The sequence below is a fragment of the Polyodon spathula genome, chromosome 19 (assembly GCF_017654505.1).
Source record: "Polyodon spathula isolate WHYD16114869_AA chromosome 19, ASM1765450v1, whole genome shotgun sequence".
NCBI lineage: Eukaryota > Metazoa > Chordata > Actinopteri > Acipenseriformes > Polyodontidae > Polyodon > Polyodon spathula.
In genome coordinates this window covers 32,965,470-33,075,596 of record NC_054552.1, presented here as the reverse complement: position 1 = coordinate 33,075,596, position 110,127 = coordinate 32,965,470, and the positions used below count along the sequence as shown (strand labels likewise).

General features: G+C 40.4%; 7 protein-coding genes and 1 non-coding gene across 12 annotated transcripts; 7 read left to right on the top strand and 1 right to left on the bottom strand.

Annotated features, from left to right (window-relative positions):
* Window positions 1-45: 45 nt before the first annotated feature.
* LOC121294660 (protein GOLM2-like) lies at window positions 46-20,086 on the top strand. 2 transcript variants are annotated; one of them, XM_041218617.1, is made up of 10 exons: window positions 46-1,278; window positions 12,174-12,228; window positions 12,664-12,766; window positions 12,979-13,069; window positions 13,388-13,520; window positions 14,123-14,206; window positions 14,443-14,700; window positions 15,127-15,270; window positions 15,852-16,019; window positions 17,719-20,086. In XM_041218617.1, exons 1-10 carry the CDS (start codon window positions 952-954, stop codon window positions 17,793-17,795), a joined length of 1,440 nt encoding a protein of 479 aa, XP_041074551.1. In that variant the 5' UTR covers window positions 46-951; the 3' UTR covers window positions 17,796-20,086. The 2 variants fall into 2 exon arrangements, with proteins under 2 accessions (XP_041074551.1, XP_041074552.1); XM_041218618.1 differs by lacking the exon at window positions 15,852-16,019 and having other exon boundaries at window positions 47-1,278.
* Window positions 20,087-21,914: 1,828 nt separating this feature from the next.
* On the top strand, window positions 21,915-31,652 carry LOC121294894 (CTD small phosphatase-like protein 2). The gene is made up of 13 exons (XM_041219062.1): window positions 21,915-22,099; window positions 26,369-26,577; window positions 26,942-27,080; window positions 27,389-27,538; window positions 27,978-28,193; window positions 28,406-28,496; window positions 28,603-28,714; window positions 28,837-28,923; window positions 29,465-29,527; window positions 29,660-29,739; window positions 29,973-30,099; window positions 30,240-30,335; window positions 30,466-31,652. Exons 2-13 carry the CDS (start codon window positions 26,392-26,394, stop codon window positions 30,544-30,546), a joined length of 1,428 nt encoding a protein of 475 aa, XP_041074996.1. The 5' UTR covers window positions 21,915-22,099; window positions 26,369-26,391; the 3' UTR covers window positions 30,547-31,652.
* A 19,403-nt stretch (window positions 31,653-51,055) lies between these two features.
* On the top strand, window positions 51,056-53,359 carry LOC121294561 (stereocilin-like). The gene is made up of 6 exons (XM_041218348.1): window positions 51,056-51,249; window positions 51,567-51,657; window positions 51,876-52,062; window positions 52,341-52,510; window positions 52,864-53,019; window positions 53,213-53,359. Exons 1-6 carry the CDS (start codon window positions 51,056-51,058, stop codon window positions 53,357-53,359), a joined length of 945 nt encoding a protein of 314 aa, XP_041074282.1.
* Window positions 53,360-53,993: 634 nt separating this feature from the next.
* Window positions 53,994-55,979, top strand: LOC121295122 (stereocilin-like). Its single transcript, XM_041219535.1, has 4 exons — window positions 53,994-54,138; window positions 54,250-54,347; window positions 54,490-54,640; window positions 54,942-55,979. The coding sequence occupies exons 1-4, from the start codon at window positions 54,012-54,014 to the stop codon at window positions 55,022-55,024; spliced, it is 459 nt and encodes a 152-aa protein (XP_041075469.1). The 5' UTR covers window positions 53,994-54,011; the 3' UTR covers window positions 55,025-55,979.
* Window positions 55,980-56,565: 586 nt separating this feature from the next.
* LOC121294642 (eukaryotic translation initiation factor 3 subunit J-A-like) lies at window positions 56,566-63,485 on the top strand. 2 transcript variants are annotated; one of them, XM_041218563.1, is made up of 8 exons: window positions 56,566-56,895; window positions 57,006-57,103; window positions 59,215-59,278; window positions 59,634-59,725; window positions 60,164-60,278; window positions 60,704-60,862; window positions 61,905-61,978; window positions 62,344-63,485. In XM_041218563.1, the coding sequence occupies exons 1-8, from the start codon at window positions 56,760-56,762 to the stop codon at window positions 62,476-62,478; spliced, it is 873 nt and encodes a 290-aa protein (XP_041074497.1). In that variant the 5' UTR covers window positions 56,566-56,759; the 3' UTR covers window positions 62,479-63,485. The 2 variants fall into 2 exon arrangements, with proteins under 2 accessions (XP_041074497.1, XP_041074498.1); XM_041218564.1 differs by having other exon boundaries at window positions 56,567-56,895; window positions 59,215-59,266.
* On the top strand, window positions 58,688-58,822 carry LOC121295147. The gene has a single exon (XR_005946867.1). It is a non-coding gene; the product is annotated as a small nucleolar RNA SNORA57 (small nucleolar RNA).
* Window positions 63,486-65,169: 1,684 nt separating the features above from the next.
* LOC121294641 (spatacsin-like) lies at window positions 65,170-100,912 on the bottom strand. Of its 2 annotated transcripts, XM_041218560.1 has the most exons (40): window positions 100,256-100,912; window positions 99,583-99,770; window positions 98,076-98,303; window positions 96,597-96,795; window positions 95,714-95,851; window positions 94,973-95,433; window positions 94,295-94,440; window positions 92,700-92,832; window positions 92,015-92,170; window positions 91,444-91,622; window positions 90,952-91,128; window positions 90,544-90,615; window positions 90,078-90,205; window positions 88,985-89,157; window positions 87,067-87,277; window positions 86,419-86,622; window positions 84,096-84,202; window positions 83,068-83,213; window positions 81,815-81,979; window positions 80,558-80,624; window positions 80,181-80,349; window positions 79,768-79,976; window positions 79,313-79,421; window positions 78,808-78,967; window positions 77,688-77,963; window positions 77,013-77,213; window positions 76,576-76,683; window positions 74,375-74,540; window positions 73,144-73,358; window positions 71,972-72,722; window positions 70,909-71,054; window positions 70,235-70,439; window positions 69,547-69,690; window positions 68,821-68,954; window positions 68,501-68,608; window positions 67,685-67,853; window positions 67,144-67,220; window positions 66,574-66,729; window positions 66,050-66,201; window positions 65,170-65,598 (listed from the first exon to the last, which is right to left on the bottom strand). In XM_041218560.1, exons 1-40 carry the CDS (start codon window positions 100,471-100,473, stop codon window positions 65,412-65,414), a joined length of 7,338 nt encoding a protein of 2,445 aa, XP_041074494.1. In that variant the 5' UTR covers window positions 100,474-100,912; the 3' UTR covers window positions 65,170-65,411. The 2 variants fall into 2 exon arrangements, with proteins under 2 accessions (XP_041074494.1, XP_041074496.1); XM_041218562.1 differs by lacking the exons at window positions 65,170-65,598; window positions 66,050-66,201; window positions 66,574-66,729; window positions 67,685-67,853 and having other exon boundaries at window positions 67,143-67,220.
* Window positions 100,913-101,220: 308 nt separating this feature from the next.
* LOC121294643 (cytosolic iron-sulfur assembly component 2A-like) lies at window positions 101,221-109,047 on the top strand. Of its 2 annotated transcripts, none has more exons than XM_041218565.1 (5): window positions 101,221-101,405; window positions 102,095-102,259; window positions 104,951-105,000; window positions 105,988-106,033; window positions 106,411-109,047. In XM_041218565.1, exons 1-5 carry the CDS (start codon window positions 101,282-101,284, stop codon window positions 106,509-106,511), a joined length of 486 nt encoding a protein of 161 aa, XP_041074499.1. In that variant the 5' UTR covers window positions 101,221-101,281; the 3' UTR covers window positions 106,512-109,047. The 2 variants fall into 2 exon arrangements, with proteins under 2 accessions (XP_041074499.1, XP_041074500.1); XM_041218566.1 differs by lacking the exon at window positions 101,221-101,405 and adding an exon at window positions 101,412-101,544.
* Window positions 109,048-110,127: the final 1,080 nt, after the last annotated feature.

The window sequence follows — 110,127 nt, the reverse complement described above, 5'->3', positions numbered from 1 at the left end:
GAGGTCCTTGATTGGCGAAGCCCCCTGTCATTTCCTTCTGGTTGACACACAGCAGTGTCAGTTGTGACTCCTGTTGTCAAGCTTTCACTGCGGCAGCTGATTAGAAAACGCTGCGAAATTAGAAATAAGAGCTCAGACGAGAGCGTTACAAATCATTACTTTGTTATTAGCATTCTCAGCGGGTTGCTTTAAATACGATAGCCGTTCATTGAGCAGCAGAGGAAGGACTGTCGAGCACAACGAACTCGAGTCTGAATTATACAGAAAAATGCACCGAGGAGATCGATAGGGTGATTGATCACACTGTGCTCATACCGCTCCATATCCGTCATTTCTACACACTTCACAGTGCAATGCTTAACAAATAAAAGGTGAGCAAGCGAGGTGTAAGCACGATAAGACGAAAATCAGTATACAAACAGTTAAAAATGTAATAATAATAATAATAATAATAATAAGGTATAGAGGTTTGTTTTTACCGTTTTTGTTTTGTTTGTTTTTTTTTCAATCGGAAATCAACATTTAATCTTGCGAGCGTTGGGTACACCCCTTTGGTTATTATCTTTTGTTTTTTTTTAAAAATCAGTCTCAAGGACTTTATTTTTTTTTTAACTCCCAACAAATTAAATCTTCCCGATCTTCGTTTTATTGTGCTATTAACTACGGTAATCTTGAAATCCCGCAGAATCGCGTGTTGGGATTGTGGTCGCAGCAGTAATATTATTCTGAGAACAGAGAGTTTTGATAAAAACCCGATCTGTTTCAATTAGTACTGGGACAAGGGTTTAGTTGTTTACATTCTCGGCAGGTTGAATTAATCTAAAATCAGAAGCGTAGTCCGACTGAATTAAAATCTCGAATCACACGTATTTTATAATTATAATTAGCGCACCCAGGCAACCTCGCCCAGTTCTGTTTGGATTTCGTGGTTGTTGTCGGTCGGGTTTCCCAATGGTTGGGTTCGGAGCTAACCGGAGGGGGGGTCGCCTGCCTTCCTTCATCCTCGTCGCCCTCCTCGTGGTCATCGCCCTCCTGTCGTTTAATTACTGGAACCTCCTGAACAAGCACTCCCGGGTTCAGGAGGAGCTGGCCGAGGTGCAGGTGCAGGTGACGCGCACGGAAACCGCCCGGGGCCGGCTGGAGAAGCGCAACTCGGAGCTGATGGTGCAGGTGGACACGCATAAGAAGCAGATCGACCAGAAAGACAGCGATTACATTTCCCTGGAGGCAAAGCTGCAGGCGAAAGATGCCCTTGTCAAGAAATGCACGGATGACAAGGTAGACATTAAATTGATAATTTGTGAAACCCTGTTCTGTTTGTACAGAGGGATTGTTGTTTTTCATAAAGCCTCCCCGCCACCTCCTCATTTGAACGACTGACCGCCCCACAAAAATACATATCATCAAACTAGCATTTAACGTGATAGATGTGATCAGTATGCATGTTCTGTTCAAGGTGAATTTTTCCAATTTTCCCTTTTTCCAAGCTGAATCTCAAAGTCTATCTCTTCTTGCCTGGGTTGCCAGTCCTACTGGTGCTGTATTGACAGAATGACATGATGTGCATTGATCATCAATCACCACCTTTCAATTGCAGATGTCTCTTGTCTTCAGTTCTTGTCTATATTTAAAGAGAGACACCCCAGGGAGGGGTCCTTGCTCTGTAATTTGTGGGCTGGATGTTCAGGCAGTCAGGCATGGTGGATGCATTTGAGCGTTTCAGTATTTGTTTTTTAATTGTACTGTAATGGTTTGATTCCAGGTTTTTGCTTTGCTTACAAAAGTAGTGTAGTTTCATGTTACAACAAGTGACCCAATTGTTTTTTTTTTATTTGGAACAGTGCTAGTGGCAGTGCTACATTACCCACAGTTGAACTCTGCTCATAGTACAGCCGCTTTAGTATAAATAGGTTCCGGTAGTGTAAACAGGTTTTAACTGCTGCAGGTGTAAACTGTCTCCGGTGTGACGCTACTGTACTTGAAGACTGGAGAATCCGTGTTTCTCACACAGCATCTTCAGTTATTAAGCACCTCACTTTTTCTTTTTCCAAACCTTTCCATTCAGTCCGGACCAGCACTGGTGATGAGTGCTATCTAATCAGGGACTGCAGTAAGACTCCCATTGCAATGGATTCTGAGCCATTCCATTGAGCTTCATGATCCACAGTGTAAAGGTGACAAGCTCAGATGTGTTTTATTAACATGCAGTAAAACCTGGAATGGATCAAAGTGCTTTGTATTGGGAGCTTTTACCATCCCTGCACATGCATTCCTTGGGTCTAATAAATCCTTTTTATATAGAGATTAACACAGTGTGCACACAGGATTCTTAATTGACATGTTTCAGAAAGTTCTTGCAGTCTCTTCGCATGTGCATCCTGAGCTGTAACAGAGCCAGTCATTCAATCATAACTTTTTTTTTTTTTTTGCCACAGGCAGTAGCGGCATGTTTGTGCTAAAGCATGTTTCAAATAGGAAGGAAGCTTATGTCCTTGCAGCTGATAAAGTACCTTTTGTGAAATGCAATCAATCTAGGCACCAAGGTCTTCACATTAAACTAGGAAGATTCTTGTCTAGAATTGTTGGAAAGTGGAGCTTTAATTGTCTCTTGTGTCGGTCTGTCACGTCTTGTAAAAGCAGTAGAAAACTCTGTTTTAAATGGCTTAGTGTCTGGGAGGGGGGGCATGTCCTTTGTGTGGTAGCTTTTGTATTTATGATTCACAGTTTCTTCTGTTGGCTGCGGTATGTTGGTTTATTATTACTTGTCCTGGATTTAAAAGTCATTTAACAGGTATGCTGCAGTTCTGTGTACAGTAGCTATGGTAACCAGATGATTGGTTAAGATGATGATCTGTCACATGTTTAATTACTGTTCCTTATTTGTTGAGACTAGCAGAAGAGTACCAGGAGATCTGAAGCTCAGGTGCTCAATACATTTGATGTTGCATCAGAGTTTGACATGCTTACTGTATAGCTTTAGTTCTTCTGCAGCTAATGTACTGTACCCTACAACAATAAGAGAGCGGCTTGATGAGCGATAACTTTCAAGTCCCAGTTCCATCAGTATGTAATTGTTTTAGATGAGGCATGTGCTCATGAACTCTCTGCACGCTGAGAGACAGACCTGCGCACACCTCTTAAAAGATTCTTAGATGTGAAGTTGTAAATTGCTTGCTGGCTGTGGCTAAAGTGCTTTTAGTGCAGCAGGCGACGCCCCTTCCTCAGCTCTTGTGAGGGTTCCCTTTTCACATGCAGTCCAAGAATGGATTCTCTCGGAGTCAACAATTCACAGTGTGCTTGTGAGGATGATTATACACGCGCCTCACCTAGCACTGACACTGCGGCTGAGGACACAGGAGCAGCTACTCCCTGTGACTTTGTATTTAGATCATTTCTAAGTCGTGTGTTAATATATGCAGTGAGCATTATCAAGGTTACGGTCTGCTGTATACACTCCATTGTTCTGTGCACTGAATTCCCTCAACAGGTGAAAAACAAGTAGCACCTAGTGAATCATTTTCGATTACCTTGGGTAGGGCACTAAGAAAATATGAGCTGCTCATCAAACATGCATTCATTAGTTTCCACGTAAATGTTTGAAAATGGTAAGTGCTTCCACGTGTGTTACTCTCTGACAGGTTTACGTACTGCGTTTTCTTTAGCATATCGCATGCGTATCGCAGTGTGTGCCATGGAGCAGGGCCTGTGAAACTGTTAGAAGGTCAGTTGGTTCTGCAGCTTTCTGGTCAATATGGCTGTATAACAGCCACCTACACAGAATGTCACCTTTTGTCTGTTTAAAACCTAATGGCAAGTTTTGCTTTAGTAAAAGGAACATGTTATTCACTTTTTCTTTTAAAGAAATGCTATTGTTTGCTTCCCCATAAAGTATGAAATATCTGCATCTATCCAGTGTTGGAATATACACAGTTTAGCATAGGGATGGTATTCTACCCACAGTCATAAGTAAAACTGTTATAAAACTTCTTACTCTGTATTATACAACAAGTTGTTTTAAAAAAACAAAAGAAACCAATTATCATTGGTTAGTCGTATACTGTATTTATGTAGTGTGTTTTTAATTGAAGTTTAAGGTACGTTTCTACTTATTGTCCATGATATCAAATGAGTTATTGCTTTTAATAATGGTAGATTGTATTTTTCTTCTTTTCATTATGTCTGTGTGAAGAAGTTGAATCAGTTTGTGTTCAAACACGCTGTACCGGAATCCGCTTGTCTGTTTTGGTGGCAATAGCGCCTAGACTTTCTCATGGGTTGCTTCTCCTGGAAATGAAGAAGCTGACGGGTCTTTTGGCTGCTCCAGTGTTTTCACATTCAGAAGGTGTTCTCTTATCACAGGCTGCCACTTTCATCTCTGCCATTTTACCTCTGCTGGCATTGACCGTGTTTTGAAAGACAGGAGTTTTAAGAAACAATTGAGAATGGGCTGTCGGACAGATTGTGTAAAAGAACCACTTGCTGTCGAGCTGAACTGCAGAAGCATCCTTTTGTATTGAGTGTTTCCATAGTCCTGGTTAAAACCTTCTTATTTGCATTTTGAAATCGCATGGTCTGAACAGTGACACTCGCAACACTGCGGGTTACTGTACAAAAGTCGAGGAAGATTAGAAATCGCAGAACAATACAGATCCAATACAATTTCACCTGCTACTGTATGAGTCACGTTAAAGGTTTTTACACCACAGCTACTGTGCTGTAACACAGCATATTGGGCATTCACACAGGTCCCAAACCACAGAGACGGTATTGATACAAGTAAACAGAGCTGCTTGAGCCAGTCCAGGCTTTAATCTAACTGAGCATTGTCACGAACGTGTTTCTACTGCCCACGGCAATAAAAAGAGAAAGAGGCTATTTGTTCATGAGGCGCTGTGATTGAGTTGAGGAGCAGCTCTTCAGTGTTGGATGCATTGCACAGATAGAATGTTAGCCAGATCTTCCGAGCGGCTTCAAGAAGTGTCAGCAGCATCTAGAGAACAGCGGTGTGCTGCCAGAGAAACTAAACCAGATCCACAGTGGCACATCACTAGATAGCGCTGTCTCTTAGACACTGCGGCTGATCTAGCCTGTGTTACACGTGTGGAAGGCTGGCAGCTGGAGCAGAAGAGCAGCTCCTGAGCTAGGTTAAAAGCACACACAATGAGCAAGCACTTTCCCTATTCGGTGCAAATAAGGATGTGTCTCACATTGTTCTGGCGTCTCTCACACACCCTTGTTTAAAAGGCGTTGATGTTTACATTGTACTTTGTGCCTCCTGTTAAGGCATGGTAGCTGACACTCTATTCCAGTTAAGGCATTTGTTTTTCCTAGCTGTTTCTACAGTAGCTTCTACAGAATGGGGACGAAACATGTAGACTAAGTTTTCAAAACTGTTTAATCTGCAAATTGTTATTGGCACATTTACTTTTTTTTTTTCTCCCTAGAAAGTGCTAGCTTGTCCCAACTGTGTTAAACCAAAAATAAACAACCATTTATAGGGGGTTTAATTAGTCTGTTTGTTTTCAAAACACATTGTGGTGACACAGCATTTGAGTTCTTGTTTAAAAGGTATTTGAATTGTCATTTAACAAGGAGGCAGTATTGCTAAAGCATGCTTTTTTCTCCAGTGTTCTCGATATAGCGCAGGTTAGCAGTTCTCACCGGAAGATGTTGTTAAGACAAGCTCAGGTCTGCCAAGCTGTCCTTAAGCCTCCAAGTGTATACGGAGCACAAATCACACGCAGAGCTGACCTTTAAGGATATGGGGGAGGGGGGGGAATATACAGATATTTATGTGTGTGTGTGTGTGAGTATGCAAAGATAAACTAAATCAAATTAAACAAGGTTGTGGGACAATGCTAATCAAATAAAGCAACAGTCAGTCATTGCACAAAGCTTTCGTTTGATCGATTTAGGAAAAACACTGTGAAACGTAAATGATCTTGAGCGCTTGACGTTGGATTTATGAGCAGTGTTCTCATCTAGTACTGAAGAGAAATGTGTTTGCCAGAGGTAAGGGTCATGTTGGTTTACAAGTGCTTGGAAATGTGAGTTCGTGAGCAGGGATGGTAATAGAGGTATTGATTAAGCCCAGGATTGATGTCAAAGCGCAGTGTAGAAGTACTATTACTCCACTCCTCTGTCATGTCAACACTTTGGATTTATTTGAATGTTGATCTCTCCTTTTCAAGGCACTAGGTAATGAAAGCGCTCTGCTGTAGGGTTGTGTTTCGGATCCATCATATAGTTTCTAATGTTGTGTTTTATGCTCCTTAATTTTTATTGGTGCTGATTTTTGGACAAACACAATCGGTGCCAGATCCAAAAAGACTGGAGAGGGAGGGGTTCAATTGAAACTCTTCATTTGTGTTTCAATGGAAACATGTGTCAACTGCCTTGGAGAATCGTAATCCTAATGCACACTCCTTGTTTTATTTAATTTAATTTGTTTCCTGCTAAATTCAGCCTTGACAACCGATTGCATGCTGTAATTGTATTCACTGCCACAGAAAAGCAAAGTTAATAAGCAGCTGCTACTGATGGTGTAGCAGAGAGGTGAAAGAATTTCTCTTTTTGCAACGCGGATCACATCTATTCATGTCCAGGTTGTGAGAAGGCTGGGTTACAGTAGTTGTTTTTGTTGTTTTGAATTCAAATGTAGCCTCTTTTTTCTTTCCTTTTCACTGGAGTTTTTTTTTTTTTTTTAAATGCATTGGGATAAATGACACCACACACCTCCACAATATGAAGAGAAGTGCAGTATGGAGCAAACTCAACCAGCACCCAACAGGAATGGGGTTGTAAGAAAAGTGAGGCTGGTAGGGTCAGCACTGAGACCTAGGAGGGGCTGCACAGTTTGGATCACATATTAAAAGAAAATGTGAACCTCAGACTGGAACTGGAACTGGCCTGACATGTCAGTTTTAAGTTCTTGATCTGCAGGGATTAGCCTTTGGGACGTCTGGTGCTGCTGGAAATGGATGATGGCTACCTGGCAATTAGCCCCATGCAGTGTCAGCAGTGATGAGCGCAGACAAGTAACACAAGCACAGCATTCATTGTACAGACCAGTAACACCTGTGCCTGGATATTTAAAAAAATAAATAAAAATGTAGTTGTCGCCAATGGTTTTTACCCCAATTTGAAATACCCAATTTATTATTTTTATCCCAGTTCACCGCTGCAACCCCCCGGCGACTTGGTGAGACGGAGGCTGACACACTTGTCCTCCAAAACATGACAATCCGTCATTTTTCACACTGCGGATCCACAACAAAGCCACCAGACCCATAGCGCAGGAGGACAACACAGATCTGAAAGGGTGCCTGCGGGTCTTTAGTGGAACCAATCAGCCACAGGGGTCGCCGGGTCGCGATGAACCGTGGATTGCCCTGCCGACCTAAGCCCTACCTACCCGGACAGCGCTCGGCCAATTGTGCGCCACCCCCTAGGAACCCCCAGTCATGGTCGGCAATGACATAGTCTGGATTTGAACCTGCGATCTCCAGGCCATAGTACGCCGAGCACCTTTACTAGAGGCACCACTCGGGAGCGCCGTATTTACATATTTAAAGTATGTATAGTTTAGTAGGACCACACCTCCCTGATCTGCTGAAGCACAGTGCATTTGACTAGTCAAGTGTGTGTTTTCTTGAAAGTTAACAAAAAGAAAGACAAAAAGCAAGACTAACAAAAATAACAATTTCCAGGCTGGGCAATGCCTTCACTGGATTTATCAAAATTCAAAAATCACACACAAAAAAACCACCAACCTGCTTCCTCAGCTCCCTCCTCCTTACTGGGAGGCTGAGGCCTCCTTTTATGCCAGGTGGCTAAATGATAATTGAATAATTACATTAGTTGATTGCTCCCACCTGAGGCAATCAACCTGGGCAGGGAGGAGAATTTAACTCCATCCCTGCCAGTATTTCTAAGGGCAGAGCCCTGCTCTGCCACAGTTTGTTTTTTGAGTTGGTATGCGGAATGCATTTTTGTTAAGTGCTGAAAACGTTCCAGTGAGGCTATGCACTATGCCCTCTCTTTGTTTCTCATATATAATCTAGCTATGTATCAGGATGTTCTGTCCATACCGCATGATGAAGCTGGCCCTAGAAGACATGTAGCTCTGTCACTGTGATTTATTATGAAGCTCCCTTCCATCGTACTGTGATTAGCAGCAGAACACACTATCAGTCTAATATATTGTGCATTCACGTTGAAGGCCACCTTTCTCGTTCCACAAGTGAACTTGCTTTTCTCTCCCAGTCAAGGTGTTGGAAAACAGGAAAAGGTTAATGGAGTCCTGGGTTAACTGCTCTGTGCAGAGCATTCCTCATTGTTGATGATGGCTTGCTGAACCAGACCCGAGCGATTTCTCAGTGCAACACTACGAACAGTCTATAATATTCCAGAAACTATCCCTGAAAGCCTGGGTCTGTATGTAATTTATACTGATGAAAATCATCTGGACTGCAGGATCAGTATCTAATTCGGTGTTTCACAGTGAGGCATGGTAACACAAAACTGTTTCTTTCCCGTTTCAAGAATGTTTTGATTGTGATCTGTGCTGTGAATGCAGTCAATTTGAGCTTTAATCATAGTTTCCAATAACACTGAAGACATCCAGAGTCTGCAGCAATTGTTTGATGCCTCGTCGTTGTAAATTGAATTTGAATTACAAGCAGTAAGATTCAGGCAGTGCTCGAATGGGAATGTAATTCTGAGTGAAAAAAAAAAAAGCCTGCGGGGTACAGTTCAGTGAAAAATGACTTTCTTTTCATAAACTTTAATACTAAGTACCGTTAGTGTTTGTCCTTTAAGAACAGTTCTGAACTTTTTATTGAGCAGTGCACCTCATGGATGTAAATAAGAAGGTTATAATAGAAGCCCTGGTGTTAGTGCAGAGAGGGGAAGTTGGCAATGTTGTCTTAATTGTAGAGCTTCCATCTAATGGATGTGTGACATTTAATGGATCATAACGCTTTCATTGAGGGCTGCAAACTGATTTCTCAAAGCATCCATCTCTTCTTACAGAGGACTGGCTGTTTAAGGGCAGCACTCTGATTTGACCTTCAAAACGAGAAGACAAGGAAACGATTGTATTCCTAATTTTGAAAGAACTTGTGTACGTGTCAGATTTCCTCATCTCAAGAAGTTTTAGTTTGTTTTTTTTAGGCAGTTAAGGTGTGGCTGGGTTGTTGGTGGTTTTTTTTTTTTTTTTTTTTTTTTTTAAAGCAAAATGAAATGCCATACACCCATTACTGTAGACTGACATTTCTGCACTGACTGAACTAATTCACATTTCGTTTAGAAAACCGTGTTCTAAAATACAAACAAGTAGTGAAATGGAATACGATACAGACTGTCAAATCAGGTGACTGAAGGGTAGGCTTACAAGTAAATTTAATGGAACAATTTGAATTGTATTATTTATTTGACATTTTAAATTGTTTAATCAGGGTGTAAACTAACATTTTATTTTCGCCTGGTACTGTGAAAAGTGGCATTGAGTGCTCTGCTATTTTGATTAAGTATGCTTCTGCCGTTTCAAGCAGTGCTGCTGAGGACAGGAGTTCTTGTTGTGCCAGGCGCTGACTGGATTCATTAAATTGTCTTTCAAGACCACTGCCAGTACGGCACCCATCCTGCCCACACTGGGGATTGCTATTACTTTCTGTATCTGCAGGCATAATGCTACTGCTGTAGTTGCTAGCAGTTTTTTCCTTGGGTCTTTCATGTAAATCACTTCCCTGTGATTTCTAATTGTCTTCATCTAGGTGGCACAAGGGAGTAGATGCACTGTAATGCTGCCGTGCTACAATAGAAGAATCATTGTTTTATAGCCTGAGCTTCACCTTCAAAATGCGCTGTTTTGTTTTCCCATAAAAAGCAGGGTTTTTTTTTTTTTTTTTTACTGTATCTCCTTTATGATCGTTGTGTTTTATAACCTATTGCAGGTCCTTCTTTTCCAGGTTGTGAGTCGTACTGCGAACCTGCCTGGCATACTAAACACAAAGGACTCATTACGTTTGCAACCCCATCCCGCTACCCTCTACTGTAGCTTGCAAGGTAGAAAAACACAGAGCCACAGTGCCAGGGCTAGTGTGAGGCAATACGAAAAAAGGATTTCAGATGGGTAGGGCAGGTCTGTCTCCAAGCCAGGTCACACTGCTGGAGGACTTTAAATTGTTCCTGTAAAAGTACTGTATGCTGGGTGGCTGAGTGTAAGCAGTGCAAGAGCTCTGTCATATTTCATAGCGCTCTTCCTGTGGCCGTAGTACTGTAGGTTAGTCATTCATTTTCTCTTGGCTCCCATCTGTAGGTCAGAGTGTGCTGTGTGCAGTCTGGTACACATCGAGACATTAAATACATCCTGCAGCGAACTGGGGCTTAAATCATTTTGGAAGCTGCTGCGTATGGCACAGTTTGCTGCTGCTTTCATCTTGCTGATTGAATTTTCTGTTCTGCTTTTATTAGTGGCATTTGCACAAGACACAGAAAAGAAACAGAACTGTGTTGGGTGTTAGTGAGCTGCGAATGTTGCTGCATGGAAAGCTGCTGTCTAATGCAGTAGTGTAGTTGAGCTGCTTAGTAGCAGTGTGGTTGATACACATCTGGGTCCTTTTGCTCATTCTGTTACTCATCCGTCATGAAAATTACTGTATAAAGCAATCTTAATTAAAAAAAATATATATAATACTGAATCTGACAATGTTATTATGTCCCCATTCCTAATTAACCCCAAATCTGATCTTTCTGCATCTGTTTGCAAAATGTGCCCATCTTTTAAAGGTCAGTCTTGATGATAAGTAATGACCCTTCAGTCCACTTTTACAGGAGTGTGTAACACACAGGTTCTCAGTGGAAGACAGAATCGGAGAACCACTGAGAACCTGTGTGTTACGCACTCCCGTTGAAGACATTCTGTCCTTCCCCTGTTCCCAGTATAGGTTGCTAAGAAACAATCAAATGCAATGTATAAACTCTGTCCTTCTGGCTGGGCTAGCAGGTGGTAAGATGCACATTCTGTTTTTAGCGACACTGTGTGCTTTCAATGTCTTTCATTGTCCTTCTCTTCCTCGGTGTGTTTCTGACAATTGCTTTCCAGCCTAATAATAGATACATTGTAGTCCGCGGGACCAACTTAGACTGATATTTCTGTTTTCAAAATTCAAAGAAATATTAATAAAAATATATATATAATATATATATATATATATATATATATATATATATATATATATATATATATTATATTATATATATTACATACATATGTATATATATACATATATATACCTATATATTTTGTGTATTGTGTTACACCGATGAAAAACAATGTGGCTAATGACTGATTACTGTTGCCCCAAATAAATTTAAATTGTCTTTAACAAAAATTTGCTAGCAAGAAAGTTTGGCGACCTGCTGACACCACACTTTACCTGTGTGGCGTGCTGGAGAGACGGGGTTTACCTGTGTGGCGTGCTGGAGAGACGGGGTTTACCTGTGTGGCGTGCTGGAGAGACCTGTGGGTTTACCTGTGTGGCGTGCTGGAGAGATGGGGTTTACCTGTGTGGCGTGCTGGAGAGACGGGGTTTACCTGTGTGGCGTGCTGGAGAGACGGGGTTTACCTGTGTGGCGTGCTGGAGAGACGGGGTTTACCTGTGTGGCGTGCTGGAGAGACGGGGTTTACCTGTGTGGCGTGCTGGAGAGACGGGGTTTACCTGTGTGGCGTGCTGGAGAGACGGGGTTTACCTGTGTGGCGTGCTGGAGAGACGGGGTTTACCTGTGTGGCGTGCTGGGTTGGGGTCAATTCTGTTTTTTTCAATTTCAATTCCCAGTTGGGAATGACATTGACTTCAACCCTGATGGTGTAAAGTCAGATCCAACATGTATTCTTCATGTTCAGATATTCTTACAAAATCGACAAATATTTGAAAAATGAACACGCTAAAAAACCCACCAAATTACTTTATAAGCAAAGGAGGGAAACGCACTGTAGAAATATATATTTTTGGCACACAATACCTTTTCATTTAACAATGTCTTTTATGAAGGTATGTATTTTTAATCCCATTGCTGTTTGGAGTTGTATTTCCTCCCATCCATCAAAGTGTGAAGAATTAAGCAGCACTTTTTTTGAATAGACTGTTAATGTGTTTTTTTTCTCTCAGATGAAGCTACTGAACGATGCTTCTGATCAGCAGGCTGAGACTCGTCATTTCCAAGGTAAGAGACTCCTCATACCCCTGGTATTCACAATGTAGCATTCAGAAGCATGTAGTACAGTTTATATACGTATAAGCTATGACCAAACATAAGGGAAGGCTGTTCCATTTACTGGAGATGTGCAAAAAGTCTTTCCACTTTTGAGATAGTGGTGTTTACTTTTGAATCAAATAGATTTTTAACCTAGACCTCCACCTGGTGGCTGAATGGCATAATTGCGCTGTGGTTTATAAGAAGGGGCTTCCTTCCAGTGTTTCTCTTTAAAGGAACACTGGTGCTCCCTCCCTCCACACAACCAGTCAATCCCATCATTGAAACGAGCAAGCAGATAAAGCCAAGGTGCTGCGATTGAAATCTGTAGGGAGTTATTCCTCTCAAAAAGGGATTGAAAACGAGAAGCAAAAAATAAGTGCTCTTGTGTTTGTGTGTTTCCAGAGCAGCTGACTGAACTGCGTCAGGAGTTTGTGAAACAGGAGGACCAGATCAATGAGTACAAGAGGAACAGCTCCTCCCTGGAGAAGAAGATGGCTTACGAGAAGTAAGTGCACTCGCCACAATCGGCGCTTATATATCAGAGATCCTGAGCCTCTGAGAAAGGTTTTAGTTTAACAATCCCGTATACAGCTGGATGATTTTCACTGTTCCTGTACAACTGTAAGTGCTGCAGCCAATTTCTAAACAAGTTTCTGTGGCTCAGCCTTTGTACAATTTGCACATTTTGCAGTGTTGTGTCTCTGTTTGTAATTTCAGTCTAAAGTGTGGCCAGCAGATAGCAGAGCTGAAAGAGCAGTACGAGGAGACCATTAAGAAACTCACCCAGGAAGTTGCTGAGCTGAAACAGGTAGTGATGTGGTTGCATGCTCTTGAAAACTGCCTCTCCCAGCTACAGACTGCAGAGATTCCCATGTATGGTTTAGCTGCATTTTTAATCTCGAGTTTTGTACAACTCAGACGCTCCGTACTGACTGGAGGAACCACCGGATTTCAAAAGTTTTAATGGGTGCATTGCTGCAAAAATTTCCACTGGCCAACTATTCATTTCTGCACAACTGTAATTGGTAGATTAAAATTTGACACAGGGTAAGCTAAATTGTGAACTGTTCCGCCACTGTGCTGATTTTATTAATTTAACTAATTAATTAAGTTATTTATTCTGCAGCTGAAATTCATTGAAAGTGATGTAAAAGAAGATAAATCTGCAGTCAACAATGCTGGCGATGTGAAGCCTGCAGGAAAGGACTTGGAAAAACAAGACAGCACCCACAAACTGGACAGTAAGGAAGGAAAAGATGGTGAGGGATTTTTTAATATATATGTTAAGTGTTATGTCTTTTAAATGTGAACATGGCAGAGATTGTTCTGTTAAGAAGATGCCAGTAATGTTCTATAGCACTGGTTATAACCCCTTCAGGGATGCTTTGTTTTCGCATGACTGTGTAGCAGTTCATGCACATCTGTAGTTTATCCTTTTGATAAGGATTCTATTTATTTGTCTGTTTGGATTCTCGATGCGCTTGACTTGGTGAACTCCAGTATAGATTTTACTGGAGACGGAGTGAATGCAGGAGTCCCTTTGTATCTGTACAGCAGCGTCCCCTGCTGCACTGTCTCTACAGATCATCCTTTTACAGTGTCTGATATTAATTGATTGGGGGCTTGTGTCTGTACTGAGTGTAATGAGAATATATGTCATTTGAGAACTGATGATATGGTGTAAATAGCTTTTATAGATCTGCTAGAATTTATTTTATTTATTTTTTGGTTTTCTTTTGTTGTCCACACACTAACACACATAAAATCAGATTATCAATAAGCTAGCACATCCCCAGAACACACACACACCGTATTTAATGAATATGACCTGCTGATGGAACAGTACTCCTCCTCTCTCCAGGTGATTCGGTGAAGCCCGGGGGAGATGCTGGCATGCCAGGGATAGAGGACAATGAAGTTGGGAAAGTTGAGGATACACTTTTCAGTAAGTAACTTTTACAATGCAATACAAATACATTTTATATAGCGCCCTTCACTCCCTGGCACCCCAGAGCGTTGTACAAAATTAAAAACAGAACAAGGGAGCTCACGTGTACAGTACACTCCAGCTACAACCCGTTGTATAGAAGCACATTCATTTAGACCTAATGCATCGCCAGAGAGTAGTGTAGTACTAGTTTAAATCAGGTTGATTGGTTGTATTTATTTCTTTGTCTACAGACCTGAAGAAGCCTGCTGTTACACTCATTAAAAAGGACACCAGCCCCCCCTCGTTGGCAGTCAGATCGCTGGGGGGGGTTCGGAAGATCCCTCTCGCACTCGCTCAGGAAGACAACCCAGCTGAGCAGCTCGAACCAAACCAGGTGCATCTCGATGCAGGCAGACCCAACCTGCTGCACCTGCAGAACCTGCAGAACACTATCCCTGGGAACGAGAAGCTCAACGAGGAGCTGGGAGAGCAACCCAAACAACAGGAAGGTACAAAACCGCTGGGCTGGGCTGGGCAGTCTAGCATCCATCTGTTTGACATATATATATTTCAAGACCTATAATCAGGAATTTTGTACAGGACTGACCTGTATTCTATAGGGAACGAGGAATTATTTAACAGCAAAAGCTGTTCTGATTCCATTGGCAATCCCAATACAGAGATCTCTGCTGTGTTATCTCTTGGGCTTTATTTTCACAGTCAAAGTGAGGTTGTGTTTTTGTGCTTTTAGGTAGGAGTTGAGATCCACAAGCAGGTATTCAAATATCTCCTCGGAATAACTATTAAACAGCTTGGACTTGGTTAATGACTCTGGCAGTAGCAGAGCAAATGTACTATTTCTTAATTGAACTGTGTTTAGACACGATTCTGAGAGCTCTGCTGTGTTTTAACTCGAATGGTCTTCTAACCTGCAGCACCTGACAGTAATATGATGCCTCAGCAGCAGCTTCCCAAGAACATCGCCCCACAGCTGCCACTGAACCAAGCCCAGGTGCTGCCCAACCCCATTGAACACGTCCAACAGCCTGCTGCAGGAGAGCACCACAAGCACAGGCAAAGTAAGAGCAGCTCCCTTTCACCACAACCTTGAGGATGGTGACAGTGAAAGGGAAAAGAAGCACCTCCTGGTGCCGAAGATCATGCATCACATGCTTTGTTATTTATTTAGACAAGGAGCTTTACAGGACCATTGGAGACTTGCACCAGTGTGTTACAACAGCCCGACCAGTTAGTTTTTTTTTATATTGGCATGAAAAAAATGTGCTTTCTTTTTAACTTATGTTATGGCGACACAAAGTGGCTTTTGACATTTGTTTTGCAATAGAAACTGCATTTTGAAACGCTTGCCAATGCTTTAAATTAAGCCCAAAAGCGTGTCCCTTTTGCCTGTTGCTTTAATCTTCCACCTGTTGGCACTTTTAACAGTTTCCCACCTGTGTCTTTAACCAACTTCTGAGTAATCTAACCCATGATTTTACAAACCCTATGAGATCTATCTGCTGTGGTGCTAAAGATACTGAACACTCTATTCAGTGGTGTTGGCTTCATAGAGGAGTCCTCTCTGCAGTGATCAGGGTGACTTTCCTATCTCTGTCTTTCCTTTCCTCTGTTCCTGACGGGGACTTCTCTGCCTTCACAGGCCGGTTCTTTGACGAGAACGAGTCCCCTGTAGACCTGCAGCATGGCTCTAAGCTTGCAGATTATAATGGGGATGATGGTAACGTGGGCGAGTATGAGGCTGACAAGCAGGCTGAGCTGGCTTACAATGAGGAAGAGGATGGTGATGGTGGGGAAGAAGACGTCCAAGGTGAGCTTGGGCCTTGTCTCCATGCCACTGAGTCTCACTCAATCCACCGTTGAGTTATCTGCCCCCCAATCCTCTCCATGCTGCTAACTTCAAAATGCAAACTTTATTTTTTTTTAAGATCTGTTTTATTTTTATTTTCGGTCAGTACTTGCAATAAGAGCCGTTACTAGGTACTCGTTGAATTGTAATGCCACAGGCCTCTCCTTGTTCCTGTGTCTCTGACCAGCACATTTAAAAACAGCTTTTACATTTTATTTTTCTGTATGTGTGTGTGTTTTGTGTAGGTCACTTATTATGATCCCATTCAAGTCAGCTCAAATTCTGTTGCATTCTATATATATATATATATATATATATAAATAAGGGAGAGTGGGAGCTTCAGAACTGTGTCCCTGCCTTGTACATTCCACAGAGTACAAGGCAGGTTGAGCTTTAATAATAATCCATGCAGTTCCTCTGTGCCGAGTACATGAATACATTGCAGATAACTCGGGTGGATCTGTTGCCCCTTGTCTGCATGCTTCCATCCAGCTGTGTGCGTGCGTTTGTTGCTGGCCTCGCTGCCCGCTGAGACTGCCTGCATTGAGCTCGCCTTGTGTTGTGGCCCTGTGTGTGTTTTTATACCTGCCTGTTCATATCTGTAGTCTCATAGCTGCTGCTGTGTTCTAGAATATAGTCTTATGTGTAACGTGCATGCTGTGTTGTTTTAAATATGGTATTAAGCCAGCATCCTTTAAACTACTTTGAGTGAAAAACAAACTTGTTGTGTAGTAACTAAACTCTGACCACCTGCGGAGTTCAATCCTGACACGCAGTTCTGCATTTTATTATTGATAACATTTCCACTGAAATGGTCTGGTCATATGTTTGTTATATATCATTGCGTGAACATTTGCCTGAGGTGAAATGTTTTATATACAGTTTCACTGTTCTAACAAGTTGATGAATGCCAACTTGCTTTTTTGTTTTACGGTACTGGCTATTTTATTGTGTTGGTTGCATCAGCTACTATTAACTACAGCACCTAATTCTGTGTGATTTCATTTGTATCCTACAATGCTTTAGAGTTTTAAACATAGTTCAGCAACAGTCCCAGTATGAGTGAATGAGTACTGTGTTTAGATGACTACACTTCTGTCATGTTCTGCGCTGCTGATGTTCAGCTATTGTTTGAGACTTTGCATGTGTTGGGATGGGGTTTGCTGTCATTCCACCAACTACTAGTAACTTCAACAGTTGCCTGGATCAGTTGCTTCATGGTGAATCTTAAGCTGAGGGAACACGAAGCTACTTTGTGGCTTGAAACTTGGTTTCAGGAGACTAGGTTTCAGGCCAATGCATGGCACACTAGGGGAGACTTGGGATTTGATACAACAAAGCTGCCTCAAACTAGGTTGCCTGGTCTCCTGGAACCAGGTCTCAAGCCACTGTTCCTGACAAAGTGGCTTTGTGTGCCCTCAGCTTTAGGGGTTGAGCAAGGTGACAAGTGCCTGCTACTAGTGTGGTTGTGTTTCAAGGATTAATCCTGGAAGTAGCTGTGGTGGAGTAGTTGGTGTATCTCTGATTTTAATGGAGGAGTCTCCTGGCTGAATATAAACCCTTGCAGCAATCTCAATACTTGGTCCATAATCGGTTCCATTTTAAATCATTTGTCACTTTCTTTGTTTTTTTAAATGATATTTTGTTTTGTTTTTTCTAGATGATGATGAAAGAGATGCTCAGGGGGACAATCCTATGGAATATGGAAAACGACATCCAACGAATGACGTCTTATAAACCTGGGACTGGAAAATTACTTGCAAGATAGAAAGAGAAGAAAAAAAATGTGACCCGTACCTGGCCTTTTATTTCACTGGTGCTTTGTGTCTCAACTTTAGGAGACTGTGAGTTCATGCTGCTTTGAAATGGAGCAGTGGCTGGCAGCGTAGATTCCCGTTTTTCTTTTTTAAAGGTCAGCATAGGCTGTACTGTCGGTGGTGGTCAATGAAGAAATTGTGTAGGACCTGACACTTCCTCTGTATATTCTTGAATATTCTGTATGTTTTGGGGTTTATGATTAAATACCTGTGTCCATGGTTATTCTATACAAAAGTATAGAGCATACATTTAAATGTAAATTATTTCTGATTTTGAGATGTTTTCTTTAACAAAATCAACAGGAGAAAAAATATAGTAAGAATGTATCCAGTTTGTGTTCATGCGAGTGTTTTTATAAAAACAAAATTGTAGAATTATTTGTAATGCTTAATTTTTATAGGACATTTTTCTGAGTTTTGTCTGTCAGTTTGCTGGTTAAGGAACCTGTATTGCTCTCTTAGATTAATGGGGGGAGGGGGGAAAGATGGAACCTGGCATTTGGATCTTATCCCATGGTGGCGCTGTTTTTCATGCCGGTGTAGACATACAGGAGAGACGTCAAGAGGAGGTTGGCTTTATTGTGCTTTTCTTTTTCTGTACGATGCCACGGTATCCATTTCAAGACGCTTGCTGAACAGAGCAAGAAAATGAACGTGTTTTCTCAAACTGCAAGAAGAAGAAAAGAAATTCTCAAACCGGACATTTGTCAAAACGCTTCCTTTTGCCCATATCACAGTTGTTCCGAAGCTCCGCTCACACATGGTGCTTTTACCCAGGAAGAGCACATCTGAACACAGACAGCAAGGAACTCTATATACACAGCTGATGGCTGAGTCCAAGACTGAGGTCAGTTTCCTTTTTTGAGACAACAACATGTTTTGTCTGGACGATTTGGGCCGTGATCGTGGTGCGCATTTTCCCTGAGCAAGGATGCTGTAGCATGCGATGATATGAATCTGTAAATCCATCTGCTAGGTGAGCACTTACAAATACAGCAATATTAGTAAATTAGAATTAAAATTCTAATGTGAACCTCACACCTCCGACACCAGCGTTGAGTTTAATAAAGCTGACATGGGCGAGAGAAGGTCTGGAATCTCTTGCTTTAACATACCAAGGTAAATTTGGGGTGTAGAAATAATGTTTGTTTGTGACTGTAAATAGAGGCAGGAAGTTGTTCAGTTTTAGATAATTAACCATTGTTTTCTCTTTTATAGGATTAGGCAATGGATTTGGGTGGGGGATATCACAAAGGGAAAGGGACTACAGTGTAAACCATTAATATTTTAACTGTGAATAGTAAACAAGATCTGCCTATTGATTTGATTGTTTTGTTTAAAAAATTGAGTTAATAAACAGTGTATTAAACCATCACAAAGTACAATAAAATAAATTTACTGCAGTAGCCATTCTTCTAAGCTTACCGTAAACAGTGTCCTTAGCTGTCTCAGAAAATGGATGCCCATGCTTCTAAATTGTGTTGTCAATACGTGCTTTACACCCGAAACTGACCACATCACTGCGACAGGAACAACAACACAGTGATGGGAGGTGTAGGATTCTGGTTTTGTATGGCAGTTAACCTAGAAATCTAAATGACAGTAAAGTTCCAGGTATGACTGTGTTAAAGTTCAAGGTTTTATACATTCTGTGTCATGAGGTACAGTTATTTAAGCCATGGAAACAGTTCCAGCTCCCGGGTCGAGAAGCCAGAGAGTTATATCAATTTGTGTGTGGAGATGTTGGTTTGAAGTAATTCTAGAGTGACCTGCAGTGTCTTTTCTAGGGGTGTACTGGAAAGGAAAGTCCTTGTAAGAAATGGCATGCACCTTAATATTAGATCTCATCTGGGATTCCATGTGAAGGCATATTTTATTCCATTTAGAAGGAAACTCGCCCACAGTGTACAGTGCACTGTTTTTTAACCTGTCAAAATAACTCGCATTAGAGATTGCATTTGCGGTAAGAGCAAGAAAGATATTTATTGTAAGGGATTGCTCATTGTAGAGAGCTGGCTGCTGCACATGAATTTGCACAGACTTGTTCTCCAGATATCTGTAACTTTCCCAGACATATAGAAGAATTTTAGGTCTGATTTGAAGCTGTCCCAACATTACTGGCACTGTAAAGCTACTGCATGAATTGATTGATGTTCCTGAGCTGTTTGCAAGATTTTTTGAATAAAGGTTATTTTTTTTTCCCCCCTTGAATGGAAGTGGTTGTATGTGTGTTTTTTTTTTTTTCTTTCCCAGTTTCAAAACAAGATGAGAAACAGAACCTTTTAATGTAGTTAAGTTTGATTAGCTCCGTTCTAAACACTTAAAAGTGGTTGTTTGTGACAGCAGTGGTAATTGATCTCAAGAGGCCTGTTTAGAGGCACTGGCTCAACCAATAACAAATTGAAACAAAATATCTGCAGCAATTTAATAGTATAAGATAATATACTGGTAATGGTTTTTTTTTTTTTTTTTTTTTTTAAGAAGCACAAATCGTTATTGTTTGTGTTTGGTCTGTACCATCAACACTCCTTAAACCTGTAGCCTAGTACAGAATTTGGTATTTTCTAAAACATGATGTACACAACAGGGAGGTGGGCAAGGGTGTTATTTCAATACAACATCTTTAAGCTCTTTATTAGATAAGTTGGAGGGTTTGGAACACTCGGCCCTGATCCAGCCAGCTGTATCATTCATAATACATCACCATGGCAACAGCGCTGCATATTTGCAAGTGCATTCCCAGAACTGCGTTTGTTTCTGCCGCCGGGAGCGCAAGTCAAGCAGAAGCACTCTGAGGACTCTCAGGATGAAAAGAAGCGTTATTCTTTCCTGGAATATTGGCGTGTGTTTTACACAAAGCAGGCAGGTTTAACATGAGGATATATATATATATATATATATATATATATATATATATATATATATATATATATATATATATATATATGTATGTGTGTATGTGTGTGTGTGTGTATATATATATATATATAATATATATATATATATATATATATATATATATATATATATATATATATATATATGTGTGTATATGTATATGTATGTATGTTTAACTTGCACCTGATATGGAATTGTAGTAGTAATCTACCCAAAGACAGTCTGTAAAATATTAACTTTTACACTAAAATGTTGGTGTCAAACATGCAGCTGTGTGTCAAGTGATGGCTTGTCAGTGAAGCCTGGAGTATTTTAATGTGAGTATGTTCACATGTACTCTAAAGTTTGAGGTACTACAACGTGTCATCCATGCCCAAATGAAACATCTGCAAAATGCAGAATTATACAGTAGTCATGTATGACATGTATGAGTTTTGTGTAAAATCTAATATCAAACCTAACAGTTCTGCTAAAATGACCCTTTGTCAAAAAAAGAAACATTTTGCCCATACTAACACGGTTAATATTAATAACATGTTTGTAGTGCCTTAAACTTCACTTCGTGCACAAGCTTTTTAATTAATGTTGTGGAAATATCCAGATTTAACTGGGTCAACTGAAAACCAGCCTTTCGTGCATAGCTGTGTTCTGTGATTCTACTGGGTCAAGTTCCATCACTGCCATATGGTCCTAACAACAATGTCACTACTGTGTAGCGCTGTTAACCTGCTATACTTACTGATGGCTTTGTAAAGAACACCCCCAACATCTGCCAATGCGTGTTATAAAACCTTAGGTCATTCCTCGGTAATTCTGAGGGCGTCACGGTCTGAGGTTAATGCCAAATGCGACCTATGGTGCCACACATTTATTTTTACGTACAGTGTATATCTACAAAAGCGCCCATAATATTGAACTGGGGTGCACCCGATTTCGAGAGCATCACAGCCATGTCGAAAAACGGTTATCGTAACCCAAACCGCAACACAATAAAACATACACAGTGGAGAATGCGGCTGGACTGCTAGCAGGGCTACGAGAGACCAGCGTGCTGCAATCCAGCACACGCCGCGCTCTGCTTGTGTAAAGCAAGCGGAGCAGGGTGACGGGGCCGCTCGCTCTGCGCTTGCGTGGGATCGCTTTCTATCCGGGTCTCTGCCATTGAGAGAGTCTGTGCTGCAGGTCGGTAAGGAGGCGGGAAATGGCGACTGGAGGACCAGCGGAGGATCGGAGAGCCTGTCAGTAAACACGCCAGTCTCTGCTACGAGGTCTAGCGGTCTAGCTAATACAGCCACCTCGGGGACGAGACGCAGTAGCTCTGGGCAAGTAAGTGCGTGTCAGTGCCGCGGCTTTTAGTGCTTCTGTTTGCACATATTTACCCTGACATTACCTCACAGGCAGGTCTGTGCAGCGTCTTTAAATCTCTGCCTTTCCCCCGATCTGTTTCGAGCGTAACCATTTTTGTGCACTCGCAGACCCTGCTGTTTCAGGAGGAAAACGCGGGGGAATCCGCGTTATCGTTTTTTTTTCTTTCCATGACAGTTTTTTTAGTTTTTGTTCTGTTCTCTCGTTGACATTTTTCTGTATATATACCGCATTTAATATGTATTAACAAGTTCTAGTTTGGAGCAAATACAGCCTACGACGGAGACTGCCACTTGTTTAATCTCATGGGGTTTTATGTACTGTATGAACCCCATGACGCTGTGAAGTTGTATTTTATTAAAATAACTACTTTGTTTTAAGATTTTATTTTTTTTAAAAAAAAGAAGCCTTTTTTTTTTTTTTTGGATAGGCCGTGGCCTGTTTTTTCATCTCCCGCCCCGGGCTTGAGTCTGAAGTCCTACCGGTATCCTCTTCGCATTTCTCGCCCACCTCTTTGTAATGTTTGGGTCTCGTGTGTTCTGTGTGGTGTGTGTTTTTTTTAAATATATATATATTTTAAAAGACCATTACAACCCAGTATGTAGTGTTGGATATTCAATATGAACAGTCGCTGCTTCTGAGTGGGAATATGCGATATTAATACATGTTTTATACAAATACAGTTTAGTTTATCTCCAGCGCTGCATTCACAGGATTTGGTGTTTGGTTTGTTTAGGGGGCGTGGCTCAGTCTCAGCGCTCTGCTCCGCTGGACTCTTCCAATTTGAGCATGCCAGCGCTTTATCCTGGACGACTCCACTGACAAGATTGCTGAACTGTGACTAACTTTCAGTTTATTCCTTATGACGAGGCCTTTCCTATTTTATTTTTGCAGTACATTATAAGTTATATCCAAAGTTACCTAGTTATTTGTAACAGGTGTCCAAACCTTGATTGTAGTTAATCAAGGTTATGTGTTTCATTATAGCTTGTATACATTTGTATCAATCCTAATGGCATGTTCTTAAAGTTTTTAGCATTGTCTAAGAGTAAGATTCTGTGTGGACAGTTTGTCGTTAATAAATAGAAAGGTTACAAAGTTTGTTCGTGGCAGAAAAAGCTGTTCGTTTATTATATGGTGCTAATGAATATTTACTGTGTCGTTCCCCCCCTCCCTCACCCCATCCGCAATAAGTTTTCACTTGAAGCATGCATTCAGTGTCACAGCTCAGTCAGGAGTCTGAGGAAGATCAGCTTTACTTTTGTACTTGTTGAACACCTAAGTGTTACCCAACTACTGCTGGTTAACCCAACCAGTGTACTGATCTGTTCTGAAGCATGATGCTCACCTGGGACACATACTGCCTGATTATCTCATGTAACACATACCAGCAAGACAACTTTTTGGACATCAGTTAGTCTGACCTCACAGATTTGTATTGCTTTCCTCAGATACTGGGTGGTTGAGAGGTTTTCACAACATGACTTGTTGATCTGGGTGGCATTAATAGTAGCTTCCTGATCTCGGTGTGCCTGTGATTTTTGATATGCAGATTTCTCATCTATGCCACACGACCAATGCAACACTGTTCCAATAAGTTTAATATTTTATAGAGTTTAAATACACTTCTTCCAAGGTGACCATTTAAATCTGCCAATAAGATTGTTTTAGTTTTTTTAGCAGCAGAATGGTATCCCAAGTGGTGGTTAGTGTCTGATAGATACAATTTAATTTCATGTTAAAGATTAAGCGGTAGTGTATGTGTTGGAGGGGCAGGATAAAGCTTTAATTTAAATGCCAAAGATTTAGGTAGTCTTGTAGTTTGGAAACTTGGCTCAGATATGAAGCCTAATTAGGCAGTGGGTGGGCAGTGTTTGTCAGAACTGAAAGTTTTTTTTCTTGGTATGAATTTGTTGCAGAAATTCATATTAATCTCCTGCAATGCAAAAGCAACAGTAAAAAATGTAGTGTGGCTTTTTTTTTTTTTTTTTTTTTTGTGCAATTTCAGTTTAGTGAGCATAGTTTTAAAGTTTGATGACGCTGCCCATAATTTGACAGTATAGCTGACTGTAGATGAGCCATGCTTTTGTCTCAGTAAATAGGCTGTAGTATTTGACTGTCCTCACTGGGGAGATTTGGTAAGTAGCAGTGGAGAATAATGACCGCATGTGCTTGCCAGGTTTAAGTTTGTTTCGGGGCTTCATCTTTAATTGTTTCATTTTTAAAATGTATTCGCAAAAACTATTAATCCTAATATATGTTACACTTGCATCCCCTTGCCTGTACTCTTAGTAGTTTCAGTTTAGGTTACAATATTAGAACAATAGATTCTGGTATGTGTAAGTTCTTGTGTAATGGGCTTTTGGTGTGATTTTTATTTAAAACTCATCAGTCCAGAATTGAGATGAATGGCACATCTTGTTTTGAAGGGAGTTCCAGGCAATTACAAGCATGTTATAATTCATTTATAGATAATATGTTAAGCTAAAACAAATGACATAATTGAATCTGCTGTTTGGCTATATCAAATTAGTGCATCATGCCAGAGGGGCACATTTCTTGTATCCATATGTGACTATAATCAATATGTAGCTACTTTTGTAGTATATCAAATTATTCTTGAATGAGTAAAAATCACAACCAAGTCATCCACTGTTTTTTTTCATGAGACAAAATTATAAATTGATGTACTGACACATCATGCAAAGTATAAAGTGTTAGAGTAGTGGTGTGCTAGGGATTGTAGACGCATATGGTTATACTGTAATTATGATTGCATGAGTGGTATGCATATAACCCTATAAAAAGTACTTGTATTAATACTTAAGATTGGCAGTCTGACAATCCCTGAACATGCCTGGACAGATTAATACCAAGTGACCTGAGGAAAATTTGAATTTAAGTTTTACTTGTCAAAGTTGGGGGCTTTCTAAAAAAGTCTGAGGTCCATTAGTTTAGGGGTAGAACAACAATGATTTTTTTGTTTTTGTGGTGTACTCTAACTGATCTTAAGTATTTATAGGACTTTGTAAGAGGTGTTATTTTTTTGCCTTGTTCAATACGAGTCTTGCATTCATAAGGAAATAACAAAAATTATTTTGAAGACAATTTTAATGTAGTTCAGGTCATTGCAAAAGTAAAGATGGGCTCTTCAAAATTCATAGCTTCAAAATCCATAATTGCATTTCTTGAAGTGAATGCCTAGTGATAAACATTTGTCAACATGCAAATATTTCTAATTGCTGAATCTGGTGTACTGTAGAAAAACATGGCTTCCATTCATACATCTGAAAAACTTTTCCGTGACCCTGTTTGGGGTTGGGAGATAAGGGTGTGCTCTGGCTGTTCTCCATTACACTTGTTGATGATTACAGCTGCACAACTTATGTTTGTAACCATGCATAAGTCCTCACTTGTAGTGCAGTTTTTCTCTCCACAAACATTCTTGCCTTCAGCTCTTAGCAGGACAGAAAAACTGTTCGACTTAAAACGGTTTCATATTTCCTTGTTGGCGTCAGAGTGGTATTTTTTTTTTTTTTGTCGTCTTGATGAGGTAGTTGTTCAGTAGATACATAATCTCAGCTTTTGGAGGCCACAATAAGAGGTTGTGGTTTGGGTTTGGGTTTGGGTTTGGGGGGGGGGTGGGGCTCTTGACTACAACCAGATGTTACACAGGGGCTCTGAATGCTTTCTTCAGAGTTTGAAATTCAAACCGTAACTTGGAGTTTGTCAAACAAAGTATGCTCAGTCAAAAGTCCAGTGTTGGTTTAGAACCTCATTTACTATAGTGGGGGTTCCTTTTATATCTTGGTCGTTCGTCTCTCTGTCTATCTACTGCATAACAAAAAAAAACTAATACAGGTAAACATGGGCAGCATTCGTTATCTAACACTTAAATCCGCAGGAAGGAGTTTAGCTCTTCCCACAAGGTCCCAAATTCTTGTGTGATTTAATTGTTGTGGTTTTCTTGGGTTTGAACAGTAATGGCTTTGCCATTTTAGCAATGGAGCTCTAAGGACAAGTGACAAAGAAAGCCCCTAATATCAAACTGATTGACCTTAACGGGTTAATGTACTGTGCTTGCTGTTGAAGCTTATGTTTGGGCAGCTCTGTGGACTGTTTGGTGTTTATGTTATGAGTGAGGCCCTCTGGACAATCAGCAAGGTCAAGAGACCACATGTATAGTAATTACGTTGCTGAATTGATTCGATTTCTCTCACTGCCTTGTAGTTTTACATGTGACACTTAAGAAGATGAGGCTGAGAATGCGGAAGACTTCTCAACAGTCAAACCCTGTTCTCACGCCCCATGCTTCGAGAACTAAGCGAAAACACTCTGAGGTTGAAGACAGTGTGCAAGAGGGGGGAGGAAAACCACAGAAAAATGATACGGGCTTACTTTCTTCAATCAAAAAATTTATCAGGGGAAATGCTGCAAAGGTACGTTAAACACTTACTGACTTCATCTGATCATGTGTGTTTAAAGAGTACCACTCTACTGTACACAGTTTGTTTCAGGTGACTACCTTCATTGAAACCTGATGAGTGTTTCTGCAACAGGAAACCTTGCCCTTCCCTTCTTTCTGCCTTAAGCATCCTGTGACTGTTATACAAAATGTTTTTATTTAGTGGGAGTTAGTTGTATCTTGTTTTTTGTTTTAATCAGTTTTAGATTCAAATGTTGGGTCCAGTTCACCATCTGATGCGTTAAGCATTTTTGTGAGGGATTTTTTGGCTACTTTCTGTAGTAAACCAGGTTGTATTATGGTTTTTATATTTCAATTTTTATTGCTGGCGTTTTCAGGTTGAGCAAGAAAATCCTTCAAAGAGGAGTCGACTTGAGCATGACCTGGATAATAACTTGATATCATCAACCCCACAGGCTGGTGACTTGCCCAGCAAACAGCTTTCCCGGGTTCGACGGAAAAGCCCAGTAAATGGAGGCAAGTGCTGTAAATGTGCCCTACAGTCCCTGTTGTATACTTTTGATTGGCAGATGGGGTAGGAGTTCTGACCTTTTGAAATGGTTTGTAGTAAGGATGCTTTATACTGTGCCTCTTGTTCCCCCCCCCCCCCTCCCCTTGCAGTACTAGTAGACTGTATCCTGAGTCCAAATATTTGGTGGTTTTGAAAACGAGCAAAACATAATGCATGGTCTGAAAGCAAGCATGAGGCAAGAAGTTAATATCTGCAATGGCAAACACTTTCTCTTGCTTAGATTTTCTTTGTTTTCATTCATTTCTGTTTTTAGAAGCTACAAATCACAACTCAAACAAGCATGTGAAGCCTAATGGGAAGTTAGACGACTCCCCTGACACAGTGGGGAGTCCTCCGAGGACTACGCTGCTGGGGACCATCTTCTCACCGGTGTTTAACTTCTTCTCATCCACAAATAAAAATGGTAAGAAGCATTTGTTTATGGCTTGGTTTATAAAATTAATGGCCATTATTAATTACATTTTTAGAACCATGCATATATAAAAAATGCAATTTTAAATTCAATGTCCATGTTTTTAAGGCTGCTGTCATCCTTAAATGTGTAGGGACTTGAACAATTTATTTTTTATAAGCCAAGTTAAATGTTTGATCAGCTGGATTTTTTCTTTTTTAGTTTCCTTCAACAATTTTTGGGGTAGGTAGTAAATATTTGTGCATTGGTTCTTTTAAACTGGCCATCATGAAGATCACACACTGTATTTGTGAGAGGCAATCTGCCGAATTACTGTGTCCATTTCGATGTTTGTAAGGTGTGTTTTCCACTGCTGTTGGTTTACAGTTGTGGGTAAGTTGGAGAACCTTAAAGCTTTCAGCAGTTGTTCTTTGCTCGCTCTTCCTCCCAGGAACATCTGGTTCCAACTCTCCGGGGCAGGCTGTGGAAGCCGAAGAGATTGTTAAGCAGTTGGATATGGAGCAGGGAGAGGAGACCCCTACCAGCACAGCAACCTCAACAGAAGGGGCCGCATTCTCCAACCAGACTGTACCCTTGCGGTCCACTACAGACGACGGTTCAGAAGAGGGGGAGATAACATCTGACGCGGACCTCCCCCCATTAACAGGTCTGGAGCATGTATGAGATTGCTAGTGCAGTAATTTAAGATCAGCTCGGAGGGAATTGAAGGTTGACCTAAACAAAACAAATGTTTATAGCTTGTTAAACCATTGAACCACAAGATGGCTCAGTCCATTCAAACTTACCAAGTTAGTTTTTCTCATTTTTGCTTGTTCTAATTTAACTGAACACATGCTTTCTTTTTATTTCTTTTATTAGCACCAGGATCGACTCTGGATGGGGGCTACTCTGAAGCATCCACAGCTCCCCCTGAAGGAACGTACGAGGAGGACTGGGAGGTCTTTGACCCGTAAGTGTGCAGTGCACAGAGACTTCCACTTGACTATCTTTGTGCTTATTGTGAAAAATGACCTTTTTTAAAATATCTTCCTATGCCTTATGGTCTTGTTCTGTAGGTATTTCTTCATCAAGCATGTCCCACCACTGACTGAAGAACAGTTGAACCGGAAGCCAGCTCTTCCGCTGAAGACCAGAAGCACACCCGAGTTCTCTTTAGTCTTGGACTTGGTAAGTGTGGGTGACAGATGTGTGAAATGCATTACTGCTCAAAACCAACAAGACCTATTTTGTGACAATATTCTGTTCCATGCAGTGTTCTTTTTTATAGTTACAATTATCTTCCTCTCCAGGATGAAACTTTGGTGCATTGTAGCTTGAATGAGCTTGAGGATGCAGCTCTCACTTTCCCAGTCCTTTTCCAAGATGTTATATACCAGGTACTATGAAGACTTTAGATGCATGTATTTGAAATATAATTGCAAAGTTAATTGAGGTTCTGTTATATGAAACAGTGAAGGGTCTGTTAACGGGTGTAAAGGTAGTACATAGTTTCATTTAATAATCCTGTGTATAATAAAGTAGTATCAGCTGGTAGTCACCAGATTGCACATCTTTAAGAAAGTGATAGCGCTGGTGGTTCTTCTGACAGGCATAATAATAAACAGCCACTAGGTTGTGCAAGCTTGTGTGGCATAGAAACATTGACAGACTTGGTGGAATGCACAAGGTAAGTTTGACAGATTTAGGAGGGTGACTTTATCTAGTTCCTTAACTTAGACGTATCTTTTGTTTTGCTGCCTGAGACTTTGTTACATTTGTGTTGATGAATTTCATCACGTGTTCAATGTAACTGACTATTTTAATAAGATACTTTCCAAAGTATCTACATTTTGAACGCCTTATATTTTGGGTCGGAAGATTTAAAATAATTGAAGTTGGCGGTTCATTTTTTTTAATTTCACTTTTCGACTTGCCTAGGTGTACGTGCGGTTGAGGCCGTTCTTCAGAGAATTCCTTGAGCGCATGTCCCAGATATACGAGGTAAGACTGCGAAACTACTTCATGCTCGTCATTTCTGGGAAGTATTGGTGTTTAAAATAACCTTTTTGAATGCCCTAAAAGTGCTATGATGAGTGCATTTAAATTTAATTGTTTCCTTCTCACTCTTAACAGATAATCCTGTTCACTGCCTCCAAGAAGGTATATGCAGATAAATTGCTTAACATCCTGGACCCTAAAAAGCAGTTGGTCAGGTAAATATTCTAATGCAAAGCAGGACTTGAGTAGCTTTTTTCAGAAAACAAAGATTTTACTTTAACAGTGCATATACATTTTTATTTTTTATAAATTAAATAAAATAGGAACTGTGTGGTAGAGCCAGTATAAGCATATCAGTCATGTGCTAGCTGTCTATGAACTTGCCTTGCCTGTAGAGAACAGTTAACAGATGTGGTGGTTTTTTTTTTTTTTTTTTTTTACCCAACAGGCACAGACTTTTCCGTGAACATTGTGTTTGTGTTCAAGGAAATTATATCAAGGATTTAAATATTCTTGGACGGGATCTGTCAAAAACGATCATTATTGACAATTCACCACAGGCCTTTGCATACCAGGTATTTATAAAATGTATAATTTGATTGGCTGAGAGGGGTCGAAATATTTTTTTTTTAAATGCACACCAGTTATCCGAGCGATTGCATTTTAAAATATTAAATTCTTTGGTGGAGAAAGTAATTCTTGTGTTTTCCTGTAGCTTTCCAATGGAATCCCTATTGAGAGTTGGTTTATGGATAGAAATGACAACGAGCTCCTGAAATTGGTTCCTTTCCTGGATAAACTTGTGGAACTAGTGAGTTTTGACTTTTAAACCTTGTTTGTTCTGGGTAATGTACAATTGCACTTTTTGTATGTGTGTTTCCATAGTGTCACTTTTTGTTTTCAATATTGGAGCTAATTTCGACTTTGTTTTGTTGTTTCAGAATGAGGATGTTAGACCTCACATCAGAGAGCGGTTTCGATTGCACGATTTACTTCCCCCAGACGGAGTGCCAGGACAATAAAAAAATCACTGACTGGGGAGGGAAATGCAGGACCCTTTTTGGACTACAACTAGAGGGTTGCCGTTACTGTTGAAATTCATTTGTACCCCCATATTGCTGATTTTAAATGGCAATTAAGGGTTATGGAGAGACAGAATCTCACAATAGAGAAATATATACATATGATAGGCCAGAACAGAAAGGATCCATTAGCGGTGCAACCTTATTATTTTTTGACAAAGTTTCAGAAGTGTTCTGTTTCGGCCACCAGCAGTTTCAGACTGTATTATATGAAGATTTTGTGATGTTCCAATGAAGAGAAGGACTATTCCCTCAGTTTGGTGCTCAACGTAGGTTTGTTGCCACTTGATGACTTCAGACTCTCATTTCAACAGGAATGGCCAGTAAATTATTATTTTTTTTTTTTTTTTTTTTTTTTTTCCCTGTCCAGGTTTTTAAAACTTTTTTACATTTACATGTATTAGACTAGAATTTCATTATGCATTCCTTTTTAGTGGAGTCGCTCTATAGAAAGTCTGGTAATAGCCAGCATTTTATCACTCCCCAACCCCCCCAATATGTATTTTAATGGCTGTTTTTCTGCTTTGTCTGCCTGCATATTGTATATTTGTTTAAAAATAAATAAATCTATAGTTTTAGTCCCAAGATATGCATTTATATTGTTTCTGCAATATTCTACTGTAGTTTTTAAAATTATGTATAAAAAAAAAATATTGTATAGGTAACAAAAAGCAGTTTAAACCATAGTGATGGCTTGTATACTGAGGCAGAAGAAAGTATTATGAGCGCGATCTGTTGCTGAAACCCAGAATTTTAAAACTTGGTAACTTCTAAAACAGACACTTTCAATATATGGTAACATACATACTGTATATAGTGTGTTTTTTTATTTTTAAATCTAGTAACCAAAGAGAAAATGGTTAGTCTATGACTACCACAATGTTTTCTCTTGCCTGTGTGTTCTGTGTTTTTTTTTTTTTTTTTGTTTGTTTTTGTTTTTTTTAACCTTGTTTTAGAATGTCTGTCTGTATTTTTATCATAACTGGTCTCTCCTGCTTTTAAAGTGTTCTCATTAAGAAAACAATATAATAAATGGGCTCTGATGTGCTCTGCTGCCTTTATTGACCAGTCTTTTGCTTTCACCTTAATTTCCACCTGTTCCTAGCCTCATTCAATGCACTGAACCCTGCCTGTAAATTCACCGAGTGTAATGCAAAAGCTGCCATTATGCTCCACACAGTCTCATTTGCAGTGACACTAGAGGAGGGTCTGAAACCTGGTGTTTATTAATTCTGTCATCCATACCTGAAATGCAATTGGAACTTATATAAAACACAAGAATTCACTGTAATGTAGAGCATATGATTGTGACACCTATTGGTCATTAGAAAATCAATGTAGCAATCAAGAGTAGAGTATTTAAGTTTTCTGACACTAAAACTAACAGCAAAAATATACATTGCCAAAAATGTAGTGCACACTGTTGGCCAGCCTGTTTTTGAAACCCATAAGAAGCTTTTCTAAAGTAAAATCGAAGGCGCTAGTTTCCCAGGTAGCACCAGTGCAGCAAGTGTTATCACTGTGGTTTTAAACCTCTCTTTTGAGTCCTGGTTCTGATGCAGTGTAAACATGAACGGACTCCGGGATTTTTTTTTTTTTTTTTTTTTTTTTTTTTTTTTTTTTTTTTTTTTTTTTTTTTCACTATAATGTCAATGTAATTTGTATTAGAAAAACGCTATCACTACAACGGCCATGTTCTTGTGTTCAGTTTTGCCCAAGAGTTCCAGGAATATTTAAAAACAATGAGTCTCTGAAGCTTTTAAAAGGTCATTTGCACATTGCTTCTTTTGACTGCATTAATATGCCTGGACGGTTAGGCTTGTATTGTACCCCCCTCCCTCGCCCTGTGAATATAGATGAAACAGCACTTTTCTAAAGAGCTTGGTTTTGTATGATTTATTAAAGAACTAAGATTTTTATGACAAAGATTGGGAAGTTAATGTTGTGTATTACCAGTTTTCTTGTACAAAATACATGCAGCTTCACTTTAAAAAATCTTAATATAAGGGAAATCTTTTGAAGAAAATGTTTCATTTTTGTATTTTTAAATGAGAGGCATGACTTGTCTTTTTTCAGTGTATTAATGAAGTTTTTTACTTTTCATCAGAGTGTTGTACTATAATCTGTGTAGGTAGCACATTGTGTCACTGAACTGTTTAAAATTGTAGCATGTGAAAATGAGCCTGTTTTTTGTGGGGAATTTCTTCATTAAAATCAGTCATGGCAGTTTTTTTTTTCTGCAGAAAGACAGCAATTGCATTTCAGAATTCAGATTTTTCTATTTTAAAATGGTGTATTTTGCTTGCAAGAATTATTAAAGTCATTAACTTTAAAATAAATGTGAAAAATATATTGGACCATTCAGAGCACCTGAAAGAGTAAGAAGCGGGGTTCTGAAATAGTGTTACATGTGCCCCTGTGCTGCTACAACTTTAAATAACATATCTGTCATTGTTCTTTTCAGTAACATCCTCACAACTTTTTAAAGTCTGTTTCAAAGAGATTTTTTAAATGGCTCTAGTGCACTAATATTGTAAGGATTACTGCCCACATTTCTGCAGTGATTTAGATGGAGGACAGACCCCCCCCCCCCCAGAGCACTACAGCGGCCATTTTGCAGAGAGCTTTGAAACACTTTAAAGTTTTATTAAGTGTAAAAAGTTGTCAGGAAAATAAAAAATACAGCTACATCATTTCAACAGGTGTGCAACATGTGGGGACATATATAATGTATTTTTTAGAACCCTGCTGCTTGCCAATATTCTGTTAATTGTAAAATGTATATAACATGACCTTTTTAAATAGCTGTATAACTTTGTAAACCATATTTCTTTTGTGATTTTTTTTCTTTCTTTTGGGTAATTGCTACAGAATTCTGTCGCAGGCACTTCTGTCTCCCATAGTTATGTCTCTTCCAAGTAGAAAGATTACAAAATGTATCTGGTCAGGGGATAGTGTACACTTCAATAGCTGTAGCGCTTAGGGCTGGCCTGGGAGACTAAGGCCATTTTGCTATTCTCTAACCCTTTGTACCAAACGTACTGTTCAAATTAATTAAACTTGTTTTAATAAACAATGGTCACGAGGTCGTGCTACCCCAAATGTGTCCAATTGCAGGAACACTGTTGTCATTCCTAGAGTAGACAATTATCTGGAAGAGATTTGGTTATAAAAAGTTCTGAGAACTGGACAAAAATTGAACTACAAAGCCAAGCAAGCTTGTGCCTGTTTTATTTGTTTGGGTTGGTCGGAGCTTGTGTTGTAATGGTGTTGCTTCTCTTCGAGTCGATTGGTGGTATTGGACTGATTTTCCGGTTTATCTCCTCCACCCCTAAACAACTATATGAAACCTGGATAGTGGACAGTCATGACACTCGATTTGTTTTATTGAAGCCAAACTCACTTGTAAAATCAAAAACGTGGCATATTCTTTCTCTATTTTCAATAATCAGTGATAAATCCTTTAGACAATATATAGCCAGATACCTTATCATTTTCTTTTAATGTGATGACCTGAAGCTAGCTACAAGTGTAAGACATTTTGGAATAACGCCCTGTCATGTTTTTGGATGTGTTGTCTGCCCCTTTCATCCACACTATACCTTTTCATGTTGATTTTGCATTTTAAGTAAAGTGCTTTTTTTCATAACCTAATGTTATGTTAACCTCAAAAAGCACCATGTAATTAAACGTTTCAGCTAAGGCAGGTTATATTCCTTAAAAAGGTTTCTACAGCTTGGATGAACGCCTGTAGAGAAATGAAGTACAAAGTGATTCCTGTTTCTTTGAACACTAACGATTTTAAACTGTGTTCTGCAAATGTTGTTTAGTTCTCGTTGAGCGCAATCTCTGCAATAAAGAAGAGAGAATGAGAGAGAAAGAGGAGAGAGGGACTAGATTTTCACATTTCTATCTCCTGCAGAAATGTAAGTTTTAAAACTGATAAAAATATGCTGGATTCTACTTGTCATTTTGGCTAATGTGATATTCTAGGAACGTTCTAGCAGTCTATACTGTCTTATACCAAACAGTAATGGTACTTGGAAATACAAATACTTATTTTATGTTCTTAAACATACCATTTTCAAGCCTTTGTCTTTAAAAAAACAAAACAAAACAACAAAAAAACCTGTAAAAGATGTAAACATTGAATACAAATATAAACCAGTCAACACACCTTGGCTTTTGAAACTCACGTTTAAGTGGTATCCATATGGTTACTATTAGGCGAAGCATGGTTTTAAGTTACGCTGTATACCAATTGATTGTTGTTTAGTACAACATAGTAGCAGATCAGAGTACAAAGCCATTTTAATTCGCCATTGAGTGACTGTCGGAAAATGACACCGGTCACCTGATACGACTGACAGTGCTATTAACATGCTCAGCAGGGCAGCAGTTGACGCTGACACTGCCAGGGAAACTCTTGAAAACTCTAAATGTGTGACTTTTTTTCCCCATGCAAACAAATACAGTTGAAGGAGGTAAACAGACAACTGTTAACCACTAATGTCAGACTAGTGAATTATTTAGTCAAACCTTCTATTAACAGTTCCAACCAGTGACAAGCAGATTATCAGAACTATTGATAGTAACTATACACGTTACTTTCATTTCTACCGGTCAAAGTTTACAAATATACCGTTATCCATAGTAAATCTGGCTCGCCACTTCTTTGCAGATTACTTTGGCATGTGTCATCGCAAGCTGCAGCAAGTAAACGCAGTTAAAGATGTAACCCTAGATCCGTGTTTCTGCTTGAGATTCAAAAACACCACCGTAAACGAACCAGAACACGAATAAAATAGTATGTGTTGTACGTTACTTTATCAGGCATTTTACATGGGGTTTTCCATAGGCAACATTTCTTCATTGCAACTCATGCGTGTCAAGTATCATAAGTCATCTTCGCGAAATAGGCATGCGAATTGCAGAATACAAGATTCGTGAATTGAAACACTACAGAACACGTCATAACATTAGATAGGCAGAGTTGTTCTCGGCGGTGCATTGGCACTTGTGTACTGTATAGTCGCACAATGCACACCGTATTGGAAAAGTGCATTCTCTCAGTCTGGAGTGGTTCCTCAAAAGGGCGTAGTAGAAATTCTAAAATAAAAATAAGCAGAACTGTTTTCATGTATGTTTGACATGTTCTGCATGTAACTACGTGCAAAGTGTGAGTGTGGTGGTGTTGTATGTATATATATATATATATATATATATATATATATATATATATATATATATATATATATATATAACATATAAATTATTTAACATCTTAATTAATTAACATCTTAAACAGAAGTACGAAAAAGTTGCTTAGCTCACAGACGTTTTATGTTAGCACTTACACATGAAGGAAAAGAAAGGGAACTTCATGGAAAATGCAAAAATGGTGACATTTCCAAAAAGTTTTCTATTTATTCTGTACTGACAAAATGCCCATGAGGTTGGATTCCGAAGCGGCAGGGTTCAATTATTGATCTTATACTTATTAAAAGGTGTAGTGTGCCTACAGAGAAAATAGCGTTTGGGTATAGTAAACACCTTTAACTTTACGCTATTTAAATTATTTCATTGTTATTGTTATAACGAACATAGGAAGCAAACATCTGAGTGAGGTTCTTATTACTTATATATTTATATCTGAACGAATGGAATACAAAACCAACGAACAATTCCACGCATAGTCTTGGCAGGGAGCAGTCCTTTAGCGCCGTTTCCAGAACCTCAGGTGTGAGTTGCGACTCTCCGTTATAAAGGGCAGGTGTGTATTACAAAGAACGAGCCGAGGGAGGCATCAGCACTACAGATTCATTATTTAAAGCGCTCTGTGTTTATCAGTTAACTCGTCCTGTGTATTTTACAGATCCTCTCGGCACCTATTTTTATGCTGTGTTTTAATTACCTGAGGATAATGTTACACGAGATATACCGCTACTGAGACTAGTGCGCACAAAGCGCCTTTACAATATCCAAAGCATCCAATCTGCTAATCGATGCGCGACGGGGAGGGTGTGTGTATCGCGGCTCCCAGCCAAGCTCTTGTGGATAGTGTGTCCAAAACATTTTTCCAGAACATAAGCATGTTTTACACAAGCTAAACGAGACCTTAAAAAGGGCTGACCTTTGGGAACTTGTGAGGCAAATACCTTACGCGTAAAGCAAAGCGAGGCGACCACTGTTTTAAGAGTAATGCTGACAAACTCCAGTATTCTTTGTTATAATGTCCAGTTGGAAGAATATTATAGCACATACCTAGTTTAGTTTTGTTTCTTTTGAATTTTGAACATTGTTACTTTCAAAATGAAAGGCGCACATTAAGTTTATCATACAATCCGTGCTCTGCTTTGCAGGTCAGTGCTGCATTAGGATGGGGAGAACTGCTTTCATCCTCTTCTGGTTATGCATTCTTTCAGGTAAGATTCGGAAGCAACTGATATTCTTGTCGGCAATTTTAAAAGACAATATTTTTCACAAAAACATGCATGATAATATGTATCCAAAATATATATGTATCAGAAGAACAATTACTTAGAACTAAATATGTGTTCCAACAGTAATATCATTTGTTACACCTTGTAAACCATGCTGAAATGTAGGCCTACTGTACTGTACATAAATTTAAAAAAATCACAATATTCTGCAAAAAATTACGCTCTTATTTTTAAGATTACTTCAGACTGTAGTCTAGTATTTTGCAATAGACGAACCTAGTCTCTGCGGACTTTGTGTTGGGTAATGCTGTCAGATACAGTTATATAGCAAATTACTGCTTGACAATGATAACGCAGATTTAGACTTTTAGCAATGTAACTTACATTTCTGTATGTCATTTGTGTAAATCAACTATGTATTTTCTATGTCCCCGTTTTAGGTTCATTTTGCAGTAATTCAAACCATGTTAGTGATTCGAGAAGGACGCTATCTGCGAATATTATTACAAGAAAACAAAACTCTCAGTCTGCTGTGGAGCAGAATGAAACCGAATTCAAAGAAAAACTCAAAACGCTCTTGGAGAAATTTAACCCATCGAATCCTGCATCCAGATCCAACATCACCAGCGACTCCGTCAAGAGTCGAATGTTTCTGAACCCAACCAACCCAACGCAGACAACAGCCGAGCTACTCAAGGCCATAGTGGCAACGATAAATCAGGGAACCGAACTGGAAACACAATACGACTTTCTAAAAAACGCGTTTGCAATTTACTCGCCGTTTATTACACAGGATTCCTGGGATCAGCTGCCCGAGGCGCTTGTGTGCATTCTACAGGATAGGAAAGACTGCGGCATTATTGCTAGTTTTGTGAGACGTTTTTCCGGCCAGATTGGGGTTAGCCTGCAACACATGTTAGATGCGTTGAAAAGACAAGGCTGCAGCACGACCTCGACTAATGTGAACAGCTTTGGAAGATCTGCAGCCACAATTCTCGGAGCGCTCCTCTCGCCTTCACCGCGAACGAGTTCACAGGTGGTGACGGCTCGAATTCTGGAGCTCCAGGTCCAGGCGGCGTCCTTCTTTGATCTGCTGCCCCAGTTGTTCGCTCAAAGGCTGCATGTTGCTTGGCAGGTGTTCAGCAGCGTAGTTTTCCCAGCTTTCGAGAGCTATATTGGAGATAAGCTCACAAAGCTAATTCTCACGCCTGCAGATTTTATCATGCGTGAATTGCAAATGTTGGTTGGTGTTCCAAGTCTGGATCAAAATGAGCAGTGTTCACAAGGTAATATAAATCATGTTTATAATGTTTAATTTGATTGGTTTGCATTCATTATTCAATTTGTTAGTGATTGTTCATAATTACTTGTATTTATTTTTTTTCCTACACTATTTTCAAATGCAGGTGATTTGAAACAGCTCATTCTTTGGTAAGTTTTTTTATTTTTTATTATTATTTATATTTCAATTCACGCACCTACGACATAATTGTTCAGGTTTACGCACACGCACGCACACACACACACACACGCACACACACACACACACACACACACACATACATATATATATATATATATATATATATATATATATATATATATATATATACACAAACCCGCTGGGGCGATATTTACCGGACAAAGGAGTTCGTGACAAAAGTAGTGTAGTGTTGATAACGTAAAGTGATTGCTGTATCAGAAATCATTTTTGTGCAAAGAGTAGTCTTTATTTTTTGTTTTTGCTTTGGCTGGTGAATTACTTTGTGCGTGTTAGCTAGTTTTCATGCCGGAAATACAGAGGACAGTGAAATCAATTCCTCAGCTCAGTAGCTTGAATCTGATGTAGTACATATGAGCAAGGCAATTGGTAACAGAGTTGTGCCTCTTATAATCCCTGCTGATAAAATGTGTGCATGAGCATTCGATAATGTTTTCAGTTGTGCCTTCAGGATTGCATGCTACAGAATATTGCACAGAAATGCCATTCATGCTCTCTTTGTTACCTAGGGGAATGAGCCACAATATGAGCTGGAGCTTTGATGAAACAATACTGGACATGTATTTAAGTTCACCGCTGTGCATTTACCCAAGCCCTGAATGTAGGAACGTTCCTTCCTCCAGATCCTTGATGCCTGATACCTCCACAGTGTTTGAGGGATGTGACCAGTACAATTTCACAGCTTTCAATGAGGCCCTTTGCACCAAACTCCCCCTAAACAGACTCAACTCGACAGTGTTGCGTTCAGTGTGCAGCGCCACGGACAGCTTAACAGCCAGTCAAGTCTCGCGAGTGGCAAGCAACGGCTGTGCCAGAGCTAACCAAGTGTCTTCTTTCTTCCAAGCTGCGCTGGAGTCATATACCAGCCCCTGTGAGCCTCGCTCGAAGGTGGCCAGGTCCATCTCAGAGCCGCACTTGAGTCTCAGTGACCTTGTGTGTCTGTATGACGTCTGGATAAATTCAAACTCGGTAGACCCAGCCTCTGTGGCTCTGTGCAGCGAGAACGACCAGGAGAGTTTTGTACTGGCTGTTTGCTACAACGGGAAGCTGTTGGATATCCTGATCAAGGACAGTGACTGGCTGTTTGTCTATTGCTCAAACTTCTCTGATGTGTTTACCATTGTAGCTGTTTACAACTGGTGCACCTACTCCTCGTGGGTAAGTGACCAGATAGACATCACGCTGGTGGCTTTTTGCTGGAATAACGATAGGGCACAGTTTGAAAAACTTCTCTGTGAAGACCTTGGATTATTCCTCCGAATTATGTCAAATCCAGAGAACAGCTGGATAGTGGCCAACTGCACGTCAGCTGTGGAGCCCACTGAAGTTGCTATTGTGGATAACATAGACCAGTGGTGCAGGTACAACGAGTGGCAGGACCCTGCAGCTATAGATGTGTCTATCATTAGCATTTGTGTTTCATATGACACGAAAAACTTTACTCGCACAGTATGCACTAATTCAACTGTGCTTGACAAGCTGCTGAAGAATCAGGTGAATTCCTGGCTTAATGATTTTTGCACAAGTTCTTCCAGCGTGTTCAGTTCAGCCAGTTTCTGTCGATATGGACAGTGGGCAGAGACAGTGGTAGACCCGTCCATTGTTGCACTTTGTTGGGATCAGGATCAGCTCAGCTTTAGTAAGAACGTATGCTGTAACATGGACTTGCTTGAGAAAATGACCCAGGACCCTCAGAATGAATGGCTTCTGTCTGTCTGCAGAGACAGCAGCAGCGAGACAGCGAACGAAACAAAGGAAGTGGTGGAGCTGGTGTGTCGCTACAGTGAGTGGATGGACCCGGCTGGAATCGACGTGACAGACATAGCGGTCTGCAGCGAATTCGACGCGGGCAATTTCACCAGAGCCGTGTGCACCAATAAAACCTTTCTTCTGCAGCTCATAAAAAACCTAGATAACACCTGGCTCTTACAATTCTGCGCTAACCATTCTAGTTCCGGATACACAATGAATTTCAGTCCTCAAGTAATCTGTCGCTATGAATCGTGGGCAGTTCAGATTCCAGACCCAACTCTTGTAGCTGTGTGCTGGGACTATGACCAGGGAAACTTTGTAATGCTTGTCTGTAAAAATGAACTTCAGCTGTCCACAATGAGCCAGGATCCTACCAACAGCTGGGTTAGGTCACTTTGTTCCTCTTACAATGAATTCACAAACCATACCAGTAACAACGCTTCATATCCTCAGGGGTGCATTGTGAGAGACATCATAAGACAGTTGAACTGGTCTTGCAGCATTGACTACTCAGCTGTGTGCCAGCAGGACTCTTTCCAGCTGAAGAACCTTCATCACATAGTCCAGTGTGGGATGCAGTCCGTCGGGCTCAATGTGAACAGCGTCGTTGTTGAGCAGGTTTCATCTGCATTCAGAAAAGCTGTCAATAGCATCGTAGCCCTGCTGGTCACCCTGGAGGAAAGCAAACTGGTGTCCTTACAAATAACAGAAAACATTCGGCTAAGCGTGTTGAAGTCTGTCATGGATTACCTGAAGCATGAGGAGAGTTTTACAAACAAGAGAGAGCTCCTGCAGTGCTTTGGGGTAAGCAGAACACCACGCTTCTATACTACTTTGTTATAAATGCTGTTTAAGAAACATGCCCAGTTTTGACCAGTCCAGCTCAATCATCTTTCAAGAGAAGTGAGCTCGCAGGAGACCTGGATGTATCTTATTAATAGACTTCCTCTTTAAGAGGTCATCGTTTACCCATTCCCGCGGTATAGACAATATTGCCACCTGGTGGTCAGTTTTTATAATTTATTATTTTAATAAATGTTGACATATTTGCGCAATCATCTTTTTGCTAGCTTTTTTGATGTTAACCGATCTGAGCATTAAAATAAATCAGACAAGTAGTGAAACATTTTGTAAGATATCAACTGCAGGGTCTTGTCAATCACCTCTTGTACAAAAATACAAAGCATGCGGGATGAACTAAACCATTTCCTCCCTCTTACGCAGAACCTCTTAATGAACCTGATGCAGACTGGAAGAGAAGTGTCTGATGGAAATTTCTTTCTCATAAAGGTAGGAATAAACCAATATGTGCTTTAAAAATAGAAGGAGGCCAGGAACCTGACGGTCTGTTCACTGTCAGCCAGCAATTTGAAAACATATTGACCAGCAGGTTTTGTTTTGTAACAGACCATAAAACTGCAACTCACGTATATATAAAGCTGGGCTCCGCTGTACAAAACCTTGTCAATTTTAAAATGAACTATTACTATTTTTCACTTTAATTGCAGGAGTACTTTCAACTTCCAATTAAAGATCTCAAACCAGTACTGATGCCGGTGGAAATCAAAGCAGGAAGACAAATATTACAATATCTGAACAGGAACTGGGCTGTTTTGAAGGTTGGCACGAGATCAGATGGACTTGCAGAACATCTGGAAACCATTCAGTCTAATAATAATAATAATAATAATAATAATAATAATAATCCAATTATCTTTCTTTTTTCTTTTCATTCTCAGCTAAGTGACAAGTATTTACAAACCATGGCATCTGTGTTTTTCCAAAAATATATGTCTATTGATTCCACCATATTCCTGGAGTTTGGGCAACTGCTTCCTTACTTCAGTGTTTTGGAGATTTCCAGTCTGCCAGGTCTACAGAACAATAAAGCTGCGTAAGCATTGAATCTTCAGTTGTGTGCAGCACGGACGGCACGTTGTGCTTCATTGGGGGTTTATTTTGGGTATTTTTTTGTTTTTCTGGGATTTTTTTCATCATAATAACGGCTTTGCCTCAAATGACGCCAGTAACTGTTCATCTTCTTGCTTCTAGGTTGGTCTCTATTAATCAAATCTTTCACAAGCTCACCCTGGAGCAGAGGAGAGAGTTTGGAAAGTGGTTTGGAAGCTCAACACAGTTCTTGAACGTGACTCAATGGCCATTGTCTTCTATACAAGATGCCGGGAATCTGTTGGCATACCTCCCATTTGAGAAGTTTAAGACTCTTTCTGCTGCCCAAGTAAGAAATGCACGCTCTATCTAAACTCAATGCTGTGTAACACAGGTAAGAAATGCACGCTCTATCTAAACTCAATCCTGTGTAACACAGGTAAGAAATGCATGCTCTATCTAAACTCAATCCTGTGTAACACAGGTAAGAAATGCATGCTCTATCTAAACTCAATCCTGTGTAACACAGGTAAGAAATGCACGCTCTATCTAAACTCAATCCTGTGTAACACAGGTAAGAAATGCACGCTCTATCTAAACTCAATCCTGTGTAACACAGGTAAGAAATGCACGCTCTATCTAAACTCAATCCTGTGTAACACAGGTAAGAAATGCATGCTCTATCTAAACTCAATCCTGTGTAACACAGGTAAGAAATGCACGCTCTATCTAAACTCAATCCTGTGTAACACAGGTAAGAAATGCACGCTCTATCTAAACTCAATCCTGTGTAACACAGGTAAGAAATGCACGCTCTATCTAAACTCAATCCTGTGTAACACAGGTAAGAAATGCACGCTCTATCTAAACTCAATCCTGTGTAACACAGGTAAGAAATGCACGCTCTATCTAAACTCAATCCTGTGTAACACAGGTAAGAAATGCACGCTCTATCTAAACTCAATCCTGTGTAACACAGGTAAGAAATGCACGCTCTATCTAAACTCAATCCTGTGTAACACAGGTAAGAAATGCACGCTCTATCTAAACTCAATCCTGTGTAACACAGGTAAGAAATGCACGCTCTATCTAAACTCAATCCTGTGTAACACAGGTAAGAAATGCACGCTCTATCTAAACTCAATCCTGTGTAACACAGGTAAGAAATGCACGCTCTATCTAAACTCAATCCTGTGTAACACAGGTAAGAAATGCACGCTCTATCTAAACTCAATCCTGTGTAACACAGGTAAGAAATGCATGCTCTATCTAAACTCAATCCTGTGTAACACAGGTAAGAAATGCATGCTCTATCTAAACTCAATCCTGTGTAACACAGGTAAGAAATGCACGCTCTATCTAAACTCAATCCTGTGTAACACAGGTAAGAAATGCACGCTCTATCTAAACTCAATCCTGTGTAACACAGGTAAGAAATGCATGCTCTATCTAAACTCAATCCTGTGTAACACAGGTAAGAAATGCATGCTCTATCTAAACTCAATCCTGTGTAACACAGGTAAGAAATGCACGCTCTATCTAAACTCAATCCTGTGTAACACAGGTAAGAAATGCATGCTCTATCTAAACTCAATCCTGTGTAACACAGGTAAGAAATGTACGCTCTATCTAAACTCAGTCCTGTGCTGCCTGCAGCTACGTTCTGTCTAATCCTCCTGTACACTTTTGCCGCTGGCCCAGATTGATTACAGACACAAGCCCCCTTAAACCCTCTTGCTCTTATATCACACTGTGGCACGTTCTTGCTATGGCTTGAAGCAGGTTATGCAGTATTTTAGTGATAATGACAATAAAAACTACGGGAAGCATCTATAGGGTTAGCATGAATATGCACGTAGATAACTGAGCCAAAGTAGAACTATTTTTATAACTAGGAGGGGGGTCAGCATGCACCCAAAACTCTGCCTAGCCACAGAAGTGTTGTAGCAGCTCCCTGTCTCCAACAACTCAGTGCACACACTTACTGTGCAGTGTGCTGCGGTGTCCTTGTTTGTTTCAGATGTTCTTCGGACTTGACATTCTGTTAAATAACACACTGACTGGCCTGCAGAGGTGCTTCATAGCTCAAAGCATTCTGAAGACTTACCACAACTTAACAGCCCCTGACTTCCGAAGGTGAGTGTTTTTGGATGCTCCTGTGTGGTCACTTTGGGAAGTTTCAATCTGTTACAGTCGTGGTTCTCCACCTCAAAAGCACTATTCATTCAAACAGGATTGAATTTCATCTGCGGTGTTTCCCTTCTAGACTGGGCAATCTCACATGCCTTGCAAATATTGCCGACCTGCTGGTCTACAAGCAAACTCCAGCGCTTGACGCCATCAAGCAAAACATCCAAGACTGTGTCAGACTGGGATCTGTCGTTCCGAGTGAAATGGTAGGATTTCAAATCATGGACTTAAAAAGTGAATATCTGAAAGACACCATACTGTAACCATGAGAGCTCTTTGGGATCTTAAATATGTCTCAATTCACTGAAATGATTACTTTGTTTCATGATCAGTATATTAAGTAAAAAAAAAAACAACACATTCAAGGGTTTTAGTGTAAATTATAGTTTCTTAATGTGTGTTTATAGAATCACTTCTATAATTATTGCTAAGTATATAGCTATAGTTGTTGCTGAGAATCAGCAGTTTTTGTACACTTGATTACAAGAGAACTTATAGAGTTCCATTAAGCCTGCAACACTTTGTTTGTTCTGTCTTGTGCATTTCCTGTATTAATAAAGTAACCGCCCGAGCAGGTCTCCAGCCTCCTGGTGGAGCGAGCGGTCCTGGCTGAGCCGGGGTCCCTCAGCCCAGAGCAGCTGTACCGCCTTGCTGTCATCATGCCTTCCCTGGGCATCCCCTTCATTAATCAGCTCCTCCCTTCACAAGTCCAAGCTGCTCTACCAGCGATCAGCTCTGTGGACTTCTCACCTGCACAGGTGAGGCTCTGCCTGAGCGAACCTGAAGAGACAAAGTAACCTGCCTCTGGGGAGAGGGCTCTGTGACACAGCAGCAGGGAGCCACACAGCTGGCTGATAGACAGACCAAGAGCACAGGGAGGGCTTTCAACAGGGGAAATTGAAATGGGCTGACCACGCAATATACAATGAATAAGGGGTTGTCATTGATAAGACAGGTGGGTCATAGGGACTGAAACATGCTGCTGATCAAAGAAGAGAGCAAAAGAGCACACTATATACTATACATTATACACTATATGCTGTACGCTATACACAATACTCAATATTTAACCATAAAACCTTTTTACTCTTATTATTAGCACTTTGATTTCTAGAAGGAACAGACACCAATTACAACCTAATACCCCAATATTAACAATGACAAGCCCCTAAATGAAATGTTGCTTGTTTCTGGGTGTCTTAACCAATTCAGTGCAATTTGGCCAATTATTTTATCAGCAACACTGAGTTTCATTAACCCTGAATTTCTCATTAAGCAGAGTTACCTCAGAACTATGATTAACTGAAACTGAACTGTTTATGCTTCTAAAGTACAGAAACTAGAATTGAAGGAAAATGGAATTGATGAAGTCAGTGTGTCTAAAATGAGTGTTGTGTCCTTTTCTTCGTAGGCGAGAGAACTTGTAGACAAGCTGTTTCAAAGCAGAGGTGTAAGTATATCAGTTGTCAGAATTGTTGTTATGATAAAGCTGAACTCTGCAGTGCTGAAGGAGTATGTGTAGTCACTCAGTATAAGGGCACTGCTTATACCATGGCACTGGGACAAATCCATGCAATAATCATGTTGTTTTAGCCCTGTTTCAATGAAAGTGTTTGAATGGAGTGTGTTGTGAACTGGTCCACTGTCAGGCATTGAGATACCTGCATTTAAATGCACAGTATAAATCCTTTATTTTTTTGTCTTTTTTGTTTGATTTTTTAACTGTCCATCCTGTCACTAACATAACATAAAGAATGATATTTGGAGTTTTTTAAAGTGTGGCTGGTGATGTGTTTTCAGCAGGTTCTCCCTGAGATGCTGGCAAGCCTGGGCACTCTGATCAGTGGAGTGAAGGCAGAGACACTGAGAGTCCTGCCCACAGACACACTGGTCACCGCTCTGCCCAACATTACACAGCAGAGGAGCCGGCTGAGTCCTGCGCAGCACACTGCCCTCACAACCAAACTGTGGGTATGTCTGTTACTGCGTTCTGATTCCCTGTAAACAGAGCAATACGCTGCACTGCCGGGACTAGGGTGACTATTGATCTAGATCTTTAAACAGAAACAAATGTAAAAACGATCTTTGTGGGTGACAGAAAACATCTACAGCTTACCATTCCAAAAAGCTTCTTTGCAGTGATTTGAATTTGCACGTTCCTGAAACTAAACAGGGATGTGCGTAGCATTGCGAGTTTGGTCACATTAACACTACAGTGAATGCTCGTCAGTGAAGCTGCCCCAGACGTTATACTGGCATGTACGGTACATACTATTCCATCACTCGCACGCCCTTTTCAGTAACATGCAGCCACAATCCCTTCCACATCCTGTTGAGTGTAAGATTTCAGTGTGAAACTCAAGGAAGTGAGAAATAGGAAACTGGATTTCAATGTTTCCAGCTCTGGGGCTGGGTGGCAGGGTGCCAGGCAGTAATGAGAGACGAGGCTCTGCCAGGATGGGCAGGCATACGGCAGCACCTCGGGACACATTGTGCGAACTTGAGCTGGCTTACTGATTGCAGACTGGGACACGCTGATAAATAAACAGTATCTACCTTCTTATCTATCTGTGTGTCTTTCTGTCTATAAAATCTAACTCTCTGTCTGTGTATCTATATATAGAATCTGTATAGATCAATCTGTCTGTATATCTCTCTGATTATCTATATATCTACTGTCTGTCTGCCTATCTGTCTACCTGTGTGTCTGTCTGTCTGATTATCTATATATCTACTGTCTGTCTGCCTATCTGTCTACCTGTGTGTCTGTCTGTCTGATTATCTATATATCTACTGTCTGTCTGCCTTTCTGTCTACCTGTGTGTCTGTCTGTCTGATTATCTATATATTTACCTGTCTGTCTCTCTGTCTAGCTGTCTGTCTGTCTGTCTGCACTATCTATATGTATACCTGTCTACCTGTCTATCTATCTATCTATCTATCTATCTATCTATCTATCTATCTATCTAGCGGATCACATGTTTCTAAAGTCCCTGTTAGGTCAGTGTGCACAGTATAAAGCACGTAGATCTCTCTGTCTGGTTTGTAATGGTCAGCAATGTCCTGTCCTCCATGTGTTTCAGGGCTCTGACCAAGTTACAAAGTGGCTGGGTGCTCTTGATCCCCTGCTCCCCGAGACTTCTCTCCTGAGTGTGAGGTCACGGCTGACCCCCCTGCTGTCCAACCTCAGCACCGTCAGTCACCGGGCCTGGAACACACAGCAGGTCAGCCACCAAGTGCAGCTCTGCCCTTCCTTTATTCCTTTGTCATTTATAGAGCACCCCTATACTACTATGTTGTATAGTCATATTGTTGTTACCCAAGCGTTCCCCATGCCTATACAGGGAGATGCTTTACTAGGGATTTGTCCATACCTCCCCCATGCTTTCTCTGTGCTTTACTACCCTTTGCTGTGCTGTTATCATGGTACACCACTGTGAACCCTTTATAAAGGGACTCCAGTCTCCGGTGCTGTAGAGCTGCCAGCTCATTGCACAGGTTTGTTACTAATGCATGGCAATGGATTGGGCTAAGCGGCTCAGGTTCCTTCCCTCTCCTCAAACAGCTTCTTATTTAGCTGATGATGGATGTTTTCCGGCCAGTCGGTTGTAGCTCCTCCCCTCAGGGTGCCTGTTCATTCCCATAATTAAATCTTGAATTATTTAGACCAGCACAGGTCAGAAGTGGTAGCAGCGCTCTGTAAGTGCTATAAACGGCCCCAGCGCTGCTTCTGGCTCATTCACTAGTCTCCCATTCACACTCATTAAGTAGCAAGTAATGAAGACTAATCTGTCTGAGCTAAGCAAGCAGCTATGCTAAGTTGGGTGGGAAAGCTGGCTGGATTTCTTTTTGTTTGTATTTTCCACAATTCCGCTAAAAATGATTGCTTCTAAGGCTTGCGCTCTGAAATACACACACATTGCATATTGATTATTTGTGCAAGATAACGTTGAATAAAAATGCTTTCTATTTTTCAGGCAAAACTTCTTTTCAGGGAATCTCTAAAAGCATTCAGCGATATTAGGGAAGATGGGTTCTTGTAAGTAATGTTTACCGTGTTTGAAGTCCCCTGAAATCCACCCCATATCCCCACTGCCATGGCTATTTCTGGGGGTTTATTTCAGATGAATGTGTTTACTATGATGCACAATATTCTTAGGAGGAGCTGGTCCTGATCATGATAGACATGACTGCCTTAGGAGTGGAATAGATTTGTGGTACAACAAAATATTTATATAGCCTATCCAAAACCTCTTCAGTAACACAGAAGATTTTCAAATGAATTTTCTTTGTTTTGCTGTTTTTACAGCCTTATTCACAAAGTTATAGCTTATTCAGTGTTTTTTTAGCATCACATATAGTTTGATAGCAGCATACTCGATGTTTAACCATCAAACCAGACTTTCTTTAAATATCTTATGAGTAATTTATTTGATCACATGGGGTTTTTTTCCGATGGGAATCGCTCAGGAACTCAAGCTTTGCTTTATATTATGATTAGATCCTCTTGATAGAAATGCTGTCACTGTGAAGTCAGTGTGTGCTTTCCACATGCTTGCTGAATGCAATGCTCTCATGCCTCTGGATGTATTTCACAGGTCACTGGGGATGATCTCTCAAGGTGTGGACTGTGAGACCCTGAAGAGACGGTTTCTGAGCCTCTCGTCCTCAGTGATCAGCAGGATCCTACTTTTCCTGCAGGGCTTGCCCGCTCAGCTGCACAGCTCTCTGGTACGGTAATCTCAAAGGGGAACGCTGCTGTAGTTTCTAATGAACTGCAAAAATACAAATGATGATTCACCTCTGGGAATCCAATAGAGAATGAGCTGCCTGATTAGCAGAGCGGGGGGGGGGGGTGATCTGTTTTAGATGAAATGTCCATTAAGATGACAGGGTTTTAGAATATTGTTCTAGTTTAGTGTATGAAGCTCTGGTTGGAATTCTTCCCTATTGTATTGCCCATAAAGAAAACAGTATTTTACAATTTTCAGTGCTTGTTTCAGAAAACCTGGTCTATTTTAAAGAGTCTGCTTTCATTCCAAACACAGAGTATTCTTTGAATCCAGGGCTCTGTGTTTTAATACACGGTCATTCTTTCTACAGAAAAAATGCATCACCAACGAGTCATACAACTTCAGCTTCTCCGCTGGACTGCTGGAGGAAATGGGTGCACAGGTGGCTGTCGAGCTCCCGTGAGTTTCTTGGTGTCCTGTACCCCCACATTGTGTTCAGCCTCCTGCACTCCGACATTGCGTTCAGCCTCCTGCACCCCAACTTTGTGTTCAGCCTCCTGCACCCCAACATTGCGCAGTGTTCTCTGGAAGGCTGATCTGTTTGTCAATGAGTGCAGTGTTCTCTTCAAGGCTGATCTGTTTGTCAATGAGCGTAGTGTTCTCTTGAAGGCTGATCTGTTTATCAGTGAGTGCAGTGTTCTCTTGAAGGCTGAAGGCTGATCTGTTTGTCATTGAGGGCAGTGTTCTCTTGAAGGCTGATCTGTTTGTCAGTGAGGGCAGTGTTCTCTTGAAGGCTGAAGGCTGATCTGTCAATGAGCTCAGTGTTCTCTTGAAGGCTGATCTGTTTGTCAATGAGGGCAGTGTTCTCTTGAAGGCTGAAGGCTGATTTGTCAATGAGGGCAGTGTTCTCTTGAAGGCTGAAGGCTGATCTGTTTGTCAATGAGGGCAGTGTTCTCTTGAAGGCTGATCTGTTTGTCAGTGAGGGCAGTGTTCTCTTGAAGGCTGAAGGCTGATCTGTCAATGAGGGCAGTGTTCTCTTGAAGGCTGAAGGCTGATCTGTCAATGAGCTCAGTGTTCTCTTGAAGGCTGATCTGTTTGTCAATGAGGGCAGTGTTCTCTTGAAGGCTGAAGGCTGATCTGTTTGTCAATGAGGGCAGTGTTCTCTTGAAGGCTGAAGGCTGATTTGTCAGTGAGTGCAGTGTTCTCTTGAAGGCTGAAGGCTGATTTGTCAGTGAGTGCAGTGTTCTCTTGAAGGCTGAAGGCTGATCTGTTTGTCAATGAGGGCAGTGTTCTCTTGAAGGCTGAAGGCTGATTTGTCAATGAGCGCAGTGTTCTCTTGAAGGCTGATCTGTTTGTCAGTGAGTGCAGTGTTCTCTTAAAGGCTGAAGGCTGATTAGTGCTCTATTTTCCTGTATGTCTGCAGGGTCAGCATTATAAAGCGGTTCCCTGTGGACATGATGGAAACCTTTCGGAGGATCATAGTAAATGCTCCGGAATATTTTCTCAGGCTGCCCAGCATAAAGCAAAGTCTTCTGGTGGACAAGGTGGTTCAGAGGCTGGTATGAGATCCCTTATAACTGTAAAATAACTGAAATGTTGCACTTTTCCCATGCTTTTCCCATGGGTATACTATGCATTTATCATACTATGGTTTCCCATGTTTTTTAATATGCTGGTCTTTACAATGCTTACCTTTCACTGGGCTTTTACTATGGGAAACTTGTATAATGGGTATCCTCTTAAATTGCTCTGTGGCCTCCAAAGCTAGTGAAATGTATTATTATATTATGAAAGATAAATAGAAGTATGCATTTTCTATCATCCTTACTGTCTCCATTATCTAAAGGACCAGCACAGCCGCTGTTATTTTCTGTATATGCAGTCCTGGGTACCCCATGAAGCAGTAGGGACACACTGTTTTTATTTCTGATTTGCAGGGGATGTCTGACGGTGTGTTTACCGGGGAGGAATTCGATTCTCTGGGAGCCATGGCAGCATTTGTCATGGATGAGATATTTATCAATATCTCCAGATTTTTTTTCGTGGAGAACATCGACCGCATCAGGAACTACTGTTTTAATAAAAACAAGAAGGACATCTTAGCCATGATGCTGCAAGAGAAAGCAACGTTTGGGTATGAGATAAATAAATAATTCTGTGTATAAGCTATACATGTGAATTAGTACAATAACACAGCTACCATGCCATCACGGACCTATACATGCCTCGTCTGTGCAATACATGCTTCCTTATGCAAGACATGTCATAATGTTTGGCAGCTGGATCTTTGAGCAAACTACTTGTGGAAGCAGCCCTCTTTTGAAAAGCTGTGTTCTACACAATGCAGTTACTGTGGGGGCAGGGTAGTGCTGGAGAGATTACCCTGGATTATTAACTGTGATATGAAGAATAACATTGTTCAATAATGTAACTGGTGTGCTTTTTCTTTAGGCCTGTTTCAAACTGGACATCAGAGACACTTGACCAGGTGGATAGATTTGTTTTCTTTCTGCCCAGTACATCAGTGAAGCAAATAAGTAAGGTAGGTAGTGTAGAAAGAGAGTGAGCTACACTATACGCTCCAATGTATATTGAAAACACCTTGCATTCAAATGCTGCTTATAAAGCCTGTTTGTAAATATTGTCATTAGAAGCCACTGAGGAAGGTTTCATGAGTAACAAACCCTGTGAGGTTAATAAAGACAGGTTTTGAATAGTGCTAGGTGAATGAGCCTCAGTGTGCCTGTCTCTGTGTTTCAGAGTCTCATGACGGTGGAGAGAATGGAGAGGCTGTTCCAGAGCCAGAGACAGTGGGAGAAGAGTGCGTTTGGCGCCATCTGTGAGCAAAACAGGGACATGACTGAACTGGATGGAATGTTTGCAACCCAGCAGTTCATGCTGCAGTATTTCCTGGGAGTGCTGGGAATAGGAGTGCTTCCGAAATTAGGTGAGAGCAGCAGATTGTAATATATGAAATATGAAGAGGTAAAGAATACTGTGCTAGCGCTCGTCACTAGTGATACAGGTTCTCATCTTACAGTACTCTCAGTTTGAACCCATTGCTGGTCTGCATTGTTAGAGAGTTTGTAAATCAAATTTTGTTCCGCATAACCTCATAACATAACAGATTATGCTTGCAATTGAAAAAGTCAATGCAAAAGTATACATAAGATCTCGAAATGGAGAATTAATACTTTTATTAGAAAATGCTGTGTTCCTCCTCAGCTCTGGTCCCAAGCTGCAGCAATGTGCGAGCCACTCTGCCTTCGGCCTGGGCTGTGGACAGTCTGACCAGCATGTCTGCTGACCACTTCAGCAACTGCCTGGAGGCCATCGGACAAGACCCCAACTTCCAGCCTGGAGAGCTCACCCTGCTGATGGGGAAAGTTAAACAGGTGAGACAGTCATTTATATTGGTTTTTGCAATTCCTTACTGGGTTTCTGTGTGAAAGCTTTGCCTGAATTAGTTAAACCCCTGCTGTACAAAACAATTCAGACAGTGTGGCTAAAATCACATCCCTTTTAGGAAGTATTATTGTATATATTTTAATCGTATCAGTCACCTTCAGAAGCACCCATAACGAAATAAGAAAATTAAAAAGCCATCCCCTTTTAGGTGATATTGCTCAACTTTGCTTGATTTTTAATTGCAACGACCTGCAAACTGCCTGCAGTAACAGGTTTAAGTGTTGTTCAGCGCCTATGGGGAGCTTGCAGTTGATACAGAAGCTCTTCTCTCTCTCTCTAGATCTACGGGCCAGCCTCTGCACTGACTCCCACAGTGATCCAACAGCTGGGGAGGATTGCCACGCAGTTCACCAGCGACGAGCTGCAGAAACTCAAATTGAATGACCTGGCAGCTATCACGGCTCTGGGTAGAATCAAAACCTGGACCAGCAGACAGGTGAACCGCAGGCACCCGTAAAAATGCACACTAACTTTCCTCACTGAGCCAACAACCGTGCGGCATTGCTGGCGAGGGGAAGCACTGCGAGATCCAATAGAACCTCCTTATAAAACCACAGCAGCCAAATGTATGTCTTTAACTCGTGACTTTGAAACTGATTTCCGTGTCCATTACTGTTCCTCTCTCTCAGCTCTCAGTTCTGTATGCTGCCGTTCTGAACTCCACGAAACTGACTGGGAGTGACCTGGATGCCAGTACTCTGGTGGCTTTGGGGTATGGAATCTGTGGAATAAAAGCTTCGGAAATACCAGCGATGAATCCGGTGGAATTCAGGTAGGCAGGCACTGGACAAGTTGAGCAGCTGCTGCTGTTACCTGCTTGCTCTAAAAACATTGCGGGATGCCTTTCAGCTAGACAGAAAAATGCCTTGCCTTTTAATAGCAGTTCTCACTGGAAAGCGTTGCTGTACCAATTACACACTCAGGAATGCACAGCCCTTGCCTCGTTGTATTAAATGAGCTGCAGTAATCAGCTGCAGTTAGAACACTGATCTCATCCAGGCTAGAGAACGAATGGCATCCTGACTGAACTGGAGACTGTGAAAACGGGCCACTGAGTGCAGAGCACAGGGGAGGGCTCTCTGCAAAGGAGAGCACATTGCAGCAGTGTGATGTCCAGCCAGCTGTCAATGTTTAACAAGCTTTACACATGACAGGCAGTCTAATATGGAGTCTGCAGCTTCTGTAATGACTTTGAGGGGCTGTGCTTTCCCATACAACAGTATCAGGACATACACAGTATGTTTGTTTATGACCACAGCTCACCTTGGTTGAATTAGCTAGGTGCATGCAATGTTACTGTGTAGAAATATGCATTTGCATTTGATTCAGACTTATAAACCTGGCTGTTTTCTCTTGTGCTCCCTGTCTCCTGTATGCTGATCGCCCCCTCTGCTCTTGCCCTGTAGTAAGTCAGTGCGCTGGGTTGGGATGCTACGGCTGGATTGCACAGAGGAGCAGCTGGGAGCTCTGGCTAAGTTGCTCACACACAGCCTTGCTTTTGGACCAGTCAGCAGCTGGGGGCCTGAAGTGTTCATTGAAATCGGAGGCATCGCAGGTATGAGCCCGTCCTTAGCTGAGCTTTCACTGCAATGCAGAATCGGAATGTGTGAAGTTTTGACACTTAGAAACAGATTCCTAGTCCCTCTGTTTCATTTTGTCTCCAAAGCCGGTCTTGAGGATTTTGTTCTCTCTTCGTTGGCAAAGGAACAAATTGAAGGACTCACACCACTGGCGATTTCAATGATCCCGCCGCAGAAATTCTCTGTAAGTCAAGAAACAGAAGCAGGCTTGTTAAGAGCAGGTGTGCATGTCCCTGTATTGACACAGCGATGGGTACCACCACAATACTGAATTAGCACAAGTATTCAGAGCAAGGGCAAGATGGTGACTGCTTTTTTTCACCTAGGTCGTGTTTAGCCAGGACCACATACGAATGTTCTCCTATGAGCAGGGAACGGCCCTGACGAGCAGTCAGCTGAAATCCCTCAACAGCCTCCAGCAGACTGCCCTGTCCATGGTGTTGACCTCTTGGGAAGACAAACCCGTCGACTTCCGAGGTGAGGATACTCAAACCACTGGCTCTGCCTGGATCTGGACCATGAGAACATTCTGCATGCTTTCAGGAAAGAAACCAGCTGGGTTTATTTCTCTCGTGATAATTTGACATCGGCTGGCTGTGTCCACCAAACTTCCTTTTTGCAAAGTCTGTTTTGATTAATTGCTGTTTATGAGATCTTTCTTGACTGTCTCCGAAGAGTGTTTGGAGTTAACCTTCCTGCTTCTGAGCACTCTGAGCACCATGGAGGGTTCTGGGAATGGATTCCTGTGTGTGAAGGTTGCTGTGTTTTATTTTCACAGGAAGATCTGCTGGTATAGCTCTGCGTCCAATCCCATTTGGAGTCCTGTCCAGCCTGCTGCTTGTGTCGCTGTCCCCACATTGACTACCCAATCAAAAGGACGTCTTCACTGTCTGTCTGATTTGCAGTGCACGCTTTTTGCTAGTTCCACAGACCCTGATTAGCATTAATCATGCACTACCATGCTTAAGGTGACATGAGGAAGTCCAGGATTAGTGCTAATCAGGTTCTGTGAAACCAAAGGATGATGGAGTACTCTTAAAGGGGGTTACAGCTAGTGAAATACTTCCTTAACTCTTACCTGTCGTGCACTTCCAGCGAAGATCGCAGCATGCATGCCTTCATTCAAGGTTCCTCGGTCATTAACGTTGCTTTGGGTCAAAGCATGTCACTGGATTCCCAGCACGTCAGTCATTAGGGGGAAGAAACTGGTTTGTTAATACCAGGCAAGAAGGTCTCATAGAGGCTGGAGAGAATGACATTGTCAAGAGGAAGTGCAAGTCTAACAGACTGTGTGAAAGTACAGTTTTTTTGAACATCTGGTTCTTTCCAAGCTGCACACTTGAGAGCTACAGTACACAGTGAATGGAAGTGTACTAATGGGTATTTATTTCATGAGCTACAACCCCTTTGACAATACTGAGTGTCAGTCTGTTTAAAGTGGGATTATTTTTTGTGATCTTTTTCGTGAACCTGTTCACATCAACTGATCAAGCAGTGGAGTTGTGAAAGAACTCTTCTCTCATATTATAACATTGCTGACCCTTTGATTTGGTAAAAGTTGCGATATACAGTATTGAAAGTATTTTTTTTATTTCAATTTACAAATCACCTCCTAGCACCATAAGGAGTATCAATAAAATTGACAAGTCACAATATCTATTTCATTATTTACATATTTTCTTCTTTGTGTAGTATTGTGCATCTCAGTGGCTACTCTATCTGGCTCAAGAGCCACCTCACCCCCAGCACAGCAGCTTATTATACAGATATATAATAGTCATGTTTTTTTTCTTGTGCTTTCTACTATTTATTTTCTCTCTCTCTCTCTCTCTCTCTCTCTCTCTCTCTCTCTCTCTCTCTCTCTCTATATATATATATATATATATATATATATATAAAAGGCGTGGTGTGTGTGTGCTTTGTGGTTTTGTTTGTGTTGATCTAACTGAAAAATAATGTTATTTATTCATTTAAATGATAATTTGTTGAATTGTTGTGTGTGTGTTTATTAGTTTTTCTTTAGGTAGGTATACATTATATTTGTCATTGACTGGTATTGTGGTACATCATGCTCTGTGTTTTTAAATATAAAACAATTAAAAAAAACATTCCTTAAATAATCTGAATGAGCCTTATTTTATTTTAAAATAAACACCAGAATTCAGCAAAACATATCACCAAATCAAAATACATATGTCACCCCAAAATGTCCCAACATAATCTTACAGCATGTGTCATTCATTTTACACTGAATATGATTTTCTTGTGTAGTGTGTTTGCCACCTGGTGGCTGAATTGTGCAGCTGCAGTTATACAATGGCCTGGCAGCGAGCATGCTTAAATCCATTTATTTTATTTAACTGTGTGCTTACATAGAAACTACCTACATTAATGAGAAAGGACATGCACTATGTTTGGTGAAGATCAGTCCAGGATTTTGCACGAAACATAACTAGCAACAAACAACGTTTTATTATTGCATTTTTTTGGGGTGGAAATATATAAACAAACCTGACCCACTGCAGCTAAGAAAGAAACCACTAAATACAACTGAAATGCAAGACCCGACATCAGTCGCTAAACGGCGTCGTTTAAAATGACTGCATGCGTGTTTGGCACACGCGTGTCCCGTGGAAGTCCCCCAGTATCCCATCATTCCGGGCGCAGGGCAGCCAGCCGGCAGTGGATGGAACAGACACACGGAGCGAAGATGGCGGACGCGGACTCCTGGGGTAAGGAGAAGAGACAGCGTGGTTTGTTTGTTAAAGGTAACGCTTTCCATACACAGCAGTGCCATATTCACGCACGTCCTGACCTCGTGTTCTTTTTTGTTTTTCCACAGACGCTGACAATTTTGACAATTTGGAGCCGGACGTGCCGGTCAAAAAGGGAGTGGTGCTCGACAAATGGGAGGGCGAAGATGAAGAAGAAGATGTGAAGGTATAGACGGGAGCAGAGCGTCGAGAAAGCTCGGGGACTGGCCTGGCTCAGGCCGCAGGGCGGAAGGAGGGCTGCCGGGTCGTGTTAACCTGTTTTAGACAGGGCGGGCTGGAGGGGAAAGTGTATTTTGAGAGCACTTCTGTGGTCTGTTTATTAGACTACAGGCTAGTTGCCGGTTTATTCGCGTACTACAAGAACAGAGTGAAGTGATTTTATAGTAGAAATACCCTCTGAAACCTTACCACATGTTTTAATGATCATGGCCTCAGATAGCCGTCATTTTTTTTATTTTTTTTTCAAATGGGTACTGCTACAGCTGAAACCAGTATAGTGTACTGGGGAGAGGGGACTAGGTGGCAGTACCATCAGTCACATGGTATGTGAGGTAATTACACTCTGCTTGTGAAAGTACCGGTAAAAATAGATGATTTTTAATATAACTAGTAGCTTTGTGTCCCTTTGTAAAACGAAGATATGCGGTGTAATTACTGGGAGGTAATATTACACATTTCAAATCCTGATACGACTTATGAATCGGCATTTTTGAAGCGATAAACTGACAAAATAAGGGCCGTGGTCTAATGTGGAATAGACAAATAATATATTTTGGGCGACTGCAGCTAAAATGAAACATGGCTTATTAGAGACCTCTAGGTAAACGTCACCACCCACGTGGTAAATATGATGTGAGACAGATAACCAGAATTGGCATTTGTACCATCTAGACAGACCCTCACCAACACATGCCCAGGTATCATCTTATTATCAGTCACATCGACGTCATGCATCTCCCACAGATTGAGGAAACACATTAGTAGAAATTGTTCTACTTGATCTGGAACGCCATGTCTCTTCAGTGGTAAGCCTTTGTACTCATGCCAGTAGAGCAGCGTTTCCACTGTTTGTAGGGAGCTAATCGGTCACATTTGCATTATTATAAAATGCACTGTTTAATAGGTGTATACTTTCTGTTAAATGCACTAAGCTAGAATTTACATGTTATGCTTTGTTTCTGGAGTTCCAGAAGCCTCCCTCACAATTGCCTGCTTTAGTGTCCAGCTGTACATTTACTGCAAGCAGGACAGGCCATGGGATTTTAACTAATGCTACAGAAATCGCTAGTGCTTCCTTTGCACTGACTAACATGAAAATAACGGTTCACCATACAGAAAGTGTTTAAAAACTTTGATCAGGTAATGCAGTTGAATTAAAACTTTGGATGCAATTAATCTACCTCTCTGAATTGTCCTGCACGTTAAACAGAGTTTCAGTTTATTGAAGCGTTGTTTTATTTTTAAATGGCACCTGTGCTGCACAAATACATATTGTGCCTTGTAGGCCTAAGTAATATCTTTGAACAGTATAACAGCGAGCGGCTTTAACCAGCACTACTGCAGAACACTGTTTAGTGGTGATGTATCCTGTTGTGGCCTGATTTTGTTGTCCTTAGATTGGCATTGTGTTTCACAGCTGTTTGTGTAATTCAAACACAATGAATAGTTTCATCTAATACCAAGGACCACCGTTCATACAGTAACGACCTAAATAAACTGAATTCATCACCACATTAAGGGCAGGGGTGAACCTCCAGTTCTTGCATGCATGTAGTTGTCAGTACTCATGTGTGTAATATATGGAGGAACAGTAACTGTCAGTGCAATGTCTTCGGTACCAGTGAGCCCAAATCTCCTGGTTCTATCCTCAATCACTGGCACAAGATGAATAACTAGTTTATGCATATACAGTGTTGACAAATCAATACCATGATGCTGCATGCTGTAATCTAACTGTACAATAAACTGTATATACTAGACCACTGTGAACTAAGATTACTCTCTGCTGTTAGTGCCTGTCACTTTGGAGATGCTTACAAAAAAAAAAAAAAAAAAACCTTATCTAGGGACCATTTATAAATGTGTGCTTTTAGCTGGTGAAGATGATGTTCATTTGGACTAACATGAACAAGTTTCAGGTTCCCTTTCTAATTCAGAGGTTAGCAACCGGGATGGTATCACAAGCCTGCTGGTACATGCAATGTTACTAGTGTAACCCAAGTGGTGTTTCACCTTTTTAAAATGCACTGAAATAACTGATTTGTGTTTCCTCTGTAGGATAATTGGGATGATGAGGAAGTGGAGGAAAAGAAGGAAGAGAAAAAAGCAGGTGGGTTAACAGGTAGTGCAATTTGAGAGTACTTTCTATTTTCCTTGATTTGATACAGATGTGTCTCTTACCTGTAAAGCTAGAATGGGAAATGTACATGCATATATCTGCCTGGTGCAATATAAGAAATGATAACCCAAACCATTTATTAAATTCCTTTTGTGTATTCAGATATTCACTACTGTTGTCACCCCCCAACCCCCTCTCCCTTTTTCTTTTTTTTTTTTTACTGGTGTTGCTTATTGACAGAGAAATATTTTGGCATTACAGATCAGCAGTTAATGAGCTTGTAGTAAAAGCAGTACACAAGGTCTGCACTGTTAAGTCTGTTAAAGATCTCTTAAATTTTTTTTTTTTTTTTTTTAAGAGGTCAAAGTTTCAGAAAAGAAAAAATTGAGTGAAAAGATCAAAGAGAAAGAGAAAAAACAAAGGAAAAAGCAAGAGGAACTCAAAAAGAGGGTGAGTCTCATGAAGATGAAGAAATGCCAGACGAGCTTTCTTAAACACTTTCAGGATCTTGGTGCCCTTCCACTGTTGTGAACTCAAGCAACCCACTGTACAAGTGCACTGAAAACATTCACGTGGAGGGGTGGTGGTGTTGATGAAGACTGGGGGCTCCTTTCTGTTTTTTAACCTTTGCTCATATCGCTTGCTTTGAGCTTACTGGATCTCACCCTGCAAACCCTCCTGAAGATACACTTACTTCCCCACTAATGTGTATCCAGTTATCCAGTTTGATGCTAAATCTTGGTGAAGACCTTATTCACCACAAGTTATTAAGAGAACCCAGTACAGGCCAGTGGAAGTGGGTCATGCGTAGGTAATGCTCGGGTGGTTTTTTGTATTTTTTGTTAAGTTACCACTGGATTATTATTTTTTGTGCATTGCTGTTTCTAGTTAGAGGAACCAGAAGCACCAGCAGAAATGACGCCAGAAGAAGAGTTTGAAGAGAAACTACGAGTACGGAAAATGCAGGAAGAGGCAGACCTTAAACTAGCACAAGAAGCATTTGGTAAAGAGTTGTGTGTGTGTGTGTGTGTGTGTGTGTGTGTGCATATATATATATATATATATATATATATATATATATATATGTATATATATGTGTATATATATATATATATATATATAAAACGCATGTTCAATAGTTTCAGTAGTATTGTGTGTTGATTTGTCAGTTTCTGTGTAGTCCGGTAGGAATGATGGCTTTTCTTATTATATACTAATACACTTCCACCAGTAGGTTTATTTTTATTTAGATCCGCCAAATACCAGTCTGTTACGACAAATGCTTAAACTATGATAAAAAAAAGAGAAAAGAAAAAACCATTAGGGGGCACCAAACCATGCTGTGTGTTTGTACTGGGATTGCAGTAAGGAGGTGGTAGAGGGGACCTGTGATTGTAAATGCACATTGAACCTTTTTTTTTTGTGCAGGTGTAAATAATGTAACTGGAATTGATGACATGAATCCTTCTTCTAAAGATGATTTTACGGAATTTGAAAATTTGCTAAAAGAAAAGATCTCTCAGTATGAAAAATCAATACATTATTCAAGCTTCTTGGAGTCGTTGTTTCGGGATCTTTGTACTTCATGTAAGTGTGTTTATTTTTCATGAAAGTCTTTGTTTATTTCTGATGTGTGGCAAATCCTCTAAATCACAGCTAATGGCTATTGTCCAGTTTAAATATCATCACCACAAAGGGAGGGAACTTATATTGGGTGAAATAGACCTGGAGCATAATAGGGGAGGATGTTTAACCTTAGTGCTTGACAGAGATTATTTGTGTTCCACATAACTCAGAGTTTCTGCCACTAGTGAAGTTCCTCATTGAAATTCTTGGTTGAGGTTTTTTTTTTTTTTTTGTCCAACTAGATGCAGTACAGAATAGATGAAAATGGTGCTGCTAGATTAGGTGTACAGAATAGATTTGACAATAGCATTGTTTAAAGGCATGTCTGGTAAATGAAACGCTTGAGAGGGCTGTGAAGTTTAACATCCTTTGATGCAGTGTAATGATGTTCAGATGGGTCTTATTTTAAAATGTTTTTTTTTTTTTTTTCAGCCGTGCATTCTTTAAATTTGAGGAGTAAAATGTGCTCTCCTGTGTTGAAAGCTCAAACCATTCACCCTGTCAGTTTGAGTCCAGCTCAAGACAGTTTACTGTAATTGAAATTCATTGTCTGAAATGCATTGTGCTAATAGGATGTCATAAATCTCCGCTGACTGCAAGTTATACCCATTTAGTGTTTTGGGGAGCGAGTGGACCTTATAAAGATGAAAGGTTTTAATTCTGTGCTAAAATGTTGTGACCGTAAACTATTGGTATTACAGCGCATCAACTAAATCACAAAATAAAAGCTGTGAATTTTAAAATCTGTCTGTTACAGGTCTCCCAGGACAGTTACCAACAACAGCAGCAAACATTTCTGGTTTCGGATTAGACTTCCGTCACACTTGTTCTACTTGAAAATACTCTCCATATTGACAGACAGGTGCTTTAGGTAATCTGCTGGGAACAGCAATGGGAAAGCATTAGAGAGAGAGAAAAGAGAATGGAGAACCAGAATGAGTGTGTAGCAATATTGTTTACAGCACTCTACACTCACTTGTTCTGCCTTTATTTTTTTCTTCAGTGGAAGTTGAAGATTTGAAAAGGATAAACAACTCTTTGACAGTGCTATTTAATGAAAAACAGAAACAAGAAAAGGTAAGGACTTTTTCTGTAGAGATTTTTGTTGAACTTTGACTTTTGCAGTACAGGTTACTTGCATTTGGTGGAGCTCTTGAGCTTTGATACATTTTGTAATGTAAAGCAGCCTTCCGTGTGCATTGAGGGATAAAATCTAACTATTTGATAAGACTGCTACAATACCAAGCTGGGTAGCAGGTTAAAAAAAAAAGAATGGGGGGGAAATGGTTTTACTAGAGTGACACAGAAGGCAAACATCTGGCCCATAATTGAAATCAGAATTTATGAAATTTAAGTTGTACGTTAGTGCTTTCAATTTGCCGTGTGGATAAACCTGTATTGTGCAGATTTGGGATTGTTAAAAATGTTTTTCCTGATTTTAGCAAAATAAAGCCAAAAAGAAGAAGAATAAAGGCGTCATGCCTGGAGGAGGACTGAAGGCAAAACTGAAAGATGACCTGGCAGACTATGGGGGGTTCGAAGGGGGCTATGTGCAAGATTATGAAGATTTCATGTGACAAAGGACCCTCTCTGCAGAGCTTGTCTTCATTCTCCACAGTCCCTTAACGTGCAGCACAGCTTACTCATTTCTTTCCAATGCCATATGGGTATCCTTGTGCGCGCTTTGTCTTTTGAAGGTTATAAAGGCTTCATAAAGAACATGCTCTTAATATGCTTTGTCTTCTGATGATAAAGCACAAACCAGAACCTGATTCAATTCATCCTACAGATCACCACCATAATTCAAGTTTTCAGTTTTGAATGACTACAGTTGTACTGGAGTAAGAACACCTGCAATATTTGGTACATGTTAAGAAAACAAAATATGTATTTTTTAATTATTTTAAAAAATGAATCAACTCAAGAAATACAAGTATTATAGTGTTATGTTCCTGCATCTAAAAAAAAAATAAAAAATCTGATCTATGCAAGTAAAACTAGGTATTTTTAATATAGGTAAACATCAGCCACAATTTACAAAGTGCAGGAATAGGATACTGCATCTTTATAAAATCTAGACCACCACACGTTTATTGATGCCTTTTGGAAATTCTGGTTATAAACACAAATGCCAAAGGGCCTTCAAATGAACAAAAACATGACTGACTGTGTAGATGTTTAGTAAATGCTAAAGAAAATGAGCCATGTGGCCATAGTACTTACATAAAAATGTTACAAACCTAAATTAACTCAGTTAATTTGTAAGTGCATTGGCTAGTATCTACTCAATATTTTTGTGCGTAGAGTTTAGTTGATATTCTGTGTTTATTACTAATGCAAATACAAGGGTTGGCTGTTTTTCTCACATCTAGGATTTCCAAAACTTCACGCAAATTACTCTGAGTATGATGCAATATACTTGAAGGAATATACTTATGACTTCATATGGGCTGTAATTAACAGACTATTGCAGGTGTGCCATTTGTTTCCATAAAAAAAGACTTGCTTAGCAACAGCATTAAATAATTGGACATAAAAATGCAAACAATTCTGACATCTAATGTAATAAAATCACTATTCTAAAGGGATCTGCTGTGTGAACTTATTGGGCTGTGTAAGAACGCATATAATTTGTATGAAATTATTTAAATAAAACAAATCAGCAAGCAATGCTTGTTTCCAGTTATGTTGAAAATTGTAACTCTTCCAACTTGTATTGATTATGATTTTCTTTTAAGTGGAAGTGTAAAGGTAATTTTGGAGTTGGTCCAGTCTACATACATTGTACCTGCAGCCTGGCCATGGACAGTTAAAGACATATATAATATAGGACGTCTGGGTTTTACACATCCCCTTGTTCCTTATCAGCCTGTCTTTTGACGTTTGAAACTGCAAGTAAAACACCCCCCCCCAAATCTGTTAACATTAATGCATTTTTTAGTCACAAACTCAATATGGTTTACTTACGCTACAGTGGTGAGCCAGCAAGGTTTTGCCTGAATGCAAAATGGTAACACACTGTTTTAAAACTCTGATGCGTGTTTGTTTAATTTCAGTGGCTCCCACGATTTCATTAAACACACACTGTGATTATTATCTGCACCGTGTGCCATTTCATGATGTTTTTGCTTTAAAAGGTTAAGAAAAAATCTTCATAAGCTTGCTGTGTAATTGTTAGCAGGACTGTCACATTGTAGAATCCCAGAGTTTTCTTGTTATGTGCTAATATGCGTGTTGATGCATGATCCAGGTGTCAAACATGCTTTCTGAAACGTCCAAAAGCTGACCACCTCTACACTACATAGCAAGCAATCATGTTGAAGTTATCAGTCCAAATAAAGTATTTCTTTTAGATTACTTTTTTTTTTTTGTTTTTTTTTTTTTGTTTGATAGGGTAGTATAAACGATGTAATGTAGTTTAGTTGCAATTGTTTATAACTAAGCTACATTACATTAAATGTTCCATCAGTAAGAAAAACATCTAGTCTTATTATACTGACATGGTGAAGTGTCCTTGCAAAGAATATTTCTTAGGAAGGAATAAATGCATGTACAGACAGTGTAATTTACAAGACAATTATTGTACCAGAATAGACTTTGTTTTTCACTTTGAAAACCACTATTCATCACATACAGTAATACAATATTATTATTCATCTGTTGTATTATTTTCCATTGAAAGAATTATACTCAACCTTGACTTCTGCATAACAATGCAGCACTTGTAACATTAACAATAGGTTTATTTGTATTATGCAATAGTCCTGTTCCATTTATCTGAAGACACAAAGGACTGCAGGGGTGCTTTTTTTGCAAATTAAAGGAGTGAGAAGTTATCTACTGTAATTTACTTGGACATGGGAAATAAAGGCTGAATTTGACACCTTTGTATAAATAATGAAAAGACAGCCTGATTGATTTAGCTAACTGCAAGTTCAGGTTTTCATTGCGTTTTAGTTTTATTCAAAAATTAATAAATTATGACGCGTCTTATTCTCTTTGTTTCTCGTGAATGTAAAGTAAAGCAAAGCAATCAAACAAACAATCCGTTTCAGCTGCTTGTTAATTATGAATACTTTGTATAATCTTCACAAAATTAAGAAGTGCATGGAATTTCAGTTCTGAATTACTGAAGTTTTATTTGTAATTTTCCGGTTAAGTGTGAATGCATAAAGCAATGACAAGCATACATTAACATTTTCCTGAGTAAAATAAATTTTAAAAAGTTTAAGTGCACAATCATGTTTTATTTACATGGTTTTTAAGTGGTGTTAATAAAAAAGCTTTACAGTCATAATTGACCAGTTTTATAAGGTAATGATTTTGCGTAAAGTGGTAGCAGTTCAAACAATTATGAATGAACTTAAATATCAATTAGCATGTTCATTTATGAACACAAAAAACTAAATGTATGGCCACACTGTCTTACACTGAAATTCTACTGGTAAGACAAGGTAATTTATTCTAAGAACTGCTGCATCCTCATCACTGCAGCTTCTTTTAAATTGATCTAGCTTGCAAGCTTGTCATTTAGGTAACAGCTTGTTTTGGTATCTTGCAAAAGCATGTTTGCTACATCAAAAAACTTGTGTTCGTATGCCAGTTTGTAGTAGATATAGATGTCCTCACAGTACTTCAGCAGTTTCTTGAGATTCTGACTTGCAGTGGTATCTGTGTGCTGCTGGTGCTGCTTGAATCTGGAAAAGATAAACACCACACCCTGATAAAATGACCTGCAGTCCCTGACTCTGGAAGAACGACACAGCATGACAATACACACTATTCCTAAGAGCACAACATTCACAATATGCTTGACCTGTTCACGCAAGGGAGAATATTCTTACAGTGTCTGACTAACTGGATGTTTTGAAAGGTTTTAAATCTCCTGCGTAGTGGATGGAGTAGGGAGAAAGGTACACTGTGTTCCCAGATCATCAGAACTGCTAATCCAGTAGTGACGAAACTTGTGTTCTGTGTTCCAAGAGTGAGCAACTGGCAAACACTTTTAGTACTGCAAGTTAAAAGACAAATACGTCTCTGGATAAAGGAACACGGTGCAGAGGTTGACTTAGCCTAATTTATTTTCCGTATTTCCAGTGTGGAATCGATTGTGCCTTGCTGTTACTGTTAAGATGCTGGCATGCTTACTTTTTGGATATTTCCTCAAACAGGCTGGCTTGCAGGAGCCTCTGCTGCTTAAACTCCTCCAAGTAGGTGAAATCCCCTCGCACAATCACTTGCTGGTATAAAACTTCTGCCCAATCAGGAATGAAGTTGTAAGCCTCGGCAACAACAAACGCCTTCAATGGAAATTAAGACAGACTTTGTTAGCTCTAAATTGCAAGAAACCAAAGAACATTATAATGTTGATAATTTGCATGCACTTTTGAAATTCCTCAAGGGGATGACGCAACTGCAAAAAAAAAAAAAGAACGCTTTTGCGACTCCCCAGATTTTCAGAACTGTGTCTTCAAGTCACATGGACCATTAAAGTGCCTGTATAATGTACAGCAATCCAAACAAATATTCTTACAACTCTAAAGGGAGCATCAGCATTTTTCTTATTTTTCTCTGCATGTTCTGCGTGTTTCTCAGTGTTCCTGGGCTGCCTCTCGTCATATCTGGGGTGTGCTTGTCTCACGCGAGGAGAACGCCCTGCAGTGCTGCTGTACCTGGTAGAAGCTCGGCAGGGAGATCATAGCCTCCAGCAGGTCCTGCCTGGGCAGGTTGATTAGCCTTCTGTCCTGGTTGTTGTTGAGGAAGTGCAGCTGCAGGGTGACAAGCTTGGCCAGCTTGATGCATCTCAGAGCCTGACGGGCGCAGCAGTCCTGAGGGGGTGGGGGGGGGGGGGTATGAGAGACCCACTCAGTTCAATTATACAACAGGTCACAGCGTGCGTCCTCATGACCAGTATCGTTGCAGCCTTGTATATCTTCCACTGAGAGTATTCTGAACGTTGTTTTAGAGTTTTGGTACAGTTACAGTTTGGTATAGTTTCTTTCTTGCTCGTGTTTTTTCTAAATACCAGTATAAGCTTTCTGTGTTACATACGTTGGTAAAATATCAACTCATTTAACTTATCAAGGAACAATATATGTGGACAACGTGTTACTTGTACAACATTGACACAGTGCACAATAAAGCTGTTCTGTAACAGCATTAGGTAATATCCAACAACTAACAAAGTGCATTTTGTGAAGATGTTTGCATGATTTTCACCTGTGCCTAAGGGATGGTATTACCTTGGAATAACTTTCAGCTGCATCTTTCAAAAGGGTCAAGACTTTGACCAAGGACTTCTTCAATTCGGGTGTCACCGCTTCATTGTAAGAAAAATAAACACATGACAGTTTGTACAGCAGAAGTCTTGCACACTAAAGTTTAATTGGATTTGTATTCTTTATAATTATGCTCCTGATACGTCTAAAACGTATTAAAGATATCCTTCAAGTTACAGGCACTCGCATCTCAATTTCTATTCTATCGAAGCCAAAATGAAATATTTTGAGATGAAATGCACTCTCGTTTTCTGAACACATCAAGTCTTGATGCTAACACTCCCCTTTTAGAACACTATAGTTGGGAACCACAGTTGGGGAAACAAGACCATACTATTTGTGTTCTGCTAGTGGAATGGCATTATGAGGCAATCGGTAGTCACGCCCACACCATGGTGGGACTGGTTCTGTGCCCTGTAAAAGGGCTGCCTGATAAAGAAGGGAGCACTGCAGGGTGCAGGGACTGTCTGGCGCTCAGCGGTCATGTGAAGCCCCCTGCACTCACTCCAGGGCTGGGACTCGATCAGTTTGAGCTGGGTGCGAGCTGCCCCCTCGTGGTTCTCCCCGATCTCCCGGCACATGCTGAAACACAACGCCACCATGTTGTGCTTCTCGCTATCCCCAGGGTGACAACGCTTGATGTAATCCAGCAGGGCCGTCTTCAACGTGGCATTCTAACAACAACAACAGCAGGTATATTGAGGGCCCGTCAGTAATTTTGGACTTGTTTGGACAGCAAAGGGATCCAAAGTCAAAATCCAGTTAAACCTGCATTTTTACAAACCCCGCCGCTTGATGCACAACGTTACGGTATTAAACACATTGCTCTGTCTGTAACAATCAGTTCACTTCAATAACATGTGAAAAGGCACAATTTGTACTGCAGTAACTGTATCCTGTTCTTGACGCTTTTGTGAAGATGTGGGATCAGAATGAAGCAGCGAACTGGGGGAGTTTAGAATTGGCACAGACAGACCCAAAGCTAGGGGCCTCAGGGAAACATTTAACAACGTTTCTGTATAACTGAAGATGGGTTAGGGACACTGAGCAAACGAGCATGACAACTTATTCACACCAAATGCATAAAGACTTTTCAAATGAAAATCTCCAACACAGGCCGGGAGAGAAAATGTGGGGTTTAATTCTGATAGCTAGCTAATAAGCACCTTTAAAAGATCAGCTTCTACATTTCTCATATTAAAGCTGCTGTCCATCACACATCTGCCCCAGGTGTTAATATAGGGACACATTGCTCCCAGTATCAGATGCTATTAGATTCTTTTCTTATAAACAATGAACAGGTACGAGAGTTCCTTCTTACCGACTCCACTTTCTTTCTGAGCAGCATTTCAAAGCGGTGGTTCTGGTGCAGCAGGTCAAAGATATAGGTCATGTCATTGTACCTGCCAATTCCAGTGAGTAGCCGCACCTAAAATGATACAAATAAATATTAAAAAAAAAAAAAAAAACACCTATGGATGTTTATATATCTTGCTTCTATTATAGTGAAAGGGTAGGGTATTATAAAAAGCTAATTCCCGTTCAGGGTCTAAAGATAACCCCCATCTTGCAATATGTAACAGTGTTTGATTTCCAGACTCTGTTCAGGCCTGCAGGGCTCAGCCGATGCTGGAGACGCACCATGAGGCTGTATTTCTCGCTGGGCGCCAGGTGGTTGTGACAGAGGTGTCTCGCTGCCTGCAGGACCCGCACGATCCCCTCCATGTGGCAGGTCAGGCTGAAGCAGTCATGTGCCAGGACCAGCAGATCCACAGCTAGGCAAGAGAAAAGCACAGTGAGAACAGCACACATGGTACCGCTACAGATTACAGCATTGCAGAACATGGAAGACTTTGTTATGTCGTCTAATTTCAGAAGTTCAGCCTTTTTGTTTTTTGTATTTTGAGGGTCAATAGTTAGTAAACCTGGTAAATAAACAACTAAAAGGACACAGTGTAGACACTTCAACTACACTTTTTTTTCTGACAATACATTAGATTAATATTTTTATGCACAAACACAAATGCAGTATTTGAGATATTTATCAGCTATATTAGACAGGTAAATATAGCTCAAGTCATGTCTTAATCGTGCTTAGCCTGTACATTAAAATATTATAATTTTTTAACTCAGAATGAAAAAGCCTGTGTCGTCAATACATGAATTTTTAGTCGTTAAAATGACTCATTCTGAAATTCCAGACAAATTAATGAGAATCGCTGCACCAAAAACAAAAAAAGAAAAAAAAAAAAAGTTAAAAGCAATGCATGAGCTAAACCTTTACAGGACTCAATTCCCAGTTGGTGAAGGAGTCTTGTTAAGCAGCGATAATGAATTGAATTGAAATGCTAATACCCAGCGACTTACTGCATGCCAACTCTCCGTGGGGCATAGAGGAGATTTTATCCAGCAGCTTCGTGCCAACAAGGTTCGGGTCCTGGCATAACTTAGCAAGCTGCAGAAATGCCTCTTTCCCATTGCCAGGATTGTAAATCTGCTTCTGCCTCACAGCTGCAGTTACAAAGTGTCAGGTGCGTTAGTAAAGCCTGAAACAGACTGATAATGGTGTCAAACACCCCATTCAGAAGTTTAATCCGAGTAACTAATCGCTCAGTCCCGGCTCCATCACCTCAAAATATTTATCACACAGAAGTGACTAAAGTGGTGAAATAGAACTGCAATATAACTGATATTGCCCAGTTATCCTCCTGGCTGTGCTTGCTTTACTCATATGAGGATTAACAGTCCTCCCTGATCATTTAAAAGCACTTTCAGTCAGAATCCCATAATAAAACAGTAAATACTTTTATGATCATCTGTAAAGCTTCAAGACACACTACAACTGATGAAGTTATTTGCCATCATACTTGACTGAGAGGAAAAAACTCTCAGGCTGCAAATCTAACTGCAGAGAGCTGCTCTTTCTCCCGTAAAGGATAAATACAATGCACCAGTGTAACACAGATTCGGAAGCTTCGACAAGTTTCTTAAAGCTTCCAAAGGAGCATGAGAAGTGCAGTGCGAGTCCACTGGTAATCTAGAGCGTGTGTTTAACCTGTCTCTGCCCCCTCTGCAGAGCTCACTAACGCCTGCACCACCTCTCCCGAAACCAGCTCTGCAACAGCCTCCGTCTCCATGCCCTGGATGGTGATGAAGGCCTGGGCTCTCTTGTACCGGTCGGGCTGCTGGGACCGCAGCACCTCCCGCAGGACAGTCTCCCAATCCTGGGCCGAGATCTCACTGTATGAACATCCCAGCTCCTGAACAGACAAATCAGAGCGATACAATGGAAGAGTCCTGCACCATGTGAAAGAATAGAACACTAACAGCTACCCTGGATTATGGAGTAAAACACTGAAATGTTCCTCTATTATACAAGTACTGTATAAGGACATTGGTAAAGAAAAATGTAATTATCTACATAACTACCTAGTGTATTAGACCACCAACACTAACAGCTATCCTGGATTTTGGAGAATAACACGATGTAATGTTAATATAAGCTACATTTAAACTTCCCTATATAACTGTACTGGACCATATGTTTTTTAGAATTCTTTAATAAATAAAAAAAAAATCTGCTTAATGCTTCCATGACTTACATTTGCAACTGAGTTATTTAATGTTCCAGTGATAAATTGAGCACCAAGTTAAAAAGAGTCCCCTTCTCCCTTCCCTGCAGTGTTTGAATGCAGCGTGATGAATTGAGGAAGCATTATGACTGGATACCTGGGAGAGCTGGAACAGGCTCAGGACCTGCCTGCAGTAATTCTTCCCATGGTGACACTCATCTGCAAGAATCTGTAGCTCCTTAATAAGCTGGTCTTCTGGCTGCAACACCATGTCGAAGGAGGAGCAGCTGCCCACGCTCACTGCTGTGAGGAGGGAGAGAGAAGAGTTTACCTACTGCTACTATCTAGAGATCTGCAGATGCACGGTATTCGTCTGCAGAAATAAATGCATGCCCAGGATAAAAAAAAAAAAAAAAAAAAACACTGCACCATTGGTTTTAAAAGCTTAAGAAATAAAATATTAGGACTGCTTGAAAAATAAAAACATGTCTTCAGACATGAGCATTATACATAGCTTACACTTTACACACACACTGGGATCACAGAAAAACGTGCTACTGTATATAGCAAGGGTATCTGTGCTCACTTCCTACTTCAAAAGGTTCTATTCATGCATTCCTGTCCTCTAAAAACATGCAGGGTACTCCTACTCCTAGCATAATCATTTACTACTTCTAAAATAATTCCCAAAAGCATTTCTGAAAAAATATAATGAAATGAAAAATAATTAAAAAAAACACACATTTCTTTTGTTTTAATAAACTGTGAGCCCAGGCTTATATGAAGTATGCAGCGATTCAGGGTTATTGCAGGCCTTGGCAGCTCTGAATAACTGAAATTATTTTTATGTCAATAGCTCACTCTTTCTGTAATGCAATGACTCACTCCATTCTGCGTTCCCTGTAGGAACTAGTATAGTTGTATTAAACTTTATTGCATTTCAGGAGTAAAACATGGTACTAGACATCCTGTGACATGAAACTAAACGGACTGGCCAAAAAAACTGGAGACTGCAGGTTTGTTATGGGAGCTGCAAAACCTTCAGAAGCTGTGCGAGAGTACGTTAGCTTCAGCGACTTACTATTTATGAAAAATCATTTTTTATGCCAGTTCACTTTCGTGTTCAAAATGCCTATCCTCGTTTAACCTAAGTACTATATGCAGACCCATCCCTGCCCCACCATGCTCTCAACTGCCCCCTTGTGTCTCCTCATACTCACTGCCTGGGATGGGCATCCTCCTGGTGCCTCCCTCTAGCCCCATTGTGACTCCTGCAGTGAGGATCACCTGAATGGTGGGGTGGAGGTCGTTCCTCTTCGCCTCTCCCGATGCCAAGGCTCTGCAGTGCAGCACCAGAGACACATCCCGGTGGAAGAAGTCAAAGTACCTGCAGACGCGGCTGGCTTCGTGGATACACCCCCCATCCAGCAGCTTCCCAATCAGGGCAGCCAGAGCTTCTCTCTCCGTGGCATCCAGCCTCGTTTCTGAAGCCTCCTTGGCCGGCAGACCCTCGAGCTTCAGGTACTCAGGGCAGTTTAGCACCCCCAGCTTGGAGAAAGAGAACTCCTTGATTAGAACCTCAAAGGAACAGTCACCAGCAACTGAAACAGGACGGAAGAACGTGGTGGTCGATTCTGTGGCTGTCAGTAAGGCTTCCTGGCGAATCCGGCACAGCCATATTCTCTTTTCCATCTCTTCCAGCTGCTCGACAGGCACAGGGTCTTGTCGGGCCAGCCAGTATCCAGCCATGGTCAGCAGTAACCACCTCTCCTGCAGGCTCACGATCCGCGTTTCCAGGGGACACTCCTCCATCTGCACAGCTTCAGCCCGAGCCAGGAAGAACTCGGACACCGCCATGCTGTTAATGCCGTTGCTTTGAAATCGATCGTTGCACTTCCTCCAAAAATTAATTCGGGTTTCCTTTCTCTCCCACTGCCTGTGCTCTTTCAAAGTCCGTAGTTCTTGTATTAGCTGAAAATAACATTGCATTTTATCATCAGAAACGGAAGTGGTTTCTTTAACTCTGCCTTACCTGACCTGGAGCTCGCTTTGAGCTTCACTGGAGATAACTATTAACTACAGAACAACCTACTCCCCTCACTCATTCAAAATCATGCTGACAATATGAACATTCAACACTGCCCACCTATTCTATATATACATGACCAAAGAAGTGCAACACAATCAGAAAGCAGAGCTTGCAAACAGAGAATTCCTTACCCGGATAATCATGTTTAAAAACTAAAAACACTTGTTGTTCTAGAACAAGTGTGTTTTCTATCAAAACTGCATGTTTGAGATGAATATACGTAGCACGAGGAAGTGAACAAAAGGTTAAGACTTAAGAAATGATTTTGTTAGACATCAAACGCTTAATAAGTGGGAGCCAGACCTCTTGGATCACCAGGCTGTCCACGGGGAGCTCGGCCAGTTCAGCCACCCGTCGAGCCAGAGGGAAGAGCCCCTCCTCCAGCAGCTGGCCCAGGACCCTCCTGCACTCATTCTGCAGGCTCTCTGCGGGGGAGCTGGCCAGGTCCGGGAGGCTGATGGAGATCCGTGTGTCCTGTAATATCTCACTCAGGATGCTCAGCTTCTTGAAATCTGGGCCTGGTGTAAGGAAAGTAAAAAGTCAAAAGACATGCCATTGGAACTGCTGGCCAAGCTGTCACAACAACAGTAGGAAATATAGGCTCAGTCTGTACTGGTCCACAGGCTATGTTATTGCTTCTTTTTTAATTAAAAAATATATATATTTCCCCTTGATACCTGCATCAGTGTTATGTAAAGTAAACACTGGGCATTCCACAGATTTAGAATTTAAAAAACAGTTCTAGAACAGACAGCAGCTGGGTCTCCTGATTACTGCGGCTGACAGACAATTAAAACATGGGGATGTGATAGAAAGCAGTGACCCAGCTAATTTCCATCCCGGTACGATGGGTTTCAGCACCCTCTCTTCCAGAGGGACAGCTAATTACCTTCGGGCTTCCAAAGTGATCGCCGTGCATGCAGAATAATTACATATCTGTCTCTGCGAAACATACTAAACAGAACACCTCGTATTCAGTCAGAACAGACTTGAATATGCACAGAAACTGAGGCAGAATGTTAACGAGAACAAAAATAAAAACTTGTTCTCCTCCAGTGACCTTGGACCAGACATTGATCTCAGATTTAAAATCATGAATCACATCACAAAACAGGACATGCAGATGGATAGCAAGTACAACTAACATGAGCAAAACAATGAACTGGGAGCATGCTCTTTAACATCTATACATGCAGGACATTAGATTGATAACCTGACAATCACATTTGTGGAAATGTGATACTATTTTAATTATGCTATATTATGCAACATGTTATCACAGAGGTCTTCTGAAAATGAACACGTTTATTAGCTGAGAAAAGGAATAAAATGTATTAACATGGTATTAATTGTATAAAAATATTCTCAATTAATACAATTGCAGGGAACCTATTCAACTAAAAAACCCAGAATGTAGCAGGGTCTAAAGTCTTTGACGGAGACTCTACTGATAGTGTGGAACAGCTGGAATATGCATGGGGTGGAGAGATGTGCACGGTGTTACCCAGAACCCTGAACATTATTAGCACCCTACCGTTTGTTTTCAGGATGCTGTCCATGTCTGCTAGCAGCTGCAGCAATTTTCTCAGCTCGTACTGCGTCCGACACTGCTGCATCATCATGTGCAGGAGAGACAATGCCTGGACCTCCAGCCACTGCACCGGTATCACGGCAGGAGCCTTTGGGCTCATGGTTTTCAGCTGTGAGCACATACAACAATGGTTTAGTTTTTTTAAAGGATGTCACAGCTACATAAGAGCTACCAGAAAGAATGATGAACAAGTAAAACACCTTGACCCACAGTCGCTGTGTGCACATGTGAAGATGTTAGTCTGACATACTGATCAGGTGGAGAGCTGCCTCCACATACCATACACCCACATTCTAGTAATCTCGGCAGCTTGTGCCAAAGCATGTTGTTACCAAGTTTCAGCCCAATGCTCTGGTAGAAAGGACAAGCATTGACTATAGTTTACGCTGTCAGGATTCTGTTAATTTGGCTATTCCAAGGGTTCGGATGAGTATGAGAGGATTAGCGTTTGCGAATTAACTCCCGAAGATGAGGAATTGTTTCCATCATAGTATGAAGTTGATCTTCTCTGGTTTTAAAGATCATATCAGGCAATTGCTTAGAACCTCCTACCAATGCTTCTCCCTCAGTCCACATTAACAAACAGACTTATTTACACTATTATTTGATCTCCAAGTGCTGCTGATTATGTTTGAACCACGCGTGGTTGTTTGTACTTTAGAATAGTTTTTTACACATTGAAATGGTCTTTATTGTTTTCCTTGTAAACGAGGACTCGGTCTCAATGAGTAAATCTCTGGGTTAAATAAATAATACGATGAATACAGTGTGTTAAAGAACAACCGTTGCAAGTTTCATCACAATTACACAAGCACTTCTCTAGCTACAATCAGCTGCCTCTATTATATACCCATACAAAGGGCTCTACTATATACCCATATACAGGGCTCTACTATACACCCATACAAGGGCCTCTATTATATACCCATACAAAGGGCTCTATTATATACCCAATACACAGGGCTCTACTATATACCCATACCCAGGGCTCTACTATATACCCATACCCAGGGCTCTACTATATACCCATACCCAGGGCTCTACTGTATATATACCCATACCCAGGGCTCTACTGTATAGTCATACCCAGGGCTCTACTGTATAGCCATACACAGGGCTCTACTGTATAGCCATACACAGGGCTCTACTACATACCCATACACAGGGCTCTACTACCCATACACAGGGCTCTACTACATACCCATACATAGGGCTCTACTACATACCCATACACAGGGCTCTACTATATACCCATACACGGGGCTCTACTACATACCCATACACGGGGCTCTACTACATACCCATACACAGGGCTCTACTATATAGCCATACACAGGGCTCTACTGTATAGCCATACACAGGGCTCTACTGTATACCCATACACAGGGCTCTACTACATACCCATACACGGGGCTCTACTACATACCCATACACGGGGCTCTACTGTATACCCATACACAGGGCTCTACTGTATAGCCATACACAGGGCTCTACTGTATAGCCATACACAGGGCTCTACTACGTACAAATACACAGGACACAAAACACCCACTCTTCCAAACAATACATTCCCTCTCCTTTGTATAACAGCATATCAAAGTCTCCCTGAAAGCCTTTCATTCGAGACAAACAAGGTCAACCTCTCAAACAACTCATTGATTCATTGTTTCAGTAAGAAAGAAACACAGCAATCTGTCTTTCAGCACAGCCTGCCGTGGGGATTACAGGTTTACTGCGAATTAGTTATATACCCTAATTGAAATCGCAAAATGTATTACCTCCAAGCAGTATTTTATAAATGCCATATATTTGAAGTGTTTAACCTCTCTATTTTCTCTACATTTTTTTTTTTTTTTTATGAAAGGCGCTTCTTTTTCTTAGCATGCACTAGGAAAAAACCTTTCACTGAGACACTTCGCTTTAAGTAAAGCATCCATTCTTTGCCAGAAGATTAGTTGAGAGTCTGATTCTGTCCTATTAAGCTCACAAGAGATTAATCTGAACAACAGATGCATTATGCACATTAACATTTTGTGTTTCCATCCAATCACTAACGTACCTTTAGCTACAGTTATGGCATTACATTAACCTCCATCCCATTTTTAAGCATTTCGGGTCATCAACCTGCTGCAGTGAACACTTACACTGATCAGGCACTTCTGGAACAAGAGGAGCTTGGTCTTTGCTTCGCTGTAGTTTTTGTAATCGTTGCACAGCTCATACATTTGCAACATGTACACTAGCGGGGAGTCCTAAAAAGATAAGCACATAGTGAATTTACAAAGGGGTAGTCAGAAGAAAGATCAAATTTTAGATACTGATATTGAAAATGTTTCCAACGTTTTGCAATGGGAGTTATATGCACATCCAACACTACCCTTCGTGGTACTTTAAGAATTTATAACAATGGGATTTTGTCACAATAGTATCCATTTATGTGTTCTTGTTTCGGTGCGTGGATGTCTGTTTCTATTAAAGCTGATAACTTCAGAACGGCTTGCTGACTGATCTGAAGATTTGTAAACAACAGCTTTGTAATGGTATAGATTTTATACCAAACCACTTCAGACAAACACCCTACCTTTTGGAAGAGTTGGAAGCCTCTGATCAGGGATTTAATCCTTTGTCTTCTCACCAGAACCTTCCAGATGAGTGACAGGTCATGGAGATTCCACTCATGGTGTTCCACAGACTCTTGGATGTGGCTTGTAGCTTCAGCAATTGTGATATCATCGACTGAAGAAAGAACCCAGACGCAGAGACACTGCAGGATCTCAGAATCCTGTAATACATTGAATTCTTATTGTTAGAATTATTATTATGATTACCCTTTCATCAAGCCGTTCAAAGAAACGGGAAGATCAAAAATCAGAGTGCACTGGCGGCAAGACAAAAATAACCTTCCTTGTTAATCTGATTGCATCCCATGGCTTCTGAAAAGTAATGGAGGTCTCCAATTACTTAGAGCTGCAGGTTTATTCTTAAAATGCAGTCACCAGAGGAGCTGAGTAGAATGGTGTGAACAGTTCTAATGAGAGTTCTAATGAGAGAGATGTTCAGATTGAAAAGCACACACACAATATATTATATATATCTATATATATATATATATATATATCTATATATATAATATATATATATATATATATATATATATATATATTTTTTTTTTTTTTTTTTTTTTTTTTTTTTACTGTACTGTGCACGATAACCATCCCCCCATTTATAGAAATGCCACTCTGCCACTCTTCACTACCTGAACGCAGGCAGCCAGGACACTGAGGACAGGGCAGTGCTGACCCAAGGCCTCGGATAGAAGATAGCGCCACGGGCTGGGCTGGTCCTGGCTCAGCAGCAGCGCCTGGAACAGATCATGGGGCTTCTCTTTCTTGTTCTGCAGGACAGGCCTGGCAGCTTCTGGGTGTCCCTGATCGTTCTCTTCATCACTTGGAGGCACAAACTGCAGATTATCAAAAGCCAGAGAGAGGTGATCCTTCAGGGCCGGGCTAAACTCCTTCAGCAGTGCTTTTACCTTTAAAAAAAAAAAAAAGACAAAAACTGACAAACAGCAATTCAAAGGGCAGCATGCCGCAACGTTCAACATATACCAATGTTTGTATTCTTTAATTCCCTGAAATTATAAAAAAAGAAAAGTTTGCATCAGTTTATTTTAGTTAAACTACAGGGTGATGTTTTATTCATGAAGGTTGTTTCCATGATGAACCCATGCAGGTTTGAATTCCTTAAAGAAAGGTTTTAAGAAGTTCTGAAGAGGAACCATGGTGCTCTTGTGAAGCTAACAGAGAGTAAAAGCCTCACTCATGAATAAACTGTGCTAAAATGCATTCCCCACAGTGATGAAAATCCCCCTGAATCAATCCAACACTCCCTTCCACCTCTCTCTCTCTCTCTGAAACCTTCAGTCACCCCAGCGCCAGCTCTTTTACTCATTTTAATCTGTGCGCCGACTCAGAAGTTTATCGAAAAAAAAAAAAACATTCTGTTTTGATTCAAAGTTTTTAATTTTTTTATAAAATATAAGCTGGTATTAAATACAGTACTCTTAGACATTACAGAAAATAAGTCTTCCATTGCATTTCAGATAGGAACCCATAAATATTAAAACACTCAATAGTCTTACATTTAGATATAGTAAAAGGAACCTAACAAGTTCAATGACAAACATTTTCAGTGCCTTCAATTCAACTAAACTTGTTAAGTTTCTTTCAGAATCACTGAATTTCAGATTTCACTTTAAGTGTCACCTCATAAACATGCCTTTTGTGTGATAATTAGGCTCCTAACAAACCCGAAGCAGCTCATATTTGCACGCAGTCATTAAGTAAAGAGAAATATGCTTTTCAGGATCTACTCACTTGCTCTGGTTGGTAATTGTGAAGCTGGATGAAGGTGAGGAACTGCAGCCACTCATTCTGTCTGGCACAGTCCTGCAGGTAAGCTGTGCTCAGGGTCACAGCATGAAGCCTGCAGAACTCAGCCACCAGAGACCACTCCTGACCAGACTCATACGAGGTCCTGCAAGGAAAACCAACAGATTACAGGAATCAAAAACACTTCTCTGTTTATATTAAAGGATCAACAACTAAGGCTTTTAAAAATCATTTTATCACCTCTCACTACCAAATTAATATTCCAAGACCTGTTTACCCTGCCACAACACTATAACTGCACTTCCTGTGTTACTGGTACTACGACCTCACTTGACCCCACAATGCGTCCAATGGGCAGCCTTAACCTGTAATACAGGGCCCTATTCTTAAGTGCTAGAAATATTCTCTTAGGCTGAACAGAGATCAAAAAAATATAAAGGGACTGTTGCACTAATTATTTTTTGCCTTGGTTCTCCGAGGAAGCTTGTACCTGCTAATGTTCCTTCTCTCAAGGTTATCCAGCACAGCAGCTTCAACATGGATCAATAACTCTTCTGCTGTTTGTTTTTCAGTCTCTACAAGCTTCTGCAGCTTTTCAGCTTCAATAAAAGAAAGTAAAAAGTCTAGGCAAAAATCCACAGAGCACATTTGAAAACAACTGCCATCCAAACTTTTTCTGGGAATTGCTTTGGGATACCAGTACATTTGTGGTGCATTAAGAATACAAAACGTCTTTAAGAAAAGCAGCAGCAAAGGCAGTAGCATGTCCATAAAGTTCTGGATCCTGAGTGCATGAAAGCAACAGATAACCCTGATGACTCTGATAAGGACTGCTCCTGCATAATCTAATGATACCTTAGTTATAATGACATTATTATATAAAGTGTATGGGGTTGTGCATCTTCAAAAGATAAGCAGGCAACATGCATGGTAATGCTTAAATACCTAAAGCTTCTCTAAGCGAGGTGTTCTGTGACTCTTCAGTGCTTCTGGTCCAATGCTTCAGGATCAAATTTGCAACTTTTAAATCAACTCTGAACTTCAGGCTGCTGAGACCCAGTAATTCATAAAAGCAAACGCATGCCGCAGCCACTGGAGACTCGTCAAAGTAGAGGAGACCCAGTTTATATGCTTCCATGGCTGCCTGCGTCATTCTGAAACAAACAAACTGTCATTTACTGTACTCTGGGTGGTTAATGCTCCATACCGGACATAAAAAGATAACAGTTAACCAAACCAGTATTTCAAAAACAAAATCTACATTTAAACCTTCCAGATGCTCTGACTCGTAGTTAAACTACAATATTTAAAAAAATGTCCTATGCAAAACCTAGGAGGCTGTATGGTCTTGTACTTACTGCTCCCTTGCAGTAGAATTGTTTTTTGATAACTGCTGAACCAGAAAGGTCCCAAAAGCGAAGGATGGGCGGCCGTGGCGCAGATAGTACAGGAAATCCAAGCGCTCGGTAATGGCATACTTGTTCACAAGGTCAAGACAGGAGAAGTGGGGCAACTCGCTCGATGTATCTGTCACGAATGTGCAAAACAAATTTAAAGAAGATGATTAACAGTAATAACAGCAACACACAGTATACCACTAGCTATTTCAAATCTAAAGCTGGTGACCCTGTATATGTGTGAGTGCATCTTCCCCAAAGAATTCAGTGCTGAGCAATAATCCACCCAACACCAGTTACCATTTACCTGAGTATCACTACAGAAGAGAGATACATACCAACAGTCGCAAGAGTGTTGGCTGACTGCCACCCAAACTGCCTTGAAGAATCAAACGGAAACAAAGACTGCAAGAGATATAACAAGGTCTGTTAGTAACATACAAGTCCCTGGCCAAGCATGCACACAGCTTGTGCCTCTGCCCTGATAAAGACGCCATGAGCTACACCCACCAGCATGCTCGATGGAATCTCACTGCAACCAGCTGTGCAGTTTGATCATGGTCTGCATGACTTAACCTCAAGCACTTCTGATATACGAGATTTAACATGACTGCAAGAGGTTCTCAAGCTATAGCATACAGTAGGTACAGGGTAACTAGAACCATCGGGGAAACCATTAGCCACAATATCATTATTTTTTACAGGAGTTGCTTTCTGTGACAGACCTCTAGACATTATTTTTTATATAAATATGGTATCTAACAGCAAGAACACTACTGTATATTCTCCCATAGCTGCTCGTCTGATATAACACTGCCAGTGTTCATTTATTTGTTTAATTTAGCTAGCAAGGCTTACGTATTCCTGTATCCTCCAAGTGTGACAAACAGCATGAAGGCTAATATATCACAGACATCTGTTCCCTTTAGGCTCTGCTTACTACTGACTAACCTTCCCTCCAGGTTATATCTAAAGGGAGGTGATTAGCAAAAGATGTCATGGCCTATAGCTTAAGAGATTAGCACACTTTTAAACAGCTTTGAAGAGATGCCATATTCTGGGGGTGGTGAGGCAATAACACAGTTAATAATTCTCTATAAACGTCTATCCAGGCTTTCATTTAAACAGGAATAAAGATGCATGCATCTGGCCGTTTAAACTTTAAATCCGAAGTGTACTTTTTATTTTCTGCAATATTTGTCTTGTTGAGAAGATGAAGATTGAAGCACCAACTTTGATGTACATCTAGACATGTTCTCTTTTTATCAGTCTTTCATTGCTTTCATTTTAGAACTGCTCCAAAAAGCAGGAGAAACGTATTTAATTAGATCTTCAGGGTTCAGCGTTTTCTTCAGCTTGTCCACCACAGCAGAGTAGGTTTTGTGAGTGGCATATCTATATTCTCACACTAGAAAAAAAGATACCTGGTACTCAATGTATGACGGCGTATGTATGATCTGAGTTGGTATGATCTGAATCATCATATTAAAAGGTGTGGTTTGTTTGGTATTTCCCTTGAAAGACATGTATTTGCAGTTGCATGTAGAACTTCTGTCCTAGGAGAGTATGACAGGGTTTGACAGTCTCACAGGTACCTGGACGAGGTGATAGACAGAGATGTCCGGGGGCGGGACGCCTCGAGGAGTGGTCTGTGGGAACAGCGCCGATTTCAGTTTGGGGTAGGGAGCCAAGGCCATTTTCAGGAGCTGCGGGTCCACTTTCCATAGGGAGTCATCTTCCTCTTCTTTGGCACTAACAACCTGTTGGAATCGGACATGATACGAGATGTGTGACAGAAGAGAGAATAAGAAGAATCACAACCCATTTCTGCAGGCACAGAGCACTGTACAGATCTGTCTCATTAATGACTTTGAATCTCAGCGGCTCTAGCTTGCTGCTCAATCAACTCACTATACAGGCGTATACATGTACAGAATGCAAACTGTTTGTGAAGCGAGTACAACAACCACAAATAAAACGTCTTCTGAAACACATTATCTATCAGAACACATCTCTGAAAATGGATATGGAAACAAGTATATAAATAATCCATTCAGTTTTAGCAGGCAATTTATTTTAATAAAACGTAAAAAACAACAGCTGATATGTATTAAATGATTCTCGTATCCTTTATGAAATTCCACTGGCATTTGCATTACGACTTGAACATTACAACTCAACTATGCCCTTTTCGTGCAGAACTAAGATTCAATATTGTAAATGAATTTAGAAGACGTGTCAGATATTTGGCACGCTCCAGATTGGCTTTATAAGATTTTGCATTCTCACCTGTTAAACAAATACAAAAAAATGTAGACTCTATTACAGTCAAAACAGATAAGTTCAGAAAATGCAATAAAAATAAGCAACCTTACTTTGTATTATCTATTAACAACTTGTGTCCACCCAGACTGTTAAACAACATTCAAAAACCTCCTCTCTTAAAATACCAAGCAACCTATTTATTTCAGTATAAATAGTTTTTTTCAATGCAACGTATAAGACTACCAAAGTTCATAAAGTGGCCAGCATCAAATACAGCTCATATACAGCACTGTTTATAACGCAGATGCTTTTATACACATTCTGTGCTGTATCCTGTGCTGTGGTACCATTGTGTTTAACTGAACCTTCTTTCTCCTGGCACCCACAGTAAAAGACGACACATGTTCTCTGTTGTTTTCCTACCCAGCTGATTATAACCCATGATGCACATAATAAAAATATCAGGACGGTGTTGTGTACCGACACGTTACAGACAACGCGGGTTCAGTAAAGCAATGCGTTTCTTGCAACCGCTGCAGGGTGTTCTGTAACCCTGCAGAGAGAAGCAGTCAGCTTAGTGCACCTGATCAAAGCCTCCCGGAGCGAACATGATGGTTGCCAAGCCCAGCAAGGTGTGCCCCTCCAGCAGCATGCTGCTCACACTGGCCTGGTTACTGGGTATCTGGATCTGGGCATTTGTCAGGCTGGACTGAAAAATAATGCTGGGGTCTATAACAGTAACAACAACAACGAAAAAAAAAAACACATTAATGCAACCATGATAAAGTCTGAAATATATATATATAAACACACTATATAATATATATAGGTAGTGCATCCATAGTGGTACTATAATACAGCTCTTTCTGACAGGTCCTGCAGGGGTAAACTGTTTCTCTTGTGTTATTGTTTCACGCTCTTTAGCGGTGTCCATTGAGTACAGAATTACAGTAACACTGCCAAATAATAATTTGAACTGAAGTTCAATCATTTTTTTTTTTTTTTTTTTGTAAAAAGCAGCCAAACATATTTCGATTTTGAGCACACAAAAAAAACCCATTAAGGCAATGGTTGTCTTTTATTGAAGTTTGAATTAAATAAAGTGGGCTGCAAATGTTTTGACCAGAAAGACTGACCAGTACAGTTAATGCTACATTGTATTGAAATGCAACAAGCATTGTGCTCCTTCACTTTCAGTTTGCGTAAATTGATTCATTTGTCTGCTCACATTACAAATCAGGACTGCGAATGATTGGTGGAGCCCTGCAGCTTCCTTTGTGTAGTTAGACAGGCTCAGAGCCTGGAAACAGGCATCACGTGGCTGCAGAAATAATTTCTGAGACACACTTTGTATGTGGTAATACATGTAGTCACAAATAATTCAATGCTGCCTTAAACATCTCCTGACAGGCTGCTACAGCTTTTGATCAAGTGCTGCTTCCCTAGGGGTTTATCCTTGCTGACAGTCAATAAACTCTGGAATCTCATCGGGGTTGTTATTCCTTCAGAATGACTTTTCTATTTGTAGACAGTGCACAACACTGACAAAGACATGGTCTGCCATTCAACCCAGTCTGCAGCATTAACCCCCGATATGCCGCCTCCCCTTACCTCTTGGGTTTCTAATGATTTCCTGTATTTTCACTAACAACTCAAACCAGGGGTGTGCTTCATACAAATCCTCATCCTTCAGAATGGGACAATTGGATTGGTCTAGCCTTAAAAAAAAAAAAACACACACACTATATAAAAACAGCTTACAAAAATACAAACTATGTAATAGCCCCATTTTTGTTTCAGATTTTGCTTCCATACTTAGTAAAAATATTTTAAAAACTTATTTTACTTTTTTTTTTGCCATACAAAAAAAAAAAAAAAAACATTAAAAACAGCTGACTTTTTATTTGGAAGTAGAAAACAAAAGTGCACCTTACTATAGTTAGTGCAAGGGGGTAAATGACTGTACAGTCCACATGTTTCATACACCTTGAATAAACCTGGGATTTTCTGCTGAAAAAAAATTCTATGTGCTTTCTGAAAAACAGCCAAGCTCTCAAAAGATCTGCACAAGGAAACAATTACCATAACAAAGAAAGATGTTTTCACAGAGCTCATGCATGACAGTACGTTCCAGATGTTTGTAACCAGACTGTTTACAGCAATTATAGGACATATTCTCAAGGTTACGCTACGCACAAACCTCTGTACAGCAGCTTGAACACATTCTGTTCAGTAACGAAAAGGACCACTTCAAACTCTGAAGACACCACCAGACACAAATCAAGAAGTTCTTGTTTCTCTGAGTTTTATATCAAAGTATTTCTATATAAAAAGGAAGTGCAGGGAGCAGGGATTAAGAAGAAGATTTATGTATTCACTGTGAAACTGAAGCCCTCTGGCCAACATTTTTCATCCAAGACTAGTTCCTTTTAATCTTCTCAAATGCTAGGTTATTTCAGTTTGGTTCTTATTCTTAGTTCATACCACAGACCACTGTCAAAGGCATTGAAATATCCTTTCTAAATAAGTAGTAAGGATCATTTAATATGTAGAGCTACAGCAATATGAAAGTATTCAAATTGCATTTGTGTACCGCTTGATTTTAAGAATGCTGTAATTAGTGGTAACAACATGTGTTACACATTTATAAATTGCTGCAGAACTATCTGCCAAAGCATCTGAGGCAATGCCTTCATCTCTCTCCGCCAGCTTGTTACACAGCAATGCGAGAACATCCGAGTGAGAGACAGACTCCGACAGCATTCTGGTTTCTGCAACACCTGCTTTTTTATTTATATTTAATGTTGAACCACTTAATGTGCATATCCATGGCAGCATGGAGGGTGATATGATGAGCCCCAAGGGCTTTTTGTATGAACTTATTTCACATGACCAACACTTGGGAAATGTCACCGTCTCAAACTCCCAGCGCTGTGCAAACTGGTTTTGATCAGAAAAAACAATACTTCACATTACTGTACAAGATAACAGCTCTGATTCATCAATGTGGTAAAGTTTAATTACTGGGAAGACACAGTAAATTAGACTTTAATTTATCAATGTCAGGCTGCATTGGGAATTGCAGTTATGGGGAAAAAAAACCTGTCCTAAGTGTCACACAAATTTGCAGAAAAATATTCTGAAACATCACAGTGGTACATCTTAGAAATGCACTACTTATATAGAAGTCAAGTGACCTGCCATTTCTACAAAAAAGAAAAAAGCACCTCGATGATACGTTTCAGAAGTCTTTGTCTACTTTGATACCATCGACTGCAAAGCTGAATTATCATCGCTTTCTCAGCATATCAGCTGGCTTCGCATGTACAGAAAGAATGGCATGTGTAGGAGACATGGTTTTCCAGATTTAACAGAAGTGCATTCAATTACAATCCACAAAGATCAAGTCACCTCTGGAACACCCCTGCTGTACGAAGGCTGGTGTTACGATGCACATTCAAACCGAAAATGTAATTGCAACTCAAAATGCAGCAGCCAAACATCACGGAACAAGAAAACGCAAGTAGCTCTTTGCTTATTATTTTAGAAAAATGCCATTGGTTGCAATTGCATGTGTTAAAACTGTCTAAAACTACCACCATTGCAATAGATGACTGGACCACTTTACAGACAGACACAGCTGGTTCTTCTATTCTCTCAGTCTGGACAGACAACATTCTGAATCCCTTACTTCAACCAGTCTGGAAAGAGAATCAGAGCCTCAAAACTTTTATTGTTTAATAGAGCAATACGATAATTGTGACACTCGCGTGTTTTCTATAAAGCCCCTGAAGCACGCAGGTACTGCTCTGTAAGCTTTACTGTTTGCACAGGATCCCCCCAGTTTCCAACAATATCTTTCTTGGTCATTTAAATTGTAATGCAGTTGCACGTGGTAACTCCAAGTTAAACAGGAAGGGTTCTTTACACTTACTGGTAGTATTCCAGATAGACATAGAGCAGGTATCGCAAGCTGTTCTCCAGACAGTAGTGGATGAAGTGTGAATGGAAGTCTAACCCGTCAGAGGAGTGATACCCTGGGACGGGTTGAGTCTCCTGCATCACCCCCCCAGCATGGCCCAGCCTCACCAGGAGTTTCTCCAAATCAGCTCGTTCAGACGGGATGAACACTCCCCTCCTGTTCGGGACACACAGGAAGGGATGGCAGTAAGTGTGAAAGCATGAAAGTGACGACATGTAAGACAGTTCATCAATATTCATTTTTAACAGCACATAGAGTGCATGCAAACACAGGGACACACCGTCCAGTGCAAAAAAAAAAAAAAAACTCATTACCGCTGTGGTGTCTGACAATCAGGTGCTCAATTGAACACTAAAGGCAGCAGTAGTGCATGTGTTTTAACTCCCAATAATTTACTCCAGAACTGTCATCCCAGTATGAAATACTGCACCAACTTTGGAGAAGATGGTCTTCTGTAGTTTAATATCAATCAAGCCTCAAAGGGAAGCCCATCAGAACGAGGTCAGTTTGGTAAAGATGTTTCGAAAAGAAATCTTTAAAGACTCGTTTTCAGCAGTAGCCTGGCTCTGCGGGTGGGTGCTTGTGCTATGAAATGCGTACCTTGCCAGCAGGTCTAGTATTTCATTCCTCATGCGGCCGCTGCAAAGTGTGCAGTGATTGACAATTTCTGCCGTCAAGGCTGGCCATTGGCTTTGATCTGAAGGCTCGTCAGCGAGCGGTTTGAAGGTTTCAACCCAATCATGGACTCTCTGTCGATCGTGGAGAGATGTGAGGTGCATCCACAGGACTTCAGGATCACAGGATTGCAGACCTGAAAAACACCAAAATCACACACACACACACACACACACACACACACATTACTGAAATGGTGCAAGCAGGAGTTCAAGAAGCAGGTAACGTCCCCAATAAAAGATTAGACACGGTTCATTTAACAATACTATCGATTGAAGATCTATAAAAAGAGCTAAAAAGCATGTCATGAACTGCTACTTTGACTTTCAATCAAAAGCTTTGAAGGTAAAACAAACTAACAAACACCTAAAGCAATAAAATAACTGACAGAAATATAACAAAACAACAGGGATACAGATAAAGAATTTGTCTCCAGGGTTCGATATCTGGGTAACATCCATTCATTGGTTTCAGCAGGTAAAAAGAGTAGTGACCACCGAGCTTCAGTCCTCAGCATCTGCAAGTGGGCTACAGTGGTGAGGTAACATTCCAACTAGAACTATTTGTAGAACTTCAAACGAAATGCCCTGAACTAAACTGACAGTATCTGGTTGCCAATAATCAGTTTACCAACATTTTTTTTGTTTGTTTGTTTTTTCTTTTTCCCCCCCAATACGATCCAGCAGGAAGAAAAGCATAACCCAAATGAAACATCAAATAATCACTTTGTAGGAATGGCATACAAGAAATCAAACTGTAATTTACTATACTCTCGAGAGCAAATAAAGAAACCAGAGATTCCAGCGATCAGGAATGTTCCAGCAGTATCTTTGAAATATGAAACAATAATGAGAAGCTTCAAAACGATCAAACTATGAAAGAGGACCTTTTGAAAAAAAGGTTCGGAATTCTTAAGGGATATTGTACACTGACTAGGGAATACTGTCTGAGCACATATACATAAACAGAGAGAACAATAGATGGGTTTTACTGAGTTACATCAAAATAATTCCATTTAAGGTTTATGTGAAGTCATAAACTATGAGATCATATATAGAGGATGATTAGAAAATATGCTTACCACATCAATGGTATGGTGCGTTAATGTGGTAAACTTACTTTCTAATCACACACACACACACACACACACACACACACACACATATAATAAAAATTAAAAACATGTCCAGAATAAAAAAAACAAAACCCTGAGATCTAAGATTTTGCATAAAATCCCTTTCAAGTTTCGATTTGTTGGTATAATATCTGGCTCAGGACATTTTAGAAACTATGACACTTGATATCAAGTGACATGCAGATAAGGGCGCAGGAGACAATCACAGAAGTCATTGCTCAGGTAGGGCAGACCCCTAGGTTTTCTGAGTAATTCCACTGAAGATGGTTTTTCACAGCAGGTATTTAAAGTGCTGATGGGTTTGCAAGCTGTTTGGAAGAGAGTTTTCCTTTCACCTGGGAAGCTGACATGTTTACTGTCATGCTGCTGTACCGAGGCTGTAAACTGACAATACAAATAGGTTGTGAAACTAGCAAATGCAACTGATTCTCCACATACACTTTCCTCAGTCCTTTCTTAAGAACTAACTAATCCATGCGTGTCACAACTGCTTTAGAAATAATTCTCTGTATATTGATCCATGCAAACCAGCTTGCCTGGCTGGGGTCTTTGACACATACAGTACGGCACACAGACCTCAGAGTTCAGTCTTTAATTGCTTTCTTTGGGATGTCTTTTGCAGTTTTGTTATTACTATGCATCCTCAGGGGCTACAGGAGTGTATTTCACATCAACTCTTCCATGCAAATGGAAGTGCTTAACACTTGCCTTCCTTGGACATTCTTGAAAGAAGGATATTCTCCTGAATGTTTTTATCCCACCACCTTGCCCAGTCCAGCAAAACTGTGGAAATCTCAGTGTGCTGCAAGAGGTCTTGGGAGTTCATGCTTTTGTCCAGAATAGTTTTATATTTTGGGTCATTCTGTTGCATCTGCAGAGGTCTTAAAATAGAGAAGTACAGTATATACAATCATTGCAAAGCACCAACACAGTTAAATGTGTAAGCAACATTGATTTAAACTCAACAAATGACTATTTCAATTGTTTCTGAGATAATCATATCTGTATTTTTCTAGAGTTGGACGTTACTGATAAGGGCACATACAGATAAATGAAATGTTAAGATGACATGGGTAACACCTGCTCAGTTACTGGTTATGCAATCTATCCCTATCAAAGAATCAATCTTGTGATTTATTATTTTCCCAGAAAACTGAATTATACCTTCAACTCAAAGTTCATTATTGTTTACAATAATGGAGTACTTGACTACATGCAGCCAATCTATACACATTCCAAAAGCTGTTATAAATATTTCTTAACTTGATTGGTCTCCACATACATGGTTTGGAAAGCTAATCCAGTGCTGAAGTGTTTCATTAATATCATAAATATATCAGCTGGCTGTCTGGGCTGAAGTGCATTGGGTAGCACACAATCTACAGAGGAAGGAGCGATCCTCAAGCTGAACAGGGTTGAGTCATTCAAATTAGCAGACAACCTTCAAATCACATTCACAGATCTGCAGCATTTCAGAATTCATTAAAGCACTCAGGGGAATAATCACAATGGGAAACAATAACAGCGTATGTAATGTACAGTGATTGCAGTGTGGAATACTTGACATAGTGCTGTTTCATCAAAGCTATTTTTCAAAAGGTGATTCATTATACAGAACACTTCTGGTCCACTTTTGGAAAATGACACCACTACCGGTGGTATCAAAAGATTTAATGAGGATAGAATGCAGAGGACAGACCATAATATAGTATAGTACTAGACCTTACAGAGGGCAAGCACATATTTGGCTGTACTGGAAGTATTATCTCCACCGTGTGTTGTAATTTTACACATTACTTACATGACATTGGGCTTGATGTCTTTAGTTGGTTTTGCTGGTGAGAAACACTGTCCTTCAACCTGTTTAATGAACTCCACCATGGCAATTTCCCTGTCTGATAAATAGTTATGCTTTTGTAAATTGTCCACCTAAACAAAAGAAAGCAAAAGCAAAACATTGACAAGGCATAAAACGTGACAGAGTCACTCAAAACCAGCAATCATGGTCTACTTACTATTGTTTTTTTTATCCGCAATATTTTCATGCAGTATTCTGGAGTGTATTATTTGGGATTGTTAAAATGCTGTTCATTATTCCTGGAGATATTGTCTACAAAGGACAGGTTTACAGTCATATATATATATATATAGTCATGCTCAGGACATATCCTCCTCCTGCGTGTCTGAATATTTGATTGAATAGAACAGCAGTACATATAGAACACTTATAAAAGTATTATTCATTTTTTTTATAAACAAAATCTTACCAAAAAATCCCGCAGATCTCTATCATCTGTATAGAAACATATACTGTGCAATTGCTTCTTCACACTGAATCCCTGTTAAACAAAAAAATAAAACTACGAATCACAGTGCTAGCCTACAACTGCAGATAATGCAATTTTTAAAAACATACAGCAGATGTTAACTTGCACAAAACATTACAACTGAATGTGCTGGATGAAAAAACACACGTCTCCCATAGGAGGCTGCAGAAATGATGCACAAACAACTGTATTTTGAGTGTTACCCTGAAGTTTGCAAAACTAATGGGAAAGTCAGGGCTTTGATAACACAGAGCAACAGCCTCAAACATCTGGAAGGCGAACTGTATGCTGAAACAAGACAGCTTATTGCATCCCCCTCTGCGGGGCAGCTGCTCCTGCATTACCCACCATATTTCTTAAGAGCTCTGAAGCCTCTTTCAGCTCTCTCCCTAACAGGCATTCATACGCCAAGTTGAGTCCTATCTGCAGCAGCTCCTCCAGCCTCTCTGCCTTGTTCTGCCGAGACCTGAAGAAGGCCTGGGCCTCAGGGATGCGATTGCTCATGATAGCACTGCGAATAACATCCTAGAATGAGGCACAAATAAAAGACAAGAGAGGGAGATACTTCATTTCAGGAACACAGCTGGTATGTTATTGAACAATCTCAACTCACAATTCTGTATTTTTCCAGTCTTTTTAAAAGGCGGCCTGGTAAACAACGTTCCAAGTAGCCAAGGGGTATTATACAAAAACACACATAACAGTGCGTTAGACAGACACAAAATTAAACGTTCTAAAAATGCTGACGGTATAAAGCCTCCCTTTCAGGGCTTGCTGGGTTTCGTGGTTTATTTGCATGTTACATTAAGATGCCACTGCATGCTAATTTAATGTATTTACAGCAGAGCTGAGTTTCTGCCACTCCTGCAAGTGTTCGATCTCCAGGTGGCCTCCATCAACCCCATGCCAGGGCTCGGTCTCGTCAGGCTGGGGCCGAGGGAACTTCTTCATGAAGGTGCGCAGCTCTGAGATGTAGTTGCTCAGAATATCAACACACTTCTGCAGGTCCTCATTCAACTCTGGTAAGAGGGTGTAACATATGCAAAACAATTTTCAGTTCAGTAAGAAAAAAAAAAAGAAGAATGATCATTTTAGCATGTACTTTATGCATTTAATGAATAACAGAGCACACTACTTTTAAAAACAATATACACAACCTTTACATTGTTTGTTTGGATATATATATATATATATATATATATATATATATATAAAAATCCTTTACAGTTAATCAGAAAGGTTTGAGAGGGGTCTTATGGTGACTCTTTGTAGTTATAGAAATCAGATTTATTTTATTTATTTTTTTTTACATGCATTTTCTTGTTTCATACTGTAGAAATGTTGGTGTCATTCCAGAATATATCAGTAATGACTGTTTGGCTCAGGAGCCTCGGAGCTGCAAGACCCTTACCTTCTGTATTAATGAGAATCTCCCTGACTTGCTTGTTCAGAAACGTTAAAGTCATGTTCAGCAGCTGCTCTGAGAATTGTTTACTCTGGGCTTCAGAGTCATTGTCTTTGATTGCGGAGCTCAGAAGAGTAAGTGCTGGTCTCAGGTCCTCCACATCTGTGAGGTATTCAGGAAAAACAACCTTCAAGAACACTGCTTTACATGAAAAAAACACCACCAGCCAAGGAGCTGCAGCCCCACAAACAAGAGCTGTCTGACAATGAATTACAATTCCTTCAAAGTTACAGGCAAGTGCATCCTCTAACGGGATAACAGACATTTAAATGATACGATTTCATTTACTAAATTCCATGACTGGCATTCAGAAACTCACAGTGCAACAACTGAAATCACAGACAGAATGTTACCAAGTTTTTTTTGTGTTCTTTTTTTTTTTTTTTTTTTTAAATGACACATGACTTGCTTTCTTGTTTGCTTTGGGTGCTTTTTAGTGAAAGTGAAACAGAGAACTCCCAAAGAAGGATTTAATTGAAACTACATACAGGGTTTTCAAGATACAGCTTCAAAGTGTGTTCCCTTCAGCCAGACGGAAACAGTGCTGAGCTGGCAGGCTCACACCCCAAGGCTCCACGCTGTGTAATGCTGAGCATGGTGCCGTTCACTCTGCAGTCTGCACGGTACCTACTCTTCAACTGAAGATGGGTCGGGGTGGTTCCAGGCTGCTCTGGTAATGTATATCCCGCAGGTGGACAGAGGATATTCTCTTTACTTTTAAGGAAAAAATCAACTGTATCCAGCTGACGATTCTTCAACCCAGCCTAAAATACAAAAAAAAAAATGTGGATTGTTAACTGAAATTTTATATATAACTGAAATTATATATATATGCACACACAAACTTTTTACCAAGATAAAACCCCTTTTTAGATGCATCATCTCTTTTGCATGGGGATAGCAGTATTTTTTAAAGGAGCTGGCGTTGGCACCTCGGTTTACTTCGGACTGACCAAGTTAAAAACAAGACTTTAGGCACATACACAAAAATCTACAGCCCTGGATGGGTGGTAGTGTAGCGCTACAACCACTTTATACAGACATATTTCAACATCCTTTCATGGACATCTGTCTTCAAATAAACAGATTCAGTTCAATACTCTCGCCTCTTGAAACGGATGGATAAGATCCAAGCGTCTCATTTTGTGCGCACATCAAACATTATTCTTCAGAGCTGCACTGAGAAGCTTTTGATTGTTTGTGTAGCAGGGTATTGCAAACTGCCTCGATAATAACCTTTTTAATTACCAAAGGCTTATGGAGAAGAAGCTTAAGAGTCCTAGGGATCTATGCTTAGTTCTAAATTAAATGAAATGCTCTATTATATGAATTATCAATACAAATTATATTTTATGGGATTTATTTTGTTTTTTTTCACAGGTCAGACCATGGTATTATGTATTCTACTTTACAATCCTATTACAATTTTAAAAATGAGGCTTTAAACTCACTGAAGGTACATTACATTACAAACTTTTTTTTTTTTGATATACCTTACAATTTATAAACGATTTAAAATAATGCACCCCCCCCTCCCATTGATCGTCACTCATATGGAGGTTCGCACCCGTACCTACAGAGCGTGGGCAGGAATGCAGCACCCTCCCCCCAACCCCCCTACCCCCCCGTCCCATTGATCGTAACTCATAGTGAGTATCTCGCACCCGTCCTTACGGAATTGTCTTCCCCCCCCCCCCCTTCCCCCCCCCCCCCCCCCCCTCCCAGCAGGGTAACTAGCAGTGAGTATACCTCCAGAGCGTGGGCAGGAATGCAGCACCTTCCCTCCCCCCCTCCCCCCCTCCCAGCAGGGTAACTAGCAGTGAGTATACCTCCAGAGCGTGGGCAGGAATGCAGCACCTTCCCTCCCCCCCTCCCCCCCTCCCAGCAGGGTAACTAGCAGTGAGTATACCTCCAGAGCGTGGGCAGGAATGCAGCACCTTCCCTCCCCCCCTCCCCCCCTCCCAGCAGGGTAACTAGCAGTGAGTATACCTCCAGAGCGTGGGCAGGAATGCAGCACCTCCCCCCCCCCCCCCCCCCCCCAGCAGGGTAACTAGCAGTGAGTATACCTCCAGAGCGTGGGCAGGAATGCAGCACCTTCCCTCCCCCCCTCCCCCCCTCCCAGCAGGGTAACTAGCAGTGAGTATACCTCCAGAGCGTGGGCAGGAATGCAGCACCTTCCCTCCCCCCCTCCCCCCCTCCCAGCAGGGTAACTAGCAGTGAGTATACCTCCAGAGCGTGGGCAGGAATGCAGCACCTTCCCCAGCTGTTGAGGTGACACAGCAAGTCCACCGTGCCTGCGCTGCCGTGTATCATCAGCCTGCTCAGGAGCTCCTCTTGGGTGAACCCAAACAGGATCACAGACAGACCAGACTCTGGGAAACAGCAGGACAGGCATTCATTGCATCAAGACACCTGTGAGCTTCTTAGTGTGTGGCTGTGGGGTGCAAAACCCCCACGGGAAATTCGGTCACCACACAAGAAATATTGGACTAGATTTTTACTGTTATTAGCGCTTTATTTTATATATACTGTGTGTGTGTATGTGTGTGTGTGTGTGTGTGTGTGTGTGTGTAGATGTGTATATATATATATATATATATATATTTTTTTTTTTTTTATAAGGGGAAATGCACCAATAACAGTAGAAATGCCCTACAAATTATAAAACTATTTATCACAATCTAATTTTTCCAAAGTCAGATAAAAACTTTCATTCAAAACTCATATAAGGAATATAAAAAAAAGATACACGTTTTTTTCGTTGTTTTAAGTATTTAAATGAAATCGCCTAATTACATTTTAAAAACGCTTTACTTATTTAACAGAATAAATAAACTACAACAATAGACAGCTCCAGGGTGTATTCGGGGGTAATCTTGCTATTGAATGCTACCAGATTCTCACCTTTCATAACCAGGCACAGCTGTTCCTCACCGCTACACTGCACTGGAGTACAGCCAGGGTCGAGATGGTGGTAGGTCACATCCTGAGTCTGAAGATCCCAGAACGCTACAGTCACTGCAGAGTCACTGGAAACAAAGGTCAGCAGGACAGTAAATTCAGACACTGAAACGGTCGCTGGGGTCATGCGTTCCCGTAAGCCCTGGAGCTGCACAAACCCTTGTCTTTTGCAAGGTAGGGGCTCGCTGCTTCTGCCAGTCCTTTTCCATGCAGCACAGCTCAGTATACAGGCAGTGTAGTTGGAAACTGTGGCCGACACCTGAGATTTGGTTAAATCAGAGTGTTTGGTAGGTTCAGCGTTGGGAAGGTGATGGTACCAAGGAGCACACAGTTTGGTGGCGCAATCTGAAGGTGAAGAAGCCTTCCCATCGTTGTATAACACTGATAACTGGGCATCCCAGGACCTTGGAGAAAGAAAGCAACAAGAAATGCATCATTATACAGGTTATAATTTGGGGGAACAAGAAAGCAACAAGAAGTGCATAATTATACAGGTCATAATTTGGGGAACAAGGCAAGACCTTAAAAAGAAAATTTAAATCAAATGCTGTACAATTTCACTGAAACATGAAGAAGCCTACAGTAAAATAAATATGCTTTCCAACATCTCAATCACGCATTATGTAGATACTGCACAGAACAGATTCTCTTTTTCTAACTGTGCATGGCAGGTCCAACTCTTGCCTGTTGGTCTGAAATGAAACTCCAAGCAAGGTCTTGCTGTAGTCTGAGCTGGACAGGTTGTCCTCATCAACACCATCCAGTCCTTTCAGGGGGAGCTGGTCCGGAGCTCTCACACACAGCAAGTGCTCAGGATGCTTCCTGCAGTTTAATAACAGAAATATCTTCAAAGAGGGGACTGCAGCAAAACACAGCAGAACAGTAAGCTTCAGGTGGCCATCGGCAGGGTTGAATTCCCTTCTTCTGTTAAGAACTGGCATTAGTTATACAGAGCAAGCTTTAAGACATAGATTGCAAATGAATGCATTTGTTAAAGTTTATGATTAAATTACAGTGCTCCCCCTTCATAACGCTGTAGTCGGGAGCCATAGATGAGAGGCCATGCAATTTGTGTTCCACCTATAAGTATAATGGCATTATGGGGCAAATTAAATCTGATCAGCAATGTACAGGGCCACATTATAATGAGGGAGCACCCTATTAAACTTTGGTAGTGAAGTTATTTTAATCTCATTCGACTCTCATGAAATCACAAACCTAACTTAATAACTGTATAACTCTCCAAACTGTTCAGAAATCAGTCTGAAACCCAATCATCTGTTCTTTACCTTGCAAAGGCAAATAGAGGCAAATTACTGTACAGCACTGGCTCAAAAAGTTCAATAGCAATATTGCAAAACTCAAATTTTTCAAAGGTTATCTACCAAATCACCCACCCACCCACCTACAAAACACCTGCTGGAGGTACAACAACACTGGCTTGTGAATCCTGGCATTCACCCTTCCACCCCTACAAGGATTTTTCGCAGAATGCTCTAGTGCAACACCGTGTCTAGCTAATGGATTGAAGCATAGCAATTCAGGTATCAACCTGAGGAGAAATTACCTGAAATAGTCATTGAAGTCAACACATATTACAGAGTTAAAACATGTGACTGCTACAGCAGTGATCAGGTCATGTGACACCTTCAAGAGGGCAAAGGAAGACAGGCTGCATGGATCTTCATTCTGCTCCACTAAACTGGTCTGATACAGACACAAATCAACACTGGCAAGGTGCTGGCCATGGGCAGTGTCATAAATATCTACACAACCGTGTTAAAGAGGTATTCTTTTATAAAAAGCATACTTCCAATGAACATAACAGGCAGTTATTTACATAGTTAAAAAGCAACTTATAATTAAAATCATTCCTGAATAGAGTACATGATAAGATACAAAAAAGTGGAGACCGTTCAGCAATCTCAATTTTGTGAGTAAATGCTTTGCATGGCGCTTTAAATCAAAGGACTGTGGCAAGAATGAAGATGACGTTTTTGCAAGGATGACAAGAGGTGCAATCAGCAACCAATCTCCTAATCCATTATCAGGTATTTATCACCAGAGATCAATGCATTGAGAACGCTTCATTGTGCTCAATAAATACAAGCCAAGGCAATCAATAATCTAATGTATTAACTGATGCATCTGTATCTTCCTGGTACAGCATTCAATGCAGCCTTGAGGCTAAAGGGCATAACAAATGTCCCACTCAGTTGTTCTGCACTGCAAGTAAATGAATAACAGTATCATTGGCAAACATATACACCCACTGGGATGTTTTTGGAAAAACAGGATCCCTACTAAAAGACAAAACAAATAATTAGGTTTTAACTACTCCTTGATTTACTCTTTGATTTGAATATGAAAGACAAATGAATGACCTAACAAATCTTCCACCAAACACAATCTTTAATTATTTGCTTTTTTTTTTTATTTTCCACCAAAGTAGAAAAGTAGATTAATACTGCTTAATAAACACACCTTGCAAGATAGATGTTCACTGTCTCTCTAGCTCTAAGCAATGAAAACACTTTATTACAGAACATTTGTACTTCGCTGTTCAAACACTCTGCTCCAGGTCAGAGAACAGACTTGGAGTAATATAGTAAGGTGCAGTTGCCTAGTGAACTATTTCAGTAAAGATCCATTACCACAGGCTATAACTGACTGCTCTGCTACCACTGAAGGTTAGTTTAGAATTGAGGATTGTCCTGGAAACCACTTGATAAGCCACAATTGAATTCTACTCATACCCTTGCTTTCTTCCACTGCATCTTTTTAGTTTTCCAGAAAATAGTTTCTGATGTGAATATAAAGCATCACAAGACTGTGGGTTATCAAGTTTGGTTTATTTCTAATGACTGGCTTCACCTTCATGCCTCACAATGCACTCACAGTGCATGGTAATTTCCTAACTACTGCACACCCTGCTGTGCTACTTCTTCCATACACAACATATTGTACATGTAAGCAATATTAAACCTCACAGACCTGGAGTTCAGACTCATATACTATTTACCACCTTTATGAATCATAAGGATACATATGTGCCCGGTGTTATCCAGTACAAACAGAACCCCTGCGCAGATCTGGCAATCTGCTATTCTCTCCAGGGCCTGGGGAAGCACATCAATAGTGCTGCAGTTGAGAACCTCAGGCTCAGCTCCAGTCTCAGAGAAGAGAAGGTGAAGAAGGATGCAGTTATTCAGCAGCACAAAGGCTTTATTATTCTGATATGACAGGAGCCTAAAGGACAGAGATGAAGAAAGGCCTGCGGGAAAAAAAGACAGGAGGGTGTAATCCAATGTCCGACCCTCTTAATAGCTTTACTGTTAACATTACTATTGATCGTTCAAATATTGCGTTGAGAATCTTTAGATTTTTCTCTTTGTTGAGCTACAGGACATGCAGGGATTATGTACCAGGAACTAGTTGCAACTTTTTATCTAGTGTTGTCTTTGAAATATCTGCATATTTACAGCTGAAGTACGAAATACAAGCAAAGAATCAAAAGATCTTCAAATACAAAAACACACACCAGTGATAACATTGCTAGTGTTAACACGAATTAAGAAAACGTTTTTAAAAAACTTGTTTAGCCTGGAAAGGGGGCACAATCTACATACAGTACCAGAGCAGGGATGGAAATGAAACTCTGAAACATGGAAATGAAAAATAATTTAAGATGTCCGTTGTACAGTCAGCCTCTAAGGCAAACTTGGAGAAGCACTAAACTCATGAAGTATATTCATTTGCTTTGTTTTAACTTGAACAAGTTTGCCTTGGTACATTATGTATTGCTTGCTATCTGTTCTAGTGAAGTACAGCTTAATTAGTCAATCTCTGAATCTCAGTTGCGAATATCAAATACAAGCCTGCAATTAAAATTATATTGGGTTGCCTGCAATTATTACAAAAGTGTGATGGAGACATTTTTCAGCCTGGGCAACTTTGATTAGATCAAACTATTAAAAAAGAAAGTGAGGTTGAATTTAGAAACACTAGTTATCAAATATGTACATAGGGAAAGCAGGTATTTTACCCCAGCATGACATATGCATTACATGAAGAAGTGAGTTTAGGTACATCAATGACACATGCCAGGGTATTGGTATGAGCAATGCAGTGGAATCTGATGAAGCCCAAAGGGTGTTTGAGTGTTTCAAATGCCTCTACCTTTAACTACAGCAGACATATTCCTAGAACAGAAACAGCAGGGATACATTACTTGATGGAATTATTAGGGTCTGTGTGTCTGCTTGAATTTTCCTGCATCTTCACCAAAGTCTTATCCTAGCCTCTTTTCAGCTTGCATGTAGGTATTAAATCTCTCGGTTAATGTAACCAGAGGAGGCTCGATTTTGCAGTTGATGGAATAACAGCAGCAGGTACTGGTTACACGCCTTCCTTCTAGACCCTGGTGGTAGATGAAGTCTCTTATTGCCACTGTGTCCTCACCTGTCACTGTACCAGTGTACCTGAAGGTGTACATGTATATAAGAAAATGTTCTGCATATTTACAGGATAAACCATGGTACTGCAAAACTCACTCAGGTGTTCAGCTTCAACCAGCTGTCTCAAGGTATGCTCAGTGCAGCTGCAGAGGACAGTAACAGCACCTGCGCCACCACCCTCATCCTCACGCTCCAGCTCATACAAGCAGAGCTCGTTATCTGCGCCAAGGGCCAACAGTCTCAGGGTGCATTCATCATCAGCAAGAGAGTCTTCCCAAATAAAACTGCATCAACAGGAGAGAAAGGCGTGATTAAATGTATTTTACCAGTTCTAATGTACCTGCATTCAAGAATCCTGGATTCTACAGCATGTAGGGAGGCAGTAAGCACACAATGCATCTATTGTGCAGACATGCAGAAAGGTAGTTTAAGTCAGAAATGGGATGTCAGAAGACGTTTGTATTAGATGTTTGAGCTGTCAGCACTGGCACAACACGTGGCTTGTCTCGTTTGACTACCTGGTACGGGTATCACCTTTAACTGCAAGGAATTTAAACCCAATTCTAGCACACCTCTGCTCATCAAACTAGCTTCACAAGACACATGATGTGTATAATGACCCATTTCCTTTTCTCTGAGCCTGAAGCCAATAGTATACCAATATCTAGCTATCTTTAGCCCTGATGTTAAACTACTGGTTTATATTTTATATTAGTAGTTATATCTGCTCTCTCTCTCTCTCATATATACAAACACACATTATACTTACTTTGTGAAGTTACCTTCAACGCTTCTCTCGTTGCACTGTTGTCCACTGTCAAAAATATCAGTAAAGTCAAGTCCCTTGTTAGCATTTAAACAGCAGAGCGTTGAGAAGCCTTTTGTAACTTTTGCTTTCAGTGTGTGTTTTACATGTTCACAACATGATTGCTCAGATGAAAGCAGGACTTCAAGACCGCCATTCTTCAACACCGAATCGTCAATCATGTTTGGTGAGTTTCGTAAAAAATAATCAGCAATTTGACTATGCAGAAACCCATGTCATTTTTGTTTTTAAATTGCAAATAATAAAAGTATACTTTGAGTCTATACTGGTTACGGCAAACGTCACATACTCTCAAAATAAAGTTTTTTTTTTTTTTTTTTTTTTTTTTTTTTAATAATACTGTATCTAATAATATACTGACAGGGAATTCGCTATAAACTTGTTAACGATTTCACACAAACCAAACTGTTGCCTGAAATGTTCTAGTCCCTACACTATACACCCCAGCAGTATGCTAAGCGCCTCCCTTGTATAATTATGATTTTAGTTTGTTGTCGTTTTTGCTATTATGGTTCCAATAACATAACACATTTTTCCTATCATATTTACATCCCGTTCCTCTTTTCGACAGCTTTGACTGACATCGACTCTAACCAAACGAACGCTGTAAATGTATCCACCTCAAAAAAAAAAAAAAACAATGTCCAATCACAAGCGAGGTAGGCGGGATTTGTAGTTACAAAGAAAAGCAAATGACATACGATGAAATCGATCCTAAAGGAGACAGTTAAGTTTGAATACAAATGTGCTTGCCACAGGCGCCGCTACATACGAGGGTAAAGCAATAACAAAATCCATCCTTTATTTTCTCTATTAAAAACAGAGCTTTGGCCCCTGTATCTTAGCTGTTTTGCGTATCTCGGGTGGACGCAGTTGAATGAGCTCGGTACTTGGCAGCTGCTGCCTACACGAGTTAGTGAAAGCAGGTCAGTGTGACAGCGGGCAGCCGCGACATGGCGGAGCTGGAAGATGGAAGCTACGTATGGGCTTGTTTCATATACTTTAGCCAAACTTTTCCTGCTGTCCGGTCTTTCTAAGAAGGATAATGCGCAGAGATCCAAGAAGATGGAAGAGAAAGCATTAGAAGTTTATGGTAACTAACTGGCTGTAGAAAAAAGTTGTGGAAAAATCCACAGAAAGTCGTGTGCAGTGCTGATGCTAGTCGTGTTATTAACAAGGAGGAAACGTGTTACTGTAAATGGGGGTTCTCGCAAGGATACCACCCTCCATAGGTAGCAGTATATTTAATCATGCAATAACTTGACATGTCTTGATTTACAAAAAAATACTTTCGTTATAGTTACAGTCGTGTGTACACTGTTTTCTTTTATTTGAGTTGTACACAAAAGCCTGATGGCAGTTGAAAATGGTTCAGTACTAAGCAACAGTAATGTATTTGAACGGAGCTGCTGTTTGTTTTTGTTATTATCGAGGACAGCAGAGCCATAATTTAAGGAACTGATAGTTGCATCAAAAACGCATGCAATGGTACAGTGTATGTTTATTTATATGGCCCATTAAGTACCAAATTCATTTCTTTGAAAAACAAATCAGAACTTTTAAAGTGAAAATGAAAATATCAGGTAGACGCTAGTTTAAAAAAAAAAAAAAATGCTCCACAAAATTGCAAAGTAGCCTGTCCTCAACTGAGGTCACTGCATGTCACTTAATGGGTTAGTACTGCGTGTTGCTAGTCCAAAGGCTGCTGTGAGACCTGCTGGCACGGAGCTGTGTAGCCTGCATGATTCCACGAGTGATTCCTTTCTGTTGTCGCTGTCTCAGATGTGATCCGTACAATCCGGGACCCTGAAAAACCCAACACCCTGGAGGACCTGGAAGTGGTGTCTGAGAGCTGTGTGGAGGTGCAGGAAATAGGAGCAGAGGAGTACCTCATCGTTATCAAGTTCACCCCCACCGTACCACACTGCTCTCTGGCTACCCTCATTGGTAAGCAGATTGACCAACACATAAGTCCACATAGCTTAAGCCAGCAAGTTCATTTAACACTTTTTTCAGGGCTGTAAACGTGTATATATTAAAGAACTATTGATTATGTGTTAAATTAATGGACCAGAGTTCTTTTTCCCTCCCTAGCTTACCTCACTCACATTTTACACAGAGATGTTCGGTGCGCTTTCCGAGAGTCCTCACAAAACTGCTGATTTTAACACTGCAAAAAATAAATAAGGTGGCAGACAGCAGATAAGGTGCTGTTGTTAAGGGGGAGGTGTTCTGTGCCCGTCCAGGAAGGGTGTGCTCTGCTTATCAGGTAGTCTCGATATACTGCACAGCAGGGCTGCCCAACGGAAGACCCATTCTGCCTCGCTGAGCCCCCCAGTAATGTGGCTGTCTTAATCTAGAAGTGGACTATCTCAGTGTCTTGAGTTCGAATAGACTACAAGGGTGTTGAAACATGAAGCATGAAGCATGTTTCATGGCCATGGCGTAATTAGGCTCTGTTCCAGACGGGTTGAATCAGGTTTGTATATCCCTTTCCCTAAATACCCATTTTACTGTTCAGTAATTTCATTTTACACCCTTCCTGTTTTGTTTTTTTGTTTGTGATGGCACTTTGACCCAAAAAGGTCAGACTGATCCTCTGTACCGTGTCTAAACAGTGAGTGACTTATTCAGGGGCTTCAGTGCTTGTGGCGCATTGAGATCTAAGTAGTGTACTGCTGCGTAGATCAAACTGGGCGCTTTGTGTACCGAGCTGATGAAAACCAGTATCTTGAACGATGCAAGGCAGTGTATTTTTGTAAGCTCATTTAAGCTTGAAATAAATGGTTTACATCCACTCGTATCGCACACCAAATCTGGCTCGTATTAGACACTTTACATCCCCTGTCTAATGGAAAACAAGCTTATTGGGGGAGGGGATGCATTAAATGTATTATTTAAAAAAATGCTTTTCCTTTCCTTCTACAAGATTGACTAAAGGTTTTAAAAATGTTGAAGTGATCTGCAGTCTGGGAAAATGAAAGCAGTAAAGTAAATTACTTTGTCAGATGTCAAAGATAAAAGCTTTTACATGCATGAGTGGGTGAAAAGTCTTTTATTTCATATGTTAAAATTTTCCATGGTTTTGCTGTCACCTCCTCACTTAACACTCACTCCCATCACACTGTCACCACTTTCGAATAGCTGGGACAAGTTGATGGGTGTTTGTGATCTGTATTCCGCAGAGTAACGTTTATTTCAGCATGTCTAACAGTCATTTGCAGAGCCAGAATCAGCGATGGTTCTGTCTTTTGATTTTGACCTGACAGTGTTAACAGTGCACCGTGAGCACGTGCAGCACTGGCGTCCTGCACAGTGTGCTCCGCTTGGGTAGAATCGACACGCAGATTATTATCTTTTTGTTTTGATGACAGCTCATGTTAAATGTTGTGCCAGCAGTCTTGGTATTTACCATTGCAGAAACCACACACTGTTGTTCTGCATAGTGGCAGTAAATGGATAAGGGTTGCTCTGCAGTTGCGGGACGGCCCAGTCATTTATCATTCCCAGAAAACAATAACAAATAACAACAGTAACGATTTTGGGGAGTAGACTTGCTCATTAAAAATTGTTCAGGGATACCGAGATTTGGATTCAGGAAGTTGACTGAGCATGCTTGGGGGATGCAAGAGGGAATTGAATATTCATTCCTCCAGCCAGCGATTATGTATAGTTGTGCAGGTAACAGGATCGTAATGTCATACTTGTGCTGTTACTTGAATAATAATTTTAGGATTATGATAGTTCGAATACTAATTGAAATATGTCTTGGCTATTTTTTTTTTTTGCGCATAGTCAGTTTCCACTGTGGATTTGAAGAGAGCCGTGCTTTATAAATGTAGGTTGACAGCCTTATTAACACCATAGCGGGCTGTTGCAGTGATTTCTTGTTCTGTTTACTGTTGAGGTTGAAGCCTGTTTTTTTTTTTTTGTTTTTGATTACTAATGCAATCATGATAAAACAGGCAGACCTTGCAGTTTAGTTGGTGTTTCTATTTCTTCTTTTGCTCAGGGCAGTAAACAGGTCTTTGTCTGAGAGCCGGTTCCCTCGTCTCTGTCCCTCGGGCAATGCCTGTACCTGGCCACAGGGATTTATTGCGTGTTATGGTACAAGCAAACTCATTTTTGTCCTAGAAAGAACATACTGTAACTTATCTGGTTTTGCAAAAAAGAGTCCCATTTCTCCACTGACACAGAGTACCTCCTCTCCAACCATCACCTCCACCTTGGTCTCCTAGGCAACCATATGTCCTTCAAAAAAACCTTCTCTTGCACAACAGTACTTGAAAAAATTTAATTTTGTATTCGTTTGAAAGCATTTTTTTTGTTCTTTTTTTCAATCGACTTATCCATCGTCTTAATTACCCCAGAACAATGCTTTCTATTAATCTCACACAGAACAGCAACGTTTTGTGATGGCAATGGCACAGTCGTTAATCCAGGTTCCTGGTTAATGGAAAAAAAATAAAAATTTCTTACAAATGGGGAGGAAATCGGTTTTAAGATGTGTATCTCTGTTTATATTTTGTCACTGTTGTCTAGCTTTATTAAAATAGCCTAAGCAGGTATCTATTCAATTAATCTAAATACCACAGTTGATTTGATCATTTTGGTTGTTGTCTGCCTTGTTTTATTCAGGTCTTTGCCTGCAAGTGAAGCTCCAGAGATGTTTACCATATAAACATAAGGTAAGAAAATCCAATTCTACTCATCAGGTACCTGCAGACTGATTGTGTTTGTTAGTTTCTTTTTGAGAAGATGAACAGAGTGCAGAAGCAGTATCTGCTTTGACAGAATCCATATGGCACAGTTAGGCTCAGTTTTTGCAGTAATGGCAGTCTTATACAGAGATACATACCGTTACAAAAAACATCAACAGAGCTGTTATTTTAAATATGCACTTACATTTCTAAGAAAATATTTAAAACCCATTTAGGGCGCACCCTACGCTTGATATTTGCATGAAACAAAGTAATGCTGTGTAATTTAACTACATATAATTAAGCAAAAACAGTCCGTTAACTAATTGTCCCTAATTCCGTTTTTCTGAGTAGCTTGCCGCTCTGTACCACATGGAACTTTGCATGCGTGATTTCAATTAGTGTGTGATCGTGGCAGTGCAAAGCTTACTGTTTTATCAGTACCTGAAGGGAGTAGCTTCCTTTCACCTTTGCTTTAATTGCCTCCATTCTGTAACAGAAGCTGAAGCTGCTGTTTCTCGCATCTGTCCTGTTTCCTGTCTGGGTGTTAATGAATGCAACAAAAATACAGGGATAATTGACTTCTGACCTTTCAGCTACCCTGGATTGCACACTAGTATAAAAGAAATGGCTGGAGAGGGCCGTCAAAAACTGCATTTATGCGTTTTAGTCACAAACCTAAAGTAAAGGTCTACTTTATTATTATTATGTATAACTGTTATTAGTCCTCCAATTAGCGATGTGTTACCTTTTTTATTTCTGCTGTAGACATAAAACTGTTGGGTTATATAAATAATCCATGTGTTTTCTTTATCAAATTGAGAGAAGCCTTTCACAGTAGCTCTGTAAACTGGAGCAAGCGTGCCATTGCTTAGGGGAGCTGTCTTTGATTTTCGAGTAACTCTGTGCTGTGACAGTGTGTGTGCTGTCTCTTGATTATTCATTTTCACGGAACGGCTGCTTTTCTCATTTCAGTTGGAGATTTACATTTCCGAGGGAACCCATTCCACGGAGGAAGACAGTAAGTATTGTCACCGCATTTTGTTTAGATCTGTATTCTTTGAAATAAAACTATATTTAAAAAAAAAAAAAAAAAAATCCAAGGAGAATTAGTTTGTATCTGTTAAGATCTAAAAGAAGGTCAAGAGTGTTATTCTTTTTGTTCTTAAAGTATCTGCAACTGAACAAATTATACCCCCAGTGCGACCTTGAAACACTGCAGAACTAAATGCTTTTTTTCTTACAGTAGCTAGCTTAATGAAACCTGCAACCTTTATTCTTTGGACATGTGTAAACTTCTGTTGGATTCAGCCAGACAGTTCTGTAATTGGGATGTTTTCAACAAGGGGGCAATTTAAGTGTGATTAACAACTTGTATGTTTTTTTTTTTCCCCCCAGTTAATAAACAGATCAATGACAAAGAAAGAGTTGCCGCAGCCATGGAGAACCCCAATCTGCGAGAGATAGTAGAGCAGTGCGTCATAGAGCCGGACGACTGACGACTACACCTCCTGAGAAAGAAGGACTCGCCTTTACAGTCCAGAGCTGCTTGTGTCATTTTTAATGACCTTACATCAGGGATATGTTTTAATGGGATAGGGTTTTGGTTTTAAAGAGAGGGAAGAGGTTCTGTCCAGTGCCTCAAGTTTGACCTCACAATTGGAGTGTGGCTGGTTTTTTGTGGGCTCTGTTTTAGGGTCCCTCTTTACATTGATGATAGTTCCATTGCTGGAGGAAAGTAGGCAGCTTAAATAGAACAAGAGCACTAAGCATTTGCCCCAGTTTTTTTTTTTTCTTTTTCTTTGTGGATAAAAATAAAAGAAACTGGCGATGTCTCAAAACTTTAATAACTAACAAAGAGCTCAGAGTGTACAGCTGGTGCAAATTCTGCACTGGTGTAAAAGCTTAGTGAAAGCTAGCTGCAAAAGGTTTCTGTAAAATAGTTCAACATTGTGGCATCATACAGTGTGTAAGAGGGCGTGTGGTTACCTCTGTCCTCTCTCTCGGGTGGGGTCATGATTAGGCAATGGCATATGGTGAAGAGTTACTGGCAGTGGGAGGGCTACTGTATGCATCAGCAAGTTAACAAGTAAGTGGTGGGGGGCAGTCTTTTAATACTTTACTAGCTGTATATTTTGTCGGTTTCGTAGCTCTTGTAAGGTACATGGGCAATTAACAGTTTTCTCAAACCTGACACCCTCCCCAACAGGGTGCTGTTATAAGAGTGAATGATTCACCATTTCCGTCAGCCACACTGCTTCAGTAGCTCTGACACTTTCTTGAGTGCTTCTTGATACCATAAAACAGTCAACCCAGGTGTGAGAACAGTGCAAGTAGTACTGGTAGCGTTTATTTTACTATTATGTTTGACAGAGTTCTGTTTTAGGGTTCTATTAGGGGTTCTGTCAATTTTAATGTATATTTCGATATATAGAGAACATGTAATGTTTCTGAAAGGGCAATGCTGCGTATTGCAGAACAATGACTTGATGCAGAAGATGCTAGATAAGAATTTAAAAAAAGCAAGGGCTTTCAGCCTCAAAGCTCTTTTGTTGAGTAGCACAGAGGTTCAGATCTCTAAAGGCTGCGGCCATGCAGTTAAGTGTTTTAACCTTTTATGTTTTCCCCTTTCAGAATGCATTTTGTTATCCATGCCTTTGTTTTATTGTGTGTAATGTGTGAATTCCCACTTGCAGGCATGTTAGTGGGAATTTCACATTGGTCTTGTGGCAAAAACACAAAAACAAAATTAAACAATTGGAAAAACAACAGTGGGGGCACTTTGTGGATTTTGTAACGAGGTTTCTGCACAGGGTAGTATGTGCCCTTCTGTTTAGACAGGAGCATGCAGGTCCACTAACAAGACTGAATTGGTCGGGTGTATTGCTGTTCTAGACAACGAGAACTACAACAAAGAAAACAAAGATACACGATTTCTCAAAGCCCTTAGGAATCTTCAGAAGGGGATGGAGGACAGTGGAAGGATTGTGTTTTTTTTAGTTCTGTTTCTAATAATGTAGAGCAATTTAGATGTGGCCCATGCTGTGCTCATGTGGCTAGGTTTATTGAACCAGAATTGCAATTTACTTTGGTGTTTGTTTTTTTGATGGTGGGATGGGGGTCTGTACTAATGTACTAACTTTTAGTATCCCAGACGTCTTACGTAGGTTCACTTTTGTGTCCTTAAATTTACATTCAGGTGTTACTTGCTCATCAAACCTGATAATAGACAGAGTTTTACTGGGTACATAGTAAAACAAAAGTATGCCTAAAGGGAGGGGGCAGAATAACTGTATATCACTGTTAAATTACTTTTATAATTCTCCCACTTAGAAGTGCTTTTATATTCAGAGGACAGTATCCTGCTGTTTGTTTAAAAATGTAATTTTTCCATTTAGCAATTCAAGAAAGACTGAACTTGTTTAATTGAATGTGATTATACACAGTGGGGCCCGTTTAATAGCACCAGAACTCACTGATTGGAATAGTTGCTTTGTCTGAATTTTGTCAAATGTGTTCTAATTTAGTTAAAACCTATTCAGACACTTTTTAGTAATTAGAAATCTGTGTGCAACTCCACCATAGTAACAACTGTGATATTCAGGTTTGTTTTGTTTTTTTACACCAGAGTTGATTAAGAAATACCGTAAATTACTGACCCTGATAACCTTTCTTATGATTATTTTCTACTAAAGAGCCCTCATTGCTTTCAGATTCTTTATTGTGGCAAAATGCAATGTCAGTTTGCTGGTGTATCTCAAAAGATGTTTAATGCATGTATAATAGCAGAAGCCATTGGAATTGTTAAAACTACTACGAAGGGCATTTCAAAAAAGAGTCCAATCCCATTTTTGCCTTGCCTTTTAAAAAAAAAAAAAAAAAAAAAAAAAAAAAAAAAAATTTCAATACAAACTTTTATAAATCAATGTACTCATTTTGTACACAGTATGCACTGTGTAACCCTATTGTAAATGACTGATTGTTACTCCTCTGCACTGAGATATTTTATTTTAATAAAGCTATACTCTGAAGATACATTAGAAGTGCTTGGTTCTGTCTTTGTAGTTCATATCTTAAGTTCTCAAGAAAGGAATATTGTTCCTCAAGTTTTTGATTCTATGCGGTCCTGTTTCGCCTGCTACCATCTGCTTTGTGCATTAGAAGCTGTACACGTGCTGAATGTGTGCAGGTACAGAAGAAACGCCAAGATCCAGCAATAGGGAGAGACGCTAGAGTGACGTTTACACACGCTTACTTAAAGTCTGAATAGTTCATATTTTACACACTTAGAGGTATATCCAGTTGATCTAAATTACTGTTATTTAATTAACGCTTCTTTACGTTTTTATTCCATAAGTATAGTAGACATAAGGATGTGAATTGGGGGATGTTTCATTTTGTATAACTTGTATTAACAGCAGCCGTGTTCACAGCTGCCTGCCTGTTCACATTAGTAGAATATTGAGCTGTTACTCAGGTCTGAATAATGTTCAATATAGTTTGATCTAAATTACACGGTCCAATTTCAGATAATACATTGAAATCCATAGGCTGACCAGCTAATGTCCCCATGAGGGAGTTTTTACATTTCTTAAGCCTTATTTATTCTAGGAATAAGGAAGCACTGCAACTTTTTCTTGTGATAATTACATTTTTCTGCACAGCTCTGTGTTTGCCTGTAGGGGGTGCTGCTCTGCAGGGTAAAGGCCTTCCCTCCCAGTCACTTAAAAAGATCTGCTGAATTGTTAGTGGAAAACAATTAGCATAGAACAGAATTATTTATTTAATGCAGAAAAACATCCACTTTTAGCAATGAATATATATCCAGCATGCAGAACAAAACAGTGGTGCAAATGAAGAGTCCAGCCTAAAACAATAAAGTCTTGACTCATAAAAGACTTGCCCTTTTTACATTTTCCACACCACCCTTCTTTTGCAGATAAAGTGTATCGAACCTCAATCCTAAAGTACCCAAGCGAATTGCCTCGAGTCTGCAAGAGGGCAACGGTGTAATTTGCACTGATTTTTGAGGAGGATGATAACGTCTGCAGTGGTTTGGAAGATTTTTCTCACACAGAAAATCCAGGCAACGTGCAGACGAACAGAACACGTGGG

Bases quoted from the DNA above. Each gene is read 5' to 3' on its own strand.
- LOC121294660 (XM_041218617.1), top strand. From the start codon at position 952: ATGGTTGGGTTCGGAGCTAACCGGAGGGGGGGTCGCCTGCCTTCCTTC. The intron at 12,767-12,978 runs GTAAGTGCACTC...TTGTAATTTCAG, and splicing joins AAGAAGATGGCTTACGAGAA to TCTAAAGTGTGGCCAGCAGA. The intron at 13,521-14,122 runs GTGAGGGATTTT...TCCTCTCTCCAG, and splicing joins CAGTAAGGAAGGAAAAGATG to GTGATTCGGTGAAGCCCGGG.
- LOC121294894 (XM_041219062.1), top strand. From the start codon at position 26,392: ATGAGGCTGAGAATGCGGAAGACTTCTCAACAGTCAAACCCTGTTCTC. The intron at 28,497-28,602 runs GTAAGTGTGCAG...CTTGTTCTGTAG, and splicing joins GACTGGGAGGTCTTTGACCC to GTATTTCTTCATCAAGCATG. The intron at 29,740-29,972 runs GTAAATATTCTA...TTTACCCAACAG, and splicing joins CCTAAAAAGCAGTTGGTCAG to GCACAGACTTTTCCGTGAAC.
- LOC121294561 (XM_041218348.1), top strand. From the start codon at position 51,056: ATGTCTGACGGTGTGTTTACCGGGGAGGAATTCGATTCTCTGGGAGCC. The intron at 51,250-51,566 runs GTATGAGATAAA...CTTTTTCTTTAG, and splicing joins CAAGAGAAAGCAACGTTTGG to GCCTGTTTCAAACTGGACAT. The intron at 52,063-52,340 runs GTGAGAGCAGCA...GTTCCTCCTCAG, and splicing joins AGGAGTGCTTCCGAAATTAG to CTCTGGTCCCAAGCTGCAGC.
- LOC121295122 (XM_041219535.1), top strand. From the start codon at position 54,012: ATGCTACGGCTGGATTGCACAGAGGAGCAGCTGGGAGCTCTGGCTAAG. The intron at 54,139-54,249 runs GTATGAGCCCGT...TTGTCTCCAAAG, and splicing joins TGAAATCGGAGGCATCGCAG to CCGGTCTTGAGGATTTTGTT. The intron at 54,641-54,941 runs GTGAGGATACTC...TTATTTTCACAG, and splicing joins CAAACCCGTCGACTTCCGAG to GAAGATCTGCTGGTATAGCT.
- LOC121294642 (XM_041218563.1), top strand. From the start codon at position 56,760: ATGACTGCATGCGTGTTTGGCACACGCGTGTCCCGTGGAAGTCCCCCA. The intron at 56,896-57,005 runs GTAAGGAGAAGA...GTTTTTCCACAG, and splicing joins GGCGGACGCGGACTCCTGGG to ACGCTGACAATTTTGACAAT. The intron at 61,979-62,343 runs GTAAGGACTTTT...TCCTGATTTTAG, and splicing joins AAAAACAGAAACAAGAAAAG to CAAAATAAAGCCAAAAAGAA.
- LOC121294641 (XM_041218560.1), bottom strand. From the start codon at position 100,473: ATGATTGACGATTCGGTGTTGAAGAATGGCGGTCTTGAAGTCCTGCTT. The intron at 86,623-87,066 runs GTACGCATTTCA...TGTCCCGAACAG, and splicing joins ATACTAGACCTGCTGGCAAG to GAGGGGAGTGTTCATCCCGT. The intron at 73,359-74,374 runs GTAGGGTGCTAA...TCCTTACACCAG, and splicing joins CAGCATCCTGAAAACAAACG to GCCCAGATTTCAAGAAGCTG.
- LOC121294643 (XM_041218565.1), top strand. From the start codon at position 101,282: ATGGAAGCTACGTATGGGCTTGTTTCATATACTTTAGCCAAACTTTTC. The intron at 101,406-102,094 runs GTAACTAACTGG...TCGCTGTCTCAG, and splicing joins GAAAGCATTAGAAGTTTATG to ATGTGATCCGTACAATCCGG. The intron at 105,001-105,987 runs GTAAGAAAATCC...TTCTCATTTCAG, and splicing joins GTTTACCATATAAACATAAG to TTGGAGATTTACATTTCCGA.